Genomic DNA, 144,179 nt, shown 5'->3' with positions numbered 1-144,179 from the left:
TGCCTGCTCATTCTTCTGTAAGTGACAACAGCAAGGCCTTGATAGGGGCGAGGCTGACAGCCTCTCTGGCAGCCGGTCGTCGGCATGCATGACCCGGCACTCCGAGAGCCTGGGAAAACACTTTGATTTCAATGTGACTTAAAAAAACAATATCTAGTTGAACCAAATGACTGTGTCATATAGGTTCACAGAGCCATTGTTGTGAGATTAGCTGGTTGCTTGGTGGCCCTAAACTATTCATGGCCATGTCAGTGTCCTAATCAGAGTGCTCTCTTATTTGTATGCATTGCACTTAACATAAAAGTCAACGTTCTCACCTCAAATATACTGCACAGAAATTAATGTACAGACAGGGATGAGAGACAGGCTATTTGTGAATTAGCAATTCAGAAGAATCAGGAATGAAATGGTAGAGTATGAATTGTAAGGTGGACAAGTGGATTCTCTCCTCCTGGTAGGCAGGGTAGGGGGTCCAAACAGGCCTGGGAAGTGAGGATCTCTCACGAGAAAATATAGAGGAAAGGAAGGTATTTTTCTAAAGACTTCCTCAATGGATGTTTTCCCCAAGTACCAACGCAAATTCCCCTTTCGCATTATGTAAAGCTCCTATGGACATTCAAGGCTTTGGTGTGTTTTTAACAAGTTATTAAGAACAACTTTTTTTAAACATGAAAATTGATTTAAAGGAAAAGGGAATCAAGAATTCAGCTTTCTTTTCCCTTTAAAGATTTTGTTTCTCCTCTAAGCAAATCTCTGAAAAGGGAAAATACAGAATAAAGTGAAACTTCTGTGAGTTTTCTGTAGGCTCAAATCTAAAGAGATATTTTCTGCAATTTGGCTGGAATTTGAAAAGCTGACATTCATTAGACTATTTCCTCCTTGATTCTAACCCTATAGTGGGGTGAAGGTAAGGTAATCATACCTCTCCCCCAGAACTGATATTAGCAGTTAATTCAGACAAGTTACTTAAAGTGCTTAGCCAAGTGCCAAGCTCATAGTAAGCACTCAGAAAAGGGGAACTGCAACAATAGCAATGAGACGGGGTGGTGAGTGGGGGGCATGGCAGGTGTTTTTCGGGAGCAGTGGCCAGTCTTCCCATTTTGTTTGTTTGCATATTTTTGTTTTGTAGATGTTTTATTAACAACATACCTTAACAAAACTGGTTGCTAATTCACATATGCATAAAGCAATAATACTCCCAAACAAAAATTAGGAAATACGGATACCTATGTAAAAATCGGAATTGTTTCTCCAGGTTATTATCCTATGATTGGTAAGCCTGATTCCACTCAGAAGGTTTAACTAAAAAAATAAACTTTAAATTACTTTTGCGATACGTAGAAGATCCTTTAAAAGAAAATCATGTGCAGAGCACGGTGGCAGGCCTCTGGGGCATACAAATCAGAGTGAAATACAGGGTTTGCTCTCTAGGAATTTACATCTGAAGCACAGGTGAGATAGACATGATCCTATTCGTTGTGTGGTATGAATCATAGTGCTAACAGAGTATTAATAATAGCTGTAATAGCAACTCACATTTATTAGGTACTTACTAAATGCTGGGCCCTACATCACGTTTTGTATAGATTATCTCATTAGCTTAGATCTTTGATGTAGGTACTTCAATGAACATTAGATTTTGACTGCGTATAACAGTCAATTCCAAATAAGTGTACTAAGGATTTACTTCTCTTTTATATAAAAGAAGTCGAGAGGTGGGTACCAGGGCTGATACGGTGACTTTTGGGTCATGTGGACCCAGGTTCCTTTCCCTTTCCCTTCCACCCCTCTGGTACAGAGCTTGTATCCTCATGTTCCAAGATGGCTGCTGGAGTTCAGACACCTTATCTGAGTTGTAGACAGGAAGAAAGAGGAATGGGGAATAAAGCAAAAGGGAACACCTTCCAGATAAGAAATTCTTTTTAGAAAAATTTTGAAACCCCTGTATGACGACTTTCACTTACATCTTATTTTCTATCCAAAGATGCAAGGAAGACCAGAAATATATTACTTCAGCAGGGCACATTGCCATCCTAAATAATTATTAGGATGGGAACTAGCAGCTTGTGCCATAGTTCTTATCAACTTCCAGTTAGTGGATGAGAAACTGAGGATCTGGAGTGGATGACATTCACCAGGGAATAGCTGGAGTCAGGACTGTCATCCAGGCATCCAAGCCCCCTGCCTTCATGGTTAGGCCTATGTGAACTAGGACCGGGTGCCGGCATGAAAGTACAGGACGACCCTCTCACAGAGATGGGAAGATGCTTAGAAACATTGACTTAGAGACTTTAATGTATTTTCACAATTCTTACCAAGGTTTTACATTTTCCTTTCAAATATGGTGCCATTGTAATGATGTTCAACTGGTTATTTTTTAATTTGAACTATTTAAATAGAACACAGCTGACTTTTAAAGCAGAAATATGTAGTTGTTTTCCATGCCTTTGTGTCATTGTCATGTTGACATAGGGGAGCTATAAGATCAGAGGGATGTGGAGCACTGAACCTAGAGCTCCATCAGAAGTGCTTTTACAGCAACCAGTTCTTGGAGAGACCATTCACAGATACCATAATTAGTCAGAGGAACAGGAGAAGAAGAAACGAGCAGTTTGCATTCATGCTCAACAAGAGGACCACCTTTGTTTACAAACCCTGAGAACTTATTTTTCTTTAAGGAGTTCCTTCATGGGTCAGCAAAGAGCAGACAGAATCCTGGATTCTAGGCTCGGCTTTGTTGCTAATGAGCTGTGCAATCCTAAGCAAATGGCTTTTTTTGCTGTTTTGACAGCCAAATACGCCATCAATTCAACCTGCAGCTGCTGTGCAATGAAAACCCAGCAGGACAGTGAGGACTGTGCACCAGGGGGTGGAAGGTGCTAGATCATCCCAGTGCCCCATGACTCTCTGAGGCAGAGTGCATTCTAACGTGATCTAGACTTATTTTCTGCACTGTGGCATGAAATGAAAATGAGTACTTATGAGTGACTTGATTTAGGCAGAAAATTTATTTAAGCTGTATTCTCTGTAACCTGAGCACTCTAATGAGCAGTTTCCCACTTCAATAATGTAACTGGAGAAAATATTGTTTGAGGAAATAATAAAAATTTAACAATGATAGTTACTATTTTTTTGAGCATTTACTTTATGATAGGGCCATTATGATAACAGTGCTATGAGGTAGGTATTGTTATCTTGCTTTTCTCTGATAAGAAAACAGGAGCTTACAGAAGTGAAATAAGTTCCAAGATCAGAAGGCAATTATGCAGATGTTGGGGCCCTCGGAGGCCCTATACCTTCCGCAAGCAACGGGAGGCCGACACCCAGCCTTCGCAGCTCCTGGGAATGGGGGAGGGCCAGCGCTGTGGGGCTCGCCTTCCCCTGGGACAGGGTGGCCTGGCAGGGGGCAGCTGTGTGGCCAGCAGGACTTCAGAGAAGAGTGGAGTCATAGGCCATCACAGATGCTTGGCTGCAGACTCTGCTCCCAGGACCACCCTGCAGAACGGCCTGTGTGCTCAAGGAGATCATTTTATTTATGGAAACATCGGGCTACGGATAGAGGGGAAAAACATAAAGACTAGTTTCATTCAGCATCTATTCAAGAACAGCACTCGTGTTTAAAAGGAAGGGAATGGAAGCCTTGTCTCCCTACTGCAACAAGGAGCGTGCTTCCTGGGGATTAACAGGAGTGTCTTTGTCGCCCCAGGGAACCCCCCACCTTGTCCAAAGATGAGCCCCCACCATGCCCGAAGAAGACACATGAACCACGGTGAACAGGAGAGCTCAGCGGGGACTGTCCGGCCAGCGGGGTGAGGGTGCCTGCATGGAACACAAGCAGAAAGGGGCCCAAAACTAGGTGGGGGTGGGGACTCACAGGCCGGTCCCCTCGTGGGGATGCGGACTCAAGGAAAGGCCCCTCACCATTTGGCCTCACCCTGTTCTTACTGTTCTTTGATTTTATTTGATTCTTCGGCAATTTATCAAAGCCCCTTCTGGCCTCTTTATTTCTCACCTTTTTAAAAAATAAGCATTGTGTGGGGCTTTGGGGCCTCACAGAGGTGCCGCTGTGCCGAGGCCCTGGGGCGGCCGCGCCCTCCCTGGGGGTTTTGGCTGCCGGCAGCCCCAGCCCCCACCTCCCCGCCCCAGCTGCCTGCTCTGGCCACAGTGACATCGCTGTGGGATCCCTTAAGTGGATTTCTTCCAGCTCCTTCATCATTCCTGGGGGATTCCTAGGCGTGGGCCTAACCCTCAGGGCCCCAGGAAGTGAAGGCAGTGTCCAGTGGGGGCAGGAGGCAGCTGAGGCTCAGTGTGGGGGGCAGAGGAGGAGAGGCTGACCCCCACCCTTCTCCTTTCAGCTTTGTGTCTCCTTTGCCTTCAGAGACTCTGCGGAGCCCGGAGCGGAGCTGCCTCCCTCAGCCTGTGGGATGGAGGCTTAGGAAAGGTTCTGGAGTGCAGGTTACCTTTCAGTGTGACAGGTACCTTCTAGTCATAAGGAGCTCCTTCTGTTTTCCATTGGGAGGAGGTGGGGGGCTGTGAACGACATTTTCCTAGGAGGGCTAGCTTTCTAAGGAATGTAGAAGTTATAGAGAGGGCAGAGATGTAAAAGGCAAGCTGAACATTGCCAGGAAGTAAAAAGAGAGACGTCGAGGGCCGATGTAAACACTCTCTCTTAAAAAGACATCGTGGGTGAATAGTCCAGAAGGGTGATGAGGAAGCCCACAGTTTTACTTGGTTCTGTCTGTGCCTTCTAGAGTAGGTGATGATGGTGCCCAGCAGTGAGCATCTCTCCAGGAGTCACGTTTCTGTATGCCCCACGACACCCTCACCGTGGCTACCCCGCAGCTTCTCTCTGAGGCCCTTGCACCTGACATCTGGACCATCTGCCTGCCATGTGGACAGGGACCTTCTTTGCCTCCTACACACAGGAGAGTGAGAGGTGCTGTCCCTGCCCACTCCGCTCCACCCTGTCAGCCCTCAGGGCACATCTAACCACTTAACTCAAGGGTGCTCATATACTTTCCTTCTGGGCTGCCTGGGCTGCCTGGGTATGGAGGGGGTCAGGATCCCAGGAATAGAGCGGCTTTGGCTTCCTTGTTAGCAAGCATGTGACGAGTAAGTGATAGCACATCAACAGCGAGGAATGAGGCTGGAGCTGGAGATGGGGTTCAGCTGAGAATCAGAATCACAGTGGCCCTGTGGGAACCAGCAGGTGGACAGTAAGCACAGAAGCAGAGAGGGCAAAGAGACTGGCCTAGGCCTTATCATACTGCAGTGGCATGAAGAAATCCGAGCATCCCCATACCCCTGCCATGGAAGTAATTGTGGCTTGGGCAACACTGACAGCCACATTTAGATTGTGCAATGCCCCCTGCCGCCCACCTTTGCCTCTCACCTCCTTTTCCAGAAGGTCTAGACAGCTCCTTGGGTGCACAGAGCTGACCCTGTAGTCAAAGCTATTACCAGCATAGCTGTTGCCATGTCCTCTGCCTACAGCCTTCCCAGTTTGTCCCTCCAGTGACTTGAGGCCCTGAGGTTGAGTGTGAGTTTTTCAGTTTACACTGGCATGCACTGGGGAGTTCTGATAGGCTCCCCTGGGCCAGGCCAGATGTCATCTGAGATCCAGTGTGTGTAACATTCAAAAGTACCCATCACTGTAGGTCCGCACACAGCCCTGCCACCCCCTAACGCTGCTTCTTCCTGGGGTGGCACCTGATAATCACTTCATCATTTTACCTCCTCCTCTGTTCTTCCAGGAAACCAGGGCAGCATTTGCCTCCTCTCTTTGCTCAGGAGTGTTAATTCCAGTCTCTCAGGTGTCTGAGTGTCAAGACCAAATTCCCTTGGCTGTTCTGGGAGGCTTATGGGTCCCTCCCACAGAAGAATTCTGGTAGCCTGTTCCATTTCTCAGAGAAAATAAGCATAGGGATTAGTATCCTGCAGGGACATGTCATTTAAACAGTAAGGAGCAAAATAATTCTTTATGGGTGACTTGCAGAGACCAGGCCAGACTTGTGTCTTTAAGCAAAAACAGGGACTATATCAATGATGTCTCATTAGGCTCTGAGCTATTTTTGAGGTTGAGTACTGGGAATCCTTTTGAGCAACACGAAGTAGAGTCCCTGTGGGCACCCTGGACCACCCCCAGAGTTACGAAGTGGATTACAGAGACATTCCGAAGCAAGGCTGGGAAAAACCAGACAGGAAGTATTCCCAGAACACTCTACTCCCAAAGTCCCTGTTGGCTAATGATTAGGGCATAACTGTAAACAAAGCAGAAGAGCTTCAAAGACTAGCAATCTACATACATGCGCAGAAGCACTCGACAAATAGGAAAAACCCTCCTGGCTTTTGTCAATTCACAGCAACTCTCATGCCAGGGTGTTCTGACTTTAACCAAGCAGACATATATGCTCTGTTACCCAGGGCCACATCTAAACCCCACCTCTGGCCCCAACACGCCCCTCACTAGTGTGCTGCACCTCTCAGACAGATTTCCCTGGGGTTGGAAAGAAGAAAGGTGGCAGGGCCATACTAGGAAGGGGCTGAGGAGGCCAAGGCAGCCGGTTACTGCATCTCCTCTGATGTCCCCTAGGGCAGGTTCCTGGTGTCATGATCTTGACACAACCTTGCCAATTTCCCAGTTGGGCCTGCTCAGCACAGCCTGGTTCCTGAGGGCCAGGCAAGCCCAGCCTTTGGGATTCAGCTGTCCTGGAGCCAAAACAGCTCTACTGCTCAGCAGACTTGATACTTCACTGAACCTGTTTCTCATCCGTAAAATGGGAATGATAACTCCACAATAGGCTTTATTTTGAAATGATAAGGGTATGTAGGTGAATATATGTTATTTATATGTGCCTGGCTCATAGGAGATAGAGGTACTATGATTACCGCATCTTGTATTTCTGCAAGTGTGGTTGAGTAGTAACTGGTTACTGAGCGCTTCCCAGATGCTGGGTGTTGGGTGAAATGCTGTGAATACACACATTTTATGGCCACTACCTCTATCATAAAACTTTGTTTTAAAACCATGATACTTTATACACTGAAAGGCTGCTATACATCAATTTAGTTAAATGAGAATCTCAGCTAGACAAGGGAGGTTTGAATAGACTGACATTTCTGTTTGTACTTGCTTACCTGAAATCCACTCATTATATTTCAAAGCAATCTGTACTTGAGCCAAGAAACAATATTGTACTTCAGCAGGTGTTAATCTTGACTGTCTCTAAACTTCTACATGGATACTAAGAATTGGGACAGTTGGCTCCATAGGCTAGATTAAAAACCTGGGGGTAAGAAGGTTAAAAACAAACCAAAACAAAAAAACACCCCTGTTTTTAGGTAATTAGTCAAGTAATTGAAACCCAGGTATTAGGTAGCAACTGTTTTATTTTACTATCTGATATCGTCTTTCTTCACTCTGCTTCTACACATATACAACTCTTTTATGCCACTTGGATTTATCCAGAATTTCTGGGCTCTTTAATTGTTTAATGACTTGCTGTTCAAAACTGTATCTGTAAGGAGTCTAGAACCATTCGCTTTTGAAGCGTCATGTGCCAGTCTGTTCTGCTGGGGCATCAACAGCTTTGATGGGCTCACACACAGAGCCTCAGCACCGGCTGAGAGGTGGGTGCCCTCTGAGGGAAGCCCTAATGGAAGCCAGTACCCAGCCTGAGGTGCTGTGTCTGTGCAGGGCAAGCACCGTGGCTCTAGTCCTGCTTTTCTGCAAGCGTCTGGCCAAGGCCATCTGCCCCGTCCTTCCCTCCCAGACAGAAACATTTGGTTTTGTTTTAAAATCATTCAATCTGGCTGGCAGGTTGAAGTACTCAGTTTTTCTTGGGATACTCACAGAGGATTTAAGACATTCTTTTCTCTGACATCTAGTCATTGGATGAGGGCTGCCAACTGTGGGGTGGGGAAAACGAGGGACGTGTTTATTGATCCATTCTAGGTGTCAGACACTATTTATTGTAAGATGCTTCATGTGTCTTACCTCTTTTAATTTCCACTTTAAGCTGTAAATTGGTTATTGTTCTGAACTTTACAGATGAAGAAACAGGTCAAGGAACTTGCCCCAAACACGCAGTGACACAGTAAGGATTCAAACAGGGTCTTCCCACTATTCACTCTGCTATCTTAGATGACTGGTTCAGAAAAACTGCTACATTGGTAATAAGAACATTTACATAGTTGTCAGACCTCAGGATTTTGGTCCCAGCTTCCCCACTGTGTGACTCTGGAAAATCTAATGCCTCTAAGACTCAACTATAAAAAAGGGGTAATAATAGATAATAATAATAATAATAATAATAATAATAATAATAATAATAATAATATTATGTCTACCTCAAAGAGTCATTGGGAGGATTCACCAAAAAAGTGTGCATTGATACTCAGCACCCAGTTGCAGCTTAAAGCATGTGCTACCTGTTACTCTTGCTGTGATCACTGACGTTCGGCATCATTAGCTTTACTGTGAAGGATACCACAGCACCTCTGTTAATCACACAGCGGTTTTCCACATATTGCTAGATTCCATTACCACAGGCAAGGATAAGAAAGAATGAAGTGGTATTTAATTTAGGATGACAGACATAAGAGTCCACAATACCTTTAGTACTACCTGGAGGGAATTTAACTGCAGTAAACTCCCAAACTCTGCATCTGAGAGTCTTGAGCTGCGGGAGGGTTGCAGCTGACTTGAGGCTCAGGGAGATGCAGGTAGGAGCACTGCCTGCTCCTACTCATGAGGGGAGGGGATGGAAGGATTCCTACTCTGGTGGACTCTGAGGGACTTCATGACAACAACTTACTTGCAGCAGTGGTCCTTGTGGCCACCCCTGAGCCCATCCTTCGGAAACGGCGTGTGTGTGCGTGTGTGCCCTTGGGTGTGTGCATGCGGGCGGATGCTTGAGAGTAGTTGGGTGGCCAGGAAACTGCTGTTGGGTGGTTCTAGTCCATCTCTTCCCCATTTCATTTGTTCATTTCTCATTTATTCTTTCAATATATATGGATAAATATTGAATAAATATCCTTCAGTATTTCATTATTTCATTTATTCAGCAAGCATTGATTGAAAATTTCCTACTTGCTAGGAACGTTGATAAGGTCTGTGATAAAAGCTTCAGAAAGACGCACTCTGTGCCCCGAACGAACTCACTGGAGAATAAATAAACCAACAAACATCGCTCGAGGGATCTGGTAGAGCCTTTCAGATAATTAGCTGTCTACTTGTCCAGGGACTACAAGAAATTCAGTTAACAGTGAGCCATGGATTGTGTCACCAAATTGAACACAGATAAATCCTTATAAAATACAAATGTTGTTGAGGTAAAGGAGGGAAACATTGCCCGGTTACTGTGTAACAGTCGTCAGTGTGCCTGAAACCCATCCCAATGTACGTACAAGATGAGAGCTGGGGGTACAGGAGCTGAGTGGCAGCCACTGAAGAGAAGATGCAGGAATAGCCCAGGTGGGAGAAGACAAACCTCCTGTGGTCTGTGTCCCCTCAAGGGCAGCCGGTGGGGGGCATTTTTGTCCAACCTGGCCATGCTATCCTTTGGTGCTTTTGGCACTGATTCTTCCGATAAAAAGAGTGCAAATTACTATAAAGTAGCTTCTAAAGGAGTTGTTAATCACCCACCATTCTGTTAATCCATTAATCTGGGCCTCGTCCCAACTGTGGCCACTCTCATAGCAGAAAGCCAGCAGAAGCCTTGGGTGCCCTCTGACTACGCAACACATATGGGATTTGAACAGATGGGCGAAATTCAAGCTTGTTCTTTATTTCCCTTGAAGGCAGGGCTAAGTCTGATGAAAGATGGAGAAGCATAATGACCCACTGAATACTTAGCTCTGACAATAGAGTGAATAAAATCTCCCCTCCAGCCTCTTCGGTTCTCAAGGAGACTCCCAGCTGAAGTCCTGAGTTCCAGACTCTGGGCAGGGTGGCAGTGAGAAAGCACGCAGGGTCCAGCAGTGGCCAGGGGCCAAGTGCAGTGCCTCCCACGTCCCCACACTGTGTCCTCGGGTATACACTGGTCTTCTCAGTAGCAGTTTTCTCACCTGTAGAAAGAATCAGGATTACTTGAATCTGAACTTAACAGAACCCTTAATGATGAATTTTCTAATTGATCTTCATAACTTAGGTGTTAGCCTTTACTCAGACTAAATCCAAGATTGTTCAGATTGTTTAAAATATACTTCTTTCTTTTTTTTCTTCTTGGTGCATGTTAAAAGAAACGCTCTCCCTTGATGAAGTGTATGAGCGCTGTACATTAATTTTGTTCTTGAAAAATGGACCCTAAGCAGAAATTCCCAGCTGTGATTTTTCTTCTCCAACTTCCCATGTTTGACCTGAGGTGTACAAACTGGAAATGCTAGCTCCTTGACCTGCAAGAGGTATTTGCAATCTCTCTTTTGTGATCCCTTTAGCTGCTAAAAGATTCCATGTCTTCAGAGCCAGAGACTCAAGGAAGAAAACCAACTGGGCCTCAGATGATATTTACCCTGAGAAGTTGGTCAAGAGCAAAGAAAGAGTGGTGGTGAATTTTACTACTTCTGTTGTGCATCCCCCTCTTCAGGGATTTTTATTACGTTTATTTAGGGATATTTATAATAAAATGCAGTTACAAATGTTAGGGAGATTGTGTGGCACCGGGGTACTCTTTGGCTCACCCTCTTCCACAGCTGCAAGGACTGCCTCCTCTGTGTTATTAATTTAGAGGTAATCAGGTTTGCATGTGCAGCTGTGCAGCATATGTTTTCCTAAAACAGCCATGGCCACGGGCACCAGAACAATTAAGACTGGAAAAAATGCCAGCATTTTTTTCCTCCTCGGAAGAACTGATAATGTTTTTGTTTTAGTGCTTGGTTGTTTATAGTTTTACTATTAAAAAGAGTTCTGCAACCTTTTTTGAGCACCTGTAATGTATCTGAGCTGTTCCTTTTCTTAAATATTACCGTGTTTAGATATACCATCTTCGTTTTTAAAAATGGTCCTAATTTTATTAGTGGAGAGAGAAGCTAAGGCCTGAAATGCTTCATATTAGGAGACAGTAATATGGAGTCAGACACAGCAAAACACATATAGTGCTATAGTCGGGCTGCACACCAGGGAGAATCTGATTAGATGGTGCCTGTTGGAGGTGGCTATTTCTTTTTCCAATTTCAACTGAATCCTAAATGGTTCTTAGGTTATTCTGATAGAAATTTCCATTGCTTAAATGGGATTTCTGACTCAAACAAAAAAACTGTCTTTACTTTTTGAGTAGTCTTGTAGAATTGAGCAGATTATAGATTTCTTTGAAGTAGATTTTAAGTGAATTATGGTATACAGATGATAGCTAAGCCATGAACAAGGCCTGCATCGAGATGTCCTGAATGTGGGATGCTCCTTTGGTGTCTAAGCTCCCTGTTTCTTTCTTTATTCAGCGCAACCTGTTCATTCTCTTGTATTAAGAAAGAGTATCAATCCAAATACAATTCACTGGGTGATTTACCCAGTTACATCAACCCCTGCAGGAAATTGTGCTTTTCAGTAAAAATGCACTTTTCATTTTATTTTATATTGTTTTCTATTGTCTATTAGCTTTTCATTAGCTCTCAGAACATTATTGAGCCTGCTGATATGCCATGAGATGATGTAGCTCAGGGCTGGGCAGGCTGCAGCCCTCAATCCAATCCTGCCACCACCTGCCCATTCCTTTATTTGCTGTCTATGGCTGTTGGTTACATGGCACCAACAATTGCCATTGAATAGCTGCAACAGACAGGACTAGGTTCATGGCTGTGAAACTCATGCAGCCGTGGAGTCCTGGGCTTAGAAGGGTCCTGTGCTTGGTTTAATGCTTGGCTGTAGCCATCTTGAAGTTACTAATAATTTTGAACAAGGGACCCTGAACTTTCATTTTTCACTGGGCCCCACAAATCATGTAGCTGGCCCAGGAAGCCAAGACTATATGGCCTGAAAAGCCTAAAATATTTACTCTCTGGGCCTTTGCAGAAAATGTTTCCTGATACCCGATTTAGATGATGTTCTGTTTTCTTATAGATGTTAAGTATTTAAATCATCTCACGTGTATAAGAATTACTTGGAGAGCATGATTAAAATGCAAACACTTGGGCCCACACTGAGCTTTAGGCTCAGGAGTGGCCTCTGTGTAGCCCAGGCCCTGACGTGGCTGTTCCTTGGGCTGCACACGGAAACCTGCGGGGCCTCTCACGTGGGACTGGGCTGTCTCATTAGATACAGCCTTACTGATTCACCTGTCAGCAGTCCCCACCTTTTCCAATCCACATTTTATACTGTGGTCAGACTAATCTCCTCCAAACACTGTTTTTGACATCTTACCACCTTGCTTGAGATCTTTTAATAGGCCCCTGATCTCTGCAGACGAGAGCCCTATCTCCTCTGGTGTTTAAAAACCTCCCACACTGGCTTCCACAAAGTTCCTTTCCAAATGTTCCTCATCCTAGTCCCGTACAGAGGCAACGAGTGGCCATCCTGTGCACATGCCTGTTCCCACTCCCGAGGTTTACCACTCACCAGCTATGCCCTGCCTATGAGCCTCTGAATCTGCACCTTGAAAATTCAGGCGATAGTTTCGTAAGGTGCACTGAGAACAGCTTCCCCCCAGGCCTGCCCCAGAGGCATGAGCTTGTTCTTGTCCTGAGAAAACATCAGACAGCCCACACTGAGGGGCATTCTACAGAGTGAGTGGGAACTCGCCAAGGTGTTGGGGCTGTGGAGATGGGGAGACTGCAGATCAGTGTCAGGAGGAGAAGAAGGGGGCATGACAGTGAAATGCCACTCGGGATCCTGGACCAGAAAAAAGACAATAGTAGAAAAATTGGTGAAATTTGAATAATAAGATCTGCTTTTTAGTTAATCATATTGTATCAATGTTACTTTCCTGCCTTTGTCATTATGGTATGGTTATAAGATGTTACCATTAGGGGAAGCAGGGGGAGGGATGTGAGGAAATTCTCTGTAGCATTTTTCTGATTTTTATGTAAGTCTAAAATTAGTTCAAAATAAAAAGTTAGAGTTGAAAAAATAATGTCTGCAATATAAGGTTGTAAGGAATGGTCCAATAGTAGCTAATATTCTGAAGCTATTTATTAGGTCCAGTCACAGGGAACTTGCTCTGCATTTAGTCATTATAACCACCCTAGGTGGGAGGCAATACTCTGGCAGGTACAGTATCTGATGCTTAGATCTCCTTGAGTCCCACCAAACTTTTTTCCATGTTTAGAGTCTCTGTAGAGCCTGTTGAGACCCCTAATGCCATTCTGGACTCCTACTGTCAGCAGTACTCAGCACTAATTTTGTGCAAGTTGGTGCTGTTAAATTTCTTTCTATGTCTTGTCATCCATCCCAGCAAGAAATGAACTTCTTGAAAACAAAAGATTTGGGTATCACAGGCTGCTTCACACTGAGTCTTGCCTATCGCACACTGCTTGCCCAGTCATCTTGGCTATCCCACTATATGTCTCACCAAGAATTTCCTGAGGACCTAATCATCCTCATATCTTGCTGGTGGCCTTTCTTAGCTGGGCCCAGGCAGGGTCTCAGGCCTTACTAGATTCAGAGCCATTTGTCCCTAGCAGCTGGCTTTGGGATGATTTCCTGGAAGAGCACACATTGCAATCTGACTTTAAGAGTAGAATTCAGCCGTAATACATTTAAGAAATTACTGATAAAAAACACATAACATAAAATTTACCATCTTAACCATTTTTATAAGTGTTCAGTTCAGTAGTATTAAGCATATTCACATTACTGTGAAGTAGATCACAGTCATACATTTTTAACCTCAAAAAATACTTCAGCTGTCTAGAACATATGGAACTCTCACTGCTTAATAATAAGAGAGCAAACAATGAAATCATCCAATTAAAAAATGGGCTAAAGATTTAAACTGACACTTAACCAGTAAAGATATACAAATGACAGGTAAGCACATGAAAAGATATTCAACATCATAGTTATTAGGGAAATGAAAATCAAAACCACAGTGAGGTACCTGTTGGAATAGCTTCAAAATAAGCTGAAAATACCAGTGCTGACAAGAGCATGGAGTTAATGGAAGTCTTGTACATCGCTGGTGGAAATGCAAAAAAGGACAACCACTTTGAAAAACTGGTTGGCAGTTTCTTATAAATTCACCTACACTTAGTAGGGGAGAGCCTAGTAAACATAATATTCTTCATGTAATTGTAGATTAATGATAACAAAAAAAAAGAGAAAGAAAAGGGGGATTACTCCCTGATAGGATAAAACTAACTGCGAATCAACGATTATGCATGCTTTACATATCCTTAATTTTGATCTTTTAAAGGGTGTCAGATGATCAGCTATGGAAGTACATTTTTCTGATAATATTCCTTTCTCTTAAAAAAAAAAAAAAGCAGTTCCTGTGTGCTGATCTCCAATAGGTTCTTCACAATGGTATAAATGTCATATCAAAGTGTGGGCAAAGGGTTTGTTTGTGCTTATACAGAGGATCAAAGCCTAATTTGGCTACCCAGAAAATAAATTAAGATACGATATGAAGAAGAACTTCCAACATCAACATCCTCTGGAAGAGTCATTCCAGAAGATGATCATCAAAAAACTTCAACAAAGATCCTGGCACTGTTGCAGTTGTAGCTGCATTCATCCCATTAGTTCCTGGACTTGCCATTGGAATGAAGGAGGAGATATCTAAGCTGGCCTGTGCATACAGTAAAACGACAAATTTGACTGAATCTATACTGTTGGAACTCAACCAAGAATTAGAAGAAGTGCAAGTTGCAGTGCTCCACAATCGGGTGACTATAGACCATCTGCTGTTAAAAGAAAATATGGGATGTGAACAGTTCCCAGGAATGTGTTGTTTTAACTTGTCTGATTTTTCTCAAACTATTCAAATTCAGTTAGACAATATCCATTATATCATTGATAAGTTTTCACAAATGCCTAGGGTACCGAACTGGTTTTCTTGGTTTCACTGGATATGGCTGGTAATTGTAGGTCTGCTTTTGTTATGTAGCTGTATTCCTATTATGTTAATGTGTGTACGCAATTTAATTAGTAGTTTCTTAAAACCTATACATGCTTGTGTTACTCTACAAGAAGATATGTCAAAGAAATAATCAATCTTCCCATGTTTTCTTCCACCTGCTAGTTCTATAGCTTTTCTCCTTCCTTTCTAATTACAACCCTTAAATAGAATTCGTGCCTCATATCGAATTAACTGAGTATCATAATTCCTCCAAGTGGTAAATATACCTCAAGACAAATACTGGGCATAGAAGCCACAGGGCATAAATCTGCAAAGAAGTAAAAAGCTAACCTTTTCAAAGAATATTGCTTCTCTCTCACTTGCCAACTTTACATTTCCCTGTATGGCCCCGGAAGATGACTGGTTAGCCAGAGACGGGTAAGATTCCTCAAGGGAGGAACAACCTAAGACTGGCACAGTCGCAGGGGGGCCATCAGGTGAGAAATTGGGGATCAACAGAGGTGAGGCTTAGAACCTCACCCCCCCTGTTTTGAGAGAAATCTTCTGCATCCATGGATGTTTTGTTGCCCTTGTCTAGCTTGAATTAATACTTAGTCTATAGGCACAGAGCTGATCATCTACATTTGCCCTCTTACAGCACTAAATTATGTTTTCTACCTTTATCTTGCATCTACCTACCACTTAAGCATTTTATTAAAATAATAATAATAATAATAAGGGAGAAATGTGGGATTCACATATAAATCAAGTATAAAAATCAAATAATCATATCTGACTTGATTGTTTATAGTTCATGATGCGTGATCAAAACAAAGTTTCTGTGATATGACTGCCCTTGCACTGTTCACCATTTAAGAACTTGTTCGTTATGCTTCAGAAGATTTGAGACTGTTGAGAATTAGGCTCGGGGTTGATTAATGATTGTGCATTGAGTCCCCTATACAGAATTTTATTGTTGTTAACAACCATTTGATCAATAAATATGAGAGATGCCCTCTCCAAAAAAAACCAAAAAAAACCAATAAACTTAACTATTCACATCAAAAAAAAAATTCACCTACACTTACCATATAATGCAACATTCCTAATCCTAGATATTTACATAGAGAAATAATGACATATGTCCACACAAAAACCTGTAAATGAATGTTTACTAAAGAGCTTTATTTACAATTGCCCCAATCCAGAGACAACCCAAATGCTTATTCTCTGTCGAGCAGATGAACAAATTGTCATACATCCATGGTATGGAAACTATTCAAGGAAAAGAATGTACTACTGATCCAAGCAACTACATGGATGAATCCAAATGTGTTATGTAATGGACAGAAGCCAGACTCTAGAATTACCTTATATGATTCTTTCAATACGACACTTGGGGAAAGCAAAACAATAGGTACAGACTGGGGTCAGAGAGGATTGATTATAAATTTCATAATGAAATAGGTTGTATCTTGATTGTGGTGGTGATTATGCAATATGCTATGACTGTTCAAATTCATAAAAGTGTATACGAAAATAAAGTTAATTTTTATTGCATGTAAACTATAGTTCAATTGACCTAGCTTTAAAAATATTTTAGCTATTTAATACTTAAACTATTTGGCCACTTAATTCATGGTGTTGTTATCAGAAATAGCTGGATTAGGTAGGAAGACTGCATATGCAGGTTCATCTCATACTTTGAGCCTCATGTGTAGTTTGTCCTGGATAGTCTGAGTTAATGCTTGTTTTCCTGGTAACCCAGTTGGCTTCACATTTGCCCCAAATAATAGAAACAGATCTGGATGATATATAGTCATGGTTCTCATGGTACTTCCGACAAACTCTTGAGATACCAGCCACTAAGCAGAGTTTTCAAGGGTATTAAGCCGGGGCTAACCTTTCTTCGAAGGAAAAGTTTAAGAGAGATCACATTCTCAGTGCTGCTCTGGCTTAGTCTGACTGACAAATTTGTGGCCCAGACTTCAGAGTTCAGTAGATTTAGCATTAAATATCAAGGCAGCTCCTAAGTAAGTGGTCTTGGTGTTTCATCTAAATAACCTCACAGGTAAAATAAGTATTATAATTACCAGACTTTCAGAGGTGTTGTAAAAAAGTGACTTAGCAAATTGCTTGGTCCAAATTCAGTGCTCAGTAGTTGCTGTGGTCACTGCTGTCATTGTGTCGCCACCATTCCCTGTGAGTAGAGAACTTTCCCCACCTAGATAGGATGCTGTCCCACACGGGGGCAAACAGATGATGCCGCAGAAGTGTGCTCAGTTTCCGTTCATGGAGGCCATGTGCTTTGGCATTCGCTGCCTCATTTCTTGCTCACAAAAGAAGACTTGCTGAAAACTTGTTCCTCACTTAAAACAGGGTACTTCCCTGCAGAATTCCTGGTAGCCCCTTCAAGTGTGTCCCCTCTTACTGGCTGCCTGTTGCCTGGTGACTCCGAGATGGAGGGACACCTATCTGAGCAATTCTAGGAATGCAGCACGCCCTGCGTGTCCGACAGCAGGCAGCTTCGCCAGGGCCCTCGCCCTGTCACTCTGAGTGTGGCTGGGTCACTGGTCAGATGTTTGAGATAGTGAGTCAGGATATTTGAAGAGAGTGTGAAATTCAAGTATGATTCATTTGAACGTATGGAGAAAGAGATTCTTGCTTAAAGTTTTATTGAGAACTCTCAGTATGAGCCTCTGTGAACCTCAGGCAATTAAATAGTCAGACAAATATTTTCTTTGGACCAACAAATGAATGCTGGGTTAAGGTCTAGATAGGGAATAAAAAGATACATAAGATCCTCAACCTACTCTGAAGGGGTTTGCCCCATAACTGGGAAGACAAAAATGAGAACACAAAAATCAAGGGAATAATAATGTGAAGTAGGATCATGTTACATGTCATGGGAAGCTCCAAAGTAATAATAACAACAACAAAAAATAATAATAAAAGATGTGAGTTAAAAGACAAATGAATATACATGACAAGTGATCAGAACAGGTATTTAAAAACTCCCATTATATGTCATCAGTGTTTTTCTACATGTGATTTAAGAAATTCATTTCTGTCACAAACTGGAATTTCAGGAACCTCCTAACCCTGTACCAAAGCTGAGCTAGAAGCAGTCGGTGTGGCTAGTATTTAAAACCTAATTCAGTTCATTGTTAGCAGATGCAAGATTGATCAGAGGAGTGGGAGATAGCTGGGGTGAGGAGATAGAACACCATCCAAAACTTCAAAAGTTCTGTTAATGAATATTTAATGGCAAGCTGCCATGCAAACTTCTGACTTTTTAGAATAAATCATGAGAATTCTACTTTGCTATGAAAGAGATGGGAAGCAGAGGTTGTTAAAAGGGAACTTCAAAGGACAAATGAATCCTTTTCTTTGATAGTTTTTCCCAGATATAATTGCTTTCTGTTAAAAAAAAATAAAAACAAAAAGCAAAGAGCAAAGAACGCTGTGTCCAAGGGAGTTGGTGCAGGAGGCTTTGATGCTAACACATCCCAAGCCCCTCAACACCAGCCCATGGTAAGCACCACGAGGAAGGCTCAGGATTAGTGGCAAAGCCTTATTTTTACCAACTTGTGGTAATATTAGCGTAAAATTACACAGTGAAGTGGAAACAGTGAAGTGTCAATGAATGAAGTCTTCCATTTTTATTTCTTTATATTTTGCTATAATTTAAAAATACATGCATATGCTAGTGAGAATGTAAAATGGTGCAGCCTCTCTGGAGTGTGGTGGTTCCTTAAAAAATATTAAACATAGAATTATCACATGATCCAGAAATTCCACTTCTGGATCATGTGATATTCCAGAAGCCCAGATCATGTGATATTCCAGAAGCCCTGGATCATGTGAAATTCCAGAGGCCCAGAGGACGGCTGTGTGGGACAGCTGTGCAGACAGAGAGGCCCAGAGGCAGAGACTGGCTTGCTGCATGCAGACTCTCTCTGAGTGAATGGGATTTTAGTGACTGACCTGCCACCTGGAAATAAAGTTGGGTATGACCCTTTCAACCCCAGCCCCCCAAAAAAACTGTGGCAGCTCAGGGGCTGATTTGTTAGTGGGACTGTTTTTTTTTTTTCTGTGAAAAGTGCTTTATAAACCATTAAATACTACATAAATGTTAGTTGTTACTATTAAAATGACTCACTCTGGTGTTCCAGTCCCCTTCTCCTCAGGAAGTGGGCATTTTCAGAATTAAAAAGAATCAAAAGCAGGGACTCAAAGACATATTTGCACACCATGTTCATAGCAGCAGGATGATTAAGATATAATGTAACTTTAAAGAGTATGTGGAGAGAGGCCTAGATAAAGATTGCCAAGAGGCAGAAACAAGCCAAATGTCCATTGATGGATGAAGGGATAAGCAAAATGTGGTCTATACATGCAGTGGAATATTACTGCCTTAAGATGGAAGGAAACACTGACACATGCGAATACACGGATGGGCCTTGAGGACGTTATGCTGAGTGAGATAAGCCCGTCACAGAAAGACACGTATTCCGTGACTCCACCTACATGAGGTGCCTAGAGTAGTCAAGTTCAAAGGGACAGAAAATAGAGTGGGCGAAATAGGGGGTTAGTGTTTAATGGGCACAAAGTGTCCATTTGGGAAGCTGGACAAGTTGTGAAGATGGCTGGTACTGATGGTTGCACAACAGTTATACTTAATGCCACTGAGCTGTGCAATTAGAAATGGTTAAAATGGTAAAATCATGTTATATATATCTTATCACAATAAAAAAACAGACATTTCATGTAAAAAATACATACATATGCAATCATTTTTTTCCTTGTATAAATAGCTCCTTTCCTTATAAAGCATAGCTGAGAATAAAAAGTGTTTCTTCCTGTTCAGCCAAGCTTTCCTGTGGGAATCCTAGCTAATTAGATTTTAGTGTCAGGCTAGGCAGTGGTTACTATGATGGGGGATAAAGGAGCCTTAGGAATTTTTGCTTTACAAACCCAGACATAGCAGTGATAAGGTATAACAGGCACCACTTTTATCGCTATTTATTTATGGGTTCACTTGCTCACTGAGGGCATTTCCGGTGTGTGGGAAACTGTGGGCAAGGACATACAGGCAGGAATAAATATGTGGGTGTAGTGTGTGAGAAGGTCGAGGGGTAGTAAAGAAACCATTCTGATGAAAATAAGTGAGGGTTGAGATAAAATGGCGGGTCCGTGAGGGCAGACCATGGAGGGAGCTCAGGTCTGGTATACAGAACAGGCGCCCATGGCAGATTCTTATTCTGGTTTTATGTGTTCATGCATTTACCAATGGTGAGATTGTGCTCTTCAGAAAAGGAGAGAAGATATGCCCTACAGCCTTCAGAATCCTTCATCCCTTTTACAAGGATTCTGTTGTGTGCAAAGGTTCTTGTGCAAAGCTTCAGGCATGAAAAAACGAAGCCATTGCAGAGAAGGCAACATATTCACACAGCACACAGTGACTACACCCCTGTGATCTCAGCAAGTGGCAAAACCCGATAACTGGCTTCTTGAAACCCATTCCTGTGACAAACTGTGCCATTTCCAGTTACCTGACTTGCCTTTCTTGAAGGCTGATGGGAGGGCCACAATGTACTGACCTGTGGCAAAAATATAAACGTTTCCTTCACTTTTTTCTTCTGACATCATTCACCAGCTGAAGAACACGGAGACTTTTTGTTTGATTTGGAGGCGGCAGCTTATTTACCAATGGCTGAAGGGCGATTAAGATATAATGTAACTTCAAAAAGTATGTGGAGAGAGGCCTAGATAAAGATTGCCTGGATCTCTTCTGGATATTAGGGGAAGTTGACTTAGGCTAGATTGAACAAGTCCTGCTGGATAGGTCATTGAAAGTTAAGAATACGCATAAGTGTCCCTGGTGTTGTAAAAACATTGTCTACAGTGGTAGTCCTGTGCACTGTTCAAGAGGCCAGCAGTTGTCAGGACCTTGTATAAAATTACAAATCCCAGTATTGAAAACTGCTTGCTCCCACTTCAGAAGTGTTTGTGAAGCATTTTTCAAATGCTGCAGTTAATAAAGGTCAAGTAAACCATTCTAGCATAATCAACAATTACTAACAGAGAAAGTGTTAAAACTTCTGTGTCTACATGGATAGGTCATATGTTAGAGAAAATTGCTAGTAACTTTCAGAAGTTACTGAGAGCCAGGCTCATTTAGATTCCCTTGGCTAATGAAAAGCTAACATGAATTATGACACTTTAGAAAATGGCCAAACTATAGTTTCCATTTCCAGCAAAGTCACTCAAAAAAAGCAGAGTAGAAGGTGTTCAGCACACGTCATTTGTAGTGAAGCCCCGCTCTCCATTCAGCACAACCAGGGGTGCTTTGCCAGGAGTAAAAGACAGGAAGGGAAACAATCCGCATTAATCTTCAGACCCTTGAACTGGCACCAGTCGGCACTCTCCAGGGTGGGCGCTCCTGCCCACATGCGGCTTGTGGGCACTGGACATGTGGTGCGGCTGCACTGAGATGGGCTCTGGATGCAAAGTAGCCACTGGGTCCTACGGTTTTCACTACAAAAATATTTGGTACAAAAGATGTATCTTATTGAAGATCTTTCATATATTGATTTCATAGAAATGATAATATTTTGGTTATATTGGGTTAAAGTGAAATTAATTATTAAAATTAATTTCACCTGTGCTATCCCCTTCACTATGTCTACTAGGAAATTAAAATTAAATAAGTGGCTTGCATTGTGTTTCTCTTGGATAACCCTCATGTAGATGGTACCACATTGGCTTTAAGCACTAAAATTTTTCATTGATGCATTCCATTCTGCTAGCATTTCAACATAAGTTGAAACTCAGTTAAGGAATCATGCTTTTTAACCCCTAAATTATTACCTTAGAAAGTGAATGGTTTTATCTTATAGAGGTTTTTAAAACTACCCAAAGTGGTTATCCTTCACACAACTTTTTGTACATCTGTTTAATGATTTTTTTCAGCGTGCTGTCATAATGATAACTTTCTGTTTTTTGAAAGAATTAGATCAGGTGATTAAATCCCCTTCTGAGCATTTAGAAGGGGGCAGCCAAAGAACGCTGATGTGAATACAGGGAATAAACAGTAATTAAACTGTAAATGTTGATTTCTTTTGAAGCCCACTGGTGTGTTTGGTGTGAATAAAGAGCATGTTGCCAGTTATCATTCTGCTGCCAGTTACAGCATGCGTGAGCATCCCTGAGAGGCTGTGTAAAATTGGGGGGTTTCCCAGAGCTGCAGAACTGGAACTTCCTTTGTTTATATTAAAGCCTGGATAATTTTTTTTCCTCAAACAGTACACACTGATTTTAGATAAAAGCTGAGAGATCTTTTCTGAAGTAGTAGAACTCATCTACTTCACTATAACCTGGAGAGGAGCTTAACCTGGAAATGTGGCTTCTCACAGAAAACTGAGAAGGGCTTATTTTACCATGTATTTTTTAGAAACTTTAAAATAGTAGTTCTCAGCTTCAGCTATTTATTAGACTCACCCTGGGGAACTTTTAAAACCCCCAGGCTTCAGGCTACATCCACCCCAGATAATTGGATCAGATGCTCTGGGGTAGGGTGTCGGGAGCAGGAATTGTTGATAGTTCCCAGACAATCCCAGGGTGCTGCCCAGGTCACGGCCCTGCAGTCTAAGGCATGTCCATGTTCAGCAGCTTCTTCCAGAAGGACTCAAGCTTGGAGTCTGGTTTGCAGTATATGAATGAGTTAAGTTTCTAAATGGCTATTTTCCCTCCAATTAAAAATTAGAAGGGCTGTGCATAGGCTCACCCTGAAGCACATAGCAATGTATACTTTTCTCATGCTCTAACGCAAACATGGAAGAAGCTTTAACAACTATAAAACTGTCACACGCCCAATCATTAACTGGGCTGGACGATGTGGGCTGCCTGAGATCATGCGCGGCAGGCACTCACATACACATGCAAAGTCAAGGTGGTACCCTTGTAAATACATTTTCACAAGTGATTTATCACAATATTAATAGTTCGGGCAGGATTCTAAAGTGGCCATTTTCAGCATGGGAGTATTACAGGGATTTTTCTGAATTATTTTGGGTTGGGTGGGGTATTACCATCTCTGCAAATGTAATTGTTACACAAATGACAAAAATCAAATTTTTTCACTGTGAAACTATTCGGTCCTTGTGAATCTGGTCCTATTATGTAAGGCCTTCCAAAGGAGTTCACGTGGTGAAAGTATCTTGTAAGCTATAAAAGACTCAGCACAATAAGCTAATGCATTAGTTTGGAGTTTTCGTGTTTAAAACCAGTACCAGATGAGACAATCCCTGCTACTGTAGCCAAGAAAAGTGGTTTATCTGTGGTAGCTCTATTGGAGGGGGTGGACTTCTTTTAGTGATCTCAAAAAGTGGGCACAGTGTAAAAATCTCTGAATCAGTGGCAATTTGTAGTTGGCTGGTTTATTATCAACAGCTTTGACCGTTTGTTCGTTCCTTCATTCAACAAACATTCACTGATGGTCTGTGAGGAGTCGGGTTATGGTCTAGGTGCTGGGACACAGCTGTGCGTGAGGCAGAGCAACAGTACAGTCCACCCTGCCCTCGTGGAGTTTGCATGCTAATTTGCAGAGATCAGTGATACACAAGCAAATTGTTTTAAAGAAAAATAAGGAGGAGAAGAGGGTAGAAAGAACCAGTCATAATTTTTCACATGACTGGAGCCAGCCTCCCCAAGGTGCCATTTGAGCAAGAGATTGAAGTTGGTGAGGGAGTGAGCCACACAGGTACCAGAGGATGGGTATTCCAGGCAGCAGGGCAGGGGGGCAAAGGGCTTGAGGTCAGGGATCCCTGGGCTTGCCACAGAAAATGCAGGGAGTACGAATTTGTGATAAATGACACAGTCTAACTTTAAAACTTAAGTACATGCCATGCACTATTTGGGGCACACTTATACTAAAAAAATTATAGACTGTTCTCTATTTTTATTTCCTCAGTCTGGCAACTCCAGGTATACCTAGCATATGCGAAGGAGTGAAAGGAGACCAGTAGGTGAGGAAAGGATAAAATAGATGGATAAGGGGGCACGGGGGCTAGAGTGTGCTGGGCCTTTTAGGCCGCTGGGAGAACTTCAGCTTTCACTCCCGCTGGGCCTGGACATCAGTGGACGGTCTGGGCATAGAGGTGTTCTGACCTTTCCTAAAGTTGAAAAGAACCAGTCAGCCTGCTGTGTCACATGTGGGAGACCAGGCAGACGTGTAGAGACCAGTCAGGAGGCTGTTGCAAAAATCCGGGTGAGAGATGATGGAGGTGGTGAAAGGGTTTTCTTTCTGGTTTTTTTAAGAGTGTGGGTATATTCTGATGTTTGCTGATGGACAGGATGTGGGGTGCAGGCAAAAGAGAGGGGCCTGAGGAAGGATGGCATTGCCACTAAATGAAAGGGACACGCTGCAGGTGGAGTGGGCTTGTCTGGAGCAGGGGAGGGGAAGACCCAGGAGTCCGGTTCTGATGTGTCCGGTCAGGACTGTCTGGTAGATATCCAAGTTGCAATGTCCCGTCAGCAGTTAGAGATGTTGCGTCAGGAGTAAACTCTGGAACTGAACTCTGTCACCTGTGGGTGAGGAATGGGCGCAAAGGCTGTCTAGTGATATTCACAGTCTTGCTTTGGGGGACTTTGTTGAAGATTGCGACTCTTTCAGGGAGCCGATAACCAGGGGCAGCTGCCAGCACGTGGCAGTTCCTTGAATCTCATGGAGCCACAGACGGAAGCACTGAGCTGGACGTCCATCTCCACACTTCTGGCTGCCAAGCCCTCACTGAGCCACCGAGGGCCCTCGCCCGCAATCCTCTGTGGTGTGGCCACGTGAGCCCGTTCTGGCCACCTCCCCTCAGAACAGAGCAGCTATGAAAAAACATGGGAGTTAGTCTCCCTGTGGGTCACCCAGAAGAAACAAAGAAATCTCTATGGAGGTGTGAAACGACCCTCTATTACTATGTTCATTGTTGATCACAACCGGTATTTTGCCGCACCGGGCCCGGCAGCTCAGGCAGGGGCACCCCTCCTGCTGTTTCCAGGAACGCTCTGTTCCCCAGGGTCTCAGGAAGTCTCCTGACATTTCCTTTCAGAGTCCAGCAGTGGTGTTACCATTTCATCTCTCCCACCCACTAACAGCTGGCTCCTCCTCAAGGCACTTTGCATTTTCCCACAGTTTTCTCCTTGAATCTTTTCCTGCCAGCTTCTGTGTCTTCTCCCCACTTCTCTGTAGATGCTGTGAGAACTTGGCAATTTTCTCCTGCTTGATTTTTGTGACTTATCCCCCTGGCCCCCCTCCACCATGTCTTATGTCTTGTTATATGCTGAGATTTGGTTTGTCTTTTTGTTCTATCCAACTATCAGTAACACTGAGGGAGGAGTTTTTCGTTTTTTAACTTTCATTATGTTACCTGTGGGTTTCTCAGTTTCACCCAGAAATCAGTTAAAGATCCCTAATAATGAAACTGATTTGGGCAAGTTTTGGTGGTTCTCCTCATGCCAAAATCCATGAAAAGACTGTCAACTGGGATAAGAGATGTAACAATTGCCCATAATATTTTGTTTCAGGATTATCAAGCTCAAAAGTTTCCCACTGCTTTATTTTGGGAAAAAGTTATTTGATCCAGAGATCTGGATGCAGGAGATCTACATGGTTCAAAATCATTCGGTTTACATGGTTTGATGACTGTGGGTTGACTGGAAGTCAGACACCAGGGCCACGTGGTACACGGGCTCTCCCTGTCTGACGCTCTCCTTCTGCCAGTTAGCTGGATTTGAATTCAAAAGTCTTTTTTCCTGGACTCCAGTTACTGTTGCAAATAAGCCCCCTTATTAAGCTTCCTTTGTATGCGTCCTAAATAGACCTTCCTTATAGCAAAATATGCCCTGGAACCAGAATTGTGTGGAGTTTTTATTGGGTCGCTAGGCCTTATTTTGAACAGGCCATCCTACATTTGGCACCTAGAATTTTCAAATTGGCTGATAGGAAAAATACAATGGGGATTTTATTGACTTATTTATTTATTTATGTAAGCTGCATGTGTTGGGCTCTTGTTCTGGATACCAGTCTTTTACACAGAAGATGCATTCAGTTCTCACATCTCATCTCGGGATGGTTGTGGATCTCGGAGAATTAAGTAACTTGCCCAAGTTAGATTTAGTTAAGTGTGGGAAACCAGCGTTTGAACCAGATCCCTTTCATTAGAAAACGTGTTCTTAAGGACAAAACTTCCTGATACAATATGGGGTTTAAACTAAATCAGCAGAGGAGAATCAGGACAATTCTTTTCCCCTCTCCCAAAGATTTTAGTTTCTCTGAAGAATTTCTGACTGCTGGGACACTCATCTGAAACCTAAAATTTGGTTTGTCTTTGAAACTGTCTTTCTTTATTCTCAAAGTCAAAACTGTGACTAGCCAAAAGGAACCCTGGATCTTGAATCTGCTAATGAGAAATACATGTAGTTTTATACATGACGAAGTAGTCTATCAGAACCAGCCGCACTGTGCACCAGCCACAGGCTGAAGAGCTCCCAAGCGCCAGGTACGGAGGGCATGTGTTCATTCAAGACCAGCTGTCTGATTCTTCCATCACTGCTACAGTGATTGTTATAATCCGAATGCGTATGACAGAGGCTCAGTATACTGTTGATGGATTAGCTCAGGTTAAAAACAGAGGCAGAAGGTGAGAGAGTGATTTGTCTTATCTTTGCTATGGTTCCAGGCAGAAGGTCAGAAGATGAATTTACGAATGAGAAGCTGAACTCAATTGGTCCCTTCCAACGTGTGCTTGATGAGGTGTTTCTGATGGGGCTTTTATTGGTCAAGCTTGAAAGATTATCTTTCCAGAAGGTCAAATTTCCCATTATCCCAGAATAGGGAAATCAGGCTGGAAATTGCCCTTGTTGCTCGTTTTTTTTCCCTTCTCATTTCTTACACACAAGAAGGAAATATGGAAAATGTACAGATGACAGGTGGGATACCCACATGGAAATAAAACCTTGCCACATTCCCCCTTTCCTGCCTGCTGTGGCTGCACGCCTGAGTGGAAGCAAAGGCGGCCACAGCCAGTGGGGCGACACATGTAACTGGCGGCTTCGTCCTCCTGCCCAGCCCCCCAGGGCACGCGGCGTGAGGAAGAGCTCAGGCTCTGGAGTCGGACAGCTCTGGGCTTAATTCTGGGTCCTTCACTTATTGACTTGATTTTTGGGCGAGTGCCACAATTTCTCCAACTCATAGTTCCCTACCTATAAAGTAGGAATGAAAATAGTACATATATAATATGGTTACTATGCAGATGAAAAGGATTAATGTCTTTAAACTGTTCACAGAGTACCCAGCTTATGATAAGGGTTGAATAGACGGTAGCTCTTATAAAAAATCATTATTATAACCACAGAAAAGATATTAGATCTTTAGTTGAAAATACTGGCAGAAATGGGGATGGAAGTTCATGAGGGGAGCAGGAAGATAATACTGGGACTCCCCACTACCAATTGTAGGTCAACCCTTTAACAGTGTGCAAAGGGTTGTGTCATCTTTTGTGCTGAGAGAGAAGACTGAATCATTTCCATTTCCATCAGTAAATGCTGAGGGCACAAAAAGGGTGCAGGCCAATAAATCCTGCCTGTCTACCTGGAAATGACTGCTCTTTTTTCTCTAACAAAGCAGTGTAATGTTGGAGCAGGTAAGAAGGGAGAACATGAATGTGACCAGGGTGGGAAGTGGGGCTGAAAGGGAGAGGACAGGCTCCAGGGCAGCCCCAGTCTGTGTTCTTGAGCTACGACTAGAGCATCTCTGATGTCCAATCCTCTGTCCACTTGAGTCACCAAGCACAGGCCAGTGCCCTCAATTCAGCTGTGTGGCCTCTGAGGGCCTAATTTCCACAGCCAAGTCCTTCTGAGGGCCAAGGCCTGGGTGGTGTTTTTGGAAGGCTGGTATATTCCTTTATAGTAAGAATATAGGAAACTGCCCTACCATTTGTAGGCCCAGAAGAGGAGAGAGATTGCCTTAGGAAGCTCACCTGGGAGTGGAGAGAAATGCCTTTGAACTCTGCAGCTCAGCAGGAAGTCCCTGGCCATCGCTGGGGGAGCAGAGAGGCTGAGTGATCTCCAGATGCACTTTATTCAGTAAATAAGCAGTCAGACATCTTCCTCCTTGTCCTCTCTAGGTATATGGTGGCTTTCTGCTCTGTACATATTTTTGGATGAGCTGTATTTAGCTTCCAGATTAGCATTTTGCAGACATTCTGATTTTTTTAGAACTGAAATCACAACCTGCAGTATTGGACTATGGTTGCAGATTATTCTTCAGACTGTGTCAGGATTCCTCTGCCAGTCACTGTAAGCTCTCTGGGCTCTCATCTTAAATATAAATGACTTTGTCACATTCATTCTGACTCTCACACTCACATGAGTTTGGTCTACTTCCTCTCAGCAAGCCAAACAAATTCTCTAAATACCAAACATAGACGGAGGTTGCAAGGGGCATGGGGTCATTGCTCCTCTATGCTGCTTGCGCCACCCCCAGCCCAGCTCATGGTGGAAAGAGTTCAGATAACCGCTTAAGATGACAGGCCAGTGGGCACTGCCAAATGTACGCTGCCAGTTCAGCTGCTACGTTTTCTGTATCAAAATCAATGCTTATCCTGTGTTCTCAACCCCTGAAATGTGGTCTCCTGACCTGGTCTTCTTGCCCTTCTCTGCCAGCAGTCTGTATCACTTCTTGTGTCTTGTTTGACTGCCCTGTCTCCAGCTCTGTTGAGACTGTCTGTGGGTGGTTTCCCTGTATTGGGATGACAAGGGCAAAGGTCAGAAGCTTCCATGATTCATTTCCTCTTTGCTGCACGCAGTGCATGGTTTTCTGGGTGAGTCACTCAGATGCCAAACACAGGAGGGATTTTCTTCACACAGAGGCCGTTGAGATTCCGCTATGCCCTGAGTTGGAGGGACTGAGTTCTTACTACCTCCTTAAATGTACTGTATTTTTTCCGATGATTTCATGTGCTCATTTGTGTCCCCTTTTTTATGTCTGATGATTCTGATTTCCAAACCCTGCCTCTCCCTTACAGAACTTTCTGCTATCTTGTGGGGCCCCACTGGACTCTGACTCAGGAGTAACTGCACTCTTAAAACTGCACCCCAACCATCTCCACGTATGAGAGCCGCCTCTGGTGTGTCATCTGTCCTGGGTATGGACAGCAGTCCGTTCGTGGCTCCTCAAAAATCCGTTCTCCGCACTTTCCCCCAGAGAACAATCTGCGGGAGGAACGTGAGTGTCAATGGGGGAAGATTAAATTACCTTGAGCTAAGCTCTGCAGTGAAGTGGGTTTTTCCCTCAGTTATGGGAGGAATATTATTTTCTTTCTTTTTAAAAATTATGAAATAGAACATACAAGCGGAAACCATAAATGTATAGTATGATGAATAGTTACAAACTGAACACCCATTAATCAAGAAAGGGAACATCGCCAGCCTGCAAGTCCCGCCTTTGTTTACCTTCTGACCCACACCCCCTCCCTCCTTTCTAGGGGATCCACTGGGGCGACTTCTGTGGTAATCACTTCCATGCTTTTCTTACCACCATGTATGCAAGGTTCTTATTTTCTAAGCACTAGCATCTCTGTCTTCTGCTGGTGGCACTACGTCATTACTCTGTGTGAACTGATGACGGTGGATGACAGTGGGTTTGAGTTGTGTAGATGCACTGTTCTCTCCCTCATCCCCAAATCCCATGGAACTGCTCACCTGCGCATCCTGCATCTGAGCTGGCAGTGCTCCTGCTGCGACACACATTTAAGGTGCTGGCAGTGAGGAGAAGGAACGAGCAGGAAGCTTCCGGGGGCTTTTCTCCCTTGCTCTGGGTTTCCGGGACTACAAGTAGAGTTAAATGGCTTTGTGATGGGAATGTGAACCCTCCTCCCCTCCCTCTGCCATACCTCCCTCTAATTTCTCTGGGAAGCAGCCCAGCAAGGTCTAAAATCTGCAGAACTTGGGCATGAAAAGGATCCCCTTACTGGCCCCGTATGATCCCTCCTTTGGCTTCCTTCTGTGAGAACACATGCCATTTTGAATACTGCATCACTCTCTCCTCTGTTACCACGCTTCCCAAGGATTCTTTGACCTTCTCTGGTCTGTCATATTCTCTGCCAAGCTAGGAAATAAAATAAATGGGATTGGGGCTAAAGACTTGATTCTTAACCACTCTGACTTTCTTATCTTTCACCTACTTGATTGGCTCAGGCAGTTTTGTGAACAAAAGGAAGGAAAACCAACATTTATTGCACCCCTAATTTGTGCCATAAACTTTTGTCCATTCTTTTCTTAAATGCCAACAACACCATGGAATAATCTTTTGCTTTTTCCTTTTCACCCCCTTCACCCACAGGCACCAGGTCACAGAGGAGGCCAGACTTGCTCTTCAGGAAGAACTGATTATTACCTATAGTGGACAATACAAGCTTAACGTGCTAGAACCTGATTAGAGACGGCAAGATGACATGGAATGGGGTTACTTTGGAAACACCCTCTGTACTCTAAGGCCACTCACTGTAGAGTGCCATTTGGTGAAATGCCCATCCATCCTGGACCTTCTCCAAGATGTGGTCATGAAGCACCACCAGGACTTGTATGGCAAGTGTGGCTCTGGCAGCTGGTGATCCCCAGGAGAAGACAGCAGGTTAAATGCTCTTGTGGAACAGTTTGGCCAGTGGAGGAGCAGGTGTTGGGAAAGCAAACAAGGCAGGGACTGAATTTTGGAGCATGTCTGGAGGAGGCATTAATGGGGCATGTTAAGTTGTTTTCAGAGATGCTAATGAATTGTCCAAATTCATGTCGTTAACCTTGGGAGGGGGTAACATCTGAGTCACACTAAGGGTGGGATCTGAACAAGGCTCAGACCCTGTCAGGGACTCCAGGACTGTGGGCATTGGCTTTCATTCACATGAGTCCCGAGGTTAAAGGGCGGTTCTGCAGAGAAGGAAGCTGAAGATCCCACTTCAGCACTTACCCGGGACCTTCAGCCTGCATGGGATGAGGAGTAGTTTTCCACCCTTTCTGTGGCCCAGGGGCTACCCTGCAGCTCTTCTGAAGTGATCAGTAAGTCATCCTTTCACAAAGTGCTTTTTCTCTCTTTAGTGATAGGTGTGTTGAATGGTTTGTTCATTCTTGATTCATTCATCAAGAAATGCTTTCTGAGCTCACTCTAAGTGATGGGCACTGTCTTAGAACCCATTGGTGCACAATACACATAACAGCACAATATTTTGTTTTTACAAGTTTTCATTTTTTGAAAACTTGTAAAAACAGAATGAACTTTTTGTTTTACTTGTAAAACACAATTATGTGATTACAAGTGCCATGAAAAAAGCTGCTTATCTTTGTCATCCATACGTGATTTTAAAAAAGCAATGCCATATATAACACTCAGATTCAGGGAAATAATGAGAATTTTACTAGAAAACTAGACAAGAAAATAGTAATGTGTGTCATTTTCCTTACTTCTCTCATTGCTGGTTTAACTCCGGTGGCAAATGCTTGGATTGTATTTTTGTGAACGAGTCCCCCTCTGAGCCACTGTAGGAACATGAGTGATTTGTTTCAGACTTTATGGGAGTTAGAAAATCTTTCTGTAAGTCTGAGATAGTTTAGTATGACAGTGTTAGAACTGGACAGCCCTCCAGTGTTTACCCAGAAGGAACCAAATTCCATTTGGGGAAGTGATTTGCCCAACATCAGTGGCTGGTGAGGAGCAGCTGGTCCTGTTCTTCTGACTTGACGCTGAAATTCCCGCTTGATCTGTCTTCCTGACATCTGTCTGACAACAGAGTGCACCCCACTGTGGCCCTGGCTCCTCTCTGTATCCGACACGTGTATTTCAGTAATGGCTATAGTGACAATATCATTAATATACACTGAGAGTCTGCTGTATGCTAAGCAATGAGTGGAGGGGCTTTATCTGCATGACATTATTAATCCTCACAACAACTTTTAGGAGCAGCATTATTATCATTTTCATTTTAGAGATGAGGACACAGAATTAGAGAGGCCAAGTCAATGGTTCTCTTACCAGCTTAAAAAAATTAGCTTATTAAACAACAAAATAAATAACGATTGCACTGAATCAAAACTCAGAATAAAATAAATACCCATGAATCCATGTTTCTATCAATAAACAGTTGAATAAGTAAATAAAGGGCAGAGAAGGAACACTTAATTGGTATAGAAGGGATGAGGATAAGAATAGAAAATCACCATTAAAATGCCTCAGAAATCATTGTTGCTGATATCCGTGCATGCAAGTTTGACGACAAACATGATACTTGCAGTCTTAAAGTAGCTCCTTCAAGATATTTATAGATTAAATGAGGAAAACTAGTAACTTTACTATTAATACTATTAAAAGTCACCCAGCAGACACCAGCTCAAATTAAGTGATCAAGGTTAGCATCACTGGTAATGGGATATAATGATGTCTGGTACCCCTGACATGACACACTAAGAGGGGAACATCACTTCTGGGAAATTCTTGCTAAAAATGTGTAATGTCTGTTTCATCACGAGAAAACATCAGAAAAACACAAACTAGGCAGCATTCTATAAATTACCCCAACTCTTCAGAAATGCCAAGGTCATGAAAGTCCAGGGAGGGCTGAGGAACTGTCACAGCTTGGAGGGGAGAGGGGACAGGCCAACCCAACTGAATGTGGAGTCCTAGAGAAGAAAAAGGACATTAGTGGGAAAACTGGTGAGCACTGAGCAAGTGTCACTCCAAGTACGTATAGCATCGTATTAATACTGATTTCTTAATTTGATAATTGTATTATGATTTTGTAAGATGTTACATTTGGAGAAGCTGGGTAAAGAATATAAGGCAACTACTATTTCTGCAACTTTGGATCAAGTCTAAAATTATTTCAAAATTGAAAGTTAGGGAATAGATTACAGAGTAGATTGCTAGACCTCATCTCAGACTTACTAAATTAGAATTTTTCAGGGTGACTCAGAACTCTGTACTGGGCAGCCCCTGTGTACAAAGCCAGAGAGGGAGGAAGTGGTAGGGCCAGGATTTAAATCCAGGGCTGCCTGTTCTTCACTGGAGCAGGTTGCCTTGTAGAGACTTGACGTTAATGAAGATTCAGAAAATATCAATGAAATATCAACGATGTTTTAAGATAAAAATGCAAAGTGCAAAATACTGTGTTTTTAAATCCTGTTCTTTGAAATATACAGGAATATATGGATTTAATGATTAAGAGAACTAAAGACTCAATCATTCTTTCTGACCTTAATTCCCAAACCATCTCCACAGTTTTGAATAGGCAGCATGATTTTGCCAACCAAGTGCTATATTGTTGTAAGGCCAGCACTGGGTCCACTGTTGGTAGACAGGAACTTAAAACTATAACTGTAAATGCCACTGCTGTAAATTATGGTCAAATCATAACAATTTAATGATATATATACATTTTGGACTAAATCAAAAGAGCTAAATCAAAACTTAAATGCAATTATCCAAGTGTGGTAATAAGTCAAGGCCTGTTTTACTGTGTCTTCTCTCTTATTTGGCACAGTTCCTCTCAGATTGCTCCAGAACCTGGCAAACACAAGTTCCCAGTGGGCTGGAATGAGCCCTACTTGTGGGGAATCAGATCCATAGAGGTGTGGCCAACGTTGTCAGAAAAGCCAAGAGCCCAAGTACTTCCTCTCCGGACTGCTTTTGTAACAGGCACCATATTAGTCTCTAGACCAGAAGATGAACAGGTCACCACCCTTGCCTTTAAGCAACTCCTGGCTTAGTTTGGGTGAGTGACCTATGAATAGTTCAGAGTGGGGATTGGACAAGTTAGGGAGGAAGGAAGGAAAACTTTGTTATTGGAACAAAAAGTGTCACCGCTTTTCACACACTGGGATGTCAACATGATTTACCAAGGTGTGATGGCCCCGTTCTTAGAAATTGGCCTTGAGCTCCTCCTCTGCTAATAGTGGGCCTCCTCTGCCTGGAGAGTAGGGCTGTGGTCTGGAAGGAATGAGATAGAGCTTTGGGCTCTGCAAAGTAGAGTGGCAGGAAGTTGGGACTGTTAACCGGTATCTCAAAGGCAACTGGAAAAAGTAGGAACGTGGAGGTGGGAGGCAACCTGTGCCCCCAATTTCACCAGCTATGTCAGGAAGGAAGACTTGGAAGGGGTGGGGTGGAAAAACACTTGTTCCATGTGGCAGGAGACATAATAATATAATGGCATGAGTCCTGTGCTCTGAGGAGAGGGTGTGCCTCTTTGATGGGGTGAGGGTCAGGGCTGGAGGCATGACAATGTCACAGAATGCATGTGTGGGGTTAATCCTGAAGTATGAGTAGGAGTTCTTCCAACATGTGAGGGAAAAAGAGCTCTCCAGAAAGAGGACTCATATATTAGCCAATGACAGCCCCATCCCCCAGTCTTTTTGAGTTTTTTCTTTGAGTGAGATACTGTGTCTGTATAGAGATCCTGCCAAAATACTAATAAATTCCCTGGGAGGGTATTGTGTGTATTATGATTTTGGAGCAGCAGTTACAGAAGAATATGCCAACTGAGTTTTGTTAAAACGGAAGGGAAAAAACAGGGCACTCAGCTCTGGGAGTTTAAGTCCATCTCTACTTCTACCCCCATTTTGGCTGAAACGGGGGTTCTGGCTATTCAGGGGGATACAGAAGATAGTGCTACTTGAGGAAGCAAGTGGTGCTGTGGGGGACAGGGCCCAAAGCAGGCTCTGAAGGTAAACATTTTGAGCCATGCTAGCTTTGAAAAAATGAGTTTTTTCTGCTTTCAGCGGGAGATAACGAATAGCATGACCATTCCAAATCATGACTGTTTGAAATGAACATGCAGAGCAAAAATATGACAGTAATAATAAAATGGCTAGTGGTTATTGAGAACTCATTGTGTACTTTATATCCAATTTCTCATTTCAACATTCCCGCCATCTGGCGAAAACAGACATCATCATTAGCATCTTCATTTTTGCAGAGGGAGGAATAGAAAAGGGGTGAACTCTCTTGGCTGCGGTCATAGAGCCAATAGGGGCGGATGCGGGATCTCAGTTCAGGCTCTTCCCCACCTGCCGTGCTGCATCTCTGCTGCTGGAAGAGTCAAGCCAGGATGTGAGCATAATCTTAGTGACTGCGTGAGTGCTACATCCTTCTGTGAGTTTCCCTTCTTGGCATTTTGGGAGAGACAGTTCTCGACCATGCTGGACGGGCCTGTGCAGTAGCACCTCCATGTCCTGCACACTAACTGCCAGGTACTCCCCTGTCACTGTGACCACCTAACACGGTCGCCCACATCTCTTTCTCTGTGCCCTGCACACTAAGGATGGTGGTAGGCTCACAAGGCAGGACCTGAGCTAATCAAGCCTGGATATCTGACCATGGGCAAGAGCTTGGGGTAAGTTGGTGACCCTGGGCAAGTTTTTCAAGTCCCCCAAGCCTCACTTTTCTTCATCAGGATAATGAGATTGATTCTCCAGATTCCAAAGGATTGTGGTAAGGAGCCAAAAGTCTCCTCTAAATTTCCATAGTGCTTCAAAATAATTGAAGTAGACTTTTGTGCAAGGCATAAAGACAAATAAAAAAGAGCTGCTGCCCACAAGGAATTGACAGGCTGACAAGGTGGGTGAGGCCCTCAGCCAACCCTGACATGCAACAAAGGGACACAGCGCTTTGCTCAGTGTGGTCCATGGCCAAGAACACTGCATTACTGGCATGTTAAAAATACAGAATCTCAGCCTTCATCCCAGCCCTACTCAGTCAGGGTCCATTTCACAACAGGATTTCCAGGTGGATTGGAGGCACAGGAAAGTTTGAAGAGTTCTGGTTGTAGAGCATATAGAAGGAATAACTAAGTCTGTCTGGTGGAGTGCTCCGGCCGCCTCCCAGGGATGGGACAATAGGTGGGCCTTCAACAGGCAGTGAGAAGATAGTCAGAGCTGCTAGGGAGGAGCACAGAATTTCTCTCCTTAGAACAATTTCTTACTTTGAGACATTGCAGCTCCAAAAGGGGTGAAGATTATGTGTGATCAGGCAACAAAAGTGTCTTTGAGTATCCAGGTTTGTGTCTGATGATAACATTCAGTTCAACAAACATTATTGGACACCAATTACCATCATTCAACACATATGTGTTCCAGGAATGTAAATAAAAGGTGAACAAAACAGGTGTGCCCTTTGCCTGAGTTCTGGCACCCCAGAAGTACAGGTTAGAATCCTGGGAAAACTATATACTATAAACATGGGAAAATTGTTAAGCCCCTCCATTCCTTAGTTTCCACACCTGTAAATGGGATCATAATGCTACCTACCTTGTTGGGTTTATGTGACACTTACACAAGTAACACAATTTGAGCACCAAGAATACTAACAGGAACATAAAGAATCTTACTGGGCACTTTCTGTAACTAGTGAGTGTGGACAGAGTAAGTGGAAATTTTGCTATAGGTGAAACATTTCTGAAGACCTTTTGAGATTCCCTGGATGACCTAATTGCCTTGTTCCTGTCACCTGACTACAGAAAACGTTTAACAGGAGGGTAGATAATATGGTGCCTAGTTATAAGCCCTTCCAGACTTTGCTCTTCAGCTGTTTCATTCTGGCTCATTCCTTGCTAATTGTGTGATCTTGAGCCAGTCACTTAACTCCCCAAGGCTCAGTTTCTTCATATGTATAATGGTGATGATCATTGTACCTGCACATAGGGTTTTTATCAGGATTAAATGAATTACTATAAATAATGTGCTTAAAACAGTGCTTGATCCATATTAAGAGATTGATCAGTCTTAGCTATCATCATCATCTTTCTTCTTTTTATTATTTCTTACAGAGCTTTCTGAAAATTAAGTTCCATCTAAGGGATCATTCACATGCTGAGGCAAGGCTGGCTCTAACAGCAGAGTGTCTTTTATGCTGAAACCTGTGGCTGTTCCACTTTTCTAGCTTGATGGGAACTTGACTTGGTTGGTTATTAGGCCACTTAGAGTATTATCAGTCCATAACTGTCATGTGAGCAAATAGGAAAATGAGGTCTACATTCTCAAACTAGTCTGTTAAGAATTCCCTTGCCATCACTACCCCTAAGCTCTATCATACACACTTTCTCTCTCCAGTTGTGAATCTGGAGGTTCAGTTTATATCCTTACCAACGGCAGTTTCTTTAAAGGGAACAGATAGGCTAAGTGCATCTATAGAGATGCATACCTACCCTTTAAGATGTGTCTGCTGCCCTCCAAGTGCCAACCAGCTAAGCCTCAACTTGCTAGATTGGAAATTTTATTGTCTTACCTTTTCATTCACTTGTCATTGCTACACAATGTACTATTTCACTACAAGGAGAAAATAGAACACCTGTTGTAAATCTTTGAGGATTTTGTTCTGTTTTTCTTGTAAAACCAAACCAGAAACCCCACTGGCAAGTCCAGCTGTGTCTCATATTTAAACACAAACTGAAGTGTCAAGGGGAAGAAAAAGTGACTTAGCCAATGAAAACAGTACATGGGGGGCCAGGACCTGTTTTCAAGATTTATGAGTTGAAAACAAGTCACATTTTAATGAATTTTAAATGAAACCTATCTTACTTATGGGAGACAGGCTATGTTTTCTTCTGGACATTTACATGAATGCGTTAAAATGACATGCATGTCAGCACATTACAATAAATCTTCTGAAAACTAGGAAATAGATGATGGTTTGGTACTAGAGGAATATTTTTTCCTCTAAAATGTAGATTTTTACCTACTGGGATATGTTGTGAGTGAAAATAGCAGGGTCTTAGTATTTCAACTGACTTTACCCTTGTATGAGGGGCTTGTATTTTGAAAACAAGGTCCAAACTTGAAATAAGGAGTCAGATGTGGGCAATGTTCATCCATCCTCAATGTCTTCAGGGCTTTTCTTGTGTTGCAAATTCTCCTTTAATCCCAGCTGCCACAAGGAACTCCACCTGTCTTGTTGGATGCATGTGTGGCACGGTGTGGAAGAAATGGCCCGGCCCTTGAGGCTGGACATGTCTGTGACCTTCCAATGGTATCTGTCTTGTTTGTCGATATACCAGAAGCTAACTCTGTTCCTGGCACAGAGTATATACTTTACTGTTTGTCGAATGTTGAGGGGATGAGTGGAGGGATACAGGAATGAGTGAACTAATCTGTTTGAAATCCCAGAGCTGCTATATTTTAGCTTTATGGCCTTGGGCAGGCTACCCAAGCTCTCTGAGTTTCTTATTTGCAAAATTGGAGAAATCATACTTCACAGCTGGAAGAAATAAAACAATCTAATGGATCTACAGCCCTTAGCACAATGCTTTAATAAAGATAAGCTATCACCAGAGTGGGAGCAGCAGTATTAACACTAACAGCTTGTTTTTCAGTGGGGGAGGAAGTGGAATGTTGGCATAGATTCTGGGCCAGCCTTTGAGAGGATCAACAGGAGGGTTGTACTGCAGTGGGGAGTCTGGACAGGGTGTGTTTGAAGAGGTGAAGTGAGAGCCGCATGTGCTTCAGCTTGGTGAAGGAGGAAAAAAGGCTGGGGTGTGGCCTTAGAAAGACTGGGTCAGTTTGAACAAGAGAGTGACCTTTGGGAGGTCAAGATGTTTCTAGCCTCAAAGGTCAGGCCATTTTTTCCCACACAGTGCCACACATGCCTCCCTATATAGAGGCAGGGCCTACATCCAAGGATGCAGGGTGCAGGTGTGTGCATATGTGCTAAAGGCCTAGAAGGCTGGTTGGTAACAGACCGAGAAAGTTGCAGGGAGAAGTAGTGGGAGAAAGGGAAGAGGGTGTTTTAAGTTCCTGCTATTTTCCCATGCTGGCTGGGGCCGGTCTTCCCGAGGTCTGGTCTATGAGTGGTATGGCTGACAGGTGACACACTGGGTTCTCGCTCACGTGCACTCATTTTCTCTGGTGAAAAATGTTGACGTTTGCCATCAAGTGACCTTGTGCTACTTTCACAGCCCAGTTTCATGGTCTTTACAATTTACAAAGCACTTGCCAAAAGGGAATATATAAATTGCACAGAGGGAGAACCAGTACAGACATTTGGGGCCGTGGATGTATCTTAGTAGTCATGGTAAACCTGGAACTGGTTTACGCCTTGTTTTGACAGTCTTCAATTCACAGATGTAAAGCGCAGGTGCGGAGAGGTGAGGAAACTCAGTTCGCACGGTGTGCGGTCAGAATTCCAGACAAGCGCTCGGTCCTGTACCCCGGGACGCGGGAGGATGCAGAGCCAGTGCAGCCCCGCCTCTTGGCTTTGTCTTCCTCCCTCCGCGGTCATCTTCGGCTGTGTGGCTGGAGGAGCTTGGTGATGGGAACGGACGTGGGTGGGAAATGATCACCTGCTGCTCCAGGGGCAGCGGCCACTCCTCAGCGCGGTGGGCAGGCTCCCTGGGACGCGCCGTCAGTCCACCGGGAGCTCCCCGTTCCCGAGCCCGTCTCGGCCACAACCACGAGGCGAGCACAGTGGGCCGCGGGCAGCCTGGGACCAGCGCCGCCCAGACCCTGGAGACGCAGGTGAGTACCCGGCTCTCACACAGCAGCGCAGGCCCATCTTCCCAGGAGCAGGCGCGCGGCAACGCCTGACACAGGAGCCTCTGTTCTCAGGTGCCCCCTCAGCCGCGTGTGTCATGCGGCACTTCTCCCGTACGCTTCCTGTCGTGGTCGGCGTCGGCCGCAGGCTGGGCACGTGGCCTCCCGACGGAACACGGCGTCAGCACGCAGCCCACGTACCTCGCCTGCTGCATCACCGCCTGCGTCCTTGTTGCAGGGGGGCGAGTGCGGCGCCGAGAGTGTTTGGAGAGGGACAGGCTATTGTTATGTAATGGCTCTATTTTGCTACTGCTGTTTATCTGTTACTGTGCCTGATTTATAAGTCACGTTTCGCTGTGGGCGGTGGGTGCTGTCTGCACCCTGGCTGGGGAGGCGCTCCCGAGGACGCGGCCCCACCGATGCGACCCGGCCCCACCGATGCGACCCGGGAGCCGGCGCCAAGACCTGTGGGGCCGCGTCCCATCCTGCCCTTCGTCCCGCAACGATGGGATAACTCGCTAATGTTTGTTAAGCTGCTGCTGAGTGCAGGCCCCGGCCAGTCACTCCGCTCACCTGTTCAGAACTCGTGACCCTTTTCCGCAGCCTGCGGGGACGCCAAGTCGAGGCCGATGGCCCTGTCTCCACAGGAGCAGATGCAAATTTAGAGGCCAAATGCTTGACGAGGTCTACAGCAGATAATCTCCTGCGGCCTGTAGGTTCTTGGAGGAGTATTGCATTTTCGTCACCTTGCTAACACCTGTGCATACATAGTAGGGACTCTGTGTCTTGTTACACACTGGGATCGCTGAAAGGCAGTTGCTTCAGGTGATAGGCAATGGTGCAGGGCATAATATATGTGTGAAGTATCTTTTAACCAAATTGTATGGGTTATTTTCCTATTCTAGACCTGACCCCAGTGTGTTCTCTTTTGCCAGCTGGCTTCAATTTTTTATGGTTGTTTCACACTTACCTTTCCCAACAGAATTTACTGCATTAGCATTCTCACAGTTCACTTTTAACTAAGGCCCCTGCTCAGACCTCTCACCTGTGTGAATAAGGTTGGATCTCCACAAAGGGATTTTCCAGGCAAAATTCCATACCTGCTGCTTTCTGAGCTGTGCACATCTGACCCAGGCTGAGGAGGTCAGATTTATTTTCTCTAAAAAGGACAGGGCTCCAGGCCCTTGATTTAACACAGGGCCCTGCTCTCTCCTCTGGTGCAGTTGTCAGTTGGATATACCTCATTGGAGAGGCTATGGGCTGGTGCTCAGAACTTCCTGTGGGCCAGCTGCTGCATGGGGTTGGGGTTGGCAGGCACCAGGTGTGGCAGGCAAACATACCTGCCTTGGTTGGAGGCCAGGGCCCTTTGAAGTGCCACAGGAATGTCACACTTCAAAGAAACCTCACTGCAGCTGTCACCTGGCTATCTGGTAGAGGTCAGAGAGTTAATAGGCAACCACAAAACCCAGCCTCCCATCTCTGACGGACACCTGGGAAGCTGAAGCTTCCTGTTGAGCAGAGGATTTGAAAGCATTGTTCCTAACTGATCTCAGCGAGAGCCCAGTGCCCTGGGTCTTTAGGTGAAGATCCATTGTATGTGTCTGTCCAAGAATAAAATTAGCGAGCTGCCTTTTTCTTTTGAGTAGGAATGCAATTAGTAGGAGTTTGATTAGGGGAGTAATTTGCAGCAAAAATTAGTGAGGCTTTGTACAGATGTGGTACCTTTTACCTGAGGATCACAATATATTGTAGGCAAGGTAATGAACTCTCCTGCCCTGGGTATGCACTCAATTACATTGGGGGTAGGGGATACAAGTTTATTTATAGATTACAACACAGTGGACTTAGGTTGGATCTGGAAAAGGACTTCCTGGTTGCCATGTTATTAAATACTGGCCTGAATCAGTGTCAGTTTTTAAAGACTTGTATGATGAGGGCTTCCTGCCACTTCAGTGGTGGCCTTTTCACCCCAAACCAAACCATCCTCCTCCTCCAGTTAACAAGCTGAATCTTTGACTTAAATACAAATAATAAAGTATCAAAGAAAGAAAAAGATGGTTGCAATGGGTGACCTCAGAAAATACCAATACTGGGAGGCTCTCCGTTAAGAGTCTGGACCAAGACCAAGGCTTGAGTTAACATCATAAAGAATAAGTTTTTCATGGAGTAACTTGTTGCTCTTCATATTTGCAAATTCAGACATTAGCTCCTTTCCCTTCACCCTCACCTTCTCATTCCAATACAGAGTATAGGTTCTATGTCTTTAAAAAAATAAGGGGGACAGATATCTGTGTATATGTGCTTAGGGTGGAGTTTCACATCAGATTTCTGCCTCATGCCTGCTGGATAAACCAGCTTTGTCCTAATGTTCCTTCCACACTCGGTTTGTAGGGGCTTCATGTTTCTTCTAACTGCTCCTCTATAGGCAGGGGGAGAAAAGATTTTGGGACACAACAGGCTCTTTGCAAACTGTCCAGATTACTCCCTTGGTGGAAATTTACTCACCTCTTACTCTGTGTTCCCCAACTTCCTTCCTCTCCTGGTGTCTGGTTTACTAGAACCATCAAAACTTTCTGTAGCTTTGGTGCTGTGCTTTGCAATTAGTTTTCTTCTACCCTTAGGAGTCTGTCCCTGGGTTGACATCTAGCTGTAGTGGAGTGAGTGGAAGCCCAGAGGAGTTGAAAACAAAAGGTTTTTAGAAGTTGGCTACTTAGCAAAATCTGGCTCTATCATGTACTAGGCATGGGAACTTAAGCATGATTCTTATTCTCTCTGCCTCAGTTTCCTCATCTGTCAGATAGGGACAGTAATAGCCCCTATTTTATCAAAAGTCATGTGGGTTTGTATATAAAATAAGTGCAGAGAAGGCACTTGAGAATGCTATAATAATCATCATTACTGTTAATTAATTGGATATTAAAAACATAAGAACAAGTCTTCTAGGGGAAGACTCATGCTTGTATCTCTTCCTAGATCCAGAGCATCTTTGGTTATTATAGTATTTCTCCATTCATGGGGTACATCTTATTAATGTTTCATGAAATCAATTTGACTGGGTCTCACCTAGCCTAGGAAAAAAGGGAAAACAACAGTACACAGGCAGATATTAAGGATAGTATTGTTTTATAAAACTTGTTTCTATTGTATGTGTATTATTATATATTAATGTTTACTTATGTCCTTAGATATTTGTATTTACATAACATACTCAAAGAAGGTGTACTGAATCACAATATAAAATACATTATTTCAACTGCAGCCAAAAAGTGAAAAAAATGAGACTAAAACATAGAGATTGAAAAGGGTCGCTTGTTGCACTCACTGTGACCCCTCTCCACCATGGGTTATATACTGAACTCTTTTGTAAGGACACAGTCGTTTAGAAATATGATTAGGAAGGTCAGAAATGCAGCCAGTGAAGGAAAAAAGGAATCATTTAAATGACTTACAGGGACCAAAACAAACACAGTATGTAAAACATAGCTTGTAAAGTATAAAAGCTTATTCTTTGTAAAGCAGATAAATGCAAAGGGACAAAATCTTTACTGTATAAAGAACACTTACAAAGCATATGAAGAGCTAATTCACACAAGAAGTGAAAAGCAAACAAACAAAAAAAGATCTTCAACCTCAATAGTAATAAAGGAAATACAAGGGAAAACAGTGAAATTATTTTTTCATGTATCAACTTAACAATTTTGTTTTATGGTAATGTCCCATGTAGAGAAAGTTACAGGGAAGTAAATACCTCCACACAAGACTAGTGAGAGTAAAGATTGGTACAACTTCTCTGAGGGAGCAATTTGGTGATTTTACTGCAAACGTAATAAAACTGTACATACCCTCTGAGTTGACAATGCTACTTGAAAGAATTTATCCTAAGGTCATAATAAAGCAAGGGAACAGATATTTAGCAACCAGATGCTCATGGCAGAAATGTTATAGTAAAAAATTTTATTCCCAAAAAGGCATTTGATCAAATAAATTTTGGTGCACTGATATGAAGAAGTCAAAGAAAATCATTAAAAATGATGCTGTGGCTGGCTCCTGGAATAATCCCCCTTTATGAGCCTAGTACCCACAAGTAAATCCCACCTTGGGGACCAGTTTTCACTCTTAAATTATTTAAGAACTTAGACCTTAAATTTTGCAATTTTGCCAAAGGGCAACAGATTGAATTTAGACTAAGTGCTAAATTGAATAAAAAGAATGTTATTGGCTTTTAGTAATACCTAGTGTGAAAGAAATTACAGGTTACTTCTGTGTGGGCTGTGCACCTGCCTGGCTCCTCTCCACAGGAGCCCTGACAACACCCAGATAACTTTCGGCCTCCCTCCGGGCAACCTGATGCAAGGGTCAGGCGTTCTAGGCCTGTGTTGGGGCCACACCCACTGATGGAGCTACAGCCCCTCACCTGCCTGGGCCTGGAGAACCTAAACTGTGAATTAGGCCTGCAGGTCCTGAGGATACTGCATGCTCCCTGCCCAGCCCCCTGCAGTCAGCTGGGAACTGTGGAAGCTGTAGGGTTCCTCTCTTCTGGCTAGCAGCCAGGGGCAGGGATGGCTTGGGGATCCATTTACCCCCACCTTTTTGTTTTCATCGTATCTACTGAATCTAGCTTACAGGTTAGAATTAAAAAAACCAGAACCCAAAACCACTCCCAGTCTTGCTTTCGAAATGAGGAAATTAGCCTGTAATGAGATGGCAACATAGAGAAATATGGTTAACAATATAGCAAGTGAAAAAGCATTTATGACACAATATTATGTATAGTATCATTTTGAGAAAAATCACATGTACATAGGGATGTATGCACATTGAAAATAGACTAAAAGGGAGAATATATATCCTGTGAAGTTAACAATGTCTTTTTTTCCTAGTTGGGAGGATTCAGGTGATTTCTTTTAGTTCATCTTTATTTTGTAAATTTCTCTAATAAGCGTATATTACTTCAGTAAGGAACAGAAAAGAAACTTTCTGTCATTGTTATTTTGTTCACTGCTGGCCACATTCTCGAACGGTATCTAGTTTATAGTAGCCTCTCAATAAATACCTGTTGGATGGATGAATGAATGAGTAAATGTTGGAGATCATTGCTTCCATTGGGAATGGAGACCAGTGAAGAGGGCTTTTAATTCTTTGTTGCCACCAAATATCCTTGGCTTGTTAGGTTCACAGGTAGACTTCTGTTAGCATGTGTTGTAAAAATAGCTCTTTCCTCTTCAGAATCACCTATGGTTTTGGGCTCCCTGATACATGCTCTCTTTCCACCAGTACAGATGGCTCCTGTCTGCTGCCCCTGGAGGGCTGGCTCCTGCGCTTCTCTTAACCCGGTCAGCCTTCCCGGGGGCCCGGGGACATCGTGGATGCGACCAAGAGCTTGGTCCTTAGTGTTCAACCCAAGTCTGGTCAGAGGTTGGAGAGAAAAAACAATCTCTCCTTGAGCCATAGTTAGTTATGTATTCAGTGTCCTTCTGATCTCAGGGGGCTGGGATTCATCATTCATTCTCCAGGAATGCTGAGTCACCCTTCATATGTGCAATTCAGGGTGAATTTCTTTCCTTAATATTGAGCCTGTGATGGGAGTCAAGTGCAAAGGAAGAATTAAGTCTGATTTTATTCAAGTTGCAGAATTAATTCCGGCTCTGTTGTTGGTTCCCAAGTTTCATACAGGGACTGGGTTTATCAGTTGGATTGAGGGTGAGTGTGGGGGTTGGTGACAGTGACAAACAGATTTCTTGTCCATTTTCCTGGAGTTGTTTTGAAGACAAAATTAGCTGAAGCACGAGGTGCAGGGTAGGATGTGGTTGGTGATTAGTAAAGGGAAATTCCCTCCCCTCTGCCCTCTGCTCCTTCACAACCTTCTACACTGGAGGTGTCCCTCCGGAGGCTGGGGTAGCTAATTATCTCAAGGTGGTCTGGGAATTGAGCTCTGGTGATTGATCGGCAGATGAGAACTTGGGTTGCTCCGACTGAAAGAAGCTTGCCTCTATACCTCGCTCTGTGTCTTTGTGGCCTTTTGTGTTTTCCTCTCCTGGCTGCTCTTGTGCTTCCGGCCCTGCTGGAGGCTTCCACTGATGGATCTAGTTTACACAGAGCCGTGGGCTTGGTGGGAACAGAATACACTTCTTTACCATCTAACATAAAAATAAGTCCTGGCTTGGAGCCTAAAAGAAGTCACTATGAAATTGATGAGAGCTGGGCAGCAGGCCCAGGCCCAGGCCCCGGCTAATGAGACGTTTACATTCTAGGCCTTTCCTTTCAGTTTGCGCTTCATGGGAGTCACTTGTGACGAAGCCCAGCGTGGATGCTGCAGACAAAAGCCAGTGCTTCCTATCTGGGCAGCAAGGGTTCCTGCAGCAAAGCAGAAGCATAATTGAAGTACCGAAAAATCTGACATCCTCAACACTATTTACTATTGACAAGGCCCTACTCAACAAATGACAAATCCCAAAGCAGTTACCTACTTTTCATTTAAGTTCTTTTCTGACTCTTTGCATCTTTCATCTGCTTGCTACCCTTTTACTGTTTAGACTAAATGAGATAAATCCAATAAAATGAGAGTGATTACTGAGAAAAGTAGTTGACTGGTCATGAATGCACGAGAAGGACACGAGGGAGAGCACTTACATGTGCTGAAAAGAAGCATTTTCCTCTCAGGTGAAAGTTGTTCGATGGTGTAATTTGTGCCAGTGTGCAGACAGGAGAACCAGATGGCTTTGCCAGAGAACTTTCAGGTGTACTAGAAAGGGGAGAGACAGAAGGGAGCCAAACCCAGTGGCTCATGAGATAGAGAATTGTTTCAAATCAGGATGAGAAGAAGCAGTTAATTTCCAGAAATTTCACATTCCTAGATTTGGGGATTACTTTCCAACAATGGCTCTTCTGACATGTAGCACTAGAATCTTACTTTTATTTAAGCACAGCTTCAGAGATATCAGCAAAAATAATCCCAAACTTGAAACAGCATGTCCTATCAATGTCAATTTGGGGAAATGTTTAAAAGGCCACCAAGGATCATATAATTTTCCAAGTAAATGTACATTTCCTTTGTAAGCTAATTATTATCGACAAGGCGTAGGCTCTGTAAGTTTACGTGTTGACTTGTAGATTATGTCTGGTAGAAAAGATCCCCAAAGATTAGGGCGTCATTGCCCTGTAGGAAATTAACCAGTTTTATATTTAACCTAGCAATTTTTTTTCATACATTCACTGTGCTCATTTGTATAAATACCCAGGTCCCCAGATGCCCTTAGAACTGCTTCTATTCTGTTCGCTCCCTCATCAATGAGTTGAATATATGCTAACATATGTTCATTTTGTATTTGTATGAGTCATGTGTTACTTATTTAAAAATTACTCTGGCAGTGGAATTTGATCTCTTACTGTTTGCTGAATAAGAGTTTGCATAATAACTTCTCTTTTGCTCTTTTATTAATGCTGAATGGAGTCATGATTTTACCAACATTTATTTTTGTGGAGGCCTCATCTATAAGCCCGCCTATATTCTTCAAAAGCATTTGTAAACCACTGACAAAACTATTCCCTGATACGCATCAGTGCCAAACTTTGTCCTTGTTCTTAAGGGAAGTTAGAGTGAATAGGATTTCTTCACAGCTATCCAGAAATTTTATCTAAATGGAAAAACCAGTGTTTTATGTAATTCAATACTGATTTGTCAATTAACAGGTCTTGTGTATATATATTTTTTGCTTACTTTTGTGTTAAAAGTTTATCTACCCATGTAAATGGTTTTGGGGATAAAAAGGCTGAATTGGTTTGAAAGAAAATCAGCTCTTTAAAAAAGAAAACAAACAGAACCATAAACATTAATTCAGTCGGAATTGTTTGTTTTTCCCGAATGAATTTGGCCCCTTTTCTTTGAAAAATGAGCCACTTCAAATCAACTTTTTGGTATGATACACAGTTGCATCTTTGAATTTTGGAGATGCAGAAGTATCTCAAATAGTTTTAATTGCTTATAAAGAAAAACAGGCATGAGAAATTGTGCCACTCTAAATGCAAACAGAGGTACAGATCTGGGACTACAGCAGTTCTGTCTCTTCCATTCAGACAGGTTAAGATCCCTTTATAGAAATCAAGTACCTGATGCCCAAAAAGAAAATACATTTGCACTTGTTTTATGAGCCTATCTAGAAGCTGAAAATAAAACTGACAAATGAGCTCCAAAGGTTTATCTTCATGTTTCAAAATCAGAATAAAAGTACTAATACTCTTTATAGAAATAGAAATATTTCTTTATTTAGAATACCTATTCTATAGTTAAGTACTTAAATTATTGCTTAGACATATACATCAAAGGACTGCTAGGAAGTTTTTTGTTGTTGAGGGCAGGGGGTAATGATAAATAACAAGTGGGTTGTATTTCTTTTAGAAAGCAGTATTCATCACTTCTGTTCCCCAATCTATTTCATAAATATGGGGTGGACTTTTATTAAAATTGGGGTAAGGTCATGCTCCTTGTAGTAGTTTCTTTAGCAGTTTGTTTCTAAGATGGAGTACCAACTAATATTTGACAGAAAGGAGTGTTTAATTTTTAAAGTTAATATATTAAAAAATCTAGGAGAAAGAGGGAAATTCTATACTCCCATGATTGACAAAATTGTTTAAAAAATTAAAAGATACAATGGCGCTATAATTTTTTTTATCACAGTTTTACTAACCAATAAGGCAGTTGTTGGTATTCTTAAGGTTGACATTCCTGGTATTGTATGTTTTCAGGCATCCAAGTTATAATAATTCAAAATGGACAAACATATAAACTTCTCAGATTTACAAAGCTGTTTTAACTGTTGTTAAAAGCTTCCTGAATATAAGATATTTATTATTTGTTTCCCTTTGATTAGTAAGGAATGATAAATAAGTGTAATGCAAAACCTTTGCTATTAATAAAATATCTCTAAATTTAGAAAACACTGGTGTTTGAAATGATTGAAGCCAACTTCTAGAACTACCCTTACCCCCAGGCTATTAGTGTTTTCTGGTCTATCAGTTATCAAACCAATTGATGATGGGTGAGTGCTGGCTCCTCTACCAGCCTTCAGCACTGCCTTTCTCTACATGAAGGCTCTTCCAGTTTGGCCGGGGTTATTTAATGTTAGCCAAGAGGTTAGACTATCTTAAATAAGTAATATTTAACATTCTTTCCTGAGGCTTCTCATCCATCTTTGATACACTGATCCACTTGGGAAAAATAGAAATGAGATCTGAGAGCTGTTGACCCCTGGGCACAAGAGAGTTGGCCAGGGGTTTTGTTTGCTTGTTTTGACAACTGCTATTTAAGAAAAAAAATTATAAGAGCATTATATACTCCTGACTGAATATACAGAAAAGAAGGAAGACTCATAAAGGCTCAAAGGCCGTCCGTAAGGCTAGGTGCTGCCATCAGCCAGAGAAGCTGTTTCTCTTTTGTTCAGCTACTTTGAGGAGGAGGTCTATTACTTACAGCCAAAAACAAACTAGTAAGTATTCTAAAAAACTTCCCCACCCCCAAATTCTTCTTACTAATTAACAAAATACCAAATTTTATTTAGAAAAATGATAGTGATATATTTTAGTTCTCATTCCTTTAGACATTCAGCATTTTGTTCAGGTAGTTGTATATGCCTGTAACTGGAACCTTAAGAAAATACCAGCTGGCTCCATTTTCCTGTGGTAGGCAGATAAATCTTCAACTTGAACACTTTTCACTAAAGGAGAATGTTTTCTTCCTTTTCCCTGAAGTCATTCTTTCAAGTGCTACCCAAATTATTTAAAGATGACTTTCCCACCATACAACTATCCAGCTTAAGTCCTCCAAGACTTGGGAATGACTTAAGATTGTTTTCTGTTTTCCTCAGAAAAGCAGCTTTAGCAAGTTCTTTGTCAGGAATATGATGAGTCTCATGTAATCATGGTCACCAAAAGCAACAGTCCCAATGACCAGAAATTGTTCTTTTCTATGAAAGAATATAGGGGCTCCCAAAGGAAATATGTTTTTAGCCTTCAGGATTTAACAGGTGGAAGGGAGAGTATTTTATGTTGCTTGGTATACCTGGTAGAAAGGGTCACAGTTCAGCTTCAGCCTAGAAAGAGCTGGCCAGAGGCAAAATTGTGATGCTAAGTTTATTCCCTTCTTTGCCATGATTGGCTAGCATTGCAGGGAAGCTCATGGACTCTGAAGTCAAACTGCCTGAGTTCAAATCCTGACTCTGCATTTACTAGCTAGAATGCCCTTGGGCAAGCTTCTTAAACTCTCCATGCACCAGTTAAACCATCTGTAAAATGGAAGTATCAGTAGAACCAACTATTGTGTCAATTAATTAACATGCTGTAACTCCAGGGGAAAATATTTTCCCAGCTCAGGGCAAACTATATTTGAAAGCAAAATCAGTCAAAGGGAGACAAAAAGTGGGAGAAATCCATTTATTGCCTAAAAGCAGTTGGCCACTTCTGCTCGCCCTTGTCTCTCGCAACCCAGCTGCAGAAGAAGGGACCCCACCCAACCTCTCTGGTCCAGATATGCCCTACCTACCCCTTGTAATTACCTACTGATCTTGAGATGATCTCTAGCCCTTGGAAACACCTACTGATATGGAGATGCACTAAGGTCATGTGAGAGATTCTGGAAATATTGCAATTTTACCCATGGTCCACACCTCCAGAAATGTGGCCTCAAACCTATTCACTCCCCATTTTCCACAATGGCCCCTGGGTGAGAAAACTGGAGCACTGTAACCAGAATAATAACACAATAAAAACAGCAAAAAAGTCATGATAATCCTCAAGCTGGAGGATTCAGCTAGGTTCAAGTCCTATGCAGATTAAGTCCATAACTCGCCCATTCCACAGGCAGTCAGTAGCTGAACAGGTAGGGAGTTTAGAGCAATTATCATGTGACAGCTGGAGCCAGGGGGCATGTCCAGGCCACAGAGACTGTAGAAGAAAATAATCTTAAGGGCAATAAGATACATGTTTTAGTGACACCAGCATAGGCAAATATTGTCCATCAGGTAGGATGCATGCAAGACAGTGGTCCTGTAATACGACAGTGGCAGGAATGAGATCTCGTACTGGTCTAGTATACCAGACTTTCACCTCTCTCCTTGTGTGAGCTACAGATGGGTCAATATATAGGGCTACAGGAGGTACATGCACTGGCTATGAAGATAAAACAAAACTTTCCTGGGATCTGACTTTACCTCCTGGATGTTTTGGGTACACTACCATGATCTTTGGGGGGCCACTCTTCTGTTACTCGAGGGACACACCAGAGGCCAGCCTACAGCCCTTTTCCCCAAGGTGCCAAAATGGCCAGCCATCACTGATCCATGTGTTGAAATGTCCAGGGTCACATCCACTCAACAGTGTCTCCAGGGCTTAATGCAGTTGGGGCTGGCAGCAGAATGTTGCTCTGCTGGCTACATCCTGGCTTTAATAACTCTTCTTTGTTTTGCATGTACAGTTGTATAGGAGAGGCAGCAATGTGTATTAACATGTCCACAGGGCTCAAGCCTCCTTTTCGGGGTTTCTCATTCAAACGCCATAGCACAGTCCATAAGCAAATTGACCAGCCCTGTAAACTGTTGGTGTCTGACTTCAGACCGGATTTCAACAAACAATTGTACCTCTCTATCATGCCTGTCCAGGTATGGTTATATACTAAATGAAACTTCCACTTTATTCCTAATTGCTGCACCCATTCTTGTAATGCATGTCCAGTAAAGTGGGTGCCTTGATCGCTCTTAATCATCTGTGGCCGGACATAGGCTGCAAAGAGACACTCTAGGCCCCTCTTGGTGGTTTGCTGATCTGCCAACATGCAGGAAAAGGAACCAATAGTCCAGTGGCCATGCACACAAGTCATGACATACTGACATACAGAGGCCCAATATAGCCAATCTGCCACCTGACAAGCATTATCGACCCCCTTACTGTTGTCCCATGTTGCTGTGGGACTCGGTTTAAGTCTCTCTTAGAGCACACAAGGCACTCTTTCTGGGCTCTGCTTACTTCTGCACAGGTCAGTGGCAAGCCCCACTGATGGGCGACAGCCCACATTGCCTTTTGTGCCATGTGCAGTAAACACTGATGTAGCCATTGGACTTCATCAGAGGCAGGCTTTCCTTTTAGCCAGCGTGCCTAGGCCAATGTGTCTGCTTCATCATTCCCTGGGGATGCCAAAGGCAAATGGCTAGTCACATGATATATGGTAACTGTCTTAGTCTGACCAGAGGCCCATAAGTCTTGCCACAGCTCTTTCCCCAAAAGGGGCCAGTGACCAACCATCAGTTGGCATGGTAACATGTCTGTAGCCACAGAGTCAGGCCCTGATGGATGGCCCAGCTGTCAGTGCAGACAACTATGGGGGAGGGCTCCTGGGTGATCACGATCCATACTGACTGCAGCTCAGCCCATTGACTGCTCTTCCCCTCTCCATCTTCTATCCATACTGTCTCAGTCTTAGGATGGAAAGCCAGAGCCCTCCACTTCAGGGACTGCCCATGACTGGGGCCATCTGTATAGCAAGCATCTTCAGGTTAAGGGGCTTTTCCTTTCTGATGACGACTCTTGGCTACCAGTGGCTCAAAAGCAAGTTCTTCCTGCTTTCCACTGGTATAGGTCACTGACCCCAATAAGTGTTGGAGTTCTCCACTTAAGGAGCTAGGAGAGAGGGTGCTTCACTGCTGTAAATATGCTCCCATTTGGCCATTGTAGGTGTCTGTGCCATGTCACTCCATGGCCTTAGGGTCCAGTTTTGTGCTCAGCCTGTGATGGGATAGGTGGTAATTACCTTGGTTGGATCTATTCCAGTGATGGGCTCCATAGCCATCAAGGCATGGTACACAGCAGCCAGTTGCTTCTCTATCAAGGTGTACCAGACCTCTGCTCCTTTCCAGAGTTGTGACCAGAATCCAATAGGTTGGTGCATCTGTTCAAGCCACTGTCAAAGGTCCCACCCATAACCACCTTAGGTTACATGAACATCTAGTTCAGAGAGCCTCTATGAGTCCATTACACTCAAGTCCTATACAGCCTTGAACACTTGCTTAACAACAGTAAAAGCAGCTGCACATGTTTCACCCAAGTCCCACCTGATGCCCTTTCATACAAACTGGTATAAGGGCTTCAAAATTAGTGCCAAGTACAGGATAAACACTCTCCAGTAGCCCAAAAGATCCAAAAACTCTTGTAATACTGCCCAGTGGTAGGGGTAGGGAAAGCCTGGACCTTGTCTATGACTGCTTCTGGGATAACTTTAGTTTTATCTGACCAGACAACCCCTAAGAACTTTACAGACAAACCAGGTCCCCGAACCTCGGTGGTGTTCACAGCCCATTCTTTCTCCTGTAGATGTTGAGCAGACTAGAAACTGCCCCTTCTAAATCTGCCAAAGAATCAGATGTGAGCATGATATCATCAATGTACTGATGCAGCCTCACCGTTTGCGGTTTCTTCCATGTGGCGAAGTTCTGGGCTACAAGTCCATGACAGATGGTGGGACTGTGGAGGTATCCCTGTGGAAGGACAGGGAATGTCCACTGACAGCCTTCCCACATGAAGGCAAACTGTTCCTGGCTTTCCTGTGCTATGTCAGTAGAGAGGAAAACATTAGCCAAGGTCCATCCACAACATAATGATACATCCCTAGTTCATGACTGAGGGTGTCCATAAGAGCTGCTGTAGAGGAGACAGCAGCATGCAAAAGTGTGAGTTTATCTAGTTCCCTGTAGTCCATGGTCACATGCCAGAAGCTGTCTGGCTTTTTCACTGGCTACACTGGGGAATTAGAAGAACTATGAGTGGGCTTTATGATACCCACCTTCTCCAACTCCTGTAGAGTTTCTCCAATTTCCTCGTGCCCCCTGGCAATTTATACTGCTTAGTATTTGTCACTCACCAAGGTACAGGCAGAGCTATAGGTTGGTGCTTAGCATGTCCCTTCAGAACTGCCTTTATCACAAGTACCCTCAGTCTGAACTCACCTGCAGTGTTCTGTAATCACAGGTCATGCAGGATATCTACCCCCAAAATATATTCAGGGATTGGAAAAGTGTATACAGCATGCTCCTTTGCTGTAAACACCCTATCCCCAATGGGATTTGGACTCTCTTCACTCTAATTGCGTTAGTTCCATAGCTGTCTATCAGAGTGGAGGTCCCAGGAAAATGCTCAGGGTTGCCATAAATCAGAGAACATTGAGCTCCTGTGTTCACCAGCACCAGGACACAGAGGTGGGAGTTCACAGAGGACCAATCAATTATTAATTCTACATGTGGCCTTTGGTCCCCACCACATCCCCTGAGGTTGGGTCTTTGACCATCCCCCTCAGTCAAACTGTGATGCCCAGTCATCTTCCTGTGGGGTTGAGGGCCCAGGTGGAGCCTGTGTACTGTCCCAGAAAGTCTTGCAGGGACACAGGCCAGACATGGGGCTTTTCCTCCAGCTTCCATGTCCTGGACCTCAGTGGCTAGAACTGCTGCTCTGGCTTTAATTGGTGCCACCATTCTAACAAGATCCTAATCGGCTGCCCATCAAATTTTTCTTTCACTACTCCTGCCTTTATCAAATCAACCCACATCTGGGTCCTTGAGACCTTCCCGGGGCCCTTTGCACCTCTCCTTTCAGTTGTAGCCCATACTTCCTTCTATGCTCTTATTGTTTCAAACTCCCCCAGATCTGCTAAAGTACCAGTAGCCTCCCTTATGGGTTGTACTATGTGGGGGGCAAGAGTAGTCACAAGGGATGCAAAGAGAGATGTGGGCACTGTTTGCAGCACCAGATTTCTCATTCCTACAGTGAAAAACTCCTCATCGGGGCTCTGGGGGTTCCAAGGTGATATTTTTCATGCCCAACTCTTGTAACACCTGCTGGAGCTCTGCATACTTTTACCAGCTAGTGGTTAAGTATGGTAAATCACCTTGATCAGGCCAAACTGCCCTGATGGTTGCTGTCAGCAAATCTAGAAACACCTGATTCTCTGAGGTATGAAGGGCACTTTGCAACTGCTGCCAGAGGGAAGGGTAAGTTGTCATGGAAGCCTTCTACCCATTTTAGAACCTGACATAACAATGTTTCGCACCCCCATATCCCAGAGATGCAAAAGCCATGTAGACAGAAGTTCCTACGGCTTCTGCCGAAACTGGACACTCATGTCCACCAGCTCATCCTAGGTACAGGGGCAGAGCAGGATTGTTCCACAACCTAGGGAGGGAGTGGCTCCTCCCCCTGAGGAGTCTATAGTTGTTGTGTTTTCATTTTCATAATTACAACCAGGTGGGCCTTTAATATGGGAGAGGCTGGTGCCTCGTGTGGTGTCCTTGGCAGCAGATCAGCCCTCGGCCCAACCCCTCATCCTCTCCCAACAACTCCTCCACCATCTCCAGGGTTGAAGGCAAACGTCCCCTCCCCCAAGGCCTCTTACAGTGCAGATTCCCCTGAAGTCTCTTCCCTCACTGCTAATGTATCTTCCAGGAGTGTGATCTGTTGCCTCAATAACTGTCTCTCTTTCTTAAGGGCATCCCATAAGTCATCACCCAGCTCCTCCAAGTGATGCTGAAGTGTGTCTCTCTCCTCGGTAAACCTTTCCACTATCTCGAGAAAAAGACATCCCGCAATCCCAGCTGCTACATGGCTACTCAGGGCCTCAGAGCAGTCTCATGGAGGGCTAATTCCACATTTTCCAGTGTCTCCAACCTTCCCCAATTCTAGGCAAGGCCCCAGCCCTCTAGGAGGTGCTTTAGCCTAGACCAATTCCCCAGTAGGGGCTCCCAGTTGGAAGCTTCACAGATAAGGGGCTCCTGTGTGAAGCTTCACCCTCCACTGCTTCAGCCATTGGGGCCTCCTCACCATCCATATGGGGTTTCTGGGCATCTCCCCATCATCTCTAGAGGCAGGTCACCCAAGTGTCACACCCATGTATACAGATTTTGGGTTCAGTGGTCATGCTAACTACTGCCAGATGTAACTCCAAGGGGAAAAATATTTTACCAGCCCGGGGCAAAAATGTCTTTGAAACTGATGTTAGTCAAAGAGAGAAATAAATTGAGAGAAACACATTTATTTCTCACAAGCAGTCATCCATTTCTGCTCACATGGTGTCTCTTGACATGGCTGCAAAAAGGAGCCCCACCCAACCTCTCTGGTCCAGATATGCCCTCCCTTCCCCTTGTAATTACCTACTGATAAGGAGATGGACTACTTTTCTCCACGCCTTTGGAAACACCTAAGATCCACTAAGGCCAGGTGAGAGATTCTGGAAATATTGCTGTTTTACCCACACATGCACAAACAGCTTAGGAACAGTGCCTGGAGCAGAGGAAACATTCAATAGTTTGGCTGTTACTATATTCATGGTTCTGCATCTGGTATTCTAGGATACAATTTTCAGCTGTACCTGTGTATTTGCTTTTAAATTTATTTTGTATTTATAACAATCATGCATCTAGTCTTAACACTGCATTCAAAATATTTGTGAGTAAGTCAGGAAGAATTTCAGGGGTGGAGAAGCTTTCCTATACTGAAATCTTATCACCTAAGTGCTGTCTACTTCAGGCCCACAAATTACCTGATAAGCAAAGTGAGGGAAAAATTCCTGTTTACAAAGCAAAAGCTAGGGTTTTCCTTGTCATGCACAAAGAGGATTAATTGATAAAACACTAAAATGAAAAACACCCCCTTCTTCAGTGGCGTAGGGTTCATTTCCTTTATGAGATGGATCTAAGGCTAGACTCACTCAAAGCTGCGTCTTTGTCCTCCATATTCCTTTCCCCGAAGTCCTTTTGTTAGGCCAAAGGTAGACATAAGCAGACGGGGGAGGAAAGATAAGGTTCAGGAAAAAACTGCTCAAACTCAGCCCAGGTAGGGGGTCCCACATCAGGACAATAAACGCTATGCAGGGAAATAACTTCTTGCCTACAGGGACCAGGACAAACCATCCCAAACAGGTCCTAAAGCAAGGCAATGGAACAAAACTAAGAAACCCCCAAACAACCCCTCATTATAATCTCATCAACATATAATTGCAGTTTTGCATGCCCCTCACTCCCTCTCCCCATGGGCTTTTCTGAGAGCATTTTGGGACAAGTCATGCGCTCCAAGACGAATGGGTGTATAACTAGAACTAGGTCAGTCAAATGACCCCATCCTGTCAATCAAAGAAATGCCTCCCCTAAAGGTTCGGGGCCTTTGTCTACCTTGACTCTGTCCCCCTCCTTCCTTGGAATATATTCAGATAAAACTTTCATTCTGCTTCCCTATTGTACCTCTTCCTTTCAAGTCTTTGTTGCGGTGGGGACAAGAAGCGAGCAGAATGAACTTTACCCATAACACTTTCTTTACTCTCATCCTTAGGACTCAGCTTGGATATTATGCCCTCTGAGAAGACTCTCCCCTCCTTGAGTTCCCGTAAGACCCTGTTCCATCTCTCAACCCCCAATTATAGCCCCAGCATGCTGCCTTGGAGCCAATAGTCAACCTGTCATCCTGTCCCATAGATCCATGATGACAGAGAATGGTCTGTTTGGCTTATTGTTGTGACCTAGGCACCTGGCACAGTGCTTAGCACATAACAGTTGCTCAATAAAATTTTGCTGTATTATATAGGGCATCCCTATATAACCAAAGACTTTTAAACTTTGGTGCTGAGTAAACGTGGACCCTGGAGGGATTGGATGAGTCCGAGGCTTGCTGGACACATTTGCATATGCAGGTGTGTAGAAAGCACGGATTAGGCTTCTGGATTTGCTCTTACAGGAGTCATTCAAAGGCTTCTTGTTAAGCAGATTCCTTTGTAGGTGTCAGGTTAAGCTACCTGCTCTGTGGCCTTCTATCAGCTCATCTGTTAGCTCACTTGTTCATTTTTCTCTGCTGAATGAGGACATTAACTGGTCAAATGGTGCACAGTATATGCCAAATGATGTTGCTGTTCTGTCAAAGGAGGAGCCCTTTACCTTCTTGCTATTTGAAAGAGAAAAATAAGTCTTTTAAGAAGGTTTGTACTGTGTAATGATTATATGTCTCTGTGTCTTTTAATTCCTGCTTTAAAAAGGAAGTGACTCACACTGTAGATAAATGGGCTTGAAAGAATGTGTGGCTTATGCAAAGCTCTTATTTACATACTAGTCTCTTTCATTCACAAGGAAATAGGAACTCAAGGACTTTGGGACTGGAGTTCCTCTCTTTTGATTCCTGTTCTTTTGATAGGCAGTGGCCTAAATGATCTCTGGGAGGATTTTCTCTGCCCTTGACATGTCTTCCACCCAGCCTTTTCCTTTCTCTGTTGAAAATAGGAATTGCACGAGTGTAAGAGCAGAGAACAGAAAAATATAAAAAGTTCCTCTTACATTCCTAACTCTTCAAAGGCTCAGGCTTTTCACTTCGAGTATTTCATGTCTTCTCATCTGTCTAAGTGAGGCTACATTTTCACCCCTTACTATGTCCTTCACAGGTTTAATAAAGCAGTGTAGAGTACGGGTTAGGTGCATATGCTTAGTGTCAGCTGGACCCGGCTCAGATTCTTCATACTAGCTGTGTACTCTTGGGCCAGTCATTTAATCTCTTAGCCTGTTTCCTCACCTGTGAATGGGAATGCTAATAATAGCTGAATCACAGACCTGCTATGATAGTGACATGAGAATTTCCTTAAAGCACATGACCTGCCATCTGAATCAGTGTTAAACTCATCCAATATTTGAGGTGATCATTAATAAGAATTTTATTTCTAACCCTGACTTAATCTCTAATTATTTTTTAATTTTAAAGTTCTTGTTATGCCTTTTCTAAATTATTTCTTCAATTTAAACTTTCATTCTTTAGCATTTGTTGAATAAATGAATCAACGATGAATGACTGGTAGTGGTTTGTGTTCCCAATTATCATAGTCTGAAAAATCCTAATTTAAAATTCTAATTTGTTGGAGATCCCTGGGAAGGCAGACTGCTTACAGGGTGAAGAGTTTATTCTTTTCAGTTACAGGGTTAAAGGTGTTCCTGGAAGCCAAGATTCTTTGCCCTGCCCACTAGCTGCTGAACCGGAGATGACCTCAGGCTGGTGTGATCCAGACCAACTCCCACTTAGCCTGGCTTGGTCTTCTCAGCAAAATAGCATCTGGGCAGGGTAGTAGGTGAACAGTTCTTTTGTTTTCCCCTCCCTTAAAATAACCTGTCATACACTCAAAAACAGTTATTAATGCAATTGCAGCTCATACATTAATTAGCTCAGGGATAAACAAATAATAAAGTGAACTCCTTTGAGTTTTTCTCATAAGTAAGTCTGGGGAAAGGAAATCCTGGGGCAAAATACCTCTAAGAACCAAAATCAGTCAAAGGGAGAAATACAGTATAAAATCTATTCACTGCTTACAAACTGCAGTCCTGGGCCGTCCCTTTCCTGCTCCAGCAGAAGCAAAACCGGCCCTTCCCCTGACCTCTTAGGTACAGATAAGTCCTCTGTTGCCCAGGTAATTATGCATTGATATGGAGATGAACTTCTGTCCACCCCTGAGGAATGATGCAAATGCACTGAAGTCATACCTCTCTCCACCCTTGAATGTCTGTTGATATGCAGATATACTAAAATCAAGTGAGATATTCTGGAAATATTACAGTTTTACCAACAGGCCACCCCTCCAGAAATCTCACCTTACAATTTACTTGTTCTCCCTCTTCTGACCAAATTAATGACATACAATAGCAACAATAAAATCATGATAATTCTCAAACCAGAGGATTCATCCTATGCAGTTTAAGTAAATGTACTTTACAACGCAATCTCTCACTAAGCACAAAATATGTATACATACTTGTTTACTCATTCCTAACAACCATGCTAGATTACTCACAAAACTTTTACCAAACATTAGACAAAGTCAGGCCTCTCTTTAAGCATTTTTTTCTTGACAACAGCAACACAATCATGATAATTCTCAAGCCAGAGGATTCAGCCAGGTTGAAAGTCCTATGTAGATTAAGTCCAAAGCTTGTCCGCTCCAGCCATCATATGGCAGCTGCAGCCAGGGGGCGCATCCAGGACACAAGGATTGTAGAAGCAAATAACTGTAATTTTGGGGGGTCACTTTGTTGTTATTCCAGGTATACACAGGAGGCCAGCTTCCAGGCCTTTTCCCCAAGGTGCCAGAAGAGCCAGCCATCGCCAGTCCATGTATCAAAATGTCTAGCACCACGCCCATTTTATTCCTAATTGCTACACCCATCATTGCAACACATATCTAATAAAGTGGAGGCCTTGATCACTCTCAATCACTGGCAACTGGCCATAGGCTGCAAAGAGATGCTCTAGGCCCTGCTTGGTGGTTTGCCGATTTACACAATGTGCAGGGCACTCCTTGCAGGCTTGGATGACTTCTTCAAAGGTCAATTGCAAGCCCCACAGATGGGCTACAGCCCACATTGTCTTTTGCCCACGTGCAACAAACACTGATGTAGCCATTGGGCCACATCAGAGGCAGGCTTTCTTTCCAGCCAGCGCACCTGGGCCAATGTGTCTACTTCATCATTCCCTGGGGATGCCAAAGGCAAGTGGCCAGTCACATGATATACTGTAGGTGTCTGTGCCACACCACTCTGTGGCCTTTGGGTCCAGTCTCTCACTCACCCCGTGATAGCATAGGTGGTTATTACCTTGGTCAGAGCTGTTCTGGTGACAGGCTCTGTAGCCAGCAAGGTGTGGTGTACAGCAGCCAGTTGCTTCTCTATCAAGGTGACCCGGACCTCTGCTCCTTTCCATAGCTGTGATCAGGCTCCGGCTCGCAGCAGGAGCAGCGGCAGTGGCAGAAGCAGTAACCTTAGGCTTGGGCCATGGGTCACGGGCTGGGATTGGTGCAGCCAGCAGCAGTGGTGGCACCTCCACGACCACACAAGTGTAGACACATGTCCCTGCGAGCAAGCACCACTTCTCCCCATCATTTCTAGGGGTGGCTCTCCCAAAGGTCACACCCATTACAACAGATTTTGGGTTCAGAGGAATCCTGTTGACTACTGCCAGATGTAAGTCTGGGGAAAGGAAATCCCGGGGTAAAATACCTCTAAGAACTGAACTCAGTCAAAGGGAGAAATAAAGTTTAAAATCCATTTATTGCTTACAATCTGCAGTCCCAGGCCATCTCTATGCAGATGTACTACAGCCAGGTGAGGTATTCTGGAAATATTACAATTTTACCCACATCATAGATTTTACTTTTTATCCCTGTAATGTTTCTTTTGCTCCATGAATCCTGCTTTGGTGCATATTCATGCATTTGTTCTCTCCATCCCTTTCTCCCACTCCCAACTAACCAGCTAAGCAGTGGTAACTGGAAACTGAAGGCCTGAAGTTAAAACCTTAGTGACATGGCCTTTCTATTCAAACATGCAACAGCCATTCAGAAACATCTCCTCTGAGTTGAACACTGTAGATATTAGGTGTACATTAATTAGAGAGACAGATGGGCAGACACTTGCAGCATTATCTTTATAGTAGATTTTAGTATCCAACCCTTAATTTCATAACTTTCTTAATTCTATTTGACTTTCAGCTCCATTCTACTTCAGCCATCCTTTTTCATAGGCACTTCATAGGCATTTACAATTACACTTGACCTTGTCATCACCGAGAACAGAAACCTTAAATTCTGTAGGCTGGCTTGCTAACCACAGCCTCCTATCTTTCTTTCTTTCTTATCCCTTTTTCCAGCCACATATTTTTTTTGAGACCTTCAGTTACTACTTTGCCTAGTCTATCAGTCTCTTCTTTATTTTCACATCCCTTCTTATCCGTCCTAGACGTGATGATGGCTTAGTGCTTCCAATTTTCTCTGGTCAAGGCTATAACGTCCTATTTACCTTCTGCCATCACACCCTTCAAAATCCTTTCCTGTACGAAAACAGCTTCTCTACTTTCACACATCAAGGCTGCTGAATGCTGCTGGGAAAAAGTCACTCAAGTTTGTTACAATAACTGTTTTGTCTTCAACTTTAGGCAGGCTTACCATGTTACATATTAATCTTTATGTCTTTGGTTATTTCTTTTTTTCATTCCCCATGATTGCCTTGTTTTTTCTTCTTGCTTTTAAAAACATATATTTTTGGTTTAAAATTTTTTATTACAGAGAATTTCAAACATGTATAAAAGTAGAGAGAATAGTATCATAAATCTCCATGTATCTATTACTTAGCTTATGACCAGTCTTATTTCATTATACCTCAATCCCAGGTGTATATCCTCTATCCCAGATTATTTTAAAGCAAATCCTTGCTTTAAAATTTCATCTGTGAGCATTGTATGTACTCTAAAAGATGAGGACTCTTAAAAAACTAGGCACAATAGTATTACCTCAGCAAAATAATTAATAATAATTCTCTAACACCATTAGACAGGCAGACAGTTTTCATACTTCCCTGTCGCCTTTTGACACTTCTTTAAAAGTTTGTTTGAGTCAGGATCCTAATAAGGTCAGTGTTTTGTGATTGGTTGGCATGTCTGATAAGTCTCTTTTAATGTAAAATTTCTGCCCCTTTTTTCTCTTTTTTGCAATATATGTATCTTTTTGGTTGAAGAAACCAGGCCCTATAATTGCCTTTGAAACCGCTAGTGTGTTACCATGATATCAACACTCATTCCTGACAGCTGATCAGGACTTACAGGCAGAGACCCTTAACTCCTGCTCCATCAGTTAAGTCCATTCACCACTTCTCTTTACCAATAACTCTATTAGCATTTGCATCTGTCATTCCCTCCTCTTGAAGTTGTCTGTGAGGAAAGTTGTCCCTTCTCTCTCTTACTGAAGGCTAATTGCTCCACCAGTGCCCTGGGTCCCTCTTCACTTCCTTCATGGGAATGCCTCTATTTTTATCCTCCCTCTGCTGGATCCTTAGCCTCTCCCTGACTCCACCTCTCACATTAGAAACATGTTCAAGGCTCTCTGAACTGTACACACTAACCACCCAAATCACACACACACACACACACACGCCTCCTCCTGGCTAAGTGCGATGGCCATTGTCTGAACCTGTATCTCATTTGGTATCTTTGCAGCATTTTATTTTCAATGTTGGCCACTTGCTGTTTCTTGAAACATTCTTTAGCTTCCTTGATTGGTTTTCCTCCTACCTCTCTGATTGCGATTCCTCAACTGGTGTGAAGGTTTTCTTTCTCTATCTGCTCTTAAATTTAAGTATTTTGTGAGTTCTACATACTTTCCCTGGACCATCTCATCTAGTCCTATGTATTCAACCGTCACTGTTATGAGGACTCCCTAATATGTATCTTTGTCTCTGCAATCTCTCTTCTGAGATCTGGATCTGCGTAACCAAGTGCCTAATGGGCAGACACTTTGATGTCGCTCAGACAACTCAACTCAACATGGCTGAAACGTTATCCATTATCTCCCACTTAAACTTTCTCTACTTTCTGCATTGTTTATCTTTGTGAGTGGGTATCACCATTAACCTAGCTGTTTAAGCCAGAAATTTCATAATTATCCTTTTTGCCTTCCTCTCATTCCCTGCTCTCTTTCCTCCCATTTCTAGTAAGTCAACAGCTGATAGTAATCCTAATATTTCTGACTTTTCATATTCTCTTCTCCAAAGCTCCTCACATTTTACATAAATTACTGCAGTAGCTGTAGTGGGTCTCTCTGCTTCCTGTTGAGGGTCCTCTGATCCACCTCCCACACTGTCACCTGAGACAGCATTTTACTATGCACCACGAACTCTCTCAATGGCTTTCTGTTCCTTCAGGAAAAGAAAGCTTGGTAACACAGTACATGAAGCCCTGAATGACTTGGTTATGTCTTCCCTCTCCAGCTTTCTCTTTATCACTCCCCATCTCATAATCTACACTGCAATTTCTTGTGTTTCCAAAATGTATTTTCTCACTTCTAAGGCTGGGCCCATGCTGCCCCGTCTGATTAGAACGCCCTTACTTCTCTTCCTTTAACTCAACCTTCAAGCCTCAGGGCAGGAGTCATCTCTGCTGGAATCTCCAAGCTGGAGCCCAAGTTAGCCTCCTTATCTCCTCAGAAACATGCCTCTTGAAAGGCTCACTCCTCCACACTTCACCTGCCGATCTGAGGCAAATGGAGGTCCTGGCCAGTGCCCACACACGGGCCTCCCCAAGTCATGGTGTGTCCCTGCTGGAAAGGATTTACCTTCTCATTTTGCAGAATAAGATTGTTTGCAGCTCACTGTCTTTAAGAAGGACATTCAAACTTCCCGCTTTGGCAATTCAAAAACTGTTTGTCAAGGACCTGCTGTGGACAAAGCTCCAGGTTAGCTATCTTCAGGGTATAAAGATAGGCACCTTCCCTCAGGTTGCTTAGTGAGGTAGAGGAGATAAAATACCCACCTAAATAATATTGAGAGGAAATGCTGTCTGACTTCAGGAGAAGGCATGACAAAGGACCCTGAGGTAGCTATGGGGGTCAAGGAAGGCCTTGTGGGGGGCTGAAGGTTGAATGAGACTTGAATAGGTGCATGGGCAGGGAATGAATATGCGTGGAGACTATTTGGGGCAGAGAGGCCAGGGAGGGAGAAGGCAGGGACTAACTTGAATTTTAAACCACAGGTATGATTTGCTCTGTGCCTGTCAAGAGTCAGCAGGCCTTTCACAGGCTTTTGTTTTTTTTTAATTTTTTAATCATAGAAATTGTATAGTACTGAGTCATGGATCTTCTGCAATTTGAAAAATATTTATATAGCATAGATATATTACTTTGTATCCTCATGTTACTTTGGCTGTCTGCTTTTTCCTGATGTTCAGAGAGGCAAACATTTGGTAACGTTTATTTATTTATTCAATAATAGTTATTGATCTTTGCTAAGGGCTAGATGTCAGGGCATCTACACAGATAAGACAAAATCACTGCTTTCAAGAAATCACAGTGTTGTGGTTGTGGTAAGAGGGAAGAAAGGTTATCAGTTGGTTAAATAACAACAAGGCGATAAACACTGTTGCTGCAGGAGCTGAGTCGAGGAGAGCGCAGAACTCTGGCTTGAGGTGGGAGAAGCCAGCAGAGAAGATGTGAACCCTGTGCAGCAGAGAGGGGGTCATGGTAGGGAGTGCCCCGAGAGCTGTGGTATGTGGGAGGTGAATGTGAGGCGAGAAGATGAAACAGGGGTGGGGGCATCCTATTCTTCAGCAGATTCGCATAAAGCTTCAGAAATATTTCTTTCCATATTGTTTGTAAAAGAAGAGGAGAAATAGAGCTGAGAGAAGAATAGAGAGAAGTCGCACGGAGCTGACTGTGATTCATGTGCTGTGTGACTGCAGGGACTCACCCGGTCTCTCTGGGCCTCTCTCAGCTGCAGCATGGACCAGGTGGTTTTTAAAGCCTTTTCCAGCTTGAGTGATCCAGGACTCTGTCTTCTGACTTTGCTTCTGATGACGAAGCTGGACATATGTATACTCAAGCACACTGGATCAAGATCTTTGACTCAGTATTTGCTGAGAAAAAACAAAACCCATTTTCAGACATTTTCTTCCCATGACTAAGCAGGTTGATTTTTAACCATCAACAGTGGCTGTTTATCAGCTGCTCCCCTTGGAGGGAGGTAGGGAGGCCTTGATTTTTTTTTTCTTTTAACATTCTAACACCTCGCCTTGCCTCAATATCAGTACTGTTCATGAACTACATAATACGGTGATAAGAACTGAAATCGCTCATTGGCATTATCATGGGGCTATTTTGAAAACATTATCTCATGTTCATTTCCTAGAATATCATCAAGTCTCCACAATATCAGTTCTTTAAAAGAGCACATTGTTTTTGTTCCAAAATATCTTGGTGAATTGTGTCTTCAGTACCACTAACTTCCTTCTCAGATAACTGTGGCCAGAAGCACAGCTCTCAGCAAATCCCTGCCGTTGCAGAATCTGACCCAGTTTGCTGAATTTGAAGTTAGCTGTTACCAGTGACTTGTTTATCTTTACTCTTTATGTAGATTATCTGTATGTAGATTACTTAGGGAATTTTTCAGGTCCTGGACTAAATTTCTTTCATCATCACCTATGGTTTTGTCATCTCTTCCCTCATTTCTGCCCTATAGTCAGGCACTATGTGCTCAGGCGACGAGAACTCATCAATCCTAATGTTAGACAAAATGATGCACTTTCACAGCTGACTCCATCACAAATTGGCATTTTATACATTCTCAAAGGTAGAAAAAAGAGCTCCCATACTATCTGAGAGTTTAGTTTGACTCATTTCCATTAATGTGCAAAACTGGTTGTCTAATAATCAAAACTTCTCTTCTCTTGTGTGACCTTGAATCCTTATTCATGAGGCCAGATGAACATTCGTTAATAATTCTATAGGGGGTGTCTTTAAAAACTTTCCTGATTAATTGACAGATCCATGCATTTACTTATCCAAAACATTTAACTCATTTTTAATTGCTCTTTAAATGGCTATATACAAAGTTAAATTTAGGCAGCATCCTTAAATAAGCTTAAAGCAATGATATTTAAGTGGGGAAAAGAGTCATCAGTGTTTTATGATAGCCAGTAAGAAAATCTGGAGGTGCAGGGGCTTGATGGCTTAGATTTCAATCATCAGAACTTGTTTCAGCAACAATCTCGTCTCCACTACATGCGTCAAAAACATTTGGAAAGTCAGAACCTTCAGCCAGATGCAATGGAAGAGTTTAGTGACATGGAAGTTGTGGGATGGCTCTATCTTACATACATCAGTGTGACTCCCAACGTGGAGTCTTTAAGGCCTGCAAATTATTATTTTGAGTGAATGAACAGATAACAAGTAAACATGTTGGGATGTTGTTCAAGCATTATTCATCAGTGAGCAGACCTTGCAAGTATGAGTGAATTGAGACTAGCTAATAAATTTACTTCAAGGCCACCACACGGAGCACTTAGCCACAAACAATTCTGCCAACTATTGACCTTTTCAGCTACAGCATTTCTTCTAAAAACATGTAATATACAGTGATCAAGATTTGGCCTGCTATTTAACATAACACATATTTTTCTTGGTGAAGTGTCTTTGCATATCATGCAGAGCTTTTAAAGCCCATGCATGGAGAGTGCCTTGCATATTACATTTCTCTGTTATTTTCAGGATCATCCTTCTGGATAGAAGAATAGTGTGGTGAAGGTGGGAATAAATGCAGAGGGTGCAAATAAATGCAGAGATTTTTATTGGACTGCAGATAGCTTTAAATACTTAATATATTGTGTCTACTAATTTAGGAAGAAAAAGTATTCTTGGAATTCTTTTGTGTGGGTTATGTTACTTGCCATTTACTGGGTCTGCAGGGTACAAAATGACTGATAAAATAATTGAATAGCAATAAACAGTGATTGTGGAAAAATAGGAATTATTGGTGCCACGTATTAAATTCCTATCATCAGTCAGTAAATATGATGGTAGTTTCACAGGAATTTGACAGTCTCCTGGCCTTTGGCCAACCCTCAGAAAACCTGCTCTTCTCTTAAACAGTGACTCCCGGGCTGGAAGGTGAGGGAGGCATCCACTAGGTGTGTCAGCAATGCGGAAGAGACCACAGAGGAAAGTCAACTAGAAGCCAACAGTGCCAGTTAAAGAAAAGAGAACCTTGGGATGGAGTGAGAATGGGCGAAAACAGTAGACTCCAGCTGGGAGTTGGTGGATGATGACTGAGAAAGGGTAGCTACTGTGAGATTAAGGTCCAGGATAAGTAAAGACACATTGTACTCTATGCCGAGGGGCCAGGCCGTTAGGCAATTAACAGAGTGAGTGAAGCCGGTCCATTTACTGTGTGTGTGTGTGTGGGGGGGGGGTGCGGGTGCAGGGAGCCTGAGGCTCAGGCAGACTAGAAAGAAGGCAGACTAGAAAGGACATTCTCCATTTAATTGCATCAGCTGTTTGGTCCTTAGCTCCAGCTGATTGTTGCCATGTGGACCTAATGTTGCAAGGGCCTCTCAGTTTTCCAAAGAAATGGGAAATCTGATATTTTAGAAGGAAATATGTCAGATTTTTAATGTAACACAACATTAAAATAATTGTGTGAGCCAAACTGACCATGTCTATGGGCTGATAGGATCTTCTGGCCAGTGACTGGTCACCTCTATTCTAGGCTGATTTCAGAATGACATGCTTCTAATGAATTGGGTAACCTCACTATCTCCATCTGAATAATGGCTCTAAGAACACTTAGCCCTTAGGGTTGTTTTGAGTTTGGTAAGATAATTTATATAAAAGCCCCTGCTACAATGTAAGGCATATGATGATAAGATTCGGTAAATGTTAGTTGACTGAATCAACAGCCTTACGTAACACTGAGCACTGAGTCGGTCTTTTCCATGCCCACATTGACGACAAGCTTAGGTGGACCAAGCTTAGATTTCTGTATGAGTTGATGATGGCTTCTGTCCCCAAGTGTCTCTTTACCTGTGTCTGCCAAGACACACATTTGAGATGAATCTTTGCAACTATAGACAGGTCTCTTTTAAATATAAATGCTTCCTAACTTGGGTAGGTGGGCATGGGGATACGTGGTAGTAGACTGTGTGGCTTGAATAAGTATATGTATTATACCTTTGTGGCCTTCTGCCTTGTGGTCTCACAGTCCAGCCCTTTAGACACCACTTACCCCTAGAGTTTAGTTTCAACCATCAACCAGAAACTTGAGTTAACTAGTTCTCAGAGTATAATTAAATATAAACCCAGTTACGTCCAAGGACCAGTGATGGCAAATGAAAAAAGCCTTGGTCCTTCTGTGTTTGAGAAGCATCTACTTTATTTTCAGAAAGGTTCAGGGAAAGTCTGTCTTTGTCTTCCTCACTTTATATTTCTTGCTAGTATTCCCCAAATGGGCCCTCTCACCGTATTCCTGCTAAGACACATATCAGAGAGCTACTGGTGTTCAGAGGTGTCAAGAGGCAATCAGGGCCAGATGGAAAGGCAGCTACATCTTGCCAGCAGCTCTAGGTATTGGGTCTCCCAGCACATCACACTGAGAAGGATTTGACAGCTCACTAGACTTGGTGTAGAATGGTGTCCCAGTCCATTAACAATGTCTTTCATAGGCCTATGAGGAAGAAGTGGAAATACATGCAAATCCTGTGCCTAGTAAATATACTCATTTAAAATGGATTTGGCCATGAGAAAATGGAAATAAATTTATCTCTGTCTGACCCTGGATTTTGTTTTGATATGTTAAAAACTCAGGGGCAGAGCTCAGGCCCTGATGGCAGTTGCTGTCCCCGTTAGGTCTCCTTGTACACCTAACTGCCCACTCTGTAAAGAGAAAAGTCAGGTAGAGCAGAAAGGGGAGATTGGTAATTACTAACTAGTATTTGAAATAAGACTGAGAATATTTGTCGTGCCCTTCTTTTCCTCTTTTTTAATTTAGTGGTGCTGCAAATAGGACTCCTTGCTGGTGAATGAAGTAAAGTTCTTACAGGTATGTGGAATCTAACAAAAAGATCTTTTTATTCATCATATAAATTCATCTTAAGAGTCTTGGCTCCTTGAAGAGGAGCCAATTTCCCCGCATTTAAGGATCTAAACAGAGCATATTCATCATATCAGAACATGATTTTTGATCATGTTATTTTATGTGTATGGCTTTAACTCAATATCTAAACTTATATTTAATTAAACTATTTTGGTTAAGATAGGTAGCAAGATAATTGGAAAGATATTGCCAACTTATTTTAGTTATCTGCATTTGTACTGTGGACAGTGATTTTCTAGTATAGGGATTCTTAACCGGCCATTCCACCTCAGCACACACACTCCATGCAACTTCTAGTCTTCACCAGACAGTGATTCTCAAGGGAAGAAGGCGATAGGCACCCTAGAGGTGACTGAATCTGACTCATGTTAACCCAGGTGGTGGAAATCCTATGTAGTTTTTGAAAGCACCCTTCGAAGAGTTTATGACATTCCTTAGTGGGGGGTGAGTTACATCCTAGGTCTGGGTGTTACCTCTTACACTATGGTTCCCACTGGGGGAACAAGGCCTAAATTAGGATTATCAAGGGTCTAAAAGGATCCTTAGAAAAGGATCCTTCTAGTTAAAAGAAGATCTTACAAAGGTTATGAGCCAGAATGATATTGTATGATGGGGGCAGGGGCTGGAAGTGGGAGGAGCTGGGGGGATATACCATTCTCTGCGAGGCAGTCCTCACTGCCCCTGGGTGCCCCGGCTGCTGCAGGGAGTTCCCCTTCCCTGGCTGTGAACCTCCATGGTTTGCCAGTTGACCATCAGGCTTTCAGAAGCAGTTTGGTTCTTACTTTTTTACCCTCTGGTTCCTTTAGGGTTGAGGAGTTGGGTTAGAAAGAAAGAAATAGATTAGTCAAATATCCTAAAAATTAAGGGGTGGTTTTGTATTCTGATTATCAGTGTTATATGTGAATTTCATCTGTTGAAACCAATTAGTACAATGATGTGCCAACGTAGGTTCATCAGCTGTGACGATGTACCAGTCTGGTAGGGATGTTGATAGTGGAAGAGGCTGTGGGTCCTGTGCGGACAGGCATATATGGGAAATCTCTCTTTTTTCCAGTCAATTGCTGTGGGCCTAAAACTGCTCTAAAAAGTAAAAGTCTATTTTAAAAAAGGCACCTTTTTCTAGTTCTCATTTAGCACTTAGTGTCCTACAATAGCATAGATATTCATGGAGGAAAAAGCCAGAAGCTCTGTGCCCAAAGGAGGGAGTGTGCTGACCTGCTCCTTCTCTGCCTCCCATCGCCTGTGCCTCCTCTTAGAGCTTCTGGCTGTGCAGTCAGCTGCCCTCTCTCTCGGTTCACGGATGCCCATGGCAGCGCCTGATGTGTAGCAAATACTCAATGCATTTACTGACTGGAAGGAAGGAAGGAAGTGTCCTGACTTGGCAGTTGTGAACCTTGGAAGGAAATTAACCTCCATTCCAAACTCAAGGGCATTTGTTATATGTTAGGGAACCTCTGGCAATTTGGAGATTTTAAACCCATACATTTTTGTTAGCGGTCGATATGATGCCTATTTTTAGGAAAATGGTTTTAGAGATCAACTATGGGCATTTCTTAGATGAGATTTTGTGTGTGTGTGTGGCTCCTGTGTATTTGAAGAAACAGAGGCCAAGAGAGGTTTACGTATGTGTTCAAAGTCACAAAGTCAGTAGAGGACAAAGCTGGTTTTGAGGCCCAGTTCTTCTGACTCCTACTAGTGCATTTGTGACATGGCTATTCTGAGAGAAAACCAAACGAGGAAGGTGCTCTGGGAGGTGACAGATGCCCCATCGGTGGGTGCCATTCCTCTGTGGGAGCATGGATGTAACATGCATTTCCTTATCGTCAAGCTGATTTCCACAGTAGAGACTGTTTTTGCTTGTAGGGAGGGCTGTGTGGCTTCATTTTGACTCTGACCTGGAGTTTTTAGTGAGTTTCTACCATATATATGTATATACACATATGTATTTTCATCTTGCTTGCTGACAGCAGGGCATTCAGTGTAAGGCTGGAGGCACTGGAGGGAGGGGTGAGCACGTCAGATGAGCCCAGCCCTAACCAAATAAAGGGGGGCAACAAAGCCCCCAACCCTGGCTTAGTAAGGGAAAGAGACCAACAGATTCCGGCCTGATGATGTGCCAAAATCCCCGGCTGCTGCCCCATCCCAATCTGGAAAAAGTGCCTTAGGGTAGCCTATCCTCAGGCCACTATAGACCTATGCTCTCCCTCCCCCTAACTTTTTAAAAAACTCGTTGCCTGCCCTGTTGGGCGCGACCTTTCCAGTCTGTGACTAACCAGACCAGTGAACATCACCCAGGATTGCGCCCTATTAAACTTTTGGCTTCTTTGTAGCCTCCTTGCCTGGTCATTTCGACTTGATTTTACCTTACATTCTGAATGTGATCTTATTTTCTGTAAATCTGGATTCCTGCTGAGAGAAGAAAATTCAATAAAGTGGGCACTGCTGGTAACATATAAAACATTAAGTTATACTTGCATAATTGAAATGGGGTATGAGTGCAGATACTTACCTTAGACTCATCTCAAGTTAAGCACTTCTGTCACATTTGCCTTGAAAACATCGACTCCCTGGTGGAGAGAGTCTGCTAACATGGAAGTTGGCAGCAGAAACAGCGAGCAATCAGTTGAAGTGAGATCTTCAAGAGCATCAAGATGTCATTAAGAGAAGGTTTGAAGGCTTTTGGAATTAAATGGAGAGAGGTTGAGTTCCTTTTATGTTTACTTGTCTAGAAAACATTGTAGTCTTTGCTGGACATCCCTGCTAAACTACCATTTTCCTACTGGCCTCCTCTCCCCACCCTACCACCCTCACTGCCCCAAACATCACAGAGTCATTTTGGAAAAGAAATGACAAACTCTAATGCTGGCTGTGGGCACTTTTGGACATTTGGACTGATGGAAAGAAAAGGCAGAAACTGAGCCAGTGGAGAGGGTGAACCACAAAGAGGATTTAAGAAGTAGGAAATTCACCTGAGGGTCTATTTTAGACAAAATGGTAACTGTTAAGGGTCTTTACTCCTTTCATTGTTTACTCATTGTCACTTGTAGAAAGGCACTGAAGATGCATTGTGCACTTTAGTATAAATCACATTAGTTTCACCCTATTTTTTTGCATTTTTAAGAAGAACTAGCTAAGACTCCAAATATTTTTAGTCCCATGTAGCATTGAAAGATCTACTGTAAAGGTACAAGGAAGAGGTTTCCGGGTTTCATTGACATGGAATCTGATTAGATCCTGGCTTTGGTATGTCCCTTCCTTCCTTCTCCCTTCTTTTTCTCCTCACTCCTCCCCGTTCTTTCTCTTTCTCTCGCTGTTCCCTCCCTCCCTCGTCCCTTCTTTCCTATCAAGAGAGAAAATGAAAGGAGAAAGGTGAGCCGGGAAATATGCTTTATAAATTCTTTATCCCTGCTGGGATGTGAAATATATTACTGAAAATCAATAATAAAGTTTAGACTCTTGAATGGAAACAATTTCCCTTCTTTCCCTTTTGCCAGATAAATAACTAGGACTTGGCCAGAGAAATTTCATGGGGCTTCAGGCCTGACCTGCAGCCCAGGGTCTCCTCCTCTTCTGGGGTAAGGCTCAGGCCTCCTGGCAGCACCCCTGGTGGTGGCTGCTCCAGTAGCCCCCAGCCATGGGAGGGGGCGAATATATGAACAGCAGAAGGCCCAGTTCTCCCATTGCTAGCCTCCTCTGCAGCAAGCCTCCCCACGCGCCTGGTCCACGGGAGGAACTCAGAATCTGTTGGTTGAATGAGGTATTATGAGGTAACTTTTGGGGAGTTTGGGACGATTTCCTCACTCTCTACAAGTCTTCATCTGGTACTTTCTGGTTTGTGCTATTTTTAAAAAATCCTCCCCACCCTCTCACCCTGAAAACATAACTGCATTTCTGATAATATGTGGATGTTTATGCTTTTAGTGAGAAGGCATTAGATATTAGAGAAATAGAAAGCTGAGCTTTAGTAGTTTTTTTTCCTGGATATAACTTAAAGCAGAATTTCTAAAAATGCTAGTTTCAGCCTGTTAGTGGGTTATCAACTCAATATAGTGGGTTTCATTTTGCAATGGGATTTTTTTAAAGGAAGAAATTGAATAGAAAATAGCAAAGGTGAATACTGCTTTGTGAAACTTCTGTTTTAGTTACACATCCATGTGAGACCACATACCAGGGTGAGATGTGAAGTGCATTTCTTACAGTGGACCCACAGAGTTGAAGCTGTTCATGTAAGCCATTCATGCTTTCTTGGTTTGATTTCAAGCAGTAAACGCTCCCTTTAAAAGATCTTAAATCATTCATTTATCCACTGAGCTCACACTTCCAGAGGGTCTACTTCATCGGACCAGAAGCAAAAAGTTAAGAGATAACAGAGTTGAAGTAAACCGTTTAAATACCTGTTTGAACCAACTGCAGTAATACTGAGCCAGTGGCTTATCCAGTCAGCTCTCCACTGCTCCAAATGAAGTTAGCTGATCACATTTTGTAAAGAGGTCATCTGCTTATTTAAAAAATCCTTTTGTATCATATTGGGTAAGTGTGAGAACTATGAAAACGGTTGTCAATGGAGATGGAAGGGGCTTTTTACTCAGAGGAGTCCTGGGGCAAACAAGGTTCTATCTGGATCAGGGCATTCATTTGCGCTCCATGAGGGAGGCCAGAAGCAGGATGGTAAACCTCCTGGTGACACCCTCTGTTCTTTTGCAGCCTCTCAGCTGACTCGTTTACAGGGCACAGGTTGGGTGACTCCCTGACGTGCTCCTCCGGCCAGCTAGTTATCTGAGTGGGTGTCTCCAGAGCCCCTAGCATTCACGGAGTGGCATTGGGTCCTAGGGAGTGCCTCCAGGGCTGGTGCTCACACTGAGAGGAGGGTGGCAGAGGCGTGCCTGGCTCTGCTGCAAAGCCCAGCTAAAGCTGTAGCTGAGGATGTGAAGCTGGCCCTGAAATGGCTGGAAAGGCTGTGAGCGCCACACGTAGCCACCCCCTTTGTAGTGTGCACCGCCCAGACCCAAGCTGCTCTTCAGTCTGACAAGGATGGAGGTTTTTCCCCTTTGGGGAATCTGCCCGTATTGTACAGAGGAAGGCACAAAGAAGCCAATTGATTTATAGACTCCTTTTGGGGAAAACAAAATAAAGCAAAACAAAAGTCTCTCATGAAACTTAGCTGTTTTTCCATCTGAACCTGCATTTTATCTTCCCTGGAATAGTGCATCTCACATGGATTCACAGCTTTGAAAATTCCTCCTGTGGTCAAGGGGCTCATCTTTTGACAAGTTGGTGAGTAAAGCTCATTGAGCTGTTTCTATTTTTATTCTGTCCAAGAACTAGCCCATTTTTCCCTCACAGACAATATTACAGTTCTCCAGACTCCAGTCAGCAGATGGCTTATGAAAATATACTGATGTCCCATTTGGAAACCGGCCTTTTAATCCCATCGTCTACCACCCACTACCCCACAAACCTGTGATTTGAAAGGACAGGGACACAGAAATGCAAGAGGAAATCCATGACTTGCTGGCTATCTGCCACACCTCTAACAAGTAATAGGGCCTCCTGTGCACTTAGTCGAGACCTCTTGAACATGTTGTCTGCCAGGCTAACTCCTGGTTTGTGCTCGGATCTAAAAAGAAAAATAAACTGACGTCTCATTATGGGAGGAATTCACCTCAAGTGTGGACATCAGAGGCCAGGCTTTACAGAACAATGCCTCCTCTTTTCTCTCCCCATGACCCCAGCCTTTATTCCAAGACCTTTGAACTCTCATTGCTGCTGACCATGCTTAGTAAAGAAAGGGGAAAAGAGGCACATTAAATGCTGTGGCTGGGCACCTGGTATTTCCATTCAGTGGAAGAAACTGGGACTCATGAGGGAGATGGGATGGGTCAGTCTTGACTGTGAAGTTGCTGGAATATCTGGGCCCCTTGTTTTCTTGTTATTCTATTATTTGCTCATTAACCCAGCTGCCCAGGAATTGAGTGTTGGAAGGATGAGGGGATAAAGTGAGGACAAAATGGGTGAAGGTCGTCAAAAGGTTCAAGCTTCCAGTTACAAGATAAGTAAATCCTGGGGATGTGATGCACAGCATGGTGAGTGCAAACAATTTTAACAAGAAGCTTAGCGAGCATGTCCTTTAGAGAGCAGTTCAGTCCAGTTGCACTTAGTAGGGGATGGGTTAGCTCAGCCTTTGTCCCTCGCATGGTAGAAGGAGGGTGTCCCTTTAGTCTGCTTTCTACTTCCCAGCCTCTGCATTCTAGTCATCTGATTTCTCAGGGTGTTTGACAGGTCAAGCATATCCTGACCACAGTTACTGAGGCTAATGGAGAGTTAATTGAACATCTGTTCATTATCTTGCTTACTTCCTAGTCTAAAAGCAAGAGCGTTGGTTCACACTCCAAACTTGGACCAAGAAGTAGCATCAGACAGTGTGAAGTGTGAGGAAGCCCCTCCCACCACCCAGTTCACATTACCTGGAACTGTACCATTAAAGAGTTATTCATTTCAGTCAAAATATAGCTTTATTTTTCTTAGGGAGAGGTAATACCATATTTTAAAAAAAGTTTTATACTTTTCTACATTTTTTAAATTGGTATGCATTACAAATGATGAATATATTATAGTGTTCTTTCCTCCAACATAATTTTATTGTTTATAATCCATTTTCAGTGGATGGTAGCTTAGAATGTTGTATACAACATATTAAGCCATTATTAGTTAATTATATCTAAGTATGTTTCTGGAAATTATCTGGAATTAGGTATGCTAATATAGTTTTAAATTAATATTTGTGGAGCACCTTACAGTGTGCCAGGCTCTGCTTTTATTAATATGATATCACTTGATCTTTAAAACAATCCTAAAAGACAGGCATTATCTTTTATTGTTACTATTGTTATTATAGAACTTTGGCTCAAATAATTTGAATATTTTCCATTTATATAACAAATATTTACTGAGCATTTACTAGGTACCAGGCATCTTTTTAAGTACCAAAGATTCAGAGACGAATAAGGCAGGTAAGTCTCTATTCTCAGGAGACCAACTGGAATAAGCAAATAAACCAATAAATGAGATAATTCCAAATATCAAGCGCTGTGTGGAAAACAGAACACAATGCATCTGGGATGCACTGATGGTTGTGGGGGTCACACTTACAAAGGGGGTGGGGAACAAGGCACACAGCAGTGAGGCTTCCCATAAGGCTTTGTGACCTTTCAAGGTCACCCAACAAGTGAGTGGCTCTGGGCTGTAATTTATTTCTGAAATAGCGAGTGGCGGTGGCATGCATGGAAACTTTCGCTTATTCAAGGTAAAGCCGGGAGAGTTCCTGGGGCGTGCTATTTGCAGATATTTGCAGAGCTGGAATGGTGCCGGGACACCTGGGCTGCAAGATCCACCTCCTGTGCTTGGAACACCAGGGACTTCAGAGGAAGTATTTATTTTAATCATTTCTGGAAATGGAATTGTTCTTTGATGTTTTCTCATTCTTTTGGCCTGACACACTAGAATCAGGCTTGTTAAAGGCCTCTCTTGCCTAATGAACTAGATGCTTTGGAAAAATTTGCCAAATAATAGAAATATTTCTCTTTCAGCTTAACTGCTGACCCAGACTAGTCAGAGAAATGGCCTTTCAAAGAATAAATCTATGAAATTCCATTTCTGGGGGCAAGTGACTGGATTTGCATTGAGCATTGTTGTAAATGTCAACTGTCCAGCTCCCACTGTCAGCCTGAATGGCCGTCAGTGTATCCTCTGGAGAGAACTGCACTGACTTACCCAGAGCATGGCTGGGGGATGGGGGGCTGGACTGTTCCTGGTTAATCTCAATCATGCCCCTCTTATCTGTCCTCCTTCCTTTTTCTCCTGTGAGCCACTTCCAAATTTTCTAACATTATGATGAAATGCTGACTATTTTTCACTTGGCTGTTCGTTTTTCTGGGCTGCCCTGCTGGGCACACATTCCCATGACTGATCCCACAGGAGGCCTGGGAGGGCAGAGGATGTGAGGAGACTGAACAAAGGGACAGGCTGTGGCAATTTCCTTCCCTTGCGACTGGATGCAGATGGGAAGAGCCCAAGTCGCAAAATGATTCCACATCAAAAATAGCAGGACGTGGGTGCTGTCCTGCTTGCCACCGGCCCCATGCCTGGAACGCGGAGGGGTAGCATGGATGCTGTCTCTGCTAGCTCACTGCTCCCCCACGGCCTCCGCAGGCCGCTTCTCAGGGAATGCTGCTGGGCTTTGCCAGGCCCTCGCTCTTGAGGAAAGGACTGAGACCAGAGAGGCTTAGGAGGCTGATTCTACGTCACGGTTTGATGGGCTGCAGTTATCATGGCATTTCTTCCAGCTGCAGAGCGTGATAAATGGTACAGAAACATACCCCTGGCAGCCAGCTGGCCTCTCACCAGGTCTTTCTAAACACCAGCCAGAGGCAACTCCCGTCTTGTGCCAGGCTGGAGACAAAGGCAAACCTCGCAGGTTCTTAATCCTCACAGGGGGCTCATCATGCCAGCTGTTGCCCAGCCCCACGTACTGGTTGAGGAATTCTCCGTACTCCCTTTGGGAGCGTCTGTGTCATTCTCCTGCTGCCCTCTGCCCGCGCACGCGTCCTCTGGTAGAGCGTCCCCCTGAGCTCCCCTCTCCTCCATTCTCTGCTCTTTGGTTCAGAACGTTCTTTCCCGCTGGCGACGGCTTGTTCCTGGAGGTGCAGAACGGGAGCTTGGCTTGGCAGAAACCCCGGGAGGCTGTGTCAGGCAGCTTGAGGGGTCTAGATGAACAATTCTACGTGTCTTAATGCCTATTTTACATGTCTTCCTGTCATGCTGCATTACACTGAGCCAGTCTAGGAAAGAGAATTTAGGCAAGTGAGATTTTAGTCCAACAATGGCGGGGTTATGCTCCTGGGTCCCATGGGTTTGAGACCCAGACACTTTCACACTTTAGCACCTCAGACTTTGGGAGGCATCCTTCTCATCATGCACCTCAATAAAATAATGACATCTCTTACCATAGATGGAGTCTTAGATTTGATGAAATAAGGCACTTAATTTTGGTCAGAAGATACACATTCCCTTCTCCCATAGATTCTGATTCAAAAGATCTGAGGTGAGGTCAGACATTTTTATTTATGTTTAAATCTTTTTATTGAGTTGTCCCATACCCACATTGAATGCTCTCACGTTGAGCTAACAGTTGAATGATTTTTCAAATAAGACTTCTTTTTAAGAGCAGTTTTAGGTCTACAACAATTTGAGAGGGAGGTACAGAGATTCCCCATATGCCCCCGCCCTCACACATGCATACCTTCCCCACTGTCAGCAACAACGCTCTCCAGAATGCTACCTGTTTTGTTACGGAAAAACTTGAAAAACCTGGACTGGATCGCTGACAGAAGAACCAGGCGGCACTCGGAGGTCTTGGAGTGTCGAGGTTTTATTTCACACCGGCGGGCTCAGAGGGGAGTGATCTCCCAACGTCTGAGCCCTGAGCACAAGCAAGGGGAACAATTTATATTATTTCAGTATGTGGCGTTTTGGCATGTGCAGGGCAAAAGAGGAGCCTGGAGAAGGAGGGAAGAGGAAGCTGGGGTGCTCTGCTGACTTTGCCAACCGGGGAAAAAGCAGTTTACTGACCTTGATGGCTGTGTTGAATATTTTCCTTATCAGTTTTACCCTCACTCACAGTGCACCTCAGGGCTCCCTGTGGGTCAAGTACATTTTATGGGTTTGGGCAAATGTATAATCATGCATATTCATCATTATAATGAACACAAAGAGTGTTTTGCCGCCTTACTCATCCTCCCCACTCTCCCCAAGGCAACCACTGATCTTTTTACTGTCTCCATAAATCTGCCTTTTCCAGAATGTCGTGTAGGAAGAATCATACAATATGTAGCCTTTTCAGATTGCTTATTGCCCTTACCAACACAAATTTATGTTTCCTCCGTACCTTTTCTATTGCTTGAGAGTTCATTTATTTTTAGTATTGAATAGAATTACATTGTCCCGGTGTACCACAGTGTATTTATCCACTCATCTACTAAAGGACATCTGGTTGTTTCTAGGTATGCCCTGGCAATTAGGAATATAGCTGCTATAAACATCTACATGGAAGTTTTTGCATAGACTTAAACTTTTCAATGCCTTTGGGTAAATACCAAAGAATGCATTATATGATAAGAGTATGTTTAATTCTATAAGAAACTGGCTGATGGTCTTCCAAAGTGGACATACCTTTTTGCATGCCCACCAGCGATGCATGGATGAGAGCTCCTGTTATTCCATATCCTTACCAGCATTGGGTATCTTGGTGTTCTGAATTTTGCCATTCTGATAGGTCAGTAATGCTATCTCATTGCTGTTTTAATTTGCATTTCCCTAATGACAAATGATAGGGAGCATCTTTTCAAATGCTTATTGCCATCTGTATATCTTCTTTGGTGAGGGTTCTGTTAAGGTGTTGGGCCATTTTTTAATCCTGTTGTTTATTTTCTTATTGCTGAGTTTTAAGGGTTCTTTAAACATTTTGGATAACACTCCTTTATCAGATGTCTCTTTTGCAAACATTTTCTTCCAGTCTGTGGCTTGTCTTTTGATTCTCTTGATAATGTCTTTCATAGACCAGAGGTTTTAATTTTAATGAAGTCCACTGTATTAATTATTTCATGGTTCATGTCTTTGGTATTGTATCTAAAAAGGCTTCACATACAAAGGTCATCTAAGTTTTCTCCTATGTTATTGTCTAGGAGTTTTATAGCCTTTCATTTTGCACTTAAGAATATGATTCATCTTGAGTTAATTTTTGTGAAGGTATGGGGTCTGGGGTCTGTGTCCATATAAATTTTTTTTTCATTTTTTTTCATCCAGTTGTTCCATTTGTTGGTCTTTGCTTCATTGTGTTGCCTTTGCTCCTTTGTCAAAGATCAGTTGAGTGTATTTATGTCAAAGATCAATTTGTTTTTCCAGTCACATTTTTTCTATTTGGTGTTAACCATTCAGGTTGATCTATGAGCAAAATATTCTAACATAAACATTTTAAAATGTGCCCATAATTGTAATTATTATTTTAAATATATGTCAATACATTTGTATAAAGGAAGAAAGGAGCCAGGAGTGAAAAAAACTTGTTTCCTGCTTCGGGTTTAACTAGCTTAACTGTAAGACCACGGTGAGTCATTGCCTTTTAGCTTCTCCTCTCTTGGCTGTAAAAATTAGAAGTTTGCAGTGATAGCCAAGGTGCTGGTTTCACAGCTGCTTCTCCTGCCATGGGTCGTTACTTGGAGTCATAGGCAGTAGTGCAGCCAAGTCTGGCTAACCTCAGAGCAAGGTTATGTCATAGTGACTTGCAAGAAGCTTCCATGCCAGACCAAAGTAGTTTTCTCTATAAGATATGATCCCATAATGCAAGCGTAGAAGAGTGAATCATTATTGAGTGCCAACAGAGTGCTGAGCATTGTGCTACCTGCTTGCTCTGGGTGGAATTGTATCTCCCCTGAATATGTTGAAATCTTAATCTTATTTGGATGTAGGATCCTTGCAGATGATCAAGTCATTGGAGCGGACCCTAATCTGATTGTGACCTTACAAAGCGGGGAAATTCGAACACAGAGACCGACACCCGCACAGGCAGAATGCCATGTGAAGATGAAGCAGAGACTGCAGGGTGCATCTACAAGCCAAGAAATCCCGGTGATCACCAGGAACCACTAGCAGCTAGGAGAGAGGCATGCAAGAGGTCCTCCCTCACAGCCCTCAGGTGGAGGCAGTCCCGGCAATACCAGGGACTTCTAGGCTCTGCAAGTGTGAAACAATATGTTTCTGTTGGTTAAGCCACCCAGTTTGTGACACTTTGTCATGTCAGCCCTCTGAAACCCATCTGGTGCTATAGACATGTGAAAATCATCCGTTGTCACTATGACCCTGCCCATTTATTCCCCAAGTTGCCAGCACAAAAGCAGAGAACAAAATGAAAGTGCCCTACTCTTGTGGGGTTTACGTTCTAGTGAGAGAGTCAGATGAGAAACAATTAAATATGTCACATATCAAATGATGACACATGTAATAGAAAAAAGTTAGGCATGGAAAGGGAAACAGGGTGTGTGGAGGAAGGCAGCGTGAGGTTGTTATTATACACAGAGAGTCTGAATATGTTGTCAAAAGAGTACGGCTACTCCCCAACAACCAACGAAAGCAAACTCCTGGCATCCACATGAAGCAAGTGCCTTTGTAAGTCTGTTTGACGTGTGGCAGAGCCCAGCCCATGGGGTGCTTGTCCAGGATTTTATAGACAGCATGTGGGGGAGTCAGGATTTAAACCCGGGATCTCTGACTGCAAGAGCTCACCCTCTTAACCACCCTAAGGACCTTTTGGTCACTCGGATCTCTATTGATTTCAGTGTGATTATATGTTCTGTTCAGCTGGAGTCTAGTTCCAGACTTACTAAAATTGGACAGGTTGCAAACTCACTTGACAGTCCTCCTGGAAATGCTTTTCAATGATCTGTCCTCAGTGGGAGGGGCGAATGTCAGATGAGCTTATCATCCTTGCAGTCATTGCCATCTTGATGAAAGAGCTCAAGGAGGTGCTTGTTTAGCCGGTAGCTAAAGCTGCATCCAGCGGACTAATGCGATATTACTAAACAGGAAGCAGAATCCTTCACAAACAGGATAAAAGGCAGTTATACAAGGGTGACAGTAGGCACTTAGGAAACCAAAACCATAAAAATCATTGCAAGATGCACTAGCCACAGTCATTATTTTAAACACCTGTGGGTCAAAAATGATCATTATATGAGTTGGCAACATCATGTGTCTGCAGGAATAGGGCTGGTGGACCAGCCAGGATGGGTGCAATTCTTCTATAATCTGAGTGCCTCAAGCACTTACTAGCATGTTACGAATATTACTGTCCCTTGAACCGAAAAAGAAAAAGATTCAAACATTGGTATTTTAGATTTAGCCAATAAAATTGGAAAAGTTAGAAAATAAGGCTCTGTTAATGCTTCTTTGAAAAAAGGACATTTTAAAATACTCCTGATAGGATTCTAAAAGACACCACCTTTCTACAGGGCAATTTGACAGCATGTATTAAAAATCTTCAACTGAGTATTCTTGAATCAATTCTAACTTCAGGATTATTCCCTCTAAATAAATTGTTGGAGTGGATGAAAATATTTAGTTGCGCAAGCATTTATTGCAGTTTAATTTATAATAGAAAGTCTGGTTAATATGGTGGGACATCATGTGGCCATTAAAAAGCCTGTTACTACATGAGAACTTTTAACTGCTTCCAGGTCATACACCCATTTGGGAATATGATGAAAGCAGTCACTTCCTTCTTAGGAAGAAAACACATATGTGCCTACATAAAATTTTTCATATAGTTTCACAGAATCTGTGAACTATGTGAAGTCCATGCTCCAGACTTAGGTTGAAGATGACTACTCTGTAGTAGTAAAGAGTAATAATTAGTGATATGGGATAAACAGTCACAGAAACACATATGTGCACTGGCATGTGAAAGATATGTATCAAAACAGTTGTTAGCTCTGAGAAATGAGATGGTGGATTTTTAAAAATTTCTTCTTTGGCTTTTCAGTATTTCTCTAATTTTGCTAAATATATTACTTCAATATCATTTTTAAATTTTACTTTAATGTGGAGTAAAAACAAAATATAGGAACCTTAGAGAAGTCCCCAAGAAATGCAGCAAAGATGAAAACTGGTGGGAAGTGCAAAGGAATAATACCGCATCGCCCATGATAACAGGCTCTCCCATAAGGAGGGCGCAGAGCAGTTCCCTCGGCTTGTGCAGCGTTCAAGGCAAAAGGATTTGATTTAAACTGAAGTTTTGCTTGGGCAGAAAAGAGAACTTCTTGTCTGTCAGTGTTGTGAAGTGCTTAGGGCCCCCAAGGATAGGGTGACCCCTGTCCATGGAACTGCGCAAGGTATAGTGAGGAGTCATTGATCTTGTGGTTTAAGCCTCCATCGCCCTGAAGGCATGGCACGAATCAGGTGGTTACTAGAGCCCTATTGCTCATTTTGTTTCAAAGCAGGTACCCTGGCACACAGGAGGGAGAGACAGTGCCAGCACTCAGTGATCTGCTGCACCACGGATGTGCTGATGCCCCTTCTCACACACCCACCCGATGGGGATGGGGAGGGTAGAGGAGGGCTGGGGGTGTGAATGCTGCCTCTCTCATAAGGTGAATGCAGCTCTCTATTAAGAAATATTAGCCAGCATGGAAATTGGTGATCTAATTTCAACAAAGCTGAAATTCATTTTTGTGCCTTAGTCCAACCCACATCCCTAAGTGAAATATATAGTAGGGGACATCTGGTCAGGTAAAATTATCATCTACCCTTATGGTTATCAATGTTAATGAGTTCTCTGGGGGAGAGTCTTCTGTCTCATTGGGCAGACTGAGCCCTCCGGAGACCTGCTGCACCTGTAGGGGAATCACTCTAATATATTCTGTAGGCCTGGGAACCCTTTGACCTTGTCATTTCTTGTTTCTCATCATGCTTATCCTTCATTTTATGACCCCAAAGTGCTTCTGCTAAAAGCATATGCCTCAGAACAACTCAGTTTCTATGACAGAATGCATGCATTGAATATCACTGTACTATATACAACATGCACATACAAACACATGTATACAACATGCATAGATATAGAAATATGCAATATAGTGTCATGGATAAGAGCATGGCTCTGTGTGCAGATTTTCTGAGTTGAGCTCTTGGTTCTACAGTAGGTCTGTAAACTTGGGCAATAGGTTGATAAACTTTAGTTTATCAAAATGGGTATAATAATGCTTATTTTCCTCTGGAGAGCTCCTTCACCGGGGACACTGAAACTGGATAGTCCAGGGATGGAGTGAGTCATTGATGGTCTGCCCCTTGTCAAAGGAAGACCTGGAAAGCTTCTGCTCTTTTCTCTGAAGAAGGTAGAGGACATTAAACACATGATCATTAAACACATGAATACAAGAACAATGATTATAGTGTCTGCGCTGTAAAGCGTGTGTACCAGCAGTATCAACATTCACTGAGGGTCCAAAGGTTTATGAGAGACTCTGATTTATCATCCTTCCCAGCCCCAGTTCAGGAAGCTTTTGCCTGTTTCAAGGCCACAGGAACCAGGGTCTCCTTTGAATATTATACCCCTTCTAGCACTAGCCTCTGTAGGGCAGATACATCCCCAGTTGCCTCTGCTGGTGCCTGGTCACTATATGACAGTCACCTCAAGCAGGTTCCTGGCACAGACGGAGCCCTCCCAGCTCAAACGCCTGTGGGAGTGAAGTCCTGCTCGTTACACTTGCCACACGCCTGAGGAAGATGCTTCTCCTTGGTTCCTTGTGCTGGTGCTGGTACCACAGGCTGTCCTGGGAGTATAGAGTGTCTTTTCTGGTCTCTAACCTCACAGTCTAGTTGATCATCTCTTTACATATCCTCTGCCTTCTAATGGAAGTGAGATTCCTCTTGAGATTCTTGTTTTCTGAGAATCCCAGTCTTGCTGACTTCCCTAGATGAGCTGGACAAACTGATTATATTGAGATGTTTATAAGGCCAGCCCACAGAATCCCGGATGCATATATTGAAGAAATTCCCTTCATGCAGAAGTAAAATTTCTAAAGCTGTATATGAGTAAAATTTTTGTAAATTAAATATTAACTTGTTGGAACAGGTTTTTCTGCTTTTTGGTGAAGATTCTGCCATATTCTCAAGTAATGCATCAAATAAACAGGCAACAATACTCTTTAGTGTTTAAGGCAATGTAAAAAAATCTTAGAAGTTATCATAGAAATATCAATTATATTTGCTTCCTCAGAGTCTGTATTTTAATGGAGCTAAGGTAAAAGTATAAGTTACATTTTTTCCCAATGTATATGTTCCTGCTGTGGTTTTTCCACACTGTGTGGGAACAGAAGTGGTCCACTGAACGGTTCAACCTTCAGAGAAGCAAAACTGAGACATCTTTACCACCTGGATTTCCTGAAGGCTGCATATCCTGGCTTTCCTGGGACAGCATCTACTTCACCTGATTTTATTCTATTCAATAAAAGTGATTTATTAAATCCACAATGAGTGCAACTTCTTTAGCCTTCCACAATATTCCGCGCGAGTGCAAACACCAGTGCGACTTGGTCAGCCTTCCACAAACCTTCCGTGCAAGTCAAAACAAGAGCACAATGCACCATTGATGCAGCCCGAGTTCCAGTATTTGGCTCTGAAATACGGCCTCAGAGTGCTTTTGCTTTCCTGGGTTTCCCAAAGCCCTCCTTAGAAAAGGGGGCCTGCATCGTCTGGGGGTCTGAGTCTGCTTTGAGGTGAGGACAAGGCTTCACCACTCATGCAGGGCATCTCAGACGGAATAGCGCCTTTGGCACAGCTCATCATGGGGCACTGTGACCACTGCACTACTATTGTTGGCCTGTCAGCTTTCCCATCTGTCCGAGAGGACCAAGAACGCATCCTGAGGGATCCTGCTCCTGTTTATCCCTGGCTCCTGCTTCCTCACCTCTCTGTTTCCCATGGCGGCTGCGTCGTCCTCTGGAGAGCTCCTTCACCGGGGACGCTGAAAACTGGATAGTCCAGGGATGGAGCGAGTCATTGACGGTCTGCCCCTTGTCACAGGAAGACCTGGAAAGCTTCTGCTCTTTTCTCTGAAGAAGGGAGAGGACATTGCCGTTCGTGGGTCACGATGTAGGTTCAGTGCAGCGCCCTCAGTGTCTCATCCGAGAGGCCGAAGGTTCATTGTTCTTCTTCTTTGTGTCTTTGGGCTGCCAGATCTTTGGCTGGTTTTGTCCCTGGGCTTGAAAAGTAAATGTAACATATGAAGCTGCTTAGGATGTAGTAGTGCAAATACAAACTTTAATGCCCTACAGGAAGGATGCTTTTGATGCCTGAAAGAAAACCTGTCCTGCCAAGCTGATCCCTAAAGTTAGGAGAGGAGATGGGGCAGGGCAAGCAAGGGTTTTAATCTCTCCAGATCCAGGCCCGGTTTTGGGAACGCTCTTAAAGCTCAAAGCTGTATCTGCTCTAACACATTTTGGAAATCTTAGCACAAAGCACTCTTAATAGGCTTCAGAGTCATCTCGAAATAATTCCCTTAATTAGATATAATGGATTGTCTGGTGAACTGTATGACTCTCTGTTTGGTCTGCCAGAGGTAATTAGCCATGAACAGTTGTACTGGGCCACTTTTTTTATTATGCTAGTGTGAGAATTATGCTTTCATTTTTTTACAGCTGCCACTGGAAGAAACCTAAAGACTTTGCTGAAGTAAATACTGTCTATCTTTTTCTTTCAAAACACCTATTTAAATCAGAACACCTTCAGTGTGAGTTCTGCTACCTTGGTGTGCAGCGCCTTCCACTGCCTCTGCCTGCAGCACTCACTGGCTGTGATCCTGACGAGTCCCTCACACTGTCCACTTCTCAGCTCAAAATGGGGTTATTAATGATGCTCAAAGGACTGAGTGAAATAGTATCATGACTGCATTTTATACATAATGTTACATCATGTTGCTTATAAAAAATAATAGTGAGACTAACCAGAGGCTTTAATAAGCAATATTTTTCAAACAATTGGTTGCAACCCATTACTGGGTTCTGAAACCAACTGACTAGGTTGAGAAAACAGTTTAAAAAAGAGTGAAATAGAATGGGATAAAAAACGCAGGGATGCTCTCAGGTAGTAGGGCAAGCGTAGTCTCACTGAAGGTTGTGAAGTGTGTGTAGGTGTGTGTGTGTGTCTAAGGGTGTGAATTTTAAAGTATCATTTATTGTGGGTCAAGGGCAATGCTGTTTGAAAGCCACTGGGGAAAGTGAGCCTTAAGAAACAAAAACAGTATCAGTTCTTGAGCAAACTTATTCACTATCTGCCTTCCTCTGAGTTTGTATAAAGACAAAAATATCAAGTTTTTGTAGCCTTAGGCCCACAGAATATTAACCAGATACATTAAGTAACAATTTTTAAAAATGAAGTATCATTGATATACAATCTGAAATTGGTTTCAAATATACAACACAGTGGGTCAACAGTTACCCATATTATTAAATCCTTACCCCGACTAGTGCAGCTACTACCTGTCAACAGAGGAAGATATGATGAATTATTGGCTGTATTCTCCATGTTGTACTACCATCCCTGCAACCAACTTATATTATGATTGAGAGTTTTTGAGACTTTTACTTCCCCTCCCCCTCTCCCAACCCCAACACCTCACTCATGGTAACCACCAGTCACTTCTCCATGTCTATGAGTCTACTGCTATTTTGTTCATTTTGTTTTTATACTCCATGAATAAGTGAAATTATATGGTATTTGTCTTTCTCTGCCTGACTTATTTCACTGAGCATAATACCCTCTAGGTCCATCCATGCTATTGCAAATGGCAGGATTTCTTTTCTTTTTATGGCTGAATAATAGTCCATAAAAAGAAAAAAATTTGTTTTCTTCAGGTAAATTCCTACAAGTGGGATTACTGGGTCTTATGGTATTTCTGTTTTAGTTTTTTGAGGAATTTCTGCTTTCCACACTAGCTGCACCAATTTACATTCCCAACAGCTATGTAGGAAGATTCCCTTTTCTCCACATCATCACCAACACTTGTTTGTTGTCATTTTAACGGTGGCCATCCTAACTGTTGTGAGGTGATGTCTCATTGTGGTTCTGATTGCATTTCCCTGATGATTGGTAATGTAGAGCATCTTTTCATGTGCCTGTTGGCCATCTGTATTTCTTCTTTGGAAAAATGTCTGTTCAGGTCCTCCACCCATTTTTTAACTGGGTTATTTGTTTTTTTGGTGTTGAGACATATGAGTTCCTTTATATATTTTGGATGTTAACCCCTTATCAGATAAATTGTTCATGAATATGTTCTCCCATGCTGTAGATTGCCTTTTCGTTCTGCTGATGGTGTTCTTTGCTGAACAGAAGCTTTTTAACTGAATGTAGTCCCATTTGTTCATTTTTTATTTTGTTTCCCTGGCCCAAGGAAATGTGTCCAGGAAAAAATTGCTCATGATTATATTTAAGAGATTTTTGCCTGTTTTCTTCTAAGAGTTTTATTGTTTCCTGTCTTATATTCAGGTCTTTGACCCCTTTTGAGGTTTCTTTTGTGTACAGAGTTAGACAGTAATCCAGTTTCATTCTCTTGCATGTATCAGTCCAGTTTTCCCACCAGTTATTGAAGAGGCTGTCTTTTCCCCATTGCATATTCATAGCTCCTTTATCATATATTAATTGACCATATATGTGTGGGTTTATATCTGGGCTCTCTATTCTATTCCATTGATTTATGGATCTGTTCTTGTGCAGTACCATACTGTTTTGATTAATGTAGCTTTGTATAGAGCTTGCAGTCAGGGAGCATAATATCCCAAGCTTAGTTCTCTTTTCTCAGGATTCCTTTGGCTGTTTGGGATCTCTTGGGGTTCCATATGAATTTTAGGATTATTTGCTCTAGTTCATTGAAAAATGATGCTGGTATTTTGATAGAGACTGCACTGAATGTGTAACTTGCTTTGGGCAGAATGGTCGTTTTGACAATATTGATTTTTCCTATCCATGGGTATGGAATAGATTTCCATTTATTTGTGTCTACTTCAATTTCTCTCATGAGTGTTTTATAGTTTTCAGACTACAGGTCTTTCACCTTTTTGGTTAGGTATATTCCTAGTATTTTATTCTTTTTGGTGCAATTTTAAATAGAATTCTTTTCCCAAATTTTCTTTCTGCTAGTTCATTGTTAATGTAGGAATGTAACAGATTTCTGTGTATTAATTTTGTGTCCTGAAATGTTGCTGAATCCAATTATTAGTACTAAGTTTTTTGGTGGAGTCTTTATGGTTTCCTATACATAATATAATGGCATATACAAATAGCGACAGTGTAACTTCTTCCTTACCAATTTGGATGCCTTTTACCCATTTATCTTGTCTGATTGGACCTCTAGTACTATGTTGAATAAAAGTGATGAGAGTGGACATCCTTGTCTTGTTCATGGTTTTACAGGAAAAGCTTTTACCATTATGGTGTTATTTGTACATTTGTTGTATATGGTCTTTATTATGTTGAGCTGCTCTATATACCCATTTTGTTGAGAGTTTTTATCATGAATGGATGTTGAATTTTTTCAAATGATTTTTCAGCATCTATTGAGATAATCATTTGGTTTTTACTCTGCTTTTTGTTGACATGGTAGATGATGTTGATTGATTTTTGAATATTGTACCATCTTTGCATCCCTGGAATAAATCCCACTTGGTCATGATGGATGACCTTTTCAATGTATATTTGAATTCAGTGTGCTAATATTTTGTTGAGGATTTTTGCATCTATGTTCATCAGGGATATTGATACATAATTTTATTTTTTTTGTGGTTTCTGTATGGTTTGATATTAGAGTGATGTTGGCCTCATAGAATGAGTTTGGAAGTACCCTCTCCTCTTCTACATTTTGGAATAAATTGAGAAGGATGGGTATTAGCTCATCTTTAAGTGTTTGGTAGAATTAAGCTGTGAAGGCATCTGGGTATGGGTTTTGTTTGTTGGGAGTCTTTTGATTACCAATTCAATTTCATTATTGGTAATTGGTCTGTTCAGATTTTCTACTTCTCCTCAGGTCACTCTTGGTAGGTCATACTTCTCTAGGAATCTGTCTGTTTCTTCTAGGTTGTCCAGTTTATAGGTGTGGGTAAAACTGCAATATTGCCAGAATCTCTCACCTGGCCTTAGTGCATCTCCATATCAATAGGTGTTTCCAAGGGGAGGAGAGAAGTAGTCCATCTCCATATCAATAGGTAATTATAACAGTGAGTGAGGGCATATCTGGACTGGAGAGGTTGGGTGGGGTCCCTTCTTCTGTATCTGGTTTTCAAGAGACACGGGAGAGCAGAAGAAGACTGCATGCAAGAAATAAATGGGTTTCTCCAACTTTATTTCTCCCTTTCACTGATTTCTGTTTCAAAGTATTTTGTCCTGAGATTTTCCCCCTGGAGTTACATCTGGTGGTAGTCAGCAGGACCTCTGAACCTGAAATATGGGTGCTACCCTTGGGTGGGTTGCCCATAGAGATGGTGGGGAGATGCCTAGAACCACCCCTGTAGATGGTAGGGAGGCCCCAGTGGCTGCAGTGTAGAGGATGCAGCTTTACCCAGGTGCCTCCTATCTGTGGGGCTTCTAATTAGGAAGCCACTAGTGGGGAATTGGTCTAGGGTAAAGCACCTCCTAGATGGAAGGGATCTTCCCCAGAATTCGGGAAGGGTGGAGACACCGGAAGGTGCGGAATTAGCCCTCCATGAGATAGAAGACTGCTTAGAGACCCTGAGTGGCCATGTTGCATTGGGATTGTCGGATGTTTTTTTCTCAAGATAGTGGAAAGTGTTACTGAGGAGAGAGAGAGGGTTATCGAGGAGAAAGAGAGACTTTGGCAGGAGAGAGACACACTTCAGTTGGGCATTAGAGGAGCTGGGCCATGACCTATGGGATGCCCTTAAGAAAGAGAGACAGTTATTGAGAAGACAGGTTGCATTCCTGGAAGATTCTTTAGTAACAGTGAGGGAGGAGGCAGCCAGAGATTCTGCACTGAGAAAGGCCATAGGGGAGGAGGAAGAAAGGCCTTCAGCCCTGGAGATGGTACAGGAGATGTGGGGAGAGGGGTGGGGCCGAGGGCCAATCTGTTGCCAAGGACACCGCCTGAGGCACCAGCCTCTCCTGTGTTAAAGGCCTGCTGGTTGTAATTCAGAAAGTAAACGCACAGCAACCATGGGCTCCTCAGGCGGAAGAGCCGCCCCCTCCCCAGGTTGTGGAGCACTCCATGCTCCATACCTCTGCCCTATACAACATGCTCTGGCGCTGCTGGACACAGGAGCTGAGTGTTCTCTGATTTATGGCAACCCTGAGCATTTTCTTGGGACCCCTGCAATGATAGATGGCTCTGGGGTAAGGCATTTAGACTGAAGAAAGCCCAAATCCCATTGTGGATAGGGCATTTACCCCAAGGAGTATACTGTGTACATTTCTCCCATCCCTGATTATATTTTGGGGATAGATATCCTGCAGGGCCTGTGGTTCCAGACTGCTACAGGTGAGTTCAGACTGAGAGTACGTGTGGTAAAGGCAATTCTGAGGGGACATGCTAGGCACCATGTGTAGCTCTGCTTGTCCCTCCGTAAGTGACAAATACTAAGCAGTATATATTTCCTGGAGGGTACAAATAAATTGGAGAAACTCTACAGGAGTTGGAGAAGGTGGGCTTCATAAAGCCCACTCATAGTCTTTTTAATTCCCCAGTGTGGCCAGTGCAAAAGCCAGATTGCTCCTGGCATATAACCATGGACTACAGGGAACTGAATAAAGTTACACCCTCTTTGCATGCTGCTGTCCCCTCTATAGCAGCCCTTATGGATACCCTCAGTCATGAACTGGGGATGTATCGTTATGTTGTGTACCTTGCTAATGCTTTGTTCTCTATTGACATAGTGCACGATAGTCAGGAACAGTTTGCCTTCATGTGGGAAGGCCGGCAGTGGACATTCACTGTCCTTCCACAGGGATACCTCCAAAATAACCACCTTTTGTTATGGAATTGAAGCCCAGCATTTGGCCACATGGAAGAAACCACAAACTGTGCAGCTGTATCATTTTATTGATGATATCACGCCCATGGCTGATTCTCTTGAAGATTTAGAAAGGGCAGTTCCTAGACTTCTGCAACATCTACATGAGAAAGGATGGGCTGTGAAGAGTACCAAGGTTCTCTGATTTGTTCGTAAAATTCTTGGGAGTTATCTGGTCGGGTAAAACTAATGTTATCCCAGAAGCAGTCATATAAAAGGTCCAGGCTTTCCCTACCCCTACCACTGTGGCAGTATACAAGAATCTCTGGGTCATTTGGGCTGCTGGAGAGTGTTTATCCTGCACTTGGCATAAATTCTGAAGCCCTTATACTGATTAGTACTGGGGTGAAATGTGCAGCTGCTTTTACTGCTGCTAAGTTGGCAGTCAAGGCCATGCAGGCCTTGAGTGTAATGGACTCATCAGTGCCCTGTGACCTAGATGTTCATGTAACCTAAGATGGTTATAGGTGGGGCCTTTGGCAGCATCTTGAATGCAGACTTATTGGATTCTGGTCACAACTGTAGAAAGGAGCAGAGGTCTGGTATACTTTTAGAGAGAAGCATCTGGCTGCTGTGTACCACACCTTGCTGGCTTGAGAGCCCATCACTGGAACAGCTCCGATCAAGGTAATAACCACCTATCCCATCACAGGGTGGGTGCAAGACTAGACCCAAGGACCATGGAGTGGCGTGGCATGAATGCCTACACTGGCCAAATGGGGTGCATATTCACAGCAGTGTACCACTCTCTCTCCTAGCCCCTTAAGTAGAGAACTCCAACGGTTACTGGGGCCAGTGATATACACCAGTAGAAAGCAGGAAGAGCTTCCTTTTTAGCCATTGGTAGCTGAGAATCCTTATTAGGAGGGGAAAGCCCCTATACCTGAAGATGCTTAGTATACAGATGGCTCCAGTCCTGGGCAGACCCCGAAGTGAGGGCTGTGGCTTTCCATCCTGGATGGAGGATGGAGAGGGGAAAAGCAGCCAATGGGCTGAGTTGCAGGCAGTATGGCTCATGATCACCCAGGAGCCTTCCCCCATAGTTGTCTGCACTGACAGGTGGGTGGTCTATCAAGGCTTGACCCTGTGGCTACTGACATGGTACCATGCCAACTGGATGGTTGGTCACCAACCCCACTTTGGGGACAAGAGTTGTGGCAAAACCTATGGGCCTCTGCTCAGACTAAGACAGTAACTACCATGTATCAGGTGACTGGCCATTTGCCTTTGGCATCCCCAGGGAATGATTAAGCAGACACATTGGCCCAGGTGTGCTGGCTAGAAGGAAAGTCTTTCTCTGATGTAGCCTAATGGTTACATCAGCATTTGTTGCACATGGAGCAAAAGACAATGTGGGCTGTAGCCTGTTAGTGGTGTTTGCCATTGACCTTTGCAGAAGTCAGCAGAGCCCAGACAGAGCTACTGGACTATTGGTTGCTTTTCCTGCATGTCATGCAAATCAGCAAACCACCAAAAGGGGCCTAGAGTGTCTCTGTGCAGCCTATGGCTGGCTGCAGGTGACTGAGAGTGATCAAGGCACCCACTTTACTGGACATGCATTACAAGAACGGGTGTAGCAATTAAGGGTAAAGTGGAAGTCTCATGTACCATATAACCCTGCTGGGGCAGGCATGATAGAGAGGTACAATGGTTTGTTGAAATCTTGCGTGAATTTGGACACCAATAGTCTATAAGGCTGGTCAGTTTGTTTATGGACAGTGCTATGGTGTTTGAATGAGAAGCCCCGAAAAGGAGCCTTGAGCCCTTTGTACATGCTAACACACATTGCTGCCTCTCCTACACAACTGTATGTGCAAACCAAAGAGGAGTTATTGAAGCCAGAATGTGGCCAGCAGAGCAACATCCGGCTGCCAGCTCATACTGATTTAACCTTGAAGATTCTGTTAAGTGGACATGGCCCTGGACACTTCAACACATGGCCCAGTGATGGCTGGCCCTTCTGGCTCCTTGGGAGAAAGGCCTGGAAGCTGGTCTCCTGTAACCATGGAGTAACCACCGAGTAACCCCCAAAGATCATGGTAGTGTACCTAATATGTCTGGGAGGTAAGAGTCTCTTATGGAGAAGTTTTGTTTTATCTTTATAGGCAGTGCATGCACTTCCAGTAGCCCTATATACTGACCCGTCTGTAACACACAGGGAGGAGGGTGAAGGTCTGGTACACTAGACCAGGATGAGATCCCATTCCTGCCACTGGCCCGTCAAAGGACCACTCTCTTGCATGCATCTTACCTGATAGACAAGACTTTCCTTTGCTGGTGTCATTAAAACATGTATTTTATTGCCCTTAAGGTTATTTTCTTCTACAGTCCCTGTGGCCCGGATCCGTCCCCTGGCTGCAGCTGCTTTGTGATGATTGCTCTGAACTCCCTACCTGTTCAGCTGCTGACTGCCTGTGGAATGGGCGAGCTATGGACTTAATCTGCATAGGACTTTGAACCTAGGTGGATCCTCCAGCTTGAAGGTTTTCATGATTTTATTGCTGTTGCTATTGTATGTTATTAATCTCATTACAATGCTTCAGTTTTGTCACACAGGGACCACTGTGGAAGATGGGGAGTGAGTAGATTATTAGGTGAGATTTCTGGAGTTTTGGACTGTGGATAAACTGTAATATTTCCAGAATCTCTCACCTGGCCTTGGTGCATCTCCATGTCAGTAGGTGTTTCCAAGGGGTGGACAGAAGTAGTCCATCTTCATATCAATAAGTAATTACAAGGGGGATGGAGGGCATATCTGGAGTGGAGAGGTTGGGTGGGGTCTCTTCTGCAGTCAGGTCGTAAGAGACACTGGAGAGCAGAAGTGGATGACTGCTTGTAAGAAATAAATGGGTTTCTCCCACTTTATTTCTCTCTTTGATTGACTTCAGTATTTGCTGTAGTTGTCTCCTTGGTGTGTGTGTGCGAGGAGGTGTCTGCCCTGCCTTCCTACTCCACCATCTTTTTTCCTCCCTTAAATTGCTCATTTCTTAAAAGGCTTAAGTGACACAATAATATGGAATCCTGAAATACACTGTTTAAGTGGAAAATTCCCTTGTTTTCCCTGCATTCTAAGAATCTCTCTTTTATCCCAATGTAGGGAAATGTTTGTTGTTTGTTTGGTTTTAATTAATCACATTCAGCTGTATAATTGTCTCAGTTTATTTCAACATCTCCAACTCTTTCTAGTTACTCTTGACTACAATCAGGGGTTCTCTATTTTCTATTTTTATTGCTGATTTTTTCTTCAGCAGTTAAAAATTAACATATCCAATGGGGCAACAAATCTGGATGCTATTGCCCTGCTTTGAACTCAATGCCATGAAATTTGTATGTTGAAGCTCTAACCCCCAGTACCAACAGATTATGATTGTATTTGGAGATTGGATCTTTAAAGTGGTAGATTAAATGAAGTCATTAGCGTGAGCCCTATCCAATATGACTGGTACCCTCATAAAAGGGGGAAATTTGGACACAGACATGTACAGAGGTAAAACTGTATGAAAATACAGTGAGATAACTGCCTTTAAGTTGAGAGGATTTGGAAGAAATCAACTCTACCAGCCCTTTGATCTAGGACTTCTAGCCTGTAGGACTGTAAGAAAACTAATTTCTGTTGTTTAAGCAACCATGTGTGGCACTTTGTTTTAGGAGCCCTGGAAAACCAGTATAGCCCTTTCTCCTAGTTGTGCCCTTAGAGAAGAGAATGATATTGCTCCCTCTACCCTCTAGGCCCACTACCACTGGACGGAGAAATAAGCTGGGGAGTGTGCCTCTTTCAAGCCCACAGACAATGTGGGTGGCTCCCATGGTATGCTACCATCCTCACCATCAGGCCTAGTCTTACTGATACAGGAGAACAGATGTGGGACTTCCACAAGATGAGAAGCCCATTTTTTAGTGAATTAAACTGGCTCTTCAGTGTTTCCCTTTATTTTCTTCATAGAAAAAAAGAATCATGAACAGCCTGGTGAGTCCCAGGTAGACAGCTAAGTAGCCAAAGGTTTTCCTGGGGAGGAACAGGACCAAACACCTCTCCCCTAGGCATGCCCACAGTGGCTACTGCACTGGGTGTTTTCCCAAAGCTTGTGTTCCAAGGGCCAAGTTCATTAATAGCCCAAGGAAAATTAGCTCCCTTTTCAGAGGAGCCTAATATTTGAGCCTGATAATCATGACCAAGGATATTCCTTAAGACAAAGGCTTACTTACCAGAATTTCCCTACAGTTTAATATTTTGACCTCTTCATTTTTCCATTCATTTCCTTTTCCAGGAAATCTTTATTGAACATGTAGTGTGTACAAGGCTCTGGATAAGGGCCAGAACTACAAATGAGAATAAATCATTAGAAATAACCATAAGGAGTCTTCCAGGAAGCTAGATCGTGAGGATCTCTAAGGGAAGGTGAGAAATTACATAAATCAGAACTTTAAGATTATGAGTTTTCACATGCATTATTTTTCCAGGAAATTTATGTTTAGGAAATTAAAATAAACATATCACATTGCCTGGGCAGATATTCAGATGTGATATGTAAACTAAAGCCATGTGATGCCTCACAAAGACAAAAAATACATGCATTTCTTTTCCTTTGCCTCCTTCTTCCCTGACAAATACCCTGATCCACTCCTTTGCATCTCCCCCGGACAGACACCATTTACATTCAGATAACATAGCCAAATTACTTTATAGAATGTATTTCAATTTTTCGAACCTTCTAACACCACGCAATCCTTGTTGCTTTCTTTGAAACAGGTTTCCTCTACGCAGAAGTAATAAGTAAACGCCCTATGCTGCTAGCAGTTTCTCTGTTTTCTGAGTTAAGGGGAGGGAAGTGCCGGCGTCCGCTCGAGGGGGCCCAGCCCAGACGGAGCAGTGCGGCTCTCTCCCAGCGCTGTGCGCAAAGGCTCGGTCTGCGACAGGAAGGGGGATGATCCTGAACCCACTCAACAGGGGCGCCTCAAGGGCGGTGGTGTTCTCTCTTTAGGCACATGATCAGGAACAATGGAATCTATTCATCTCTTTCTGCTGCAGTGGTTTGCTTTATACTCCTTATAAGCAGCTGAAAACGACCGTGAGCAGCCCTTTTAATCAGCTGTGAAAGACATGAAAGGTTTCAGAAGAGAGGAGCTGTCATTTCTAAGAATGGTTTATTCACATTATAGAAAAATCTTTAAAGAAAAGAACTGTACTGGACTGATCTTTTAATTATAGAGGGATAATACATCTGTGAAGTCCACCAATTTCACTTCGGATTAAATACTCTCTCGTTAAGAGCCAGATACTTGGTAAACAAAGATCTCAATTTGGAAATGGTTTCTTTCCCTAACACACGTCTTGGAGCTCACTCTACTCCCCGCCCCCCAAGTTCCAGTTGCTATTGGAGACAAAGCAGGAGGAAAATATACATCCTTTCAGACGTAAGGTTTGGGGTCCTTAGATATGTTCCATTTGCTAGCAAGCAGGCTCTGGCTTCTCAAAAATCAGACCAATTCTCAGTAATCTGTGAATCATTTTATGATCCCTGCTTCTTTCCACCCCCATTCCCTCCTCTGAAAGATGGACAGCGTCTTCCTTATCACTCTTGTCATCTGCTTCACCAGCACCTTTGCAGTGGGAACTTGGGACCACCCTGCTTGTTGTACCTCCCTGCCCACGAGCATTTAAACAGGCCTTAACCTTAACTGACCAAGGAACTCAATTCGGATCATCTGGATTGTAGTCTCTGGCCTAAATGCTCAATAGGAAATTACATGGACAATCCCAGACCCTTCCTTGCTCTACCCGCCATAAAAATAACTTTAATTTTCTGTTGTCTCTGCCTGCATTATACTGATGTGATGTGTTCTAGCAAAATTAAAATATAACAGAAAATCTTGCACAATCCTGAGGCTACCTTAAAATGAGACTCACTATTGGAAGGACTATGAATTAAAGTATAGTGCTCTGGAGTCCACCAGTCTTAGATTTAGTCTTCACTCTATTATAAAACTGAACAATTTACTAAATTGCTAGGTGTCTCTATTTTCTTATCTGTAAAGGGAACAGTAACTTCCTCACAGAGTTGTTGCTTTTAACCACTCTGCTATCTATGTTATCTCGATCCAAAACTACCCTGGGTTCTTCCTTTAGTTACTTCCATCAGATCCACAAGCTTCCTGGTATGGAGTAAACTCCACTAGCCTAAGGGAGATGCTATACCAGTTCATGTTGGTTATTTGTAATGATATTTAAGTGTATTTCAATCTTAACCAACTGTAGCCTGTTTTTTTTCAGGAAAAGGATCTGTACTAATTTATATGACTGATTATATATAGGGTGAGCATTTAGGTTTGGAAGCCAATGGTTCCCAAACTGAGGACCACGCATACTGTGGATGCCTGAAAGGCCACAAATTTATCTACTCAACATGCTTCATGCAAAAACTCAATAAATGATGCTATATGCATATATATACATATGCATATATGTATATACAAACATATCCATATATATTCAATGTCTCTGGTACTATTGTTTCAATGTATATATAAATGATATAAATGCTATTAATTAAATATGCATATTTAAAAGCATGACAATTATAAAAGTTTTCATCGTGTATTTTCTCAAATTTGCTATTACATTAATACTTCTAAATTTTTTAGTACAATGTCATTAATATTTCATTAAATCTTGACATTGATGTTATCAGTAATGTTTGATTGTTAATAATAGCCAACACTTATATGTCAGGTACTGCTCTAACAGTTTAACATATATTCACTCATGTAATCCTCACAATGACCCTGTGAGGCAGAGCTCTTAGCATTTCCAATCTATATATGAGGAAATAAGCTTAAGAGAGATTAAATAATTTGTCACATAGTTACCTAAGATTCAAACTCCAGGCTTTCTGGTTCCTGAATCCAAGCTCTTTGTTTTCACGTTCATTTGGCTGAGAACTCAGTTATGCAATAATACATTGGTGCCACTGATCTCAATCAAAAAAGTATTTGTGTCCATGAGATTATTTCATTTTCTATGAAAATGGACATATTTCTGTCCAGGTACAAGCTGAAATGAATATGTATACTCTGGCTTATATTTGACCAGGGACACAACCGAGACATCTACAGCTTTACCAAAAAAAAAAAAAAAAAATTAATTCAAACATAAAAAATCATGAAAAAAACATCCGTGCTCCCTGGCCTGCCCACAGATGCGCTTGCGCAGGAGGCCCCAGAGCCACAGTGAGCCTCCAGTATGGTGTTTCCTTTGATGATCACTGTTTCCCTCTCCTGCTGCTTTCACTTATCTCTGCCTCCATGAGGAAACTAGTTTTCCAACATTGTAGTACTTGATTGTTTGCTGGGTTGAAAGGTAACAACCACCACAACAGAAGCAACAACTACTAAGGAAGTTAAACATGATAAAAATAGGATGACACATGTTAGCTTTTCACTTCTGTACTTGAGTTGTGTTCGTGCTCACACTCAAGTTCTGTTTTGTTGATTGAGCATTCAAGAACATTCACTGACTCTCTCTGTCCTATACGAGGAATTATGTTTATAGCTATAAATACATGACTAAGCATGCACCAATTATTTTAGAGTAGTGTCTAAAGATTCCAGGCAGGCCATTCACTCAACTTATAACTACATTGCAAGACAGAATGTTAGCAATACCATTGGGGACAAAATTCTATACAAGTTCTGAGATGGCTCCAAGAGAATCAGCCATCCAGTCATCTGACTGAAAGCCCCCCCATCAACTCTTTGCCCAAGGTTCTCTAGCACTCCCACGCCACCTGGAATGTGTGTGCAAATCAGAAAGGCAAGATCTCCTGGGATCACTTTTACTTCTCAGGATCAACTCATGTCAGGGTACAAAGATGACCTTATTCCATGTTCTCTGCTGGTCCCCTAGCTTCTTGCTTTTTTTGATCTATTCAACCCTTTCTGTCTTCTTTCATCATTCTTCTTCTCTTCAGGTGTGCTGTTCCCTAGGAATATTTCCAGTATGTGACTGGTGTCATATTATGTTGATGCTTGTTCGTTACCACTTCACAAAGTGACCTTTTCCAACCCTGCTTCCAAATTATGAGAATTTATGCTACTTAGAAACCTACAGCTCCTTTTAAGCATTAAGTGTTCTACATTTGATGGGTTTAAAGCATCTTTTCTTGTCATTCTGAGTAAGAATCTGAGTCAAAGAATTTGGATAGAGCCAGGTCAAAAGGAGATAATCACAGGAAAGTTTTGAAGAGAGGAGAGACAGGAACAGTAAGACAGTCACAGGAACTCCCACAGTACAGACAGGAACTCTTTGGGGAAATAAAATGTAGACAAACATCCACTTGAAGGGAATACCTACAAAAGCACTCATCTGTCTTCTTTCCTCCATAAACTCTATAATTTTTACTTTCTTCTAGGCACCTTATTAGTCTTATTTATTCATCTGCAAGCCTTACATTTTGATGGAGCCCCAGTCTTTTGAGCTAAAAGTACATGGACTAGTTTTGCCCCCTGAACTATAAAAGCAAATATCACATTTACAGTTCAGAGAAATTTTCTGGCTGAACTTTCTATGCCTTGTTTGAGAGGACAATGTTGACGCTGATTCTTTCACAAACTGGGCAAGGTGTGCTTAATAGTAATTCTCATTGCCCTTTGCACTATTCAAAGGACAGTGCAACCAAGTAAGGGGGCGCTTAAGTCACGGAAGATTCCTGTGTTCTAGATGGAGCTTTCTGAATAAGTAGTATGTGGGTTAAGTCATTTCATCTTCTGGCTGTAGTTTTCTCGTCTACACTTAGCACATAGAAGTGTTTTATAAATACTGGTTGAGTGAATGAATTAATAATATTTACTACTTTGTGAGATGATCGCAAAGAGCTAGATTTTTATCTCCAAGCAGGCAAGAGACATGTCTGTTTTTCTCACCATTGCATTCCCTGGCATAGTGTCATGTACATAGCAGAATCTCATCAAAGCATGGTGAATTAACAAATAAATGCACAAAGTAATCAATTTCATAATAGTGGCCCTACTTCACAAAGTTAGTGAAAATAACTCAATTTTAGGCTTGCAGTAAAGATTAACTATGTCACTCATACTCAACACTGAATTTCCAAATGCCTAAAACTCTAGTATTTGTAGGTGCTCAATAAATCAATTTTAATTAATGAATGTTCAGTAAAAATAAATGTAGATTATTTCAAAAAGTACAAAAAACAAAACTCACATGAGGCACTAAGAATCTCTCTCCTTCAAGCACTGATACCTACAGCCTCTGTAGAGAGATGACTCTGAAGAGTATGAAACAAAATGAGTTAGAACAGGATGGTACAGAACCTGTTGACTAACATCTAGCTCTCAGATTGGAAACAGCCATGTTGCCAAGCTCAAAATGTTCCGAGGTTATGCAGTGACAGGAGCTGCATTACTTAGGAAAATAATCAAGATGTTATTCTGGGTGTGTTAGCTATGATATTTCCAGCTACAAGCTACAGCTTCCATAAACCTGACATAAAATGGTTTAAAACATAAAGAATATATATTATCTCAGTTAGAAAGAAGTCAGAGATAGGGGTAGAACAGCTTCAGGGTGGGTAACATTTAGGACTCAATACTATTATCAGAGACCTGGATTATTTCATTCTTTCAGCTCTGCTGTCCACTAGGAGGTTCTCAGATGGCTACTTTCTGAGTGAAAAGATATCTGTCACAGACACGAGCATCACTGGAAGACCCATGTATGGGGAGAAGAATGAGGGGAATCTTTTTCTGTGACTTTTTATCAGTAAGAAAACCATTCTCAGAAGTGTCCAGGGGAACAACCTTAAGTCTTAAAGCCAGTCACCAACAAGAGAAATGGAACCATTAAGATTGGCTTAGACCAATAAGGATTTATCACTGCAATTGAAGACAATGCCAGGCTTCCCTGAGTTTTAGGGGAGAGTTCTGGGGTGGCAGTAATGGAAAAAGATGTGGGAGTCTGGCAGTAAGGTTGTCAACTGTATATATTAAGAGAAAAAATATATTGCTTTCAAAATTGTTATTTAAAGGGTGGAGGGGAATAGGTGGCATTATAGGAAGGCAAGGCAGATACCTCTTGCCACACACACACCACAAAAGCAACTACAGCAAATACAACGAATGCTGAAAATGACCTGAAGACAGCAGAACTGACCAGTTATTGCTGGGGAAGGAGAGAATACCACACAGAGAGGGGTAAAGCATCAGAGCTGCAAATGAGTGGGACCCTGGTCCTTCCCCCATCACAGCCCATTGGCAGGAGGAAGAGGTATGGAGTGGGGAGGGGATAGGTGTTCAGGAATCCTGCAAACTTGGCCCAGGAGACCTGCTCTGGGAACACGAGTCTACCCTGCACTGGGATTTGATTAATGGGCCTGGACACCAGGGAGAGTTGGAGCATTTAGGAGTCTGAGACTCCAGCTGCTTATGAGGACAGGCATGCTCCAGCTGTCCTGCCAGACCTAAAACAGAGGCAGCAGTTTGAAAGACTTGTCATCAAAGGGAGAGGTGTCAGAAGGTCAAGGGTTAGGCAGAGCTTTCTCTTAAGTAGAACGGGCAGGTGCATGGCACTTCCTCAACCCTCCCTTGGCCAAACAGGTCTGGCACTCTCGGGAGGCCAAAACACTCCATTCCCCTTACTGGTGGTTTAGCCCCTACGCACTTCCCTGTTGTGTACCTGCTAACTGGTCTGACCACTCAGCCCAGCAGCATCAGTCTTTGCTGCCTGCCGAGCAGAGGGAGGCTATTTCAGCTTTCTCGGCCCTGTGTCAGCCCAACTGGAGAGGCACCTGTGGGACACAGTTCCAAGTGCTCCTTCCTCCTTGCAGGTGACTCAGGTCACTGCCGTGCAACCCTCCACCTCCGTGTGATCATGTGCACTGCCATGAGACTCACTGCAGAGTGCCAGACACAGAGCCACAGGACCACCCCGCCAACCCCAGGAGCCTAGCAGCCCTGAAACCACTGAAGGGCAGGCAGAGGGTGCCCTGCCTTCAGCAATCCCAGAAGCACTGCTCCTTTGCCCACAAAGGGCCAGCAGAGGTGAACTTTGTTCTGTGGTAGACTAAGATAGACCACTGCCAGCAGACAAACAGAAAGGCAGCACCACCCACTGTCCACCAACAGCAAGTGGGGCTCCACTGCAAAGGAGGACCAGGCACTGGAGATGGTGACTTCTTCATAAAGCCATGACTCTCTAGATCAGGAGGCATAATGGATCCATCTTATACAAAGGAAGAAACACAGAAACCCTGACAAAATGAGGGGGCAGTGTTTTTTGTTTTGTTCCAAACAAAACTACAGGATAAGACATTACAAAGAGGGCTAAATGAAATGGAGATCACCAATCTTCTTAATAAAGATTATAAGCTCACTGATTGGTGGAAAAACATTGAAGAGCTCAGGGAGGATTTCAGCAAAGAGATAGAAGAGCTGAAAAAGAGCCACTCAGTGCTGAAAAATACAGTAACTGAAATTAAATATACAATGGAGGGAATGAATGATAGATTGCTGCAAGTAGAGGAGAAAATCAAAGAGATGAGAATTAGAGAAAAGGAAAACAAAGCAGAGGAATTGAGAGAAAAAGAATCTCTGGGAACAAAAGAATGCTAAGAAAGCTCTGTGACAACTCCAAACAAAACAATATTCTCATACTAAGCATACCAGAAGGAGAAGAGAGAGACAAAGAGATAGAAAGTCTCTGAAGAAATAATTGTCTACAACTCCCCCAATCTGGGGAAGGAAATAGACTCTCAGGTCATGGAAATGCAGAGAACCCCCAACAAAAGGAACTCCAAGAAGACAACACAAAAACATATAATAATTAAAATAACAAATATTAAGGATAAGGAGAGTATTGAAAGCAGCCAGAGAGAAAAAATGTTTACTTATAAGGGAAACCCCATCAGGCTATCAGCAGACTTCTCAGCAGAAACTTTACAGGCCAGAAGGGAACGGCATGAAATATTGAATATATTGAAACAGAAGAACCTTCAACAAAGAATCTTCTACCTAGTAGGTTATCATTCAGAATTGAAGGAGAGATTGAACATTTCCCAGATAAACAAAGGCTGAAGGAATTTATAACCACTAAGCTGGCATTACAGGATATGTTAAAGGACTTCTGTAGATGGAAGTGTTCTTATACCTAAATAGTTTTCACCAGTGATAATAAAACCACTAACGGTAGTTGACCAATTACTTAACCAAATAAGTATGAAATTAAAACAAAAGTAGTAAAACCAACTACACACAAAATCTGTCAAGGAATATACAAAAAACGTAGATTAAGATATCTAATGCATGAAATGTGGAGGAGGAAGAAGAAGAAAGAAGTACTTTTAGATTGTGTTTGAAATGGAATGATCATCAACTTAATACAGACTGTCATATAGTTAGGAAGCTGTTCAGGAACATTATGTTAACCACAAATCCAAAGCCTAATAGATACACACACATAAAAAAAAGCTTAAAAAAGAGAAATTCAATCACAACTCTGAAGAAAACCATCAGATAACAAGAGGAGAGTATGAGAGGAAAAACAGAACAGAGAGGAACTACAAAAACAACCAGAAAACAATTAATAAAATGACAATAAGTGCATACCTATCAATAATTACCTTGAGGGTAAATGGACTGAATGCACCTATCAAAAGACAGAGTGGTAGAATGGATTTTTAAAAAAGAGACATCTATATGCTGCCTACAGGAGACTCACTTCAAACCCAAAGCTGAACAGAATGAAAGTGAAGGGATAGAAAAAGAGTTCATGCAAATAATAGGGAGAAAAACACAGGAGTAGTAGTATTTGCATCAGACAAAATAAACTTCAAAACAAAGTACCAAGAGACAAGAAGGACATTACATAATGATAAAGGAATCAGTCCAACAAGAGGATATAACCATTATAAATATCTATGCACCCAACATAGGAGCACCTAAATATGTAAAACAGAAACTAACAGAATTGAAGGGGGAAATAGATTGTAACACATTCATTTCAGGAGACTTTAGCACACCACTCATATCAGTAGACAGACCAACCAGACAGAAAATAAGGAAACAGAGGCACTGAACAGCACACTAGATCATATGGACTTAACAGATTTCTAAAGAACATGCCACTCAAAAGTAGCAGGATACACATTTTTCTCAAGTGCACATGGAATGTTCTCCAGAATGGATCATGTACCAGGCCACAAAAAGCAATATATTCAAACAGATTGAAATTGTATCAAGAAGCTTCTCAGATCACAATGGTATGAAATGAAATAAGTTACACAAAGAAAGCAAAAAAAGCCCACAAATACATGGAGGCTAAACAACATGCTTCTAAATAATCAGTGGCCCAATGACTAAATTAAAACAGAAATCAAGAAACATACTGAGACACATGAAAACAAAACTACAACAGTCCAAAGATTTTGTGATGCTTCAAAAGCAGTTCTGAGAGGGAAGTAAATAGCAATACAGGCCTACCTCAAAAACCAAGAACAACTCCAAATAAATGGTCTAAACTCACAATTAAAGAAATGAGAAAAAGAAGAACAAATTGAAACCCAAAGTCGGTACAAGGAGGGACATAATAAGTATCAGAGCAGAAATAGTTAAAATACAGAAGACTATTACAAGGAAAAATATCAATGAACCCAAGAGAAGGTTCTTTGAAAAAATAAACTAAATAGATAAACCTTTAGCCAGACTCATCTAGAAAAAAAGAGAGACTCATCTAGAAAAAAAGAAAAAGAAAATCAGAAATGAAAAAGGTATCATTACCACGGATACCACAGAAATGCAAAGAATTATCCGAGAATGCTATGAAAAATTATATGGCAATAAACTGGACATCCTGGAAGAGACAGATTCCTAGAGAAGTACAACCATACAAGATTGACCCAGGGAGAAGCAGAAAATCTGAACAGACCAATTATCAATAATGACATTGAATTGGTAATCAAAAAACTCCCAACAAAAGAAGTTCCAGGAACAGATGGCTTCACAGCTTAATTCTACCAAACACTTAAAGATGAGCTAATACCCATCCTTCTCGATGTATTCCACAAAGTAGAAGAGGAGGGAGTACTTCCAAACTCATTCTATGAGGCCATCACTCTGTTACCAAGGCAGACATAGACAACATGAAAAAAGAAAATTATAGACCAATATCCCTGATGAACATAGGTGCAAAAATACTCAACAAAATAGCACACTGAATTCAAATATACATCAAAAGGATCATCCATCATGACCAGGTGGGATTTATTCCAGGGATGCAAGGATGGTACAATATTAAAAAAATCCATCAACATCATACACCACATCAACAAAAAGAAGAGAAAAAACAAATGATCATCTCAATAGATGCTGAAAAAACATTTGAAAAAATTCAACATCCATTCATGATAAAAACTCTCAACAAAATGGGTATAGAGGGTAAATGGCAGCTCAGCATAATAAAGACCATATACAATAAATGTACAAAAAACACCATAGTGGTGGAAAGCTAAAAGCTTTTCCTGTAAGATCAGGAAGAAGACAAGGATGTCCACTCTCACCACTTTTATTCAAGATAGTACTGGAGGTCCAGTCAGACAAGATAAAGAGATAAAAGACATCCAAATTGGTAAGGAAGAAGTTACACTGTCACTATTTGTAGATGCCATGATATTATATATAGGAAACCATAAAAACTTCTCCAAAAAACTATTGGAACCAGTAACTTGATTCAGCAAAGTTGCAGGATGCAAAATTAATGAACAGAAATCTGTTGCATTCCTATATACTAATAATGAAGTAGCAGAAAGAGAAATCAGGAAAAGAATTTTATTTGCAATTGCATCAAAAACAATAAAATATCTAGGAATATATCTAACCAAGGAAGTTAAAGACATGTACTCTGAAAACTATAAGACACTGATGAAAGAAACTGAAGAAGACACAAATAAATGAAAAGCTATACCATGCCCATGGATTGGAAGAATCAGTACTTCAAAATGGTCATCCTGCCCAAAGCTATTTTCACATTCTATGCAATCCCTATCAAAATACCAACAGCATTTTTCAGTGAACTAGAGAAAATTATTCTATGCTTCATATGGAACAACAAAAGACCCCAAAAGGCAAAGAAGTCCAGAGAAAGAATAACAAACTTGGGGAGATTATGTTCGTTTACTTCAAGCTATACTACAAAGCTACAGCAATCAAAATAGTATGGTACTGTCCTAAGAACAGACCCATAGATCAATGAAACAGAATAGAGAGCCCAGATATAAACTATGCATATATGTCTAAGTAATATATGATAAAGGAGCCATGGATATACAATGGGGAAATGACAGCCTCTTTAACAATTGGTGTTGGGAAAACTGCACAACTATATGCAAGAGAATGAAACTGGATTATTGTCGAACTCCATATACAAAAGTAAATTCAAAATGGATCAAAGAACTGAAAGTAAGTCATGAGACTATAAAATTCTTAGGAAAAAACATAGGCAAAAATCTCTTGAATATAAGCATGAGCAACTTTTTCCTGGACACTTTTCCTTGGGCAAAGGAAACAAAATACAAAATGAACAAGTGAGACTACATCAAACTAAAAAGCTTCTGTACAGCAAAGGACACCATCAGCAGAGCAAAAAAGCATCCCACAGTGTAGGAGAATATATTTGTAAATGACTCATCTGATAAAGGGTTAACATCCAAAATATGTAAAGAACTCATATGCCTCAACAGCCAAAAAACAAATAACCCAGTTAAAAAATGAGTGTGGAATCTGAACAGACACTTCTCCAAAGAACAAATACAGATGGTCAATAGGCACATGAAAAGATGCTCCACATCACTAATCATCAGGGAAATGCAAATCAAAACCACAATGAGATATCACCTCACCTCGCAGCAGGTATAATGGTCACTATTCAAAAGACAATAAATAACAAGTGTTGGTGAGGAAATGGAGAAAAGGGAGCCCTCCTACATTGCATTGTGGAAGGCAATATGGAGTTTCCTAAAAAAAAAAACTAAAAATAGAAGAAACATACAACCCTGTAATTCCACTTCTAGGAACTCATCTGAAGAAAACAAAATCCCTGAATCAAAAAGATAAATGCATCTCTTTTACTGCCACATTATTTACAATAGCTGTGATATGGAAGCAAACAAAGTGTCCAATAGATGCATGGATAAAGATGAGGTGATACATATACACAATGGAATATTATTCAGCCGTAAAAAAGAAAGAAATCTTTCCATTTGCAATAACATGGATGGACCTAGAGGGTATTATTCTAAGTGAAATAAGCCAAGTGGAGAAAGACAAATACCATATGATTTCACTTATTTGTGGAATATTTAAAACAAAACTAGACAAAATGAACAAAATAGCAATAGGCTCATAGACGTGGAGAAGTGAGTGGCGGTTTCCATGGTGGAGGGTTAGGGGTTGGTGGTTAGGTTAAGTGGAATAAAAGGGCACAAAAATTCTCGGTCATAATGTAGTTTGGTCACAGGGATGATTAATACAGCATGGAGAATATAACCAATGATTCTGTAATATCTTCCTATGTTGAGAGATAGTAACTGTACTAGTGGGGATGGGGATTTAATATGGGTAACTGTTGAACCACTGTGTTATATACTTGAAACCAAAATAAGATTGTATATCAACTATACTTCAATAAAAAAAACAAAAAAGAGCACTTTGAATGGTGAAAAAAAGTATAAACATGTAGGAAAAACAAGCTATGGAGAAAAAACAAGAAGAACCAAAATTGTTTATCTCCATGAACCCTGAGAGGTGTAAAAGAAGACTCCATGAGATGAAAAATTGTAGGTGTTGCGGTCAGCATGGACTGCTCTCACAAATTACCATAGACTGGCTTAAACAAGACACTTATTTCCCATAGTTCTGGAGGCTTGGAAGACTGAGATCGAGGTGCTGGTGCCCCTGATGTCTGGTGAGGTCTAGCGCCCCACTTTGTAGATGGGCCTCATCTTGCTGTGTCTTCACATGGCAAGAGCAGTGAGAGGGAGCAAGCTCTGTGCCTTCTCTTTAAGGTAAATCCCATTCATGACGGCTCTACCCTCATGACATAGTAACCTCTTAAAGGCCCCACCTCCTAATACCATCCCATTGGGGTTAGGATTTCAGGATATGAATTAGGGGCACACAAACATCCAGTTCAAAACAGTAGGTTTATACTATGGGTTATTGGATAGTGTGAGCAGAAAGGGTGCCCATTCTCACCGATGTCAAAATTCCCTCCAAGAAATTGTAAAAAGAACAAGCACTCATAAGAATGGAGTTTCTGGTTGATATAAAACTCAAGGAGCTTATCCTCAAGATGCCTTTAGAAAGAACTAATGATTATGAATTTTCAGAGTGTTAAGTTGAAACACAGTAGAGAGGGGAAAAGTTTAAGCCTAAAATGTAGAATGGGAATCCTTGACTATTCGGGCTAGAAGAGATGCTGTGATCTTCTGGGTCAACTTTCTTCCTCCTTTAGGGGAAGTTAGGGCCCAACAAAGGTTTGATTCTAAGGTCAGTCAGCTAGTATGCAGAATTGCTGTTGAAGGTCCCATTTTTGCTTTTTACTAACTTCTTAAATGGTTTTAGGCAAGTTACTTAAACACATCGTATTAAATATAGATACAGTAGTGTATGAAGTGCAGGAGGGTGTAATGAGATTTTAATGATTTAAAATATTGGGTCCTATGTGAAATGTACATGAGTCTCATGTGGCCTCCAAATCCTAGCATTTTAGAGAGGTAATTAAAATGAAAATGTGAACATATGGCAGTTTATTTAATGTCTTTTTTGTAGTGCCAGGACTCCAGGGAAAAATCAGTGATTTGACTGCTCAGAGCACCCCACATAATTGTGCTTTTATTGCCACTGTCTGATTTTCTAGCATAGAAGCAGAAATGCTACAGTTGTTTATTGCAAAAGAGCCTCCTATTATTTCCTATTTATTTTCCTACCTATGTATTTTCCCATTTTGAGAAAATTTTATGCTAAGAAAAAATTTCATGTTGTTTTGTCATGCAGAAGGACCAGCATTTAAGCTACAATAGAGAAACTTGTGCCTTAGAATATTGTTTATTTTAATAACTCTTCCTTCTATTTTCATTCTCTTCTTCAAATATTGCTGTTGCATTGAAGGGCAAGAGTGAGCTCTGTGATTTACTGGATGTGTCTTAAAAATATAGAGAACAATTTTATTGGTACAGTATTTGAAAGTATATAATAACATACTTATTAGCCAATTACATTTTTGAATCATAATTTAAAAAATAAGCTTATTAACTTAGATGTAACAGACATTTTTGAAAGTCATATACTGCATTTGTTGGGGAAGTTTGGTTCAGAGACTCAGGGAAGTCAGAGTACAAGGTGAGGAATGAATTCATTAAAGTGAGAATGTTAGGGAATGACAGAATAATAAAGGAAGTTCATTGAACTGCTACTCAGCATGGGGCACATCCCCTGCTAACTACTTAAACCAGTGTCACCTGGAGTCCAGTGTCCGTCCACTTGGATCTGCATAGCATGGGGACTGAGTCCTTACCACCCCAGGATATAGGGGAGCCACAGAGCACTGGATGGAGTAAGATTATTGTAAGGCTGGAGGCACTGGATGGAGAAGGGTGAGGACAATGCAGGTGGAGCAGAGACAGCACCAAGTAGCTCTGTGCCATATGGGAAAGGAATGAACAGCTCTTCCTGGATTCCAGTCCCATGATGTGCCGACAAAGCCTGGATGCAGACCCCCTCCATCCGGAAGGAGGAGACCTCTGGCTGTCCATCACCTGACCCTGAGCCAATAAAAAATTCCCCACATACCCGTAGCATGGCCCACTTCCCCCTCCCTTCCCTGTTCTCTTAAAAACTCCCCACCTCCCCTCCTGGGCACAACTTCCTCGGCCTGTGATAGCCAGGCCGGGAAACCTCACCTGGGAATTGTGCTCAAATAAACTGCCTGGCCCTTTGTTGCCTCTCACCGCCTGCTTATTTCGGCTAGAATTTATCTTACATTTGGTGCCAAAATCCTGGGAAGGAGCGTGAGCATGGGGCCCCAACCGGCCACCAGTGGCTCCACCCCATCCATCCCCAACAGGGGACCTCAGCCTGCTCTCTGCTGTGTGGACTATTTTCCAGTGAGTCCCTCAGTTTCCTCGGTCTGTTTCCCTTTCTAACCTGTTTTCACCTGGTCTGTCTAAAATCATAGCTAAGTCCAGGTTGCGGCATTCAGCCCCTGGGCATCCAGCCCACCCTCTGTGGGCATCCGGCCCGCCCCTGGCCCTGCAGTGTGGGAGACATCCCTCACCCAGGCTCCCAGGATGCCTCCCCTGACTTGGCGTGCTTGGGACACTGGGCGCTCCTCTCAGCAGGATTAATTGGGGAGGTGATGCAGACATGGGGAACCTGCCCTCAAAAGCAGAGGCTTAGACCCCGTTGCGGTGTCTCATTTCTAATTTGGCTACTCTATATTTGTCCCGGGAATTTTGTAAACAGAAGCTAGTCTTTCTTTGCTCTGAGGCTGGGCCTCAGTATCCCTTGGACAACCAATCTCACTGGCCCCCTGAGGGAACTTTCAATTTTGGCCTCCTCACCGACTTGATTAATTATTGCCACTGGAGCAGAGAGTGGAGTGAAATCCCATATGTGCAGACTTTTTGAACATTGTGCTCTGGCCGAAACCTTTACGTTAAGTGTTCAACAACCCAAGTTCTCCTGGCCCGATCTCCAGTTAAAGATTGTCAGCCTCTTACTCTGCCCAGTCCTTCTTCCTTTTCAGATCCGCCGGAGGACCTTAGTCTCCCACCTCTCTCAGCTCGCTACCCCCACCCCTCTCTGCCACCATCTTTAAGTTCTTTGTCCTCCCCCGTGTCACTGCCATCTTAAAGTCCTCCATTCTCAACCATGCCGTCATCCTGCTCCTCTCCTCTTCCAGTGGCTGCACCACCCCCTCCCCCTCTCCTTCCACCTTCACCTCCCTCTTCCCCCACCAGAACATACTCCTCCCGCCCTCTGGTTCCGGAAGCCACAGACAAGAAGCTAAAAAGAAAGAAAGCAACTAAATATCAATAACTCAAATCCTTATATCAGTTTGTCTGTGTATATGTTTTTATATGAAAAGTGTTGCTAACTGTAGTTGTTATATCTCAATTTATATGTTTGTGTGTCTGTGTAAATGAAAAATATTTTCCTACCTCCAGATGGTATTAATAAAAATTGATTTAAAAACAAGCGCTTGTGAAAATTGGGCATTCTAAAACTTCCAAAAAATCTAATAAAAAGTATTAAGCATTAATGCTAATTTAAGTTTAACTGAAACAGACATATCTTAATAGTTATCAGCTGCCAAAGTTTACTTAAAGTCATTTAAGTTGATGTTACCTGTTAAACATTTCAAGAAGATGCTTAAAGAAAAGCTTGACTTTGTCTAATGTTTAGTAAAAGTTTTGTAAGTAATCTAGCATGGTTGCTAAAAATAAGTAAACAAGTGCAGCAAAAAAAAATCTTAATAATAATACTGTATTAATATGTAACAAGGTATATATATGCAAACAGCCTGAGAATTTTTGTGGTAACCAAAATTCTTAATATGTAACAAGGTATATATATGCAAACAGCCTGAGAATTTTTGTGGTAACCAAAATTCTTAAGGTTTGCCTAATGAGAAATTGTGCTGTAAAGCACATTTCCAAAAATGATAATATATGTTCATAGATGTATCAATCTGAAGAATGCTGGTGTAACAGTTTACAGTGGCTTATTTTTCAGTGTTCACTGAAGGTTAAAGTACCTAATAGTTTTAAGTTCTAATGAAAACTACTTAATATAATAAGGAAAATATTTCTGTATGCTAAAGATGTGTGTTTTAATAAGAGAAAGTATAAAAATGAAAATTCATTTTGTTGAGGGTAAAAGAAGGTAATTGTTCTAAAGTACAGCTATTTTCTTAAAAGGAGAGAACACTGAATGTTAAAAGAAAATTGTAGAAAGCATGTAGAAAAATTGATATAGTCATGCTATGTGAAATTAAAGCAAGTGAGTCTTGATATCAAGTACACAGCAAAATTAGAATTTTGTTTTCAGTTAAAAAGACAAAGTTTTCTTAAACTGTTAGTCTGCTCTTAATGTTGAAAATTGCAAAAGGCTTTCTAATTGTTTTATCAAAATAGTTTCTCATGTTTAAAATCTCAATGAATTGTCTAAGTATTTAAGAAAATGAGATTCTAATATCAAAAGACTAAATATTAAACTTTGCTAGTAACTGTGTAACCTTCTGTATTTGCCTTTAAAATCTTTTATTGTCATTCTAGTTAAATGGATAAGTATTTTTCATCCATTTAAGCAAATCCATTTAAATAATCCTATTTAAGCAAATGCCAAAGAAACTTTCTTTTGACAACTTTCCAAAATCAAATTCAAAAAAGTGCTTTTACCTCTAGTTAACTCTGATATTTTCCAGAGGGACCCTAGAACATGTCAGAAAAATATTTTCTCCTCAACCGGAAAAATATTTGGCTAATTTAGCTTATTTATCTGATATATATTTACCTAGAAAGCACTGTCAAAAGGAATGATGCTAAACTTTGTTACTGAATATTTTGTGTTACAGAAATATCCAAATTTCCTCGTGACAACTGTCTTACAGTAAGCTCTCATCAGATCTTTAACCATTGTCATTTGTAAGTCTTTTGTCATCTATACTCACTGTTTTATTACTCCTAAAGTAGTAAAAAACTAGATTTCAGCAGAACAGGTATTAGTTGCATAAGAATAAGTAAACTAAAGAAGATGATTTTGTGGCTTTTTGTTTCAAATGTTGATAATGTGTTTTAAGCTTTTCCTCTTAAGTTGACAACAGTTTACTAATTAACTGCCTTTATAAGCATAATTGAAACTTTTTGAATTGAAACTTTACTTTCTCTCTACCTGATCCCTCCAAAATTTAAAAACTCTCAGTGACTATTTTTATATTTCATGGCAGTATGTTTATTTGCACAAGTTCAATAAGAATCTGCTTTCCTTGTAAGAGGACCAATTAAAAACACTGGTTATATTACCAAGGCTTTGACTGAAACGTCATACCTGAGAAACTCGTGTGTAAACTCAGGTATGAACAGACAGCTTTTAGGAACTAAGATTGACTTTATAAAGCCAACAAAGCCCCTTAGAAGAATTGGCCTAGTACCTTGCTTACAGAATTCCCAGCAGCCTTACCAGGTGTGTAAAGAAGGTCACTTCCTGGCAGGTACAGGAACTTCAGAAATGTCTTGAGAACCTCAAGAAGAGAAGAATTCACCCAAATGTACAAGTACTGTAGGCACAACTTGATGGCAAGTCTGGCTTGGCTGTCTGGCCTCGAGAGGCCTTTAAAAGTTCAATCTGAAATTCCTTACAAAAAGTTCCAGCAAAGCACATTTAAAAGATCCCATGTAATCAATTAGTCTTCTTGTGGCACTTATGCAAATAATCAAGCCAACTATTAATTATTTTCTTAATCTGGCTACTTCTAATAAAAATGAGGGTGATTTAAGAAAAAAATATTGTTTCAATAATGCAGTCTTATCTATACTAAATCCTAATACTAGTCATTGAGATATAAACTTGATCCAGAATTCTAGTTTCACCATGATACCTGGCTATGATTCTCAATTAGACTCTTCATATTTCTAGTTCTCATATTCAGCCATGCATTCTTAATCTCATCAAGTTTGTCCTTCCAAAATAGAAAATTCAACTCCAGATGTTGCTACTTAACCTAATAACACAATGTGTTCTATTTTGCCTAGAAGCCACAAAACTTCAAATAGTAATAAAAATGAAACCCAGAATAGAAGTGCCAACCTTCCAAGGCCCTCTCAACTGACCAGTGATGGAAATCTAGCTGCACCCTTTACTGTGCCCCTTCTCAGCATGAAGCAGCCAGAGTGGTCATTGCCCCTTTTCCCTAGCAACAGCTAGAGTCTCTAGCTGTGGAGGGGAAAATGAGACAGAGACCATAGGCTTAGACAGAATAAAGTGAGAGCCTCTAGAGAAAGCAAGGCAGGATATTTGCAGTCAGAGCAATGTAACTACATGTTAAGAAACCGCACCCCCCCCACGATGGCCCTTGTCAGCCAGAAGTAGCCAGACCGAGTCGTCACCCATTATGACCAAAAGGCTGGAATGTAAGGCTGGAGGCACTGGAGGGAGAAGGGTGAGGACAGTGCAGGTGGAGCAGAGACAGCACCAAGTAGCTCTGTGCCATATGGGGAAGGAACGAACAGCTCTTCCTGGATTCTAGTCCCATGACGTGCTGACAAACCCCGGATGCAGACCCCCTCCATCCAGAAGGAGGATACCTCTGGCTGTCCATCACCAACCCTGAGCCAATAAAAAATTCCCTACCTACCCCCTAGCACAGCCCACTTCCCCCTCCCTTCCCTGTTCTCTTAAAAACTCCCCGCCTCCCCTCCTGGGCACTGCTTCCCCAGCCTGTGATAGCCAGATGAGGAAACCTCACCCGGGAATTGCGCTCAAATAAACTGCCTGGCCCTTTGTTGCCTCTCGCTGCCTGCTTATTTCAGCTAAAATTTATCTTAAAATTATGTTCTCCAAACTTCCTAGAGGTAAAGAAAGGAGACGTTTAGGCATGCTACCAAAGAGCATGACTGTAAGGTGCAGTTCCTGGTCACTGAGGTGTTGGCAATTTGCAGGCCCTGATGTGAGCTCTCAGCAGCTCCTCCCTACTTGTCTGAAAGAGGACAGAGAGTGAAGGTTTGAGCTGAAATATGGAGGATTAGAATGAAAAAGCAAAGTAACAAAGACACCATAGGAAAAGCACAGAGACAAAATGTTTAAGTTGAGCAGTGAGAACTTTATTTAAAGTTAAAAAGAGCACATGCAGAGAAAGGGGAGTGTGGGCTACCCCAGAGAAGAGGTACCCCTAAAAGACTGGGAAAAAGTCAAAGTGCAGGTGACCTCAGAGAGAGGAACACCCTGAAAGGTTGAGGGTTCCCCCTTTTAAGGGTTTTTCAGGAATGTGACCAAGGGCTGGGGGTGCAGACTTGTTAAGAGGTCTCTGAATATTTAAAATTAACTTAATACAAGAAATTTACTGCTCTGATTTCTCCTTGGGATACTGGTGTCTTGGTCTGAGAGCCCAGCCCCCAAGGTGGGCTGAGTTATTGTCTGTTTTCTAAAGAGTAAGTTAAGAATCTTACTTAACTTCCTGGATTTTAAAATGCAATCTTATCTTTAAGGGGGAATCCTTCCTGCCTTTCACTATGCTGTTTAGGGCTGGGCCTGCTTGCTAAATTAGTTGCCCAGGCTGCAGATTACTTAATTAGTGCTGAAGGAGGCAAAAACAGCATATAGGTAAAGTTTAAAAATAAGCTGGGCCTGCATGATTAAAACAGTAAAGACACGGGCTATGCTGAGATGCGGTCCTTTATCTGGGGAATATTCAAACATTTCCTGGCCAAGTTGCTCCTGGCATTTTGAGCTTTAACTGATTAATTAACTCTGTGAGTCTTTTCTGGCTTTCTAGTTTTAACTGGTTAACTCTGAGTCCTTGTAGTGAGCTTTACTGGCCTTATTCTCTTTCCACCCTGCTCATATCTATTTTCCTGCCTAACAAATTCATTCAATATTTGCTGAGGTTTGAAAATGGTTCAAACTTTCCCACCTTAGAGATGATGTAATAAATCAAATTAAAATGTAAAAATGAAACCCTGATTTTGGTAAAGCATTGTCTATTTAACACACATATTCATGCATATTAAATAAAACCCTCTTAGCATCTGGGAGAGTTTTGTTTTTATTTTTATTCTTTTTCAAGAGGATGGATTCTAAAGATATTACATCTTCCTGTTTCTTCCAACAACTAGTCACATTTTCCTAGCAATCTTACCTAATGAGGAAGATGGTGCTTCATTTTTCTAGTGAGGAAGCTGAGTAGCTGAAATCCTGAGCTCAGTGTTAATTAATCGAGGTAATTGCTTCCTGAGTTTGTTGATGGGAAAGTGTGAGATTGAGTGAAAGGGTTCACTTTTTTTTTCTTCTGTCTTCTCATTTGTATACTAAGGTTCCCAGGAGAGCCCAAGGCAGGAGATTTGAGCTGATCAGGAATGATATCACCACAAAGAACTGATGGAGAAAGGAGCCTCTTCCCCCCAACAATATTCATTTGTTCATTCATTCACAAATAAAAGTATGGAGGAGGTACTGTTTGAAATGCTAGGAAGCTTAACAGAAAAAACTTCAACTTTCATGGAGCTTACATTCTAGTAGGGGAGGCAGAAAATAAACATATATCACAAAGAAGAAGAGTTATAGAGAAAAGGAAATTAGGATAAGGGCAAGAAAGTGTGGAAGTGGGCAGGAATTATTATATTACCTCAGGCTCGAGGCCGACCCCTGTGATAAGCTGCGGGTAAAATTGCAGTATTTCCAGAATCTCTCACCTGGCTTTAGTGCACATCAACAGGCATTTCTAAGGGGTGGAGAAAGGTAGTTCATCTCCTTATCAGTGGGTAATTACCTGGGCTATTGAGGGCTTATCTGAACCTGAGAGGTTGGGGGAGGCTTTTCTTGCTTCTGCCAGAGCAGGAGAGAGATGGTCCCTGGACTGCAGTTTTTAAGCAATAAATGGGCTTTAAACTTTATTTCTCCCTTTGACTGATTTTGGTTTCAGCTAGGTATTTTACCCCAGTATTTCCTCTCCCCAGAGCTACATCTGGCAGTAGTCGGCAGGACCTCTAAACTGAAATCTAAATGGATGCAAACTTTGGGAGGCCTGCCCTTAGAGATGGTCGGGAGATTCCTGGAAACGCCCCCCCCCCCCGCCTCCCGGGGATAGTGGGGAGACACCAGTGGATGCAGAGGCAGAGGGTTCAGCTTCACCTGGGAGCCCCCTATCTGTGGGGCTTCCAATTGGGAGCCCCTAGTGTGGAATTGGTCTAGGGAAAAGTACCTCCTAGAGGGGTGGGGCCTTCCCCAGAATTGGGGAAGGGTGGAGACACTGGAAGCTGTGGAATTAGCCCTCCATGAAATAAAAGACTGCTTAGAGGTCCTGAGTGGCCATGTAGCAGCTGGCAATATAGGGTCTCTTTTCCTCGAGATAGTGGAAAATGTTTTCGAGGAGAGAGACACGGTTACACAGGAAAGAGTTAGGGCTATCGAGAAGAAAGAGAGGATTATTGAGAGGGTTAGCAAGGAGAGAGAGGGACTTTAGCAGGAGAGAGACACACTTCAGCATCCCTTAGAGGAGCTGGGTGATAACTTATGGGATGCCCTTAAGGAAGAAAGACAGTTATTGAGAAGACAGGTCATGCTCCTGAAAGATTCTTTAGCAGTGGTGGGGTGAGCGAGGTGGAGGGGAGCAGCAGGAAAAGCAGTGTTGCAGGAGGCTATGGGGGAGGGGGAAGAAAGAGTGGTACCTTCAGCCCTGGAGATGGTGGATGAGCAGGTCTTGGGGAGGAGGGAAGAGGAGGAGGCGGGGCTATGGGCTTATCCATGGCCCCAAGTACCTGTTTTAAAGGCCCTGCTGGATGTAATTAAGAAAATTAAAACAAAACAACTGCGGGCTCCTCAGAGGGAGGAGCTGCCCCCTCCCCAGTTTGTGGAGCACTCCATGCTCTTCCCCTATACCCAGGATGAGCTGGTGAATATGAGCGTCCTATAGCAGAAGCTATAGGAATCTCCGCCTACATGACTTTTGTGTCTCTGGGATTTGGGGGTGGAGAACATTGTTGTGTTGGGTACTGAGATGAGCAGACTGGCTTCCCGGATGACTCCCCCTTCCCTTCAGCAGCACTTGCAAAGTGCTCTTCATACCTCAGGAAATCAGACACTCTTGGAATGGCTGACAGCTGCCGTCAGGGCAGTTTGGCCTAATCAGGGTGATTTACCATATTTACCCACTAGCTGGAAAACATATATAGAGCTCCAGCAGGTATTGTGGGAATTGGGTATGAAAAATATCATCTATAAAAATGGGACACCTCAGGGCCCCAGTGAGGAGTTGTTCACTTTAGGAATGAGAAATCTGGTGGTCCATACAGCTCCCACATCTCCCTCTAGGTCACCAGTGACTACTCCTGCCCCCCACATAGGACAACCCATAAGTGAGGTTAGACGTACTTTAGCAGATCTGGGGTTGAAACAATAAGGACACTGACAGGAGAAGTAAGTGCAAAAGGCCCCGTGAAGGTCTCGAGGACCCAGAGGTGGGTTGATTTGATAAAGGCTGGGATAGTGAAAGACAAACTTGATGGGCAGCCCAATAGGATCTTGTTAGGACTGTGGCACCAATTAAAGCCATAGCAGCAGTTCCTGCTGCTGAGGTCCAGGACATGGAAACCAGAGTCAAGGCCTCATGCCCGGCCTGTGTCCCTGCAAAACTTCCTGAGGGACAGTACTCAGGATTCACCTGAGCCCTCACCCCTACAGGAGGATGATTGGGCATCATGGTTCAACTGAGTGGGGGGGACATGGTGGGGACTAGAGGCCACATGTAGAATTAGCAATTCGTTGGTTCCCTGTGAATGTACAACGTGTCCTGTTATTGGTGGACACAGGAGCTGAGAGTTCTCTGATTTATGGCAATTTTTAGTCTTTTCCCGGGACCCCTGCTGTGACAGATGGCTACAGGGGGAAGGCAATTAGAGTGAAGAAAGCCCAAATCCCACTGGGAACAGGGCGTTTACACACAAAGGAGTATACTGTGTACATTTCTCCCATCCCTGAATATATTTTGGGGGTAGATACCCTGCAGACCTGTAGTTACAGACCACTGCAGGTGAGTTCCAACTGAGGGTATGTGTGGTAAAGGCAGTTCTGAGGGGACATGCTAGGCACCCACCTGTACTTCTGTCTGTACCTCAGTGAGTGACAAACACTAAGCAGTATAAATTGCCTTAGGGGCACAAGAAAATTGGAGAAACTCTACAGGAGTTGGAGAAGGTGGGCATCATAAAGCCCAATCATAGTCCTTTTAGTTCCCCAATGTGGCCAGTGCAAAAGCCAGATGGCTCTTTTCATGTGACCATGGACTACAGGAAATTAAATAAAGTCACACCCCCTTTGCATGCTGCTGTTGCCTCTATAGCAGCCTTCTGAACACTCTCGGACATGAGCTGGGCATGTATCATTATGTAGTAGACCTTGTTAATGCTTTCTTCTCTATTGACACAGCACAGGAAAGTCAGGAACAGTTTGCCTTCACGTGGGAAGGCTGGCAGTGGACATTTACTGTCCTTCCACAGGGATATCTCCACAGTCCCACCATCGGTCATGGAATTGTAGCCCAGGACTTGGTCACATGGAAGAAACTGCAAACGGTGTGGTTGTATCTCTACATTGATGATATTATGCTCAAGTCTGATTCTCTTCCAGATTTAGAAGGGGCAGTTCCTAGACTGCTGCAACATATACAGGAGAAAGGAAGAGCTGTGAAGAGTACCAAGGTTCAGGGACCTGGTTTGTCTGTGAAATTCTTGGGAGTTGTGTGGTCAAGTAAAATTAAAGTTATTCCTGAAGTAATCACAGACAAGGTCCAGGCTTTCCCCACCCCTACCACTGTGGCAGTTTTGCAGGAGTTTTGGGTTCTTTTGGGCTCCTGTAGAGTGTTTATCCTGCACTTGGCACAAATTCTGAAGCCCTTATACCAATCAGTACAAAAGGTGGGACTTGGGTGAAACATGTGCAGATGCATTTATTTCTGCCAAGCAGGTAGTCAAGGCCATAGAGGCCTTGAGTGTAATGGACTCATCAAGGCCCTGTGAGCCACATGTTCATGTAACTGAAGATGGTTATGGTTGGGGTCTTTGGCAGCAGGTTGAATGGACATGCCAAACTATTGGATTCTGGTCACAATTGTGTAAAGGAGCAGAAGTCAGGTACACTTTGATAGAGAAACAACTGGCTGCTGTGTACCACGCCTTGCTGGCTACAGAGCCCATCACCAGAACAACAGCTCCAAAGAAGGTAATAACCACCTATCCCATCGCGGGGTGAGTACAGACTTGATCAAGAGTCCATGGAGTGGTGTCTTACAGATGCTTACACTGATCAAATGGGGCACATATTTACAGCAGCATAGTGCCCTCTCTCCTAGCCCTTTAAGTGAAGAACTCCAACACTTATTGAGGCCAGTGACATATACCAGTAGAAAGCAAGAAGGACTTGCTTTTGAGCCATTGGTAGCCCAGCATCCTTAAGAGGAGGGAAAAGCCCCTATATCTGAAGATGCCTGGTATACAGATGGCTCCAGTCATTGGCAGCCCCTGAAGTGGAGGGCTGTGGCTTTCCATCCTAAGACTGAGACAGTAGGGATGGAGGATGGAGAGGGGAAGAGCAGCCAGTGGGCTGAGTTGCAGGCACTATGGCTCCTGAACAATCAGGAGCCCTCCCCTATAGTTGTCTGCACTGAACCTCAACCATGGCTTGACCCTGTGGCTGCTGACATGGTACCATGCCAACTAGATGGTTGGTCACTGGCCCCTTTGGGGGCAAGAGCTGTGGCAAGACCTATGGGCCTCTGGTCAGACTAAGACTATTATTGTATTTCATGTAACTGGCCATTTATCTTTGGCATCCCCAGGGAATGATGAAGCAGACACATTGGCCCAGGTGTGCTGGCTAGAAGGAAAGCCTGCCTCTCTCTGATGTGGCCCAATGGTGATATCAGCATTGTTTGCATGCAAGACAAAAGACAATGTGAGTTGTAGCCCATCAGTGGGCTTACCGTTTACCTGTTTACCTTTGAAGAAGTCAGCAGAGCCCAGAAAGAGTGCCTTGTGTGCTCTAAGATGGACTTACACTGAGTCCCGCAGCAACATGGGGCAATAGTAAGGGGACCAATAACCCTTGTCAGGTGGCAGATAGACTACTTTGGTCCTCTGCCCATATCAGAAGGATATCGCTATGTAATGACTTGTGTGGACATGGCTACTGGACTATTGATTGCTTTTTCTGCATGTTGTGCAGATCAGCAAACCACCAAGAGGGGCCTAGAAGTCATAGATTTTGGGGAAAAGTGAGTAAAAATTCTCAGGGTTACTGAGTGTCACATTAGCCTACGGCTGGACACAGGTGATTGAGAGCCATCCAGGCACGCACTTCACTGAATATGTGTTACAATGATGGGTGCAGTGATTAGGAATAAAGTGGGAGTCTCATGTACCACATAACCCTGCTGGGGCAGGCATTATAGAGAGCTACAACAGTTTTCTGAAATCTGGCCTGAAGTCAGACACCAATAGTCTATGGGGCTGGTCAATTCACTTATGGACAGTGCTTTGGCATTTGAATGAGAAGCCCTGTAAAGGAGCTTTGAGCCCTCTGGATATGGTAACACACCTTGGTGCCTCTCCTATACATCTGTATGTGCAAAGCAAAGAAGAGTTATTGAAGCCAAGATATGGCCACCAGAATAACATCCTGCTGCCAGCCCCAACTGCATTAATCCCTGGAGACACTATTGAATGTACATGGCCCTGGACATTTCAACACATGGACCAGTGATGGCTGGCCCTTCTGGCACCTTGTGGAAAAGGCCTGGAGGATGGCCTCATGTCTATTCCTGGAGTAACAGCAAAGTGGCCCCCAAAGTTCACAGTAGTTTACCAAAAACGTCCAGGAGGTAAGAGGATCTTATGGGTAAGTTTTGTTTTATCTTTATGGCCAGTGCATGCACCTCCCATAGCCCTATATACTGACCCATCTGTAACTCTCACAGGGAGGGGGGTGAAAGTCTGGTACACTAGACCAGGGCGAGATCCCACTCCTGCCACTGTCCTATCACAGGACCACTCTCTTGCATGCATCCTACCTGATGGACAAAATCTGCCTATGTTGCTGTCTTTAAAACATGTATCTTATCGGCATTAAGGTTATTTTCCTCTACAGTCCCTGTGGTCTAGACCCACCCTCTGCCTACAGTTGCCATGTGATGAGTGCTCTGTACTCCTTACCTGTTCGGCTACTGACTACCTGTTGAATGGGCCAGCTATGGACTTAATCTGCATAGGACATTGAACCTAGCTGAATCCTCTGGCTTAAGGATTGTCATGATTTTGCTGCTGTTGCTATTGTATGTCATTAGTATGGTCACAGTGCTCCAGTTTTCTCACCCAGGAAGCATTGTGGAAGAGGGGGCTCGAGTAGGTTGTAAGGCGAGATTTCCAGAAGGGTGGCTTGTGGGTAAAATTGCAGTATTTCTAGTATCTCTCTCCTGGCTTTAGTGCATCTGCACATCAACAGGTGTTTCCAAGGGGTGGAGAGTAGTAGTTCATCTCCATATCAATGAGTAATTACCTGCATATCCCATATCATCCCATATTATCTCTATATCAATGGGTGACCAAAGGCTTATCTGAACCTGAGAGACTGGGGGGAGGTTTCACTTGCTTCTGTGGAAGCAGGAGATAGACAGCTCCCAGACTGCTGTTTGCAAGCAATAAATGGGTTTTAAACTTTATTTCTCCCTTTGACTGATTTCAGTTTCAGCTAGGTATTTTGCCCTGGGATTTCCTCTCCCCAGAGATACATAAACTGAGCTGAAGGAAGTTTGAGAGTGAGCTAAGGAGACGTGCAGAAAGAGCCTCTCACTGAGTGTGAACAGGTGTGCATTTGGTGTGTGCAAGGGCCAAGAAGGAAGCCAGTTTTGCCAAATCATCATGACTAGGGCAGATGATGAAAGATTTTACAGATTCTTGAAAGGAAATTCTGCTTTGGCTCTGAGTTCAATGAGAAGCCACTGGAGTGCTTTGCTCAGAAGACATCATGGGATTTTAAGAGGACTGCTCTGATCATAGAATGGGGAATGGCTCTAGAGGGGCTTGGCTGGGAGCAGGGATCACAGTTGGGAGGTGATTGCCATACTCCAGTGAGAGGTGATGGTGTCTTGGACCAGAGTGGGAATGGCGGTGGTGTGAGAGGTGGTAGGAGTCTGAATGTATCTAAGACAGAATCAGAACGGTTAGCTGGTGAGTTGGGTGTCAGTGTGAGAGAAAGAGAAGAATGACTATGAAGTTTGGGGCTGCCCATCCTGAGGTAGGGAAATGCTCTGAAGAGCGGGTTGGGTGGGTTTTAGGAAACATGATCTGATACATCTATTAGGTACACAAGTGGAGGTGATGATAGAGCAGTTAGATGAGTGTGGGGTTCCGGGGAGAAGTTGGTGCTGAAAACCTTAATTTGGGAGTTGTCAGTGTATAGGTGGCATTTAAAAGCAAAAAGCAGTGATGAGAGGAACAACAGGGCATTTGACAATAGCAAGGAAGTAGCAGCTTGGCCCAGGACCAAAAACAGCTATGGATTAAGGCTTTTGGCAGCAGTGAGGAAAACAAAGTCAGGAGCTGATGAAGAAAAATGTTGGTAACTATAAAGTGGACAGGGTGACCTTGCAAAGGGAAGGCAAGCTGGCCTGTCTTCAGGAGTGGGGGCCAGTGACATTGTTTGATGAAGGCTCTGATCTGAAGATGCTCTTTGTTACAATTGTAATCTTCACCCAAAACACATGCCTTATTTGCCAGGCAGGTGTGGCCTACTGAGGTAACAGGTACACTTTCACAGTCCTTGAATTACAAAGCTACTTGTGTTTAGATAAGTAGCTTCAAGTCTTTTATTTCCTGATTGTAAGTCCCTTAAAAGAAAATGGCATGTTCTAATTCATGTTTATATTTTACATGGACATTAGAATAGAAGACTTTGTATGTAGTAGATACTCAAAAATTATTTTTTAATGAATTAGAAAATTAGAAAATTTCAGGAAGCTCCTAGAGGTGCTTTGAGAACAGATGTGAGGACTGGCTTGCTGTGTTTTCTGGGACAAATTGCTTGTTTTGTCTGAAAAGTGCCCTGAGCCTGTCTAGAAGTGTGAGGCCCTTTTGAAATCAGTTACTGTGGAGGTGTCTTCCCAGGAATGCTCTTTATAAAACTAAAATTTTTTAGTGTTTGGAAGCTTGTTTAAAAGTGTCTCAAGTAAAAGTTTTGCTGTGTGTTATGCACAATTATTCAAAAAATATATGCTTAAGTTGAGATTTCTAAGTAAGCTCTTATAAAACAGGCAATTACTTGCTCCAGGCAGTTAATTGCATGCACAGATGGGTACTTGTGTTACCAATTACTCATACGCACTTGTGATTACCATTTGCATTAATTCATGAAATCTAGGGGAATTCTTAGGTTCTAAGAAAAGGTTGAAGGCATTTAAAAACATACTACTGCAGGAAAGGGAGACCAGAGGGAACAGCTAAATATAAACCCAGTAAGTCTGGGGAAAGGAAATCCCAGGGCAAAATATCTCTAAAAACCAAAATCAGTAAAAGAGAGAAATAAAGTTTAAAATCCATTTATTGCTTACAAACTGCAGTCCGGGGCCTTCTCTCTTTCCTGCTCCAGCAGAAGCAAAACCGGCCCTCCTCCTCCCCTCTCAGGTACAGAGAAGCCCTCTGTTGCCCAGGTAATCAACCATTGATGTGGAGATGAACTTCTCTCCACCCCTGAGGAATGATGCAAATTCACTAAGCCACACTTCTCTCCACCTCTGAATGCCTATTGATATGCAGATGCACTAAAGCCAGGCAAGATATTCTGGAACTATTACAATTTTACTCACAAACCCCTACTCTAATGGACATATATTTTTTAAAAAAGAACATTTTTTGAAGTTCATGGTTGCTGAGGATAAGAGGTTTACCTGATTATCTTGCTTAAGTTGTTTCCATTCATTCTGTCAGCTTAAAAAAGACAGGAAAAGATAAAGAAGAGAAAATACTATTTCAACATTCCTCTGTTTTATTTTTCTTAAAGTAATGGTGGTCTCTGCAAACTGTTTCTACTTTGATGGTTTCTAGTTTGATAGAAAATATTTGTTTCTCTGAAAGAAAGCCACTCCACTTAAAGTTCTTTGAAATAACTTGAAGTCATAGATTTGGGAGAAAAATGGGTAAAAATTCCCAGGGTTACAGTGAATCCTTAGGAAACTTGCTGTTTGAGTAGTTGTCATGGCAACCCAGAGCTATGATAAATGAACAGTGAAGATAAACAGAAAATGAAAGAAATTCCCCTCCCAATGAAAATATGACCATTAGCTTTAAGAAATATTTTTTCAAAATAATTATTGAATATTCTACTGTGAGCAGCCTGAAAAAATACTTTATGAAAAGAAATATACTACACTAAGGTGTTCTCATGTAATATGTCAATTTTTAGTGCTGAAAAGGGAATAAACCTATAAAATTTTCTATTCTATTGAAGCATCAAAGAACTGTTACTCTGAAGTCCCTCAAGGTACCTTGGAGGATTTGTTGTATTATTATGGTAGTTGAATCTATTGTCCAAATATTTTAGGGAAAGAAGGGAAAGAAGGTAGCAAACTCATCCATGGAAGCAGTTTAGTTGATGGGACAATCCCCACACCCCAAACTTTGATAGTGCACAATTTGAAAACCACCAATGCCAAGACTGCTTTTTGTAGACAGAAAACTGGAACAAAAAGAAGGTATGTGACTTCTTGTCTTGCCTGAGGGTTTCAGCCCCAGGCAAGTTCACTATGGATTCAGTGAGACTGAGGAATAACAGCGGAACATTCTTGGGGTGGAAGGGTTTATACCCGGTTTTATTCTCATGGTGGTAGGTTGAGGACTAGAATCATGTCTGCATCCAGCAGCCTGCAGGTCCATAATCCACCTCTGTCTCTGCCTCCACCCAGAGCACTAGGCAGAGCTCTATACATAGTGACTCAATCAGTAATAACTTATTGCCTCGGGTGTGGAAGCCGCAGCCTAGCAGGAGGCCAATTGCATCATCAATTATTTTAGGATCAGGTAATGATCCTGGCCATACAAACTTCCATTTCCCCCACATCTCACCCCTCCAGGATTGGAACCTCACACTCTACATGCGCTCAATCTTCTGCAAGGTCCCTTTGCAAGAAAGCTGGAGCTTTGTAACCAGATTCCACAAAAGCAGCAGAGGATAACCACAACATAGAGATAATAACAAAAATCATAATAATCCTCAAGCCTGAGGGGATCAGTTGCCAGCAAGTGGTCATTCCAGCTTTATTCAAACCATTTTTACTCAGATGAGTTCATAACTTGCACTTTCTATGAGAGAAATCAATCTTCAGCAATGTTTCCTTGGCAAGAAAGCTGGAACCTTGTAACAACAAAAATAATAATAATAATAGTCATACTTAAGCCCAAGATCAATTGCCACCAAGGAGTCATCCCAGCTCACCATTTGCACTTCCCATGGGAGACCAGTAGCAGTACTGTAGTGAGCTCCATGCACACCCAGTGAGTAGAAGCTTTTGGTAGAATCCACAAAGATGTTAGAGGAGATTAACTTTAAGGGCAAAAAGACATATGTTTCAATGACACCAAATAGGCAAATCCTGTTCATTGGGTAGGATGCATGTAAAAGAATGATCCTGAGATAGGACCATGGCAGGAAGGGGATCCTGTGCTGGTCTAGTACCCATACCTTTATCCTCTCTCTCTGGGGGTTACTGAGGGATCTATGTATAGTGCTACTAGAAGTGCATGCACTGTCCATAAAGACAAAACAAAACTCCCTGGTAAGATGCTTTTACCTTCTGGCCATTTAGGGTACACTACTGTGATCTGTGGGGGCCACTCTGCTATTACTCCAGGAATACACAGGAGGCCAGCTTCTAGGCCTTGTCCCCAAGGTGCCAGGAGGACCAACCATCTTTGCTCTTCCCCTCCCCATCTTCCATCCATATTGTCTCAGTTTTAGGATGAAAAGCTATGGCCCTCCATTTCAGGGGCTGCCCATGGTTGGAGCCATCTGTGTACCATGCATTTTCTGGTATAGGGGCTCTTCCCTCACAAAAAGGGCTCTCTGCTACTAATAGCTCTAAAGCAAATTTTTCCTGTCTTTCACTGGTATATATAACTGACCCCAGTGAGTGTTGGAGTTCTCCACTCAAGGAGCTAGTAGATAGGGTGCTACACTGCTATAGGTACATACCCCACTTGTCCAGTGTATATGTCTGTGCCAAATCATTCTGTGGCTTTTGGGTCCAACTCATACCCACCCCATAATGGAATAGGTGGTTATTACCTTTATTGGAGCTGTTGCAGTGATGGGTTCTGTAGCCAGGAGATGTGTCACACTGCAGCCAGTTGTTTTTCTATTAAGGTATATTGTATCTCTGCTCCTTTCCATAGTTGCAGCTAGAATCCAATAGATTGATGAGTTTGTTCAAGCCACTGCCAGAGACCCCAGTCAAAACTATCTTTAGTCACATGAACATTCAGCTCACAGGGCCTTGATGGTCTCTGACACTCAAGGCCTGCATGGCCTTGACTGCCCATTTTTCTCTAGTACTGGCAGCTGCACATGTCTCATCCCAGTCCCGCCTGAGGCCCTTTCATACCAAATGGTGTAAGGGCTTCAGAATTTGTGCCAAGTGCAGGATAAACACTCTCCAGTAGCCTCAAAGACCCCAAAACTCCTGTAACAATGCTACAGTTGTAGGGATTGGAAAGGCCTGGACTTTATCTATGACTACTTCTGGGATAATGTTGGTTTTACCCAACCAGATGACTCTCAAGAATCTGACTGACAAACCAGGACCCTGAACCTTGGTGCTGCTCACAGCCCATCCTTTCTCCTACAGATGTTGTGGTAATCTAGGTGCTGTACCTTCTAGATCTGAAAGGGGATCAGACATGAGCATGACATCCTCAATATAATGGTATAGCGGCACCATTGGCAGTGTCCCCCATGCTGCCAAGTCCTGGTCTACACGTCTGTGACAGATGGTGGGGCTGTGGAGGTACCCATGTGGAAGGACAGTGAAAGTCCATTGCCATCCTTCCCATGTGAAGACAAACTGTTCCTGACTTTACGGCTCTATGTCAGTGGAAAAGAAGGCATTAGCAAGAGCTACAACATAATGGTATGTTCTTAGTTTGTGGCTGAGGGTATCCATCATGTCTGCAACAGAGGGGATGACAGCATGCATAAGGGGTGTGACTTTATTCAATTCTCTGTAACCCATAGTCATATGCCAGGAGCCACCTGGCTTTTTTACTGGCCACACTGGGGAATTGAAAGGACTATGGGTGGGCTTTATAATACCCACCTTTTCCAGTTCCTGGAGGGTTTCTCCAATTTTTTTATGCCCTCCAGGCAGTTTGTATTGTTTGGTATTAGTCACCCGCTGAAATACAGGCAAAGCTATGGGAGGGTGCCCAGCATGTCCCCTCAGAACTGCCTTCACCACGTGTATTCTCTGTCTGAACTCACCTGCAGTAGTTTTCAACCATAGGCCCTAAGGGATATCAATCTTCAAAATATATTTGGCATGGGAGAGACATAAACAGTATTCTTTGGGGGTAAATGCCCTATTCCCAATGGGATTCAGGAATATTTCACTTTCATAGCCTTATACCCATGTCCATCTGTAATAGCAGGGGTCCTAGGAAATTGCTCAGGGTTGCCATAAATGAGTGAACATTCAGCTCCTGTGTCTACCAGAGCTAGGACACATTAAATGTTCACTGGAGACCAATGGATTGATATTTCAACATGTGGCTTCCAGTCACACGCTGTTCCCTCAGGGTGGGTACCTTGAACCTCCCGTCAGTCAAACTGTGTCCCCAACCATCTTCCTTTGTGGGTTCAGGAGAGCATAGCTCACTCTCCAGCAGGAAGTCTTGCAAACACAGGTTGGACTTGTGGCTCTGTCTCCTCCCTCTGCTCCTTTGTCTTCAGTGGCAAGAACTGCTGCTCAAGTTTCTATTGTTGCCACAGCACCAGTAAGATTTGATTTGACTTCCCTCTAATTGCTCCCTGTCTGCTCTTGCCCCTATTAAATCAACCCACATCTGGGTCCTTGTGACTCTCATGGGATCTCTTAAATTCTTCCTCTGTGTAGCAGACAATATTTCCCTCTGTGCTCCAATTGTTTCAGCCTTTCCCAGGTCTTCTACCATAAGGGTAACTGAAATTATGGTTGTCTTAACTGAGGGGCAAGAATGGCCACTAAGGGCCCAAAAAGTGATATGGGAGCCATTTGAAGCAGCATATTTCTCATTCCTGCAAGAAAAGGCTCCTCATCTGGACCATAATTTTCTAGACTATAAATGGCATTTTTCATGCCTAATCCTGCAACACCTGTTGGAGTTTGGCGTGTGTCTGCCATCTAGCAGGGGAGGATGATAAAACACCTTGCTTGGGGCATACAGCATGAAGTACAGCTATAAGCCAAACTGAGGAGGGAGTGATACTCTGGGGTTTGATGTGCATTTTGTAGTCACTGCATCAAGGTAGGATGAACTGTCCAGGAAGCCAGGTTTCCCATCTCTCATCTAGTCAGAATAATTCCATCCACCCCACATCCCAAAAACCTAGGAGCCAAGCTGATAACTACTCTGAGAGCCTCTGCTGAAACCAGGAGCCCAAATTCACCAGCTCAGCCTGAGTGTATTGGTGGTGCACAGAGTGTTCCATGACCTGGGGCTGCACCTCTCCCAGAGGAACCCTTGGTTACTGTATCTTTATTTTCTTTACAACCACTGGGCATGCTTTCAATGGAGGAGAGCTCAGTTCCTCCGGCACCACCCCTTCATCCTTCTCTAGCTCCTCCATTTCCAGGACTTGTGGCACCTTTCTCTCCCCTCCCCCGAGTGCCTCCTCCACTACAACTTTTACCCTTTCTACAGTACCTCACAGCAATGCTAGCTTAGTCTTCAACAGCTCTCTTACCTCCTCCTCAATACCTCACAGCTGGCATTCTCGTGCCGGCTCTTCCCATACTTCCCTCAGGAGCACATCCTTTTCCTCCATGGCCTTTTCCTCCTTCAGAGCACCTGGCATTACTGCTGGGTTATTCTGCAAGGAATCTTTTACCTCCTCCACTGCACCCTGCAGCTCATGTTCTCACATTGCCTCTTCTTGTGCTTTTTGCAGGGACACGTCCTTCTCCCTCATGGCCTTTACCTATTCCACAGTACCTTGCAGCAAAGCCATTTCATTTTTTAATAAATCTTTTACTTCCACCACAGTACCTTGCAGCTGGAGTTCTTGAGCTACCTCCTCTCATATCAGTGCCATTTCATTCTTCAACAAATCCATGGCATTTTTCAGCACATGTTTTCATGCTGCCATTTCTCATGTCTCTCATAGGAGCATGTTCCTCTCATCTGTTGTCTTTTTTAATACTGTGAGAAACAGCCAACCCACAGTTCCCATTGCCTCATGGGCACCCTGTTTCTTAGAGGACCTACTTACTATACCAAGGGCCACCCCTACTGCCTCAGGTGTCACCTCCATCTGCCTCCAGTCCTGGGGAGGGACCCAGTCCTGTAGGGAGCAAGCCACCTCAGACCACATGCCCATTGGAGGACACTCAAATGTCTCCCCATCCAAAGGGGTAGCTGGCTTAAGCGCCCTTCCCATGAGGGCAGCCTGTTCTGTTCTTCAGTCTACAGCAAATACTGCTGACTATGCCAATTGTCTTGCCTGCAGTTTTCAGCTCCAGGCAAGTTCACTATGGATTTGGTGTGACCAAGAAATGACAGAATGTTCTTGGGGAAAAGAGGTTTATACCCAAGCACTAGAATCATGTCTGCATCCGGCAGTCTGCAGGTCTATAATCTTCCATCTCTGCCTCCACCCAGAGCAGGGGTAGAGTTCTTTATATATAGTGACTCAGTCAATAATAGCTCATTGCCAATGGATGTGAGAGCAGTAGCCTAGGAGTAGGCCAATTACATCATCAAGTAGCTTAGGGTCAGGTGAGGATCCTGGCCATAGGACCTTCCATTTTCCCACACTTCTCCAGAATTGTGGCAGAGCCAATACCATACCTAGGTCTTCTCATTTGCCTACTTTGCCCTTTTCCATTAAAAACTGGTCTCTTAGCAGTCAAGAGAGTGTTATGTGAAGACAAGAAGGGAATGAACATTGTGTGTTTTATTATTGCTACTGAAAGAAAAATGTGGAAAAACATCTTGTGAGATCATTAAATGGAAATTTTTTATTGGGAAGTTATCTCAGTATGACAGAGAAGAAAGTGCGCTCCAGCAAAGTCCCTGTAAACACAAAATGGAAGACCTTGCTTTGTAATTAGCCTCAACTCTCATGCTCTCCCTGCTGTCAAGATTATGTCTTTTCCCTGATGGTATGTGTGGCCCAGTATGAAATGGAAGTAAAAGGGAAAAAGAATTTGTTGAAATAAATCTTTGGAGCTTTCCTGCTTTGAAAGGGCTTTTCTCAGTTCCTGGGGGGGTAAAGATAAAAGAAAAATGCAATGTGAAACAAACATCACCCCCACTGTTGCCATGTCTGGAACATGAAACCTGTCTGTTAATACATTTGAACAATCCCCAGACTAAAGAAAATTCTGTGTTTTCTGATTTTCATGGAAATCAATAGTTGTCTGCTGTGATTGAACCATGCACTAGAGAACTAAATTGTAATTATATTCATGCCAGCCATCAAGGACAAATCCCCTGGGTTTTGAGTAGGTGTGAGACAGGAAAAAATTACTAGCTCAGCCACAGAAGATTAAAAAAACAAGTACTCACAAAGCTTTTCTTTCAGAACAGTGGGTTTGATTACATACTCTTCGACTAACAAACAACAGTGTTCCAACCATTGCTCAAATCATTGCATTTAAAAAATATGTGTCTGGGGTAAGCAATGCTGTAAAATGGTTCAATCCACATCACTGTGGGTTCTCAGTTGTTTTACCTGCTCCTACTGGGATTGGATTTTTTTTCCTGCTTTTTAAAATTGAGCAAAGATGGGCACTGGATTTTAGTTTTTCTTATTTTCCCCTCCTATTCTGATACTTTGAAGAATGATAAAGTCTCTGGTTCTGAGATTGCAGATCACACCACAGCCCTGAATTGTTAAATTTCACATTGAATTTTCCTGGGAAGTTTTGCAGCCATTGATTTTTGACTGAATTAGGAATCTTTCTCTTACCCTGTCATGTGATAGAAAAACGGATTGCTCTGCTGTCACCCAACAGCTGGTGGAATGCCTACTAATGTGGCAGGTACGGTGGTTGATTCTAAGAATACAAAGATGGACTAGATATAACCCCAGCTTTTGAGAGGTGCACAGTCTGCCCAACCATTTGGGCAATAATTAACCTCTTGCTCAGCTCAGATTGTGTACTCACACAGAAACAGGTGGCCCTACTTCCTCCTTCTCTGGCAGCTACAGAATTCTCTTGTCTTCTCTTGCTGCTGGTCAGAATTTCTCTACCTTTCTTGATGTTCCCCACTCCTACCACTGCAGATGCCAAGGACACTTAGGGCCCTGCTAAGGGACCGCGGACCTCCCCTGGGAGGAGGGGCAGTTCCCCAGCTCTTCCCAGCACACAGAGGGATGGAACATGCTCACATGGACACGGAGGTGTAAGGTGAGGCGCTGAGCACCTTACGGCCTGGCGTCCTGGCCTGTGCGTGAGAACCATTAAGACTGTTTTCTGTGTGGCGGGAATTCTACAGAAGATCAGGAAGGTGGAAGTCTGGTTATTCCGGTTGGTCTTCTCAGAACTGGGTTTATTTTCCACCAAATGCAGAAGTTGAGTCCCAGCTGAATGTGGTTAGGCAGTGTTTTGTTTGGCTCACAGCATATGGTGGTGGTTGTTTTAAATTCGAGTTAGAGGCCATGTTTTTACATTTGAGGGATTTCACGTGAAATCTGAAGTCTGGCTTGAAAAAATAAGAAGATCTAGCAACCCAGCCTGGCAGAAGTCAGCTGGTAGCAGCTGCCTGATGTAAGGACTGTGTTCTTTCCATTTTGCCTGTAGGGCATCATTGATTCACATTACCTGCATGGTACCTGAAGACTTTTCAGATTCATCCTTTGTGGGCAAGGGGCGGGTTCCATTCTAGGAGTCTGGGGAGCGCCTGAACCAGTGACCTCTGAGTTCTCACATGGAGTTCTGATGGGCACTCATGTTTCTTCATAAAGCTGCTGTGGTTGTTCTGGCTAACACAGACTCGGAGCCACCGAGCAGGCTCATGGATAAGCCAGAGTGCCACCTGCCATGCCTCCCAGCTCCCCTTGGCCACAGTTCTTCTATTTTCATGGCCTGAAATGTCCACTAGAGAGAGAATACTATGCCTGCTGTGATGTGAGTTTAAAAGCAGAAGAATTGTCCCTGGTGTTATGGCCAAGATGGCTTGAAGTACTTTTCATATTGTTTTAGACAGCTAATAGTTATTGAATCCTTACTCTGTGCCAGTTCCTGAAGACAGACTAGTGAACAAAAGGGATAAAATATCTGCTCCCCCATCACTCCCATGTTTTACATTCTAAAGAGGGACACAGATCATAAGCAATGCCATGTTAGATTGTCTTTAGTGGGGGATTATGTACAGTGCTGAAGGGGGTAGGAGCTAAGGCAGGAGTGGGGAAAGGATGTATTGGGAGTGCAATTTCGGATAAAGTTGTCAGCGAAGGCACACTCAGAAAGTGATGCTTGAGTAAGACTGGAAGACAGTGCGGGATCGTGTCCTGCAGATATCTTGGGGGAGAGAATGCAGAGAGCAGTCAGAGGACAAAGTCCAGACGAAGGAGCAGGTCTGGAGGCTGGAGGTCTAGAAGGTTCACAGAGATCCTTGTACTCTTTGTCTGGATTGTAGCTTTTGTTCTGAGTAGCTGGGCATCTATGGTGAGGGGAGGGTAGTGGCTAAGCAGAGGAAGACTTCTACCCAGAGGTGTTCAGGTGGATCACTCTGGCTGCTGTGCTGAAAATGCATTGAAGGGATGAGGGTCAGGGAGGAAAACCAGTTAGGAGGCTGCTGCAATGACACAGGTCAGGGATGATGGCAAGTAGGACCAGCTTGGGACATATTTTGGGATGTATTTTGAGAGTACAGCTGATAAGATTTGTTGGTGGATTAAAGGTGCAGCATGGGAAGAAGGAAGGTGTCAGTGATGACCTCAAGGTTTTGACCAAACAATTGAAAGAACGGAGCTGCCTGAGCTGGAAGGACTGCAGAAAGAGCAGGGTTGGGGGATGAATATCAGTATTTTGGGGGTATGTTAAGTTTGAGATGTGTATGGGACATCCAAGTGGATGTTGGGAAGGCAATAAATCATGGTTACTTCAATTGAGGTACAACTTCAAGTTTTTGCCTATGCAAATGTGCTATAGAAATTCTAAATAATAATCAAATGTAACCCTATTTTCAAGCAATTAAGGAAAGATATGGTAAAAAGATCTTTTCAGCATACAGACAACTTGAAAGGGAGCCAATTTTAATACCTTCCAATTTAATGTTAGATTCTTCTATTATGAATGCAAATTTTAATTTTAAAAATCATTGTAAAAAGTAGTCATTAGAAATCACCTTGGGCTGAGAGCTGGGAGAATAATTTTTTTACTTCAATGAACCTAAAATAAACATTGAATGCTGCTGATAGAGACACATAGGAAGTAGGAAATATGCAGGCCTCACAGAGAAAGCATTGAGGGCTTTTTAATCAAATTGAAACCTTGATAGAAGATTAAACCGTAAAAGATTTTTGAATTTTCCTGGAACTTTTGAAGTCAAAGGGTTTCCTAGAAATAATCTCATTAAACTGTAGTGAGACTAGCCAGGACACATATTATTTCTAATTCATAGATCTGGCTATGGAGAAGAGAGGATACATCATAGAGTTGCTATGTTCTTGGCAACCCAATGGCTAAACAACTTTGGAGCCTGCATTTCTTTCTTCATTTCAGATAAGTCACTTTCCAGCTTAACTGAATTGTTTTCTTTCTTTTCCCCTCTATAAAATCCAGACAAACAAAAAATCCTTGTTTTGCTTTCTGTAGTGGCTTCTACCATGTTAGCTCTAAAGTGTCACATGCAAAAAAGACTTTCACATTAAAGGGAAGATTTGAGCTCTAGCTAAGTATAACTGAGTTTTCAATATCTAGTTTCCAAGCTGTGAACAGACTCATACATTCTTCCCTCAAGATGCATATGAAGGATGGTTCTTTCATTTCCTTCAAAGGTTCAAATAACCTAAGTGAACCCATTCTTGTTGGCAAATTATAACAAGATGTGACAGAATATCAAGTGTGGCCAGCGATAGGATTTGTCTGTATCGAATTTTCAGTATTGCCTTTGAGATTATCTCAAACATGAGAGAGTCATTCAACAGACATTTGTTGAGCACCTACTAAACAGATAACTCCAATCAGTGATGCAATGGGCTTTGATAGAATCAAGCCCTGTGTGTTCTGAGAATATATCAGGATTCTTTGGTTAGAATTGAGAGGAAAATATGACTATAATAACCCCTGTGCCACGTACTTCTAATTCCATGACCCCAGACACAAGAAACCTTCCCTGCTAGCCCCAGTTAGAATGGTCCAAGGCAGGATTCTTACTGGCTAAGCTTGGGTCACATGCCCACTCCTGAACCAGCCACTGTTGCCAGGGCTGTGGGTTACTATCATTCGCTGGGTCTAGGCAATGTGGCTGGTGGGCAGCCAACACTGATTTCAGACACTATAGACTCACACGGAAGTGGGAGAAGAAGCACTTCTCAAAGGAAAGAGGGTGAGGCAAGGCTGATGAGAAGGCCACAGAGCATAGGCAGGACACCAAAGAAAGGTCTCAGGTGTCTGTGATGGTTTCCTGCAGAAGGTATTGCCTGACCTGAGTAGTTTAAAAAATGTGAGCTAAATGTTGAAGAAAAAATAGTCAGTCTCTAAATGTTTATGTGTTTTGTATGCAGACACAGGAGAGATTAGTGTGGTCCAGGTAGAGGAAACAGGGTTTGTAAAGGTAGAAAGGTGGGAAAAAAGAAAGTGACCTCTTCAGGGAACTAAGGAGTTTAGTGTGTGGCTGGAGCAGAAGGCAAGATGATCAGGTAGTGAGAAATGGAGAGCTTCATATACCATGGAGTGGAAGTCACTTACTGAATTTAAATCAACTAATATTTATTGAGCACTTGTCATTGCTATCCCTGTTCTCTGCACTTCACATGTATTAGTTCATCTAATCCTCACATCAGCCCTATGAAGTAAGCATGGGTGACTTAAAAATAATTAACAACTGATATGTCCTTGTCATGATTGGTGACCATCAAATCGGAATGGAATGGACCAGTTGTAAAGCACCACTACCCACCACTGTGCATCAGTGACCACCAGCCCTGGATGTGGGCACTCTTACAGTCCTTGTTATACAGCATTATAAAGCACATACATAGGCAGAGGAAGCAGGCTTTGAACCAGAGGGGTCTGGCTCATGCCTCTTGTCTATAAAGGGGCAATATCAAATTCATTCTTTAGGAAAAGAACATGAGAGATAAAGTCTCATGAAAACAGGGACCATGTTTATTCTTCGTTATATCCTCAGCATTATTTCTGACCCCTGGTAGGCACTCAAAAATATTTATTGAAAGACTAGAAAGCTCATTTAAGCTTTCAAATTTAAGGGCATGTAAGACTGATGCATTAAATCCAAAAGAGAAAACGACAAAAACTTGAAGTAAGGAATCAATCGGAATGAATAAGGATAAAGGGCCACCTTGGAAAATATTTAAGAGGTAAGTATACACAGAATCCAGTGACTTTTAGATATGGGAGGTGAGACCCCAGTTTCTGTTTTGAACAACTAGAGAGGTGGTAGTGTCATTTACTGAGATAGGAAATACAAGGAGAAAAACAGGTCGTCACTGGTCGTTAAGTGAAGGTGGACAGGTGATCACGAACTTCTGCAGACATGGAGTCAGAGCATCTGCAGCAGCTTACAAGGCAATTGGATTTGGAATCAAGAGAGGGACCAGCACTGGTGATGCAGATTGATGAGCAGTCAGGACGGTAGGTGGAGGTTAGAGGCACGGGGGTGGATGAGATCATCCAGGAAGCGCATATGCAGAGAAAAGGCTGGGGACAGACTCCTGGGGTAGAGTCCCAGTCAGAGAATGAGAATGAGGGCCAGGCAGGGAGGGGAACCAGTGAGTGTTGTTAGTAAAGTCAAAATTTGTAGGCACACCAGCGTGTGTGGTTTTCTGAGCAGCCTGGCTACAGATGAGGAAAAGGTAGTCAGGCCGTGGGATTGATCTGGAATTTGGTTTTTTCTGGGAAAATGTGGCTGGTTATAGGCAAGGGAGTTGAGAATAATGACAAGATGCTGCACGACAGACCTCAGCCCTGGCAGGTAGGGTGGGAAACAAGGACAGGAGGTGTTTAATTTGTTGGCCAGGGATGGGAGGTCTCAGTAAGTTAAAGAAAGGACGTGCTGGGCAGAAAGAACTTAGAGAGCTAAAGGGATAGGAAGTTGTGGTCAGAATGGGGTGCTGAGTTTCAGATCCAGGGAGGTGGGGTTGTCTAAAGGTGTGGTCATGTGTGGGAGAGGCTGAAGTACATGGAGAGCATGTTTGTTGGTTTTTCCAGAAAAACAGAATAATGTGTATATGAAGAGATTTATTATAAGGAATTGGCTCATGTGTTTGTGGAGGTGGGCAAGTCCCAAGATCTGCAGGGTGAGTCAGCAAGCTGGGCCCCCAGAGGAGCCGGGGGTTTTATTTCGGTCTGAGTCTGAAGGCCTGAAAGCCAGCAGAGCAGATGTTGTAGTTCCAGTCCTATGGCCGGCAGGCTCAAGTCTCAGGAAAAGCAGATGTTTCAGTTTGAGTCTGAAGGCAGGAGAATTCTCTTACTTGGGGAAGGGTCAACCTTTCTGTTTAATTCAGGTTTTCAACTGATTGGATGAGGCCCATTCATATCAGGGAGATAAATCTGCTTTACTTAGTCTAATAATTTAAGTGTTAATCTCATCCAAAAACACCCCAACAGAAACATCTAGAATAATATTTTAGCAAATATCTGGGCACCCCATAACCCAGTCAAGTTGACACATAAAATTAGCCATAACAGGAAGTGATCTATTTACTCCACATCCTTTGTGCTTCCCCTGGTCCCTCTGGCGCCAGGTTCCCACTTCGGCTCCAGGCTTTGGCCATTGACTCCAAAGCTGAGTGTGCTCATTAGAACTGTGAAGGGAAGTTTCCATGCAGATCATGAGACCTGGGGGCTGGGATTGAGTTTCAGCTCAGCTATCGGGAGGATGCTTGCTGGGAGGTGCTTGCTATTGAGAGAGATCTAGAAGTATTGCTACAATTGTTTAATATGTGCCCAGTACACAATGCCCATGGGGATAATCAAGGTTAACTGGTTCCTCAAGAGTATTTGGGGACCAAAGACGACTGGCACATTACTTTGTCCTGCCCCTTGGGTGAGCTTGATGGGACAGATAACAGATGCTGGCTGTGCTGAGGTGCAAACTGAGCTGCTCTCACTGCAGGATGAGGACTGTTGGGGCACAAGTTCACCTGCTAGGGACTACCCAGGGGATAGATTGTTATTATTCGATTATGACCTTGTTTCCTGAGCAGAGCAGTATTCATGGAAACAATGGAATTTCTAATGAGTGTGTGGCATCTGGGTAGTAGATGAATCATGACTGTTTAGTGATTCTTGTTATCCCCAAATATAATGAGATTATTAAATAATCTCTCTCTTTCCAGGAGTTTATAAGATATTAGAAAGGCTACCTTTTCTGGGCCTCCAAGAACTGATTTTATAAAAGTGACTCTGACAGTCTGAAACATTGGATTTCTCTAGGAATAGTCCTTGGATAAGACAAATAATAATAACATTCAGGACTCTCTTTTCTTTCCTCATTTCACTTCAGATTGTTATATTCCCACTCATACCTCCACTGTGGGATAGTCGCCTCCTTCGTTTGAATGGCATGAAACTGAAAGTCCTATGTGAATTCCATATGCCATTAATTGCAAAAGAAACTTCAAGTGTGTTCCCTTATTTCTCTGCTTCTTAACTCAGCTCTTAAATGATTGGCTTGGATTTTTGCCATTTCATCTGTCTTGGATTGAATCCTAGCTCCATCTTTTACATAATGTGTAATTTTGGAAAAGTTATTTAACTTCTATGGATGTCTATTACCTTAGCTATAAAACAGTCATAGTAACATAATCTACCTCCTGGCTTACCGTGGAGCTTTAGTAAGATATTCTGTTGCTTGGCAAACGGCAAATGCTCAACAGATGTTAACTCTACTTTTTATTTTTTCTTCTGCACCTCAAATTCTTTCAGATTTTTCTTTGTAGGTATGTAGCTGATATGTTTATTGACTCACTAACGATGGAATGTTCACCTAACTGTGAATCATGTTTTTTCTCCTATAGGTGACTTTTATATTTGAAACTGGAAACAGGAAAATCTTGTTTTCATAGTCTGCCTGAGTAACCAGACTTCACTTGATTTGGTGCACTTAAGGGGAGTGAGGTGAGGGAAAGGACATTTAGGTGGTAAACCTCAATTCCCACGCCCCATTTCTCAGCTTTCAACTGTGCAGGAAATCAGTGATTACATTTCTGATACTGATGACCTTTTTGCTCCTGACTCATCTCAGATGATGCCGTTAAGGAAACCATGGCTCTGGTAAGCGGACATGTAATTTGTTTCTTGGATTTGATAGTGTACGTGTCTGTGTATGGGATTCTCTGAGCACTAATCTCCCTAATAAGGACAATTCCCAATTGCAAACTATTTGGTCTATATACAATTTGGAAACTTGGGGATGTTTAGTTATTTAGCTGTTTCACAAACCAGACTATTCATGTTCAGAGAATGTATGCTGAATCCTCTGATTCAGCTCAGACAACATATGAGCTTATGAAACTCTTACAGAAGATAATTGAACAGCAAGCAGTGAGTCACATGGTTTGGTCAACCATGCCTTAGGTTATTCAGTCCTCCTTCAGACATTTGGGCTCAGGACACACAGATGAATGTGATACAATCTTTGTTCTCTGGGGGCTCAAGAGCAGGTAGAAAAATACGGTGATAACAGCAGGAAACAGCCATTTACCTATCTATCCAATCACCCATCGATTCAATGACTATTAGTGAAGCATGTATCTGAGCTGGGAACAAGGCAGGTATAAGTGATTCAATGATGGACAATACAGGTGCTTCCTGCCCCCTTAGACCTGCTAAAACTCTTGGTGGACATAAACAACTAATTGCAAATTTATAGTACATTATAATCTATGGAATATAAGGAAAAGGGCTAGAGTAATGACAGTAAAATGCTCAATGTAGAAGTAATTTCTTTTTATCTGTACTTTTTTTTCTCCTGAGACTAAAGATCTAAAGCCCTGAGCAGAAGAAGTCATACAAGAGGGCTGTACCTTTACAAGTTTCTTTCATTGTATGAGTTTGTGTGAAAATAATTACAAGTACAGATAGAAGAGTGATAGTAACATAATTGATGTCTTCAGTGGAAGAAAACCTTTGTATTTGGGCACTGGACTTTGAGTAATACAAACACAAAAAGCTAAGAGTTTATAATGAGCATATTAGCAATGACAATAGGAAACAATCAAAAAGGACCTACCTGGATGTAAATAATATGATGAAAGATGATTGGACTCAAATGAGAACAGGGCCTCTCTCCTGAGTGGTCCTGGACAAGGGCTTCATCAGTGTCACAGAGATGCAAATTTATAGTACACTGTCATCTATGGAATATAAGGAACAGAAGGATGAGGGCATTTATGTTTTACTGTACATGTTTCTGCTTGCCGTACCTACAAGTAAGTTATATGTGCACAATTAACTTCATCATAGAGGGTTATATTTCCATAGACATTTTATATTTCTCCTCATCAGATCCTGAATTAACACAAACTTCTTCTCTTATTGTTGGGAAGTATCTGAATCAGATGGAACCAACCAACACTACTGTCCGAGTGGCCTAAGCAGGTCGCTGAGTAAAAGCCTTCACGCGTTTTGGTACATGGCCCTGAACATGGAGGGTATTTTCCAAATCTGAGATTCCCAAGGTTATTTGTACATCAGAAACACATAGAGATAACCCGGCCTATTGTGGGAGACAGTGATTAGTATATCTGGAGGACATAGCTGGGAATATAGTTCGGAAAAGTCTTCTCTGGCGATTCTGATGTCCGCAGTCTGCCACCGGTTGGTGTTTCAGAATCATTGCACCACATTAGCTGCATAGATTTCTCATTTATTTCCACTTTCAGGTTGGTCACTCATATAAAAACTCACAAATAGATTTATATCAATGGAAATAAAAAAATTTTAATCCCTGCTTTTGTCTCACCCTCTTTTCTTTCATCTCTTCCACATTTTTCATAGAATCGTAAGATTTGTAGATACATTGCGATCACCTGTCCAAACTCTGCTTTGAGATAAGAGCAGGTAAGTATTTAAACCATTTAGAGAAATCCCTTACTTATTTAGCCCAATACATTTTTCTGGGAGAGTCTTGGTGTCAGGTAACAGTTCACAATTGCTTTACAATGAACACATGGCTGAAAAAGAGGTAGGGCAGGGCAGCTGACAATCCTCTGAGATCAACACATGATCCAGCTGGTTTTCCAGACCCTGCCTTCTTGCCTGTGGTGTGTTACACAGCAACCCATGATTCGTGACTCAGCTGCGGTGACTGAGCATCCTTCATGTTGTGGCCCCTGCATGTGGCAGTTCAGTGAAGGCTTTCCTTCCAGGGTGGAGGTTCTTCTGGGTCATATACTGCCAACTTCGTTTAGCTGATCAGCCTCTGTGGGCTTTGCAACTACAGGGGGAAACCTGGATCAAAGTACCTTTGAAACAGAAATTAGTTAAAGGGAGAAATGAAGTGGGAGAAACCTGTTTATTGCTTACAAGCAGTCCACTTTTGCTCTCCCGGTCTCTCACAATGCAGCTGCAAAATAAGAGACCCCACCCAACCTCTCTGATCCAGATAAGCCCTGGATTGCCCTTGTAATTACCGATTAATATGGAGATGGCTACTTCTCTCCACCCCTTGGAAACACTTATTAATATGGAGATGCACTAAGGCCAGGCAAGAGATTCTGGAAATATTAAAATTTTATCCACAGCCCACCCTCCCAGAAATCTCACCTCACAATCTACTCGCCCCTGGGTGAGAAACTGTAGTATTGTAACCAGACTAATAGTATACAATGACGACAGCAATAAAATCATAATAATCCTCAAGCCAGAGGATTCAGCTAGGTTCAATGTCCTATGCAGGTTAAGTCCATAGCTGGCCCATTCAACAGGCAGTCAGTAGTTGACGGGCAGGGAGTTCAGAGCAATCATTACACGGCAGCTACAGCCAGGGGGCAGGTCCAGGTTACAGGGCCTGTAGAAGAAAATAACCTCAAGGGTGATAAGATACATGTTTTAATGACAGCAGCATGGGCAGATCTTGTCCATCAGGTAGGATGCATGCAAGGGAGTGGTCCTGTGATAGGGCAGTGGCAGGAGTGGGATCTCATCCTGGTCTAGTGTACCAGACCTTCACTTCACCTCCTTCCCTGTGGGAGTTACAGATGGGTCAGTACATAGGGCTATGGGAGGAAAATGCACTGGCCATAAAGATAAAAAACTTCTTCGTAAGATGCTCTTACCTCCTGGACGTTTTGGAGGCCACTTTGCTGTTACTCCAGGGACACACAGGAGGCCAGCTCCCAGGCCTTTTCCCCAAGGTGCCAGAAGGGCCAGCCATCACTGGTCCATGTGTTGAAATGTCCAGGGCCACATCCACTTAATAGAGCCTCCAGGGTTTAATTAATTTAATCCTGGCAGCAGGATGTCACTCTGCTGACTGCATCCTGGCTTCAATAACTCCTCTTTGGTTTGCACATACAGTTGTATAGGAGAGGCAGCAATGTGTGTTAGCATGTACACAGGGCTCAAGGCTTCTTTTCAGGGTCTCTCATTCAAATGCCGTAGCACTGTCCACAAACGAACTGAGCAGCCTTGTAGATTCTTGGTGTCCGACTTCAGACCAGATTTCAACAAACCATTGTACCTCTCTATCATGCCTGACCTCGTAGGGTTATATGGTACGTGAAACTTCCACTTTATTAGTAATTGCTGCACCCATTCTTGTAATGCATGTCCAGTAAAGTGGGTGCCTTGATCACTCTCAATTACCTGCAGCTGGCCATAGGCTGCAAAGAGATGCTCTAGGCCCTTCTTGGTGGTTTGCTGATCTGTACGACATACAGGAAAGGCAAACAATAGTCCAGTAGCCATGTCCACACAAATCATGGCATATTGAAACCCTACTGATATGGACAGAGGCCCAATATACTCTATCTGCCACTTGATAAGTGGTATGTGCCCCTTTGCTATTATCCCATGTTGCTGTGGGACTTGGTGTAAGTCCCTCTTAGAGCACACGGAGCACTACATCTGGGTTCCGCTGACTTCTTCAAAGGTCAATGGCAAGTCCTACCAATGGGCAGCAGCCCACATTGTCTTTTGTCCTGTGTGCAACAACTGCTGATGTAACCACTGGGCTATATCAGAGGCAGGCTTTCCTTCTAGCCAACGCACCTGGGCCAGTGTGTCTGCGTCATCATTCCCTGGGGATGCCAAAGGCAAGTGGCCAGTCACATGAAGTTCGGTAACAGTCTTAGTCTGACCAGAGGCCCATAGGTCTTGCCACAGCTCTTGCCCCCAAAGTGGGGCCAGTGAC

The sequence above is a fragment of the Manis javanica genome, chromosome 10 (genome assembly GCF_040802235.1).
Source record: "Manis javanica isolate MJ-LG chromosome 10, MJ_LKY, whole genome shotgun sequence".
NCBI classification, from domain to species: Eukaryota; Metazoa; Chordata; class Mammalia; order Pholidota; family Manidae; genus Manis; species Manis javanica.
This window is presented reverse-complemented; position numbering follows the sequence as displayed.